Below are 144,179 nucleotides of genomic sequence, written 5' to 3' on the forward strand. Positions count from 1 at the left end.
ATAGAATTTTAAATTCTACAGGAAAAAGTCACTTTTCCAAGTTTACACAGGTAAGTGTTGGTGAGAAAAGACTGGAGCTCAGGACTGTCTGAATCAATGCCTGTGCTCATACTGGCTAATTTTTAAGTGCTGAGAGAGTAAAAACAAAGGATAAGAAAAAAAGGGAAATATGAAGATTAAGAGGATAGTGAGAAAGAGGAGGAAAAAAATGAGAGATTTCATCTTATATAAAGAAAATTAAATCCACTAAAAAGCACTACAGAAGTAGTTTTAATGTTATTTCATCATTTTATATATGTATAATACACATGGATATACATAATTCCTGATTCCAACTATGTATCAAATTATATCACCTCATTCATAAAACGCAATTAGTAATTAATAGAGAAGTCATATCTTGTAGTAAAATTACATCTTAATATGAAACTTCAGAAATTAATCAGGCAATGAAGCAGATTAAGCTTTTCCAAAGGCATTCCTGGTCTCACCTATGTACAGTTTAAGAATTTAAGTAACATAAAATGCATTGAGGGGAGTAATGTCGATGAACATAATTAGGTGATATGTTTGATTTAGTTTACTTAAAAGCTAATACCAAAAAACTAAACATCTTGAAAATATGGTAATATGATTTGCATCAAAATATGCAAGTATCATTTGCTCATGAACAAAAAAAAATGCAAATATGCTTTGATATAAAATAAAAATGAATTTTTGTTGCTTATGGTGCATCAGAATTTATAATCCAAAACTATTTTCAAAGAAGACAAATACTTTAAACTAATATTTATGAAGAATCATTTAGGTCATGAGTGTTAAGTAAATATAACTCTAAGCAACAAATATAAACGATGTTTACTCAAAGTTTATTTCCACTTATTTACTTTCTTAACTCAAAATATGAAAGTTATTTATAACTTAATGTGAAGATTTAATCTTTGTTAAGTCATGTTAGCTGTCAGAGCTTTGAGTTATTCAATTATATGGAGAAAATCCTTAGTTAATAAAAGTTTAATACAATTTAAGCTTCCCAACACTCACACCCATAATGTATCAAAAGCACATGTCACTGTTAGATATTCAAAGGTAATCTGAAGGCATTCTACAATAATAATGAATGCAAATCTCTGTAGGCATAAAAGGTAATACAAAAATCAGGTACAGCACATTATAAGCCAGGATGTCCAAAGTTTATCTTCACAGAGCAGCTTCGCTGCAACTAAAATAATACTAAAAAATAAATTAAACATACATAATGTCTAAGCACTTGCTTCTAATAATGGATGGAGTGAGCTTAGCCAGATAAAATAGAAGTCTGCTAAATGTGCACTCTTGGCCAATTTAAATATTTTGTCGATTGCTTCTACTGTAATTTTAAGTGTGTTTCAAGATAAATTTGGTTGCTTACATTTGAATATGGGTTTACCATGGCATAATAAAATTTGGAAAATTATACCGAATGTTGTTAAAGAAAATGAAGTGTAATCTACTCAAACCAGATGATGATTTTATCATTCATTAACACTTCTGAAGAAACATCCATTCATCTTACAAGACATTTACATTCTTTAGAAGACAGGGTGTTGATAAAGTGAAAAAATTAAATATTGGGCTTCTTAAAATATGAATTTTGATTCTAGGAAAGATATATAGGAATTCAAAATATAACCTATGGCACAGTCACATAATTAATACGGAAGTACTAACATTTACTCAAATAACAAATTTGTAAAAATTGGTAATATATTACTTGAAAACATAATTGAGATGGTGATGAACTGAATTACTTAATTTAAAACTCTGGATCTTTCATTATGTAGAAAGTACTGGTAAAAGTCATTTGACAAAAGTAAAGGGGAGACTTAACATGCATTTTGAGTAAATACGAAAACATTGAGGAGAATTTCAGGGCTGCAGCTTATCTGCAGTGCTAGAGATTGTAGTTCATCAATAATTTTAAATGTAAATTCCCTCTTTTTTAGATTTGTTAAGAAGAAAGGACTGAGACAGAAGTAGAGAGTGAAGAATAAAGGGAGAGATAAGGAAGGAAGGAAGAAGGAAGGAAGGAAGGTAGGTAGGAAGGTAGGGAGGAGGGGAGGGAGGAAGGGAGAAGAGGGTGGGAGGGAGGGGATGAGGAGGATGGGAAGAAAGAAAAAGGAAACGTTAATGTTGCACTGAGACACTGTTTAAAAACAAAGACTGAAAAAATATAAACTCTAATATGAATCATAAACCAACATTAAACTACGTGACTTAACAAAAAACAAAAAATATTTTCCTCATCTGAAAATAGCTCATAGGTGTTGTGCAAATTTTAAAAGTCTGTATCAATAAACTCATGGCACATTATCTCAAGAAGTGAAGGCTATGTAATAACAATACAGTCCGTACTGGAAGGTTGCATTTCAGCAATGAAAAAAAAGATAAAAATCTTCGCCCTCAAGGATCTTGTACCGTATTATTGGTTTCTTAGGCCTGCTGGAACAAAGTACAATTTGAGTAGCTTAAAATAATAAAAATATATTCTTTCATAGTGCCGAGGACAGAAGTCTGAAATCAAGATGTTGGCAAAGTTCATTCCTTCTTGGGGTCTCGGAAGAATACTGTGCTCCTTGCCTCTCCCAGCTTGCAGTGGTTGCTGGCAATCCTCAGTATGCGTTGGCTTATGACAGTAGGACTCCAATCTCTGCTTCCTTCTTCACTTGGCATTTTCCTGTGTCTTTTCTCCTGTTCTTCTGAGAATATTGAATTAAAAATCCACCCTACTCCAGCACAACCTAATCTTGACTTAACTGATTATATCTTAATGACTCCATTTCTAAATAAATCCACATTCTAAAGCTCCAGGAAGGACATGAATCTTGCCCAGCACTAACACAACCCAGCAAAAACTCTGTAATGGATGAAAAGAAGTAATACCCAAAATATGTGAAATATATAGTATATTAGATAATGCTAATTGCCGTGAAGAGAATAAAGCACAGAAGAGAAAAGGTTGTCATCTTCAATAGAGCAGTCAGGCAAGTTACACTTAAGGAAAGCATTACAGGGTGTCGGACAGGAGTGCTGCATGAATCACTATACAACTGAGTGACATGTCAACTAATAAATGTGCAAATAATCCTTAGAAATCAAACTATTACTTCTATGTTCACAATAGCAAAGCCCTAGCTATCTTAACTATTCTAGACTTTCTAAACTTCGTGTCTTTTCAACTTAATCAGCTAACTCTTTGAAGGGGAAAACTGATACTGAGTATCAGGCCTACTTCTCTGCATTCTGTTACCTCCTGTATCTTGGTCATTCAGAACCTGGCTGCTTTGATAACCTTCAACCACAACTTCGATCTCCCTTTGGATTGCCTCAACAATTCTGGCTTCTGTCCCCCAGAAGCCTTTATCTGTCCAGACCCTTCAGTCTCTTTCTCCGTAGAAGAAACAGCAAATGCCCAAGAGGAAGAGCAGTGTGTAAAACATTACACTTAGCTCGATGAGCTGCTATTCTCATTGGCCTCTGACTGCCTTGGAAGCTATCTGGTATATTAGAACAATTATTTTCTCTATTTAAATCTGCTTCAAGGATAGAAATTTTGGTCTTCTCAGACTTTTTCCTACTAAGTAACAGCTGAAGTGCTACTGAACTTTGAAAAACTCCACTATGATGGTTATCATCTGATTCTGTTCTGTTATCTTTCTTCTCTGTAACCCAACTGATTTTGTAATAGTCTCCTCAGCTTATTGTTCTCTAGGTTGATCTTTAAGTTTTTTGAACATAGTAGGCTTTTCTCAGATTGGGACATTTGCCCATGTGAGGCTGGGAATAACTCCATACCTGGGTCTTTCTATAGCTTTATGCTTTTTAACCTTTAGATGTCAGCTGAAATATGAAATTTTATTGGTAGACTTTTCCTGGCATAAGTTTTAAGTAAAGTAGATTCTCACCCACCAGTTATCTTTCTCGGATATTTGGTTACCTTCATTAATAAAATGTACCATGACTTTTATCACATTGGTGTTGTCTTACTTATCCCCCAGAATATAAAGCTACCATGAAATAAACTTTGTTTTCCTTATTTTCCATTTTAACAGCAGTTCCTGGTACTTGTTGATGTAAGTATAAACAAATATTCATTGAATTAATTTCTTTAAAGATTTTATTTATTTATTTGACAGAGAGAAAGACAGCCAGCAAGAGAGGGAACACAAGCAGGGGGAGTGGGAGAAGAAGAAGCAGGCTCCCAGCAGAGCAGGGAGCCCGATGCAGGGCTCGATCCTGGGATCACCCCTGAGCTGAAGGCAGATGTTTAACGACTGAGCCACCCAGGCCCCCCCGTTGAATTAATTTTGGAAGTCCACTGAACAAATGAAACATGAGCTGATTCAGATACATAAATGTATCATGGTTTCACACAAAATTAAGTTTGATGCACTTCATCAAATAAGAAAGGGAAGTGCCTGACTCAAACAATATTAGAATCTCCATTTTAGAAGTCAGAACCAATCCTCCTTCTTGGGTTACCCCATGGAATCACACGATCTCTAAAATACTGTGAAACTATTAAGGAATTTTGAGGCAATAATAAATAAGGAATTTTTATAGTGAGGTGAGTGTAGATTAGTAATTTTACTAGTAATATTTCTTTGGAAAGACAGGGTTACAAAATAATATATATAACATATATGTATTACTTTAAAGGAAATAATTTTATTTTCTTAATTAAAAAATTAAATATTTGTTTTAAGCCCTTATTTTCTACATATTCCCCTAATTTTAGCTTTTAGTCATCATGTCAAAATCTTCTTGAGTTTCTGAACTCTATAGCTTCTCAATTTCTAGTACCCAACCCACTACCTGAAAAATACTTATCTTTACTCTCACACTTCTCTCCATCTGAGAGATTCTCCATACTCTGCAAACCTCCATAATGTGTACATTTATTCACTAAATACATAGTTACAAAGCAACTGCAATGTACCAGCAAGGTGCTAAGTTCTAGTGACAATATGGTGAAAATCGTAAGATAATATTTTCACTTAGTTTCCACCCTCACAGAGCTTATAGTCATATAAGTTATATAGTTAGTTGAGATGGGCATTAATAGAAAATATGACCAAAGTTGCCTACGTGGCTCAGTCAATTAAGCATCTGCTTTCAGCTCAGGTCACGATCCCAGGGGTCTGGGATGGAGCCCCGGCCTAGTTCAATTTCAAATGGATCTAACTATTCAGTTCTTTTACTCTATTTTTCTAAGAGAAGATGATGCTTGACGTCTCTGTGGAAAGAAATAACATAACTTTGGTGCCAGGGTTCTTTTATAAGGAAAGGCTAACGTAATAGAGAAGAAAATAAATGAGATTCAGAATCAATAGAAATAAATATGACAACACAAGCAGGCCCAAAGATAGCCAAGTTGGAATTAGTCAAAAAAATTTAAATGATATTAGAGTGAAAAAAAGGATACATTTCAACAAAGAAAATATCTCTGAAAAAAAAACCCAAAAGGACATTCTATAACTAAAAATTAAAAATTCGAAACCAACAAATCATTGTTAGGACTTGCTAGAATTCAGGAGGACACAGAACACAGGATCAGTGAAATAAAAGATAGGTTGATAAGAATTTTCTGAACTGAACAAAGGAATAATAAAAATAGAACTGTTAATAGGTTTGTGGGACACCACGGAAAGATTTAAAAAGATCTGTATGCCAACGAATTAGACATACCAGATGAAATGGGAAAAATTCTGAGAAATGCAATAATTACCCAAATTGGCTTAAGAAGAAAGAAAATTTCAACAGACCTAAAATAAGTAAACAGATTGAATCACTAACCAAAAATTCCCAACAAAGAGAAGTCCAGGGCCATATGGCTTCACTGGTAAATTCTATTTAACAGTTAAAGAAAAATGAACAGCAATCCTTCTCAAACTTTTCAAAAAAAAATTAGAAGAGGAGAAAACACCTCATAAGTCATTCTATAAGGCCAGCATTACCTAGAAAAAGAAATATACACAGTTTCCCTTATAAATATAGAGTCAAAAATCCTCAAAAAATATTAGCAAACCAAATCCAATAGGATACAAAAATTATTAGATACCATAGGCAAGTGGAATTTATCCCAAGAATGCAGGGGTGATTCAATGTAAGAAAATTCATACAATCTAATATATCACATTAATGGAATGAAAGGGGAAAAGTCATCATCTCAACTGATGAAGAAGTAATTTGAATAAGAAATCCAACAATATTTCATGACAAAATCATTCAGAAGCTTAAGAAAAAAAGAACTTCCACACGATAAAGGATATTTATGAAAAACCCATAGCTAGCATCATACTCAATACTGAAAAAAATGAAAGTTTTCCCCTTAATATCAAGAATATGACAAGAATGTCTTCTTTCACACCTGCGATTCAACATTTTACTGTAAGTTCTAGCCAGAGCAATTAGACAGGCAAGAGGAATAAAAGGTATCCAAATTGTAAAGGAAGAAATTTTTTAAAATCTCTACTCACAGATGGCATGATCCTATATATAGAAAGTGGAAAAGAATCCACAAGAAAGCCCTAGGGCTAATAAATGCATTAAACAAAGTTGCAGGGCACAAGGTAACACACACAAATGAATCGTGCTTCTATTTCATAGCAGAGAAATAGAATTTATTATGAGAAATTGACTCACATGATATAAGCCTGAAAAGTCTCACTATCTGCTTTCTGCAAGCTGGACCCCCAGTAAATCTTGTGGTGTAATTCATTCTGATCCAAAGACCTGGGAACCAGGAGAGCCAATGATGTAATCCCAGTTTGAACACAAGAGCTCAAGAATCAGGCAGGCAAAAAGGGGGCAAAATTCTCCTTTCTCAGCATATTTGTTCTATTCAGGACCTCAATGGATTGCATGATATCCACACTGGAGAAGACAATCTACTGAGTCTACAAAATCAAATACAACTCTCATGTAGAAATTCCCTCATAATCACACCCAGAAATATTGTTGAATCTGGGCACCTGATGGCAGTCAAGTTGACACATAAAATTAACCACCACATGGACCACTGTTGAGTTTTATTGCTTTATGGTCTAACTTTAAGGATCTTGGGAATGAGGAAAGAGTATAAGAATACATGGTGGGCAGAACCAAACTGATTAAGAATATCTGAACCTAAGGTCATAGTTATAATACCAATAATCTTGAGCATATTAATGGCACTTGCCTACTATAGTCATGGTCTTGAATTATTAAAGAGTTGTTATGCTCATGCCATTGTTTTGGATCATAAGTCAGAGTTTATGAAATAAGCTAACAGAAATTTAAATTAAATTGGTTTTAAATGTCCAGTGGGGAAAGAATGAATAAAAAATATGACAAGAGTTGAACAAAAGGAGAGAAGGAGAAGTGAATTTTGAAAAGAACCAAACAGAATTCTAGAAATGTGAACAGATATAATGATAAGAGAATAACTAAATTAGAATATAGAATAAGTACAAGACAAAGAATGAAAAACAGAATGAGACAGAGAAAGAAAGGAAAGATTGAAAACATTAAAAGTAAGTTAAAAAATGTAGATGACATACTAATTGAATATCCCAGGATAAGGAAATCATTAGGATGGGGGAACTCATTTTCATAAATATAATGTTTATCTAGCTCACTATTGTAGCCTCAGTGCTTGACACATTTCTATCATACAGCATATGTAAATAAATATTTATTTCATAATAAAAGATTTTAGCAAGTGCTGAAACTCAGCACAAGCCAACATTATCACCTGCAGTTCCCAGAAAATAATTTGAATGCCAGCTGCTACATTTATTCTTAAATACATGCATAACAGTCAGATCTATGTGTACATTATTATTTTAATCATATGGATCATTGAAATTTTATTGTCTAACTTTTATAAACTATAATTTTGTGAAATTTTAAAATTCTAAAACATTTTATACAGCAATACACATATTATTGCTATGTAGAATATATTAAAATAATATAAAAGTATTCCATAGTTCATTTATACTCTGTGAAAAATGGGCTAAGAGAGTTATCTCACACAACAAGCTCACCAATTAGGTTCTATTATTGTCTTCATTTTATCCATAAAAAAAAGTTGAGAGTTTGAGAAATATAATAAATAAATCACCCTAATTGGAATCTTTTAAGTTACTGGAGCACAGTTGTCTATTATGTCAAATGCCCTTGCTGTTAAGCACTATATATACTCTACCCCTACTTTTATTTTTTATTTTTTTAGAGATTTATTTATTTATTTCACAGAGAGAGGGAGAGGGAGTGCACACGTGAGTGGGGGTGGTGGTGCAGAGGGAGAGACTCTTCAAGCAGACTCCCCGCTGAGCATGAAGCCTGACCCCCCCGGGGGGGGGGCAGGGGGCTTGATAACCTGACCCATGAGATCATGACCTGCGCCAAAACCAAGTTGGACACTTATCAACTGCACCACCCAGGCGCCCCACTCTACCCCTACTTTTAGAAAACAGTAAGTACCCAGGAAAAAAAATTTTTTATGCCTAGTAAATGTGCCTTTTAATTTTCTATCTTTAATTTTTCTATCTCACTGTTTATTACAAAATTCTCCATTTGAAGAGAAGTTTGGAATTTTTTTTTTCTTACTGAATGTTCTATCAGTGAATGTATATTGCTCCTGCCCCAAAATAAATATCATGTGTTTTGAACCACCAAAATTATAGAATTCCTAAAGACTCTCACATTTTTAACCATTTTAAATTTACTTTGAGGTGTGATGACTAACTTTCAAATCTGTATTGTTAAAAGCAGAATCAGAATGATGTCTGTAAAAAAAAATATATGAGCAAGTGTTGAAAGTCCTGATGATGTATAATAGGGAAAAAAGAAGACTTATGCACAGAGAGGCATGCTGTGTCTTCAAGTAATTAAAGTGCTCTGAAAAGAAAAGGAGTTTAAATTTATTGTGTGGCATTCCAAAGAGCAGAACTAGCAACAGTGAAGGGAGAATATCTAGTTTAAATTAAATAAAGACATTTTAAATAGTAGACCTCTTTGTTAATGCAATGTTCAGTCCTTGGAAGTGATAGGCTTTATCCTCTTCCTTCAGGAAGATAGTAAGATCCCCTTCAGGATGCTTGTACGATGATTTTTCTCATTAATATATAATATAAATGTGCATGGGGAATTATTATACGAAATGATCTTAAAGGCTCCCAAATTTGAAGATTGGGTTCATTGCAATGAATGCTTCAAAGTGCACATAAGTAGGGTGTTCGTAGCAAAAGTAGCTCACTGAAGAAGAAACAACTATCCAATCTCTCTCTCTCCCCCCCTTCTCCCTCTCTCTTTCTCTGTCCCCCCACCATCTCTATGTATGCATAAATTCATACATATATATGAATTTATATACATAAATTCAATCCATGTCTGAAGGCCTGAGAATCCTGAGCGCTAATGTCTTAAGGGCAGAAAAAGACGGATGTTCCAGCTTAGCAGAGAACAAATTTGCCCGTCACTCTGAGTTTTTGTTCTATTCAGGCCCTCAATGGTTTGGGTGATGCCCACTGGCACTGGTGAGGGCAACCTTTATTCAGTCTACTAATTCAAATGCTAATCTTTCTAGACACACCCTCATAGACATACCCAGAAATCATGTTTTACCAGCCATGTGGGGATCCTTTAACCAGCCACATTGAAACATAAAATAAACCATCTCAGAAACTTTCAAAAATAGCTCATAATAGTATATAGATCATTAGAAAAAATTTTTTCTTCCAAGTCTTTGTTTAAATTCCAGTTAGTTAACATACAGTGTAATATTAACTTCAGATGTAGGACTTAGTGATTCATCACTTAAATACCACACCCAGTGCTCATCACAAGAAGTGCCCTCCTTAATACTCATCACCCATTTACCCCATCCCCCTGCCCACCTCCCTTCCAGCAACCCTCAGTTTGTTCTCTATAGTTAAGAGTCTGTTCCCTGGTTTGCCTCTCTCTTTTTTTCCCTATGTTCATCTGTTACGTTTCTTAAATTCCACAGATGAGCAAAATCATATTGTATGTGTCTTTCTCTGACTTACTTTGCTTAGCATAATACTCTCTAGCTCCATCCATGTCATTGCAAATGGCAAGATTTCATTCTTTCAATGACTAAGTAATATTTCATTCTTCTCTTTTATCCATTCTCCTTTATCCATTCATCAGTCAATGGACATTTGGGCTGCTGCCATAGTTTGACTGTTGTTGATAATGCTGCTATAAACATGGTGCATGTATCCCTTTGATATCAGTATTTTCATATCCTTTGGGTTAATATCTCTAGTAGTACATTTGCTGGATTGTAGGGTAGTTCAATTTTTTAATGTTTTGAGGAAACTCCATACTGTTTTCCAGATGTCTTCACCAGTTTGCATTCCCACCAACAGGGGGAAAATGTCTATTCATGTCTTCTGCCCATTTCTTAACTGAATTATATGCTTTGGGGTGTTGAGTTGGTAAGTTCTTAGTAGATTTTTAATACTAATCCTTTATCAGCTATGTCATTTGCAAATATCTTCTCCCATTTCATAGGTCGTTTAGTTTTGTTGACTGCTCCCTTCACTGTTCAGAAGCTTTTTATCTTGATGAAGTTGCAATAGTTAATTTTTACTTTTGTTTCCTCTGGAGATGGGTCTAGTAAGAAGTTGCTATGGCCGAGGTCAAAGAGGTTGCTGCCTGTATTCTCCTCTAAGAATTTTAATGGTTTCCTGTCTCACATTTAGGTCTTTCATCCATTTTGTATTTATTTTTATGTATGGTGTAAGAAAGTGGTCCAGTTTCATTCTTCTGCATGTTGCTGTCCAGTTTTCCCAACACCATTTGTTGAAGAGACTCTTTTTTCCATTGGATATTCTTTCCTGCTTTGTTAAAGATTAGTTGACCATATAGTTTTGGGTTTTCTGGGTTTTTGGGTTTTCTGGGTTTTCTGTTCTGTTCCATTGATGTATGTGTCTTTTTTTGTTCCAGTACCATACTGTCTTGATGACTACAGCTTTGTAATATAACTTGAATTTTCCAGAACTGTGATGCCTCCAGCTTTGCTTTTCTTTTTCAAGACTGCTTTGGCTATTTGGTTTTTGGTTTTTTTTTTTGTTTTTTTTTTTTTGTGTGTGTGTGGTTCCTTACAAATGGTAGAATTGTTTGTTTTAGCTCTGTGAAAAATATTGGTGGTATTTTGATAGGGATTGCATTAAATGTGTAGATTGCTTTAGGTAGTATAAACATCTTAACAATATTTGTTCTTCCAATCCATGAGCATGGCAGGTTTTTCCATTTCTTTGTGTCATCTTCAATTTCTTTCATCAGTATTCTATAGTTTTCCGAGTACAGATCTTTTACCCCTTTGGTTAGGTTTATTCTTAGTATCTTATCATATTTGGTGCAGTTGTAAATGGGAGCAATTCCTTGATTTCTTTCTGCTGCTTCATTATTGGTGTATAGAAATGCAACAGATCTCTGTACATTGATTTTGCATTCTGTAATTTACTAAATTTGTGTATCAGTTCTAGGAATTTTTGGTGGAGTCTTTGGGGTTTTCTATATAGAGTACATGACCTCTGTGAATAGTAAAATTTTGACTTCTTTGCTGATTTGGATGCCTTTTATTTCTTTTTGTTGTCTGACTGCTGAGGCTAGGACTTCCAGTACTATGTGAAGTAAAAAATGGTGAGAGTAGACATCCCTGTCTTGTTCTTGACTGTGGAGGAAATGTTCTCAGTTTTTCCCCATTGAGGATGATATTAGCTGTGGGTTTTTTCATATATGGGCTTTATTATGTTGAGGTATGTTCTCTATCCCTACTTTGTTGCTGGTTTTTATCAAACATAGATGTTGTACTTTGTCAAAAAAAATTTTTTTGCATCTGTTGAGAGTATCATATGGTTCTTATCCTTTCTTTTATTAATGTGGTGTATCATGTTGCTTGATTTGCAAATACCAAACCACTCTTGTAGCCCAGAATAAATCCCACTTGATCATGGTGAATGATTCTTTAACTGTACTGTTGGATTCAATTTGCTAGTATTTTCTTGAGAATTTTTGCATCCATGTTCATCAGGGATATAGGCCTCTAATTCTCTTTTTTTTTAGTGGAGTCTTTGGTTTAGATTTGTTTGATTTAGCTCATAATACTATAGATTGTTACAAAAATTCTTGAAAGAAATTTAGAGATGAGAATGAAGTTTTCTGTGTCCCTTAAAATAGAAATTTACCTTTAAGGATTCTTATTTCTATGAATTTTCTTTAATGAGTTTTTTATTTTTATTTCTGTAATGAAGAATACATAAGCATTTTGAAGAAAAACCACAGGTTGAAAAATGTAAAACTGTGTAAATAGTGAACAAAATATCCATATCGCATAATATTATATGCTTGTTAAATCAGTATATATTTTCTGAGTTTCTCCTCTTAAATACTGTGCATACAAGTGATATTCATCGCAATATTTACCTGAATAGTGGGCTTATGGATAAATGTTCTTTCATTTTTGTAGATCTTTGTATTATTATTGTGCTTTTATGTTTGTGATAAATATCAGTGCTTACAGGAATTCATTAAATAGGGTATTAATAAGCCTTTCTAAAAGGATGATATTGAAGAACAGACATCAAAGATGAGAAAATTTTACTCAAATAACATAAAGTTGAGAAAAAATTCTAGATGGATAGAATAAAATATAAGAAGTCCTAAGATGGCACAGATCAAGATATGTTTGAACAACAAATTTAAATCCTAATTAGGTGGAAGCTAATGAGCAAGGAGCAATTTTCCAAGCAAGGTTCATAGAAATGGTATCAGATTATGTAAGACATTAAGGCCATGGCAAAGAGTTTGATTTTTTTCCTAAGTGTGCTAGAAGTACATAATTCAATTTACATTTTAAGAAGCGCATTTAGACTTATGAGGGGCGAATGGATTGTATTAGAAATCAGGGAGACCAGTTGCAAGCTGTCGTAAAATTCGGAAAATCCATTATGTGGGTCTAGCCTAGGATGGTAGCAATACAGATAGATTTTCTAAGTTTAAATATTTTTTTGAAACAGGCCTTGAGTGGAAAGTTAGGGAAATGGAGAAATCATAGATGATTCCTGGATTTATGTCTTGGACAAAAGAGTAAATTAGGATTCACTTATTAAAATGGGAAAAGAAATGGGTGGGTGATGAACAAATCCTGTAAACAAATATTTGCATTTTGGGACATCTACTGTTTGAGATTTGGCATACGTGCAAGTGGAGGTGTTAAGAAGGCAGCAGGGATTTGAGTTCAGAGTTCGGAGAAGATTTAATTAGATGAATTTAGCACCATGTTGCAAAAGTCTTTGACTTCCAAGATAACAGGATTCTTTAAAAGAAAGATAGCACTTTAACACCATGGGAATGTTAAGCAATAACATTCTAAGAAGCAGGTAACCTAAAAGATTAAAAACAAACAAACTACATTTGACTCTATTAAGATAGAGTTAAATACTGAGTCTTGATTTCCATTTCTCTAAAATTAACATATTAGCTCCCTATTTATTAAGTAGGTTTATTGTAAAAAATGGAATAAACGAATGTATTTAAAATATTTTTTAGACATTATTAAGCCTTATACAAATAAGAATTATTTAGTAAATAGGGAAAATAGAGGGGTGTAAGAAAATAAGAATGATTTATAGAAACTTAGATTAACTCTCTCTCCAGAAATGTCGAAATTTCCTAAATAGACGCTGGAACATTTGTTACATGCTCCTACCACCTATTCTTTGTAGCTTCCTCAATCATATGGTCAGTTTATCCAAAACCCGGGTTTTTAATTTCTTGACCCCATCACTCTGTTTCTTCAATGAACTTCAGCCAACAAATTATACTCAAGACCTTGTCAACATCAACTACTGCATTGTTATTGATACTGAGATTATAATAACTTTTTTTCTCTGAACCCCAACTTTCTGCCATCATTAATTCTTCTCCAAAGATTCTCTGACCCTACTTGGATATCCTGTCAATTGATTTTCCACTCTCCATGGCTCTACTTCTATCTCTGTTCTTCTTATCCATGTTAGATTACAAAGCCCATTATTACATAATCACTCCAGCACCTGTTCAAAACTCACTTGTCATTGTCTTCCATATGTTCACCTGGTAAAGACCCCAGCCATGATTTTATCCAAATTTTCACCTATAAATAGCTAAAAATGGCTGGGAAAAGTTAACTATGTAGTCTTATTGTTGTTTCAAATTATGATCATATTCACTCTCCTATTCACTTAATGAACTATTTAAAGTATCTCTAACTCCTTACACCACCATAAAATTGTCCTTTCTTTACTTTCAGGGAATTATCTTTCTTCTTATTTCACTTAGAAAAGAAAAGTGGAGTAGTGCTTATCATCATTATCATCATCATGCTCACCACTTTTCTAAATTTATAAGGCTACTTGAATTTCAATCCATCTGTGTCCATATACACTGACGTGTGTGTGTGTGTGTGTGTGTGTGTGTGTGTGTATACACACACACCCTATAAAGTCATTGATCTGTCAGTGTTTCTAGTCAAAAACAACCCTTCTAAGGTATACTGGATTCTATTCAGTCCCAAACAGGAAGGACAAAAAGCATGTAGTTATTTCTTTTTTATGTTCTACAATATTTCTTATTTGTTCAACAACTCCCATTAGCAAATATACTAGATTATATGCCATGTTAAAAGGAAATAAGGAACTCACTTAAGTCATCATCCACCTTTTCTGCCCAATGTCTACACATCTTCCCAGCAAAATAGAAAAAAAAAAAAGTCTGTAATTCTATAATCACTGTCTATACTTAATCACACATGATCCTTTATTAACCTACTCCAATTAAATGTTTATTCCTTCTATTATGCTGACCTAAATTTTAAAATTTCAAGCATTTTTTTTAGTCACTATGTAATGTAATCTCTCACCAGTATGAGGAACTGGATTAGTTCCTATTTCGTGAAATACTTCCAGCACTGAGTTTACAGAACACATACCCCGGTCTTGCCACCGTCACTTTAGCCTTTCTTTTTCAGTTTCCTTTGCTGGTCTCTCCTTTTCTTCCTAAAGTATACATGTTGCCATAGCCTGAGGCACAGTCTTTAGATCTTTTGCCTTTTCTATTTACACTCACTTCCTAGGTGGTATCATTCACTTCCACAGCTTTAATCATGTCTCTCTCCTAGTGACTCCCAAAACGTTAACCTTTAGCCCCCATCTCTTTTCTGGACGCAGAATAATATATTCACCCGAATACTTGACATCTCCCTTGGAAATTTTAAAAAGCTTATCAAATTTACTACGTCCAAAAAGAGCTCTTGGATTTCAACTACCACTGCTCCTGACCACTACACACATATTCATTCTTTAATCTTCTGTTATGACACTCTTCTTAGAATGGCTTGGCTTAAAAGCCTTGGGGATTCTCACCATTCCTTTACTTTTCTCATGCTCACAACCAATTCATTTGTAACTCCTTTCAACTCTACCTTTAAATCTATCTCAAATCAAAGGACTTCGCATCACCTGTCACTATCAGTACAATCTAAGTCAGAGAGCTCCGGTCATCTGTCACCTAAACTACTGCAATAGCTTTCCTGCTAGTCTTTCTGTTTTTACCCTTGTTTCCTAAAATCTATACTCTTAACAAATGAACACGACTTCATTTCTTGAACTAAAATGTTCACTGACTTCCTACTGTACTCAAAATAAGATTGAAATTGTTCCCAATGCCTAAAAATCCAAGTTTTTGAACTTTATTTTTCTCAGTTATAACCAAAATAATTTTATTAATGTTCTCAACTGTTCTGCTTTGCTTTTTTCCTTAGAATCTCTAAGGAATGCTTCCCTCTATCCAGAAAGCATTTCCACTAATTATTCACAGAGATAACACTGTCATTTTACTCTGGATTCGGCTCATATGTCACCCCTTCAGAGAGACCTATCCAGAACAACCCATGTAAAAAGTGGCTTATCAGTGTCCACTGCCTTAACTGTTTCATTTACCATCACTACTAACTCCCTGAATTTTTCTTTTGTATTTATTTGTTTTAATTCTTCTGTATTTTAACTTGTTTATTGTGCGTCTCCCTATATAAAACTCTGAACTCTGCACGGAGACAGAATTTTTTTGCCCCTGCTATATCTTCAGTACCTGCAAGAAAGGCTTGAATGAATTTAGTATGCATGGATATTTGCTGTTATATACTACAATTAGTATCCTTTAGTCTATCCAAAACTCAAATAAAGGCAAATAGAATTTAGGCATTTATTATTTACACAAAGAATTTTAAAAATCATAACTCATATACTATATTAACTCCTACATCACTAGGAAAATTTGTAATTATTTAATCCTTTTTTGTCTAAAAAGAGGACTGGTATTTTGGATTAGACATTTAGTCAATTTGGATGACTGAGAATGGTAAGCACATAAATAAAATTCATCCAACAATTTTTTAATAATAATAATATTCAGAAATATTTCCCACTGGGGAGTATAGGTGGCTCCGTTGCTTAAGCACCTGGCTCTTGATTTCGGCTCAGGTCCTGATCTCAGGGTCATGGGATTGTGCCCTGCATCAGGCTCCTCGCTCAGTGGGGAGGCTGCCAGAGACTCTCTCTCTCCCTCTGCCCCTCCCCCATCACACACTTTCTCTCTCTGAAATAAACAAACAAATCTTTTAAAAAAAGAAATATTACCCACTGAGTAAAGAACTATTTATTCAATATCTGTTATGTTTAGACACTGTCCTAGGTGGTAGGCACACAGCAAAGATCATGGTACAGAACAGTTGCCCCCATAAATCTCATGTACTATTGGGAGGAAACAGAAAACAAACTCAGTTACAATGAACATATCTAGTACGTCAGTAAGTTGTAAGACCTATGGAGAAAAATACAGCAAGGGAAGGAGATGAAGTACACTGGAGGGATTTTTAAGAGAACACGTCAAGTGAGCATCTGGGGGAAGAAAATTCTTATGGAGCCTTTACCGTGAGAGCCAATGTGCTCAGGACCTTGTTTACATTCTTTCATTTTATTGAATCTTTATAATAATCCTCTTAATATTTACTACTTTTGTTCTGAGTTTGGATGTGAGGCTCAGTGAAATTAGATGGCTGGTTCAAAGTCACAGTTTCTTTGTAGCAGAGCAGGGTGCAATGCCAATTTGCCTGAATTCAAATCCCATGTGAGATCACATTTTTTATCTGTACAATATTTAGTGAGGAGATAAAAATAGATGGTTTATATGGAAAGCTCTTCTTTCATGGAGTAGTAGTAAATGTCTATACAGTGATAAAAATAACTTTTTTTATTTGAACAAAATATCTTTCTTCACTGAGTTCAACTTAAGTAATAACAAAGATGAATATTGGTAAATACAAAATAAGAATAAACATTTATTATATACTTACTAAATAAGCACTTTTCAAAATGTTGTGCATGCATTATCTGATATAAATCTCCTAATGCATTATGAAGAAATAATGTATTTTGCTGGACATCCTCTGTTCACAGCCTGTTACATTTGCTAAATTGTAATATATATAGATCATGATGAGCAGTATCATGAGATTTGGTTGATGGATTGTTGAAACGTCACTGTACTGATTGTCAGACAAGGATTCCATTTTATACAAGTCTAATTCTTAACTATTAAAGAGAAGGGATAGCAGAATAAATTTAAAAATGCAGTGCGGTAGACTGGTTGATTTTCTCGAAGTACCATTTTCTGAATGCACCATTAGAGTACACACATCATGTCTCTCCACTTAACTTCTGAGGAGTCAAACTGAGACTAGGAGAAATTGGAACGCATAGAGCTTGCTGGCTCTGAGCCACCTAACCTAATCAGCTTCACCAGAATAGTAAATTATAATGACTATGAGTAGTAGGAGAAACTGAAATTAGCAAATTAATATATGGCAAAGTGATTGCTGTCCTCTTCAGAGACAGAATGACTTAGAACAATCTTGAAAAATTATTTTCAGTTTTATACATTAGTGTTAGATCTTGGCAGCAGTAAAAACATTTCCTTGGAATGTTAATTGGATGTTTTCCCTTTTGCAATAATACGGTGACCAAAATACGGACTGTTTGACAATGGCTGCGCGAAGAGATAACAGATAAGCATGTCTGACAAAGCACTCACTTCAAAGTAAACTGCACTAGACTTCCACTAATTTGATCTTACAAATGTGTCTTATGGAACTCCATGTTTAATGTTCAATTCTTAAAATCTTTCCTCAATGAATTCTCAATGTATTCTATTTTTTCAAGCAAATATCAGAGAAGAATTTTAAAAATTAGTATCATCCAATTTGGTAGTCGGGAAGGACAACATAGCATGCATTGCTGACAAGAGTCACACAGTAATTGGATATAGTGAGATTTAAAACTGTTCTACTGTGGGTTTTGCTTCATTTTTTGGTAAGCATCATGCTAGCTACAGAAAAAAGATATTTATTACCAAAAATAGACACGTCTCTCACGGGAGCTTGAGGGCAATGGTTGTGGTTTCACAGAGATTGTAACTGAATTCAGGGCACCCTAGAGGACACTCCTAGAAGTTACTTATTAATTATGATTTTGTTACATCACTATTAATGTAGCTCAGCTACTTTTGCCTAATACCCCAGTACTATTTAGCAGATTCCCTCATTGTTTCTTAATCAACATTCTCAATACAGAGTCTATTGTGGTTACACAGAAATTTTCATCACAATCTTTTTCATTAACCACAGGCCAATCTATTAGCTATGGGTCTAACCCACAAAAATGAAAGGATGGAAGATGACACAGATGTAACTGAGAGATACAGTACAAGAAATCGGTCTTAAGAGTTCGCACTGCCATTCAGTGTATCATTCAGATGCAAAATGGTCTTAATTTAAATTAATGGTTCAAAAGAAAACTCGTATCAGAAAATCATTAATTCACTAATTCAATGCTATTGGAGATATTCTTACATCATATATAGTTAAATATGTATTAATGTGCTAAAATAATAATAACTGCTATTATATTATTATTATTATTATTATTATATTGCAATATTTATTATTATTATTATTGGTATTATGTTAATATTTATAACTTCCTAAAGAGAGAATCATTAATGTGCTCACTATGTTGATAACTGAGTTTTAACTCTGGGCAATTAAAGAATTGCATCTAATTCGAATAAAATGATCACCGATCTCAGACGTAGAAATATTCTCAATGGGACCAATATTTTATAGAAATGGAAGAGACAATCTGAAGGGAATTCAGTGGGTCCTCCTACTGAAACTGTCTTTTACCCATCACAGAATCTGAAAATTCTCACTTTGTTTTAAAAGCCCATACACTAAGCTATTCCTAAGAGATTGTTAGTGCCAATGTCTAAGACATAATTTTGTAATAAAATGTCAATGCACTCTGTATAGCCTGCCCTCCTTAAAATGCCAATCTGGAACTATAGCCTGCCCTCCTTAAAATGCCAATCTGGAACTCTGGATTATATGCAAAACTACATATTTGATTAGTAAAAAACAAAACAAAACTTCCTGTTGGCTCCTCAGCTCCACTCAAAGGAAACTTCTCTCACCGATAAATGTCTTCAATATTAAGCACACTTAAATGAAAATTATCAATGGCCTGCATGGAGATTAACTTCTGTTGGTACTGTTGTTAAAAATAACTCAGATTGACCAATATATTATGAAACCTAAGAAAAATAATACACAGAACTAAAAAAAATTTATATGTGCTTCAATTTTAGGGTTGATCAGGCATAATTATAGTTATAAAATTGATCTGATTTTTCTGTAACTATTTATAATGACCACCCATTCCTCATCTAGTTCTTTTATACCTTTTTCATTATGTGGATTTTTTCCTTCATATTTAGTCTTTTTTCCACAAAACACCATGATGTAATATTCAATTTTGGTTAGCCATACTGTAAAACATTTATTGATTCTTGAATTCTTATTTAAGGCATAAAATATCAAATATACCAAAACTCAGAAAAGTCTAAAATCATTAATCAAGCAAATGAAGATATAATGCAACTTGTTTTTTTATTTTATTTTTTGCAACTTGTTATTTAAAATATTTGTATAGACTGTGGGTTGAATCATGCCATTCAAGGCATATTTTACTTAATAGCTGAACTAATATATTGTATTGAATTGCTCTATTTTTAATCCCAAATTTAATTAAAATAAATTTACTGTTGTACTATAGGAATATTGTTGTTATAGGAATATTTAGATTGATTTTCTACATATATATAGAAAATGTGGAAAATAACTTGCATTATATTTTTACCATCAATATTCTGAAATTTTCACACATGTGCAACATATTTCACATCTTCATTGTATAAATGGTCTTCATTAAATGTAACCAAATAAAAATGTAGTTTTCATATAGTTTTGATGTATATGAGAGTAAAACTTCCTTGCTTGCCTCTACATTTAATTAGACGAATAGGATATAATACAATTTTTTAAATCATTAAGCTTTTTGACAAATTTTGGAAAGAATTAGTCGTTATACATTTATCTAGACAAATGATTCATGAGAAGTGTTTTTGGTGAATTCTGGCTCTATGTAATATTAGGTGTTCTGTGATCAATGCCTGCTGTACTCAAATAATTTGAGAATCTAATCTTCACAAAAGCTTATCCTTCTTTTTTTTTAAGGTTTATTTACTTATTTTAGAGAAAGACAAAGAGAGAGAGAGTGCACATGCAGAGGGAGGGGCAGAGGGACAGGGAGACAATAGACATCCCACTCAGTGGGAAGCCCTATGCGGGGCTGGATCCCAGGACCCTGAGATCATGACCTGAGCCGAAGGCAGACGCTTAACATCTGAGCCACCCAGGCACTCCAAGAGCTTACCCTTGTTGCAGCACAGTCAAGGCTCACAGAACCTTGTAGGAGGTAAAACAGTCAAATAAATAACTCGACAACTTCATCAACAACACACAACCAAACACACAAACAGAAACAGTTTAACCTAGTGTTGACCAAATGTATTTGATTAAGTTTCCTTCATAAAACTTATTTTATAAAGCATAATTTGGAGAGCAATTGAGATTGAAAATATTAAACCTGTATTGGAGAAAATGAAAAATCAGTTTACTTAACTTCACTTTCTTCATCCTTTAAATGGGGATGATACCATCATTTTTATTATTAATATTGAACTATGAAAGTAAGTATAGTTTTAACACATGGCAGTTATTATTTTCAATACCCCAAAATATTTTCTGATGCACTAGCACCTTTTAATGGTACATATTTTCCATAATTCTGTTATTATTTTTATTTAATTTCAATCATCACAGATTAAATGCTTCATGAGACTGAACATTAAATTAACTTGTAACAAGTAAACAATTACCGAGTCAATGCTAATGACCTAATATTTTGTGATAATAGTCACACTTAGATCTGTACTCCCCCAAATGATTCTATGTTCTTTCCTTAAGGGCAAAGACCATGGTAGCATCCCTTTCACCGATGTCAAAATAGTTGACCCCTATCTTGCCCTAAGAAGAGATTGTGGAGAAAAAGTGAGGAGTTTGCAATCTACAATGTCATAAACTTGGGTATTACATAATGTGTCTTTTACTCACTGTAATTTATTTACTATGTTAAGATGATATGCTCTTCTGAAGCTTTTTTCTTCTGAAATTGCCCTTTTTCTACTATATTTACAATTCTCCATATCCCCTGAATTAGTTTTACACTGCTATATGACGAATCACCACAAACTTAGAATTTTAAAACATCCCACAGTTATTATCTCACAGCACCTGTGGGTCACCACTCTGGGTGTGGCTAGGCTGGGTCTTCTGCAGGATGTCACTCAGGACTGGGTTCTTATCTGAAGGCTTGACTGGAGAAGGGTACAATTCCCACTCATACAAGGTATTGGTAGTATTCATTTTCCTGCAGCTGAAAAATTCATGGAAGCTTGAGTCTTCAAAGTCAGCAATGGAGGAAGGGAGGAGGTGGTGGGAGAGCCAATCAGTTGGCAAGATGGTATTGTATATAACGTAACATAACCACGGAAGTGATATCCCATCACCTTTGATATGTAATGTTATATAATCACTGGAATGACATCTAATCACTTCTAACTGTATTTTATTGGTTAAAAGAAAGTCACAGATTCTGCCTACACAAAGGTGGAGAGTTTACAAAGGAGTAAGAGTGAATACCAATAGGTGTCTGTGCCACACCCAGGTGTCACAGAGGAGGGTATGTGCGGGATCAACAAGTCCCTTAGCATGCTCCCTTGCTTTGGGAAACCCAGAGCTCTCGGGGCTCACCAGGACACAATACAAAGCTGTAAAGATTACACATCCCATCTCCCTCTCTCCAGGACCCTGATAATATAACCTAGATGTTCAAATTTTCATTTCCCTCTTTAGGGAAAATAAAGTTGAGGCAGGTAATTGGAAGCATAAGTCACTATAATGCTGAAGAACACATCCTCTAACTCTCACTATCCCCAATCTCTAAAGCTGCAAAGTGGACACTTTCAACACCTCAAGTAATACTTGCTATTCTGGTTATTGTCACGGACACTCAGCATTCATTCCCACCCCTTCATCCCACTCTCACTGTACTGCAAGGACTGAAGGGCTAAAAACTACAATCCCAGACTCTTTCCACTTAAGTCTGATGTGTGATTTGGGTTGTTCCAGGGAAATGAGCCCATGCCAGATTGGGAAGGCAGGATCTATTCACCCCTAAGAACAGAAAGTTTGTAGAACAGAAAGCTTCTGTGTTTCAATGTGCAAGAACAAGCTTAACGGTGCAGGGCAGCTCTGAAAGGAGCAACAGTTTCCTACAGTATCCTGAACCCTGAGTGGTTGTAGGAGATGTCTGGTGACTTCCAGATTGCAGCAATAGCGGCCATAGCATGAACTTAAAAGCCTGGTGGCAGTGACCTGGTTCAAACCGAGATCTTCCAACAATAAAAATGTGCAATACCTATTGCAGGTTTTGCTTTTTTTGCATTAAAACTTGTATAAGCATCTTCAAAATCCAAGTCTAACCTGTAAATCTTCCAAAAATGATCTGTCTTGCTTTGATAGCTTAGCTTCCTGGTTTATAAATGAAAATGATTCCAAAGTTTCTGGTCTTTGCTCAGTAGAATATGCACTTAATTTCTTTTGAACATAAAACCTATACATTTAAACGTTACACATCTTTGATTACATTTTTGTTTGAATATAGAATAATTTACCACTTTCACTGTATTTATGCATAAATCAAATTGTGTGGATGATTTGCACAAATAGCTGGCAAGAATCACATAACCATGAGACTTAAGAAAAGTGACTATACTGTGTATTTGTTAGTGATTTAATAGTTTTAATAAAAAGCTCATTTTAAGAGGCGTCATAAACAACGTTAAAATAATGTTAGTCCCAGACTATAACCAAAAATGGTTGTAAGACCTCAAATTTACTCTGCAATGAAGTGTTTAGGAAATAAAAACCTACAACAGAAGGAGGTCTATTAAGTTAGTTTTAATAAGAGCAGTCAGAAGAGAAATGATCGTACAGCACTTTTAACTAAACACAGACACATTGCAGTACATTTAAATTTGCCAAAGAAAAATTACTTGTGCAGAGGAGATCCTGAGTCAAATGACAAGGGGAAGAAAGCTGTAAGCATATAGCGCCACTTATGTTATTAATCTGAATGACAAGGAGGAAGAGAAAGATAACAATTGATGCTGACGGCGCAGAGTGTGAGCCATGAATTAATTTTCTCTGACAATGACACCTTTCAGAGGACACTCTTTGGCCACAAGCGGTAACATTTGGCTCAGAATATAAAATGCAAATACAACCTAACCACTTCTTAAAAAAAAAAAAATCAGAGGATCACGGTAGGACATATTTATTTTTCTATTGGGTTTCGTAAAATACATGACATTGTTGATAAAGAAACTACAATTTCCAAGGCCTTATTTTCTTACTGTTTCAGATAAAAAGCATTTAGTTATATGGACCTCCAGAAAAGGAACACAATTCTAAGAAAGCCATGCCTATAAAACAATGGCTGAAGCAACTTCTATTTATTCTGTTAGCATCACTCTTTTAAGACATCATTTCAAGATAAATGAAGATTATGTATTTTAAAAACAGAGTATGTCTCTAAATAAACATAATGAATTTTGCAACAAACGTGTCCCACCCAAAATTAAAATAGAATCCTAAACGGGGAAGCCAGAAATGGGTTGTACATCTCCTTCATATACAAAATTATCCTAGAAGGTTGTTGACTCAAATTGCTTTCCATTCTTGCATGTCTAGCAATACAGTTAGAGCAAATGTTAACCCACCATGTTGCACCAGCACAAATTTGGATTGGGGGATTTACTAGCCTGACTATTTGCATATTTGCAACAGCTTTCCGAGTTGGCAGTCCACATGCTAATGGGGAAAGGCCTCCTTCATTTGTCTACTATGGTGCCTGAGAGTAATATTCTCCTAACAAAGATACTTTCACTATCCAAAAACATTGCCAGTATCACCAGTAGAGACGGATCAGGCATCAAAGGAAGCAAGGGATTACATTAGCCTTTGAACAATACCACTTAGTGAAATATATTATTGACGCAAAGTGAAATTTACTACCCATGATGACCTTCATCTTATTGAGTTTTCCTTTCTTTGCTCCTCTGAAGAAGAAAAAGAGAGAAAAGAAAAAAATAGCTGTACCCACACTTGCCGTAAGTGCGAAAATCGTTTCCCATCAATATTTGCCAAAAGAATTCCTCTTAAGAATCTGCATTTGTTTGCAAGATATCCTGGAAAGCATTTGGACATGCAAACTTATCCTGTATGAGACCTAGGTGAAAAGAATTCTTAGGTGGAGAAAAGTGTGTGGTGGGTGATGAGGATGTGCTCTAACTTGGAGAGAATGAAGGAAGAAGTAGGATAGTGAGACCTGCAAGGTGACTGGGAGCTTGTCCACTCAGACATTTGGATCTTTGCCAGGAAAGGCAAAATCTTTGGTGAAGTCAATTTAAAGAAGTGCTCAGTTTGAATGGATTGTCTGTGGGAACTGATGAAGGAGTGCAATTTGCACTGGATTGCTACCTTGTTGCTATGTATGGAAGCAGAAAACACATGATGATGACATCACGGAACTCAGAGAAATCAAGGGAAGAATTCTGAGCTATCACAAACCTTGGGGAATGGGATTATAGTGAGTTTTTTTATAGTGAGTTTTAATATATATATATATATACATATATATATATATACTTCTACATACATTATACATTATCAATAAGTCATTTCTTTTGATGCAAATTGCAATATTCATATAAAAAAGTTATAATGATGTATTATTTGATTTTTAAAAAAATTTTACTAAACCCCAACATTTACTAAAACAAACAGAATTATAATCTATGCAGTATATATATCTTACATATATACATACCTTATATACTCTTATGGAAATAGAGTATACGTAAGGAAGTATATATGGTATGCACTTATACAGTTTCTTATGGAAAAAGAAGATAAAATATTAGTGGAGATTTGGGACTATTACCCTTAAATCAAGTTGCACCTTAAAAGAAAAGTTATATTTGAGGAAAAAATCTGCCCAGTGGCACAAAGAGCATTCACTGTTTTTGCTAGATGCATGGGTAGAAACTTAATTCATTCTTAGAATTCATAACTACTAAACTGAGTATCATAGGTGTCTAAGGTTGGAATTTATACTAAACATGTTCCAGAAATCCCCCAAACAATAAGTCCACTCTTCTCCTACCACCTGCCGAATTGGTTACAGAGCAGTAAGACTCTTAGAGTACTGTACAAACATAGACCGGGTCTATAGGGACACACTCTCAACCCAGGACTTTCAGTATTTCCACTTAAAAAATTACTTTAAGCATGAACTCACAATCTGGAAGTATAGAATATAATAGGTAAGAAGCAGTAGGCACACAAATTGAAAGAACTAGTATGCCCAAACTCCACATAATGGCAATGTTGATATGCTGCCTAAATGGAAATTAGAGCTTAAAGCTAAGTATTTATGTAATAAAGTGTCAGTAGACCATCAACAAAAGGAAGATTTAGCAGCAGTTGAAAAATTTATTCACACAAACTCGCAATGAGGCCAACCCACACAACTTTTGACCAAGGCATATCTTTGCCTTTTAAAGCATGGGTCTTTAAAAGAAAATTATTTTTCACTGTAACTCTGTAAGACTTATTTCTATCCAAGTCACATTATTACTATAAGAAACAAAAAAATAGATAATAATACAGAAAACAAATAGTACATGCAAAAAGAACTTTCTGGAGACTGGGCTTTTCGTCCATTATTTCATACTGGTTTATTATTCTTTTAAGCATTAGTTTAAGATTTAAAAAAAAAAATGTCATTCTGCATTTACTAGATTAAAGAAAAACGAACATGTGTGTGCATGCTCATGCACGCACATGCACACACACACGGTCTTTTTTCTAAGAAACAGAATTTAAAATATTTTTTGATAATATTGAATTTTGGGCACAGACTTATTGCTAACATATGCCTATCATTATCATATGTGAAAGCAACAGAAATTTATATAAAAAATTTTTAAAGATTTTATTTATTTGAGAGAGCAGAGAAAGAGAGAGGGAGAGAGTGAGCATGAGTCGGGGGATGGAGGGACAGACGGATAGGGAGAAGCAGGCTCCCCGCTCGGCAGGGACCCCGACCCAAGGCTTGAAGGTAGACGCTTAATGGACTGAGCCACCCAGGTGCCCCTGATATAAAATTTTTAATATTATCATACATAAAAGCAACAGAGATTGATATAAAATTTTTGCTTTATGATAATCTTAGCGCAAAGTTCTTTAAGCTTTTCCCTGTTGTTATTATTAATTTTATTATTTTGGAAAAATTTGATGCAAGAAAAAAAGTATGAAGTTAGTTTTATTGTTTTGTGGTAAATTATAAGCAGATACAATTACAGAGGTTGACAGATATATAGATGATAGATAGATGATAGATAGATAGATAGATAGATGATAGATAGATACACAGATGTTAAATCAGACATATGTATAAGCATGGGCATAGATATAAACATAAGTATAGGTATAAATGAAGGGTGACAGAATATGCCACCCCAAATAATGCCACTTTGGAGTTAAGATTATTTTGAGTTAAAGGCACTTTAAAAATAGCAATTGCATAAAAAACACTCTGACCTTCCTTTTCTTAAAAGCAGGAAATGAAATTCCCATGTGAAAGATGTCCTCCCTGTACCAGAAGGAAAGTTAACATTCTTACCATAGAGGACAAGAAGTAAAGACAGAAAATTCCACCCAGAGCGACGATCGCCTCTCTATGTTTGACCTACTATACAAGCACTGTAGGTTCCACCTTTTCTTTGAAGCTTCATCTCTTATGAGGGCTCCCATGTCATGTAAAACTTACATAAATCTGAATGCTTTTGTCCAGTCAATCCATTGTATGTTAATTTAATTCTCAGGCACACCTGAAAAACCCTAAGAGAGTGGAGAGAAAAATCTGCCTCGCCCACATAGATATAGATAAAATAATGATACATCGATTCTTACTGAATATAGGATTATATTCTCTTATCTCATCATTAAAATTATTGCCAAAGCAAGTTTGTACATCTTTCCACTATTAGGAATAAGAATAGACTTTAATTTTTTTCATGTCTTCATTTTCAATAAATTTTGTCAGTTCTTTAATCATTCACCACACAATGATATTACTGAAAGATGACCAAATCCAATACATAATAAAAGTGCAACTTTTCAATATAATTGTGACAACAGAGGCGAAGATATGCACATGGGAAAATATTAGAACAATGCTAATGAAATCATCTAAGCCTTAGATTCATTACCTATAAAATGGGGATTATTATAATCTTACCTACCTTGCAGGGTGGCTTTGAGGATTTAAGAGGATATTGTATCCAACCTATCTTCTGGCACAGACTATGGTCTCAATATATTATGATTAATATTATAATTAATAATCTTCAAAGCAAACACTGGAATCCCCTGGAATCCAAATGTGTTAAACACATCTTGGTTTGGCTGCTTATTTAATTCCAAATTCATCTTCTCTGGGAATCACTCTTAATATACCAGAAAGTGCCTCTAGCCACTATTTCCCAACTATATGGATAAAATAGAGATATAGACAATTTAAAAGGAGAAATTTATACTGCACCATGACTATCATTGTTTTTTTCCTCTGCATTAAAGTAGAATATTAATTCAAGACATTAAGAGCCTGGATTCATATCACTTTATGACTGGCCTTTAGAAAGGAATCTTGATGAATTTATCTGATATGCTCAGAACAGGCCTATTTCCTGGTCTTTTCAGGTTTGCTTCATCAGTCAGGCCTCAGGAGTCTTTCAGTTATTCCCAGATTTTTCCATTGTATTTATTGGTGCCTTTGCTACTGCTCTTTCACTTTTATTCATTTACTTATTTTTTTTAATTAAAGCAATATAGAACTGTTTCCTCTTATTTAAAACCAAAAGAAATTAACTAATAGAACTGATCTTATATCCAACAAAAATTCATTACATTTCATGAAACATGTTATGGTTTGTTTGGTTTTTTTTTACTCTTGAGATACTTGGTATCTAAATGGGTGAAGGAGAGAGCTCCATGAACAAGTAATTTCAGCTCAGTATAAAGATTGCTACCATGGAGCTCAACTCAGATTGTATTACATAATATAACATTGTATCTGTGGGACGAAATGGGAGAGAAACCTTGGGACAAAATGAGAAAGAAAACTTAGAAAAAAAATACACAAATGAGCTATTAAGATAAATGAGATTTTTTAAAATTGAAAAAAATATGCATAACCTTCGCAACTCATTTACTTGCCCAGACAAAAGTGAAAAATTTTTATCATATTAAAAAAATCATGAAAAAAAGAACATGAATATGCAGGTAAGAAAATGATCAATGACATGGAGGTGTGAAGTCAGGACTGCTATAAATTAGGAAGTGAAAAATTAAATGTAAGGTCATCGTTCGCATAAATTGTTATTCAAATACATAGCAAGAAAAGCAGATTTGCTTAAGGTGGCAGCAAGACAGTTTACATAATTTTATGTGGAAAAAATCAGGTTTAAAAAGAAAGTGTGCTGGCTTGATTTAAATATTTAAATGTATATGAAACAAAATTAGTATAGAAATTTTTTAAGGTCACTTTTTCTATATTACTATGGAAGGAAGACAGTTACTCAGAAATTCTTACAATAAACCCAATAAATACCTAATGCTTTTTATATGTTAATTTTAACAAAAGACAAATATAGCCAGAAGTCTCTATACTATTTAAAGTCTGTAAGATATTTTTTTAAAAGATTTTATTTACTTATTTGAGAGAGACGGATAGTGACAGATAGTGAGAGAGAGCACAAGTGGGGAGGAGAGGGAGAAGCAGGCTCCCACTGAGCAGGTAGCCTGACATGGGGTTTGACCCCAGGACCCTGGGATCATGACCTGAGCTGAAAGCAGACGCTTAACCAACTGAGCCACCCAGGTGCCCCTAAGGTCTGTAAGATATTTTAAACTAAAATTTAAGATGTATTTCTGGTAAAATGAGTAAAAACAATGAAAGTTGTGTTGCTAGTGATGGCAAGATTGATGAGGAAACACGCAAGGACCTAACTCTTCTAATAAGAAACACACTCAACACTTCGGCTTCTAAGGGAAAACAGCTGGTAAGTTAAGGGGTGTTGTTATATTATCTCTAATATGCATGTAAATACATATAATATGTAAAATATATTATATGTTTTATATGTTTAATATTTATATATTTTATATGTTTTATATAAATGTTATATATGTTTTATATATTTATGTTTTATATTTATACATATTAATATGTAAATATATATATTTACACACACTGTATGGAAAGAGACTAAAGATGAAGATACTTTGCTTTCTCTATTCTATGTAAAAATAATATGTCACCTTTAAGTTAGTATGGGGGACTTTGGAATGATGATCTAAGCATTTTATAACCAAGTGTTATGATTCCTATAGCATACATTGATATCTAACTTACAGTCTTGTTGAAAAGGGGAACGGAACAATTTACACTCTTGCTACATTCTACAGAAGTGTATTTTGTCCCCTCAAAAATCTGGAAAATGGAAGGTGCCACCAATGATTTCAAAATGTGACCAAAATGCAGAAGCCATAAGGTAAGTGATTAATTGGTATTAATACAAATAATAATAGAAAATTCTTCTAAAACAAAAACTGCGACCAGATATGACAAAAGAATAATTTATAAACATAACAATAATCAGTAAGAAAGATCAACAACTCAGTTTTTAAAACTACAGATACAAATATCAAAAAGTTTCATAAACAGTGAAAAATAAATTGAAAGTAAGCATCAGAAAGCATACTGCATTTATTAGTAACTAATGGTAGGCAAAAACAAACCCTTTTTATTTTTTATTTTATTTTTTTTAAGATTTTGTTTTTATTTACTTACTTGACAGAGAGAGGACACAAGCAGGGGGAGTGGCAGGCAGAAGGAGAGGGAGAAGCAGGCTCCCTGCAGAAAAGGTGGAGCCCAATGTGGGACTCGATCCCAGGACCCCGGGATCATGACCTGAGCTAAAGGCAGTCGCTTAACCAACTGAGCCACCCAGGTGCCCATCTTTTTAAAGTTTGATAGCAGTATGGTAAAACTTAGAGGAGTATAATTAAGGTGATATTTTGGAGGGTAATTTGCCATTGGTAAACCTTTAAAGTGCATAATTTTGCTTAAATTCATTATAGGGATATTATTACAAAAGCAAGTTCATTTGTAAGTGGGAAGATGTTCATTGCACATTGTGCGTAATATCAAAAAATGTGGGAGCAAACTGTGTTCAACAACAAAATATTGTTTACATAAAGAAACAATATTCATGTAATGGGATATAAATATTAACCTTAAAAAAGAATGAGATAAATCTAAATACAATGATGTGTATATAGTTGCAAGGCATATTTCACATTCAAAAGAGGAACAGGGAGAATAAATAATCTAAAATTCCACTGACATCATTTTTACATAAATTTTCTATTATACAAAAATGGAAGTGTTGAAACTGTAGCTAAAATTATGGATTACACTATAATATCTGAACATCTGACTTATAGAAAAAGACAGAATATTTTATTTTTATTTTTTATTATGTTCAGTTAGCCAGCATATAGTACATCATTAAGTTTTTGTTGTAGTGTCAAAATTACCTTTTAGATAAATTTGGTTCTACGGAAACAAGCAAAGCTGTCTTAAGGGGAAAAAAATGTAAACACCTTCCATTGTCATTCCACTGAAGTGACTAATTAATCTCCTGGTGTGTTTCTTCACTTTACCTCTCTAAAGAATCATACAGACATATTATTGTTGCTCCTTTGTTTCATTTTGTTTTTGTCACTGTTACTCTTTGGTTAACACATTCTTAAATCTTAATGTTCCAAGCAATGATAGGACTTCCCATTAATTGATGGTAGATTGGAGTATTTAGTTTTGTTTTTTAGAATTTGATCCTAATCTCAGTAAAAAGTATGCATTTTAATTAACCTATGCTTCTACATTTTAAATCAAAGATACATTTTACACAATGAGGATTCTACTTGCCTCAAATGATAATGCCAAAAGAAAATTGTTCTTGATTTACACACATCCTAATAGGATAAACTCCTTTGGTATTCAGTGAGCACAATCAGAATAAAATACCATAGCTAGTCTCAAAAAAGACCATTTCAAAAAGACTGTGCCCAGTTGTCAATATTCTTTCTGCAATTTAAACTTCGAGAGCACTGCATTATCTTGAGTAATAGCGTGATCAATTTGAAATAGGAAGCGGATATGGATAATTTAATTATTTATCTAAAATAAACTAATGGATAAAGGGATAAGAGACACAGTGCCCATATAAAATTATTGTAATACTTGTTTAAAATATGGTCCATGCTGGCTAAATCTACGAATACCTTAAGTATGAAGTAAAATAATTATCAGCATAAGCAATTTGCCAATTTGCATCATAAAATTTTTTTAAATATATGAAGGTTCGAATTTATCATTAATTTCAGAAATGTGTAAGGTACAAGAAGTTTTTTTCATTTAATTTGTCAAAATTAAACAAAATCAGAAGTTTAGTATCTAATCTATGTTCTTAATGCAATGTTGGACCTAGATTATATAAATAATGGAGCAGAATTCATCATTCCCACATTGCTTCATTATCTTTCAAAGCATTCTTTTTTTTTTTAATGTCTTTTCATGCAGTGACATTATGCAGTCTAAGACATATCATAGATCCTGGTTGTACAGTATATTCTGAAAAATACTAACAAGGCCTAAAAACTATTTTTTTAAATTTTAAAACTTTAAAAACATTCTGTTAAATTATCTCAGTGACAGTTTTTATTGGTTTTGAAATTCTGACTAAATTGTTGCTTAATTGTTAGTTTTCATGAAGCTAAAATTTGGGTTTACGTTACAGTTATTGGTAAAATAAACAGAGTTAAATGTGGGTAAATGTATAATTTGTGTGTTTGTAGATGTTACTTAATTTGACTTCTAGAACTTCATACTTGTTTCTGCTTAAAAATAATTACATTTACAAAAATACTAAGTCAAACAGATACATGCATCCTGATGTTTATAGCAACATTGTATCTATAACAGCCAAATTATGGAAATAGCCCAAGTATCCGTGGACTGATGAATGGATAAAGATGATGTGATATATATGTATAATGGAATATTACTCTGTAGTTAAAAAAGAATGAAATCTTGCCATTTGTAACCACAAAGATGGAGCTAGAGAGTATTATGCTAAGCGAAATAAGTTGGAGAACAACAAATACCATATGATTTCACTCCTATTTGAAATTTAAGAAACAAAACAAATGAGCATAGGGGAAAAAAGACAGAGTAGGCAAACCAAAAAACAGACTCTTAAGTATAGACAACAAACCAATGGTTATCAGAGGTGATGGGGATTAAGGAGGGCACTTGCCAGGATGAGCACCTGGCGCCATATATGAAATTGCTGAATCACTATATTGCACACTTGAAACTAATATTAAACTGTATGTTAACTAACTGGAATTTAAATAAAAACAAAACAATAATTACATTAATATGTTTTTTCTTTTAAATAGTTTAGGAAACAATCTTTTTTATTTTTAATAGTTAACTATGTGATCCATAGTACACCAAAATAAACAGTAGATGCTCCTTAGTTTCTCTGTGTTCATTAATAAAAAAATGAAAAATTCAATCCCACTAATGTTCAGATTACGTATCTAGAAACATCCAGTTATTGAAAAAAAAAATCAAGCTAATAAATGGTCACCTTAAGGGGCACCTGGGTGGCTCAGTCAGTTAAGCAGCTGACTCTTGATTTCAGCTCAGGTCATGACCTCAAGGTTGTTCCATGCAGTGTGTGAAGCCTGCTTAAGATTCTCTCTCTCCCTCTGCCCCCTCCTCCCTGCTCATGCTCTAAATAAATGAATGAATGGTCACCTTAAATATCATCATGTATAGTGAACCCTTATGAATCAAGTCCATTACTTTCTTTACTTGTATATAACTTTAACCCTTCACCACCATGACTCTCCGAAAAGTCACTTTTTCAAACTTTTCATTTTTGAAACTTCACTGATTTCTAATCTCTTATAATTTGAAGTTTTGGGACCAATTACTTAAACCTGATTTGCTGATGGTGTTAACAAAGATAAAAATTTATGTTTCTTTGAAGCTGTTTTTAACCACACGCACACACAGCAGAAATCCAATTACATCTAAATTGTTCATACAATGTTGAATTTGAAAGGTGTTAATGATATAAAACGGTCTTGGTCAATCTACCATCTTAATAATGAATAACTTTCAGCTCAGAGAGAATAAGATCACAAAATACATCAATATCAAAACCAGAAATTGAAACCTGGCATATTTTATCTTTAAATAGAGTGCATGTCTTGTAGACTATTTAGCAAAATATTTTAGTTGAAAGTGGCTGTAATTACTTAAAGGTAATAAAACATTATGAAAACATTTAATATATATAATTAACTAGGACTCAAATTTGTAGGCAGCTCCGTAACAGCCATCTAACTTCATAATCTTCAATTCCCTTTACATTCTTAAAACTCTTTTTTTTAAAAGATTTTATTTGTTTACTTCAGAGAGACAGCAAGGGAGAGAGGGAGGGAGAGGAAGAAGCAGACACCCCATTGAGTGCTGAGCTGGCTGCCGGGCTCCACTTGGGGCTCGATCCCAGGACCCTGAGATAATGACCTGAGCTGAAGCCAGATGAATAACCAACGGAGCCCCCCAGGCACCCCTTAAAACTTTTTTAAATACAAGACTAATGTACTACTTGAAATCTATTTAAATGGATATAGTCCTTCCTTGTATGATCTGTGGGTTTTTATATGTGGTGGGAATTCATTTTGAAATAAAACTGAAATTGCATGTCCATTATATCAGAACACACTTAACGTATTTTCCTGTGGGTTTTTATATGTGGTGGGAATTCATTTTGAAATAAAACTGAAATTGCATGTCCATTATATCAGAACACACTTAACGTATTTTCCAATAGTGGCCCATTTTTGCCCAATATTTTTACTAAATGACTTTTTTTTTTTAACTAAGTTCTAGGTCAACATAGGGCTTGAACTCATGACCCCAAGTTCAAGAGTCACATGTTCTAACCATTGCACCATCCAGGTGCCCCCTAACTGACTCATTTTTATTATGGTAAATATAAATTAAATTTTTAAAATTAAATTTCCTTGAACTGTTAAAAAGGTATACACATACAAAAACTCTTATGTTCTATAAATTATTTTGATTTTGAACACATTCACTGTGTTTATTTTGTAAAATGTTCATAAGTTTAAAGAATCCTAAATTATATTTGTTTCTATAACAAGATTATTATTTAAGAATACACCTCAGACATGAATAACCACTGTTTTCCAAAATTCGCTTATTGTATTATTATAGAAGTTAATGTTCCAAAGATTTTTTCCTACTTTTTTCTCAAAGAAAAACCATACTCCCCATTAAAAACAGGTTGTATTATGTTATAGAGATTATTATTTAAAAATTGGAGAAACTACATTCCTATTCTTCACAAAATCATGTATTTTACAGTTTATATATTACATGACCTCTGCCGAATTGCAAACCCTAGCTGATCTTCAATTTAAATTTTGTTAAATGAAAGATGTAATCATGTATCATCAGTAAAAGTGTGATTGTAGTTCACTGTAGGTCTCTAATCTTTTTTTTTTTTTAATTGTTGTTGATTTCAAGATCCATATAGGTGAAACATTTAATGTCTAAGGCTCTGTTTCTTTGGCTTCTCTCTCTAATGATCTCTATATCTGACCCTCCTCAATTTCTGCCTCTCACAGTCACTACCTTCTTATCAGCAATACTTCATCTCCTCCACAGCTTTAAATTTTGAACTTCTCACTCTCCATTCACCACCCCCTCCTTTTAACCTCAACTTGAATAATCCTTTGCCTTCCAGTGGGTTCTTCAATCCACTGACCCTGCTATTTTCACTTCCCATCAACTCTTGATGCATTGTCTTAGCTTAAGTACCACGATAAATCACTGAAATCATTCTATTGCATACATATCAACTCTTTTGCTACCATCCTACTTAAGTCCAATTTTTCACTAAGGCGACGCCTATCACAGTGTTGCTGAATATGACCAAAGATATCCTTGAAGTAGAGAATCGCCATCTTAAATGAACCTTCATTGCTCTCAAGCCAGGATGCTGATATCTCCCAACTCAGTCTCTCCTGCTTGCAAAGGTAACTGTCTCACTTTTCACCGAAGACTCCCACACTTTGTTCCTAAACCTCACCCTCAAATGGCAGCCTTAATTCTTTCTTTGCTGAGAGTTTTTTAGTGCACTGAGTTCTTGTGATTATTTAAATGGGGTAAGTTTCCTGCTAGGCAATGGAAATTGGAGGATGTCTACAACCAGTCTACTTACTAATCAAGTATTCTTTGGGGTGTTTGTATATAGTACTATCACTTGAAACTTCTATCTCTTTTCTTATTTAGTTCATGTCATTTTTGTTGTTGTTTTGGGTTTGCTTTTTGATCATTTAGTGCCCAATATTGTACCTGATATAGGTGATTCAAAGATAATTAAGATACTATTTCAAATCAAGGAGCTTATTCTAACTTGAAGCTAACTGGTCTCAGATGCAATTCATTTTTAGTAGTTTTGAATGAACTGACATGTAAATATATGTGCCTATATGTGGGTGTTTATTGTGGGGAGGAGTGGATGTATAATCTATCTACCTACCTACCTATCATCTATCATTATCTCTAATAGAGTCTACCTAGCCCTCTGTTCTAGAAAGGATCCGAGGCAGGTATCAAAACAGAAGGAAAGTCAGCAACATAAAATATTTTAACCTTCACAAGGTGCACAATAGTTTACTAGGCTCTTGAAATTCCCTGGGGGTTAGGATATCTGTTAGAGCTGAATGCCAGTGGTCTGTGAAGCTCTCAGGACCAACAGGGAATACAAATCAAAACTGTTCAAAGAGTGTTTTTCTTAATGCCATTTACCGGGAGTTTTACAGAATATTTAGTGGCTATTTAATCTGATCTGAAATGGGAAATTAGCATTTGCTTTCTAACCACATCTGGTGATAAGGGCACAATGTAGTCCAGAGCCATTCATCGCTACATATTTCCTAGTGCCCATTTTGTCTGACATCTGTAACTACTTCGATATGGCACAGCACATACAAAAGACAAAGTATTGCAGCCATGATGAATAAAGTGAATAAGAACAGTCTATTTTCAGTGAAATAAATAACATTTCCCATGATCTTAAAAAGTGAAATATGCTTCCTCTTTCCTCCCAATCTGCTCTCATTTTGGCTAAATTTATTTCATTTTCCCTTAAGAATGAATCAGGGATTTAGTATTCATTTTTGATAGTCCATGAAGAACCCTTTCCGATTACAGTATTGTAAAGTTAGCATGACCAATACTAGATTCAGCAATTTAAGTGAATATTAGCTAATTTCCGAAACAGCAATTCTCCTGTCTTTTTTGTTGTTGTTGTTTTACCGTTAACTCTTTTAGCAATTCAATTCCAATTCATATTTGCTTTTTGAATGTAGATATACATTCTGCTAAAGGCTTTTTCTATTTCTTCTTAGATAATGACTTACAAATCTCAATTCTGTACAGTAATATTACCTTGTAAAATTCAACTCATCATTCTTGCTTCTGGTTGTTTCCCAAAGCATTGCCTTCAGTATTTACAAATTTTTTTTATTTTCTGTTTTTTAGAAGTACTTGGAAGATTAATTATCCGTTCATTCTGATTTTTTTCACAAGTATACTGAACAACTCCCATTTACTGTAGTCCCCTGTCTAAAATACTTTTTATATCTGAGTAAGGAACATTTTTGGAAGAACTCCATTTCTCATTATATGTGCTCTCTTTAACATGAATCCACAATAAAAGTATAAAAGTTGAAAATATTTTGAGTGTTCCAATACTAAAACTCAGTGCATTCCTTCAATTATATATTTACCATATTGAGTTTTAAATATTGCACTGTATATCTTATTTCATGTATATGTCTTATTTATATGTATTTTAGTTCTAGTATGTCCTCTTAATGCCTACAATGAACTGTTTAGGAAAAATAAATGTATATATATGATGTATTTAATATATGTATATTATTTATACATATAATTGTTATAAATAATACATGTTATACATATGTGTGTATAATTATTGGTAATCCAACCACCGAACAAAAAATATTAAGAGCTTGGTGAAACACAGATTCTAAATGAATTTGTAATATTCTTGTAAAATATTATTTGTAAATATACACAAAGGTATTTACTTCATAAATAAATATAAAATGTTGGAAATATTGTGGGAATTACAACTATATAAATAAAAAAGTAGCTGCAGAAGACACTAAAAGTTTCCTATTAAAAAAGCCCATTTTTTTCATTATTTCTCAACAAAAACTCTTTTTTTTTGTCTTCTTGGCCCCAGCGCTGGCTCAGTGGGGATAACTACTGGCATTTTGTAGCAACTCCAGCCCTTTCATATTAAGTAGCAATGGTACTCCCAGGGCATTACGACAATCAAAACAGCCCCTCAGGACTTCCATTTAGGGTGTAGAAAGTTGCAACAAATTTTGTTCTCATGCTATAAAAATTTACAGCTAATCATATTTGACGGTGAAAGATTGTATGCTTTTCCTCTCAGCTTAATAACAAGCCAATAACATTCTGTTTAACATTTTACTGAAAGGCATACTAGAAGATTAAAAGGGAAGAAAAAAAAAACTTGTATTCACAAACAGCATGATTGGTTATATATAAAATTCTAAAAGTTCTTTAAAAATTCCTACTTTTAAATAAGTGAATTTAACAAGGTCCAAGAATAAAATTCAATATACAAAATTAAATTGTATTTCTATAAGCCGGCAGCAAACATTTGGAAAATGAAAATATTTATATTAAATTTATTACATATATTAAATGTATATATATGTATTAAATTTAAATATCAATAAAAATGAAATACTTAGAAATAAATCTAACAACTGATGCACAAGATATATATGCTTAAATTCAAAAACATCGATGGAAAAAATAAAGAAACCCTAAGAAAAGAGAGCTGTATGAAGTGCATTGACCAGAAGACACAATACACAATATTGTTAAGATATCAATTGATCTATATATTCAATGCAATCTCAATACAAATTTCAACTGTTTCTTTTTCTGTTTTAGAAATCAACAATCAGATTATAAAACATATATTGAAGATGAAAAGACCTAGAATTATTATACAGTCTGAAAATGAAGAAAATAATCTGGAGAGTTATACTATCTGATTTTAAAATTTATCATAAAGTTACATAATGAAAACATTGTAGTATTGGCAAAAGGATAGAAACATAGACTGCTGTAAAAAGAATCAAAATAGGGGCGCCTGGGTGGCACAGTGGTTAAGCGTCTGCCTCCGGCTCAGGGCGTGATCCCGACGTTTTGGGATCGAGCCCCACATCAGGCTCCTTCACTATGAGCCTGCTTCTTCCTCTCCCACTCCCCCTGCTTGTGTTCCCTCTCTCACTGGCTGTCTCTATCTCTGTCAAATAAATAAAACCTTAAAAAAAAAAAAGAATCAAAATATACCCTCACCTACTTACGAATAATTGATTAAAAAAAAAAACCCCACAATTCAGTAAACATATTCGTTTCAACACATGGGGCTTGATTAATTGCCTATCTATAGAAGTCACAAGTCTTATATGAGTCCCATGATGTAAAAAATGTGAAACAAATCATTGAGCTAAATGTAATAGTTAAGTTATAAAATTATCGGGAAAAGTAGGGGGAAATTTGTCATGTGTGGTTATATACAATTACTTATGCAGGACACAAAAAATCATGAAATGTGAAAAGGAAAAATTATAATGTGAACTTTAGGAAATTAAGATTCTCTGTCTTCAAAATATTCTGTTAGGAAAATGAGAAGATAAGTGATGAATTGACAGCAAAGCATTCGAAATACACAGATATGATAGAGAACTTGCACTTAGAATTTATAAAAAATTCTCCTAATTCAATAAGAAAAAAGGAAATGGCTCCGTTAAAAAATAGATAAATAATTTGAACCTACATTTCATCTAAGAAGATATGAATATCGGGGCGCCTGGGTAGCGCAGTCGTTAAGTGTCTGCCTTCGGCTCAGGGCGTGATCCTGGCGTTCCGGGATCGAGTCCCACATCAGGCTCCTGGGCTGGGAGCCTGCTTCTTCCTCTCCCACTCCCCCTGCTTGTGTTCCCTCTCTCGCTGGCTGTCTGTCACATAAATAAATAAAATCTTTAAAAAAAAAAAAAAAAAAAGAAGATATGAATATCAATTGATACATGAAGAGGGATTCAAAACTGTTCATTATTAAAGAAATGCAATTTTCTTCTACCAGCCTCCACTGCAGTTAGTACTGTAAGCATTTCCTTCCTGATAAAATAGCCAGACAAAAAGACTCTTGATACCCTGGCCTTGTCTTTTTTTCCCTTGGAAATACTTGTAGGAGGACATGATGTTTGGAACTAAATAGTCTTCTTGTAACCATGAGAAAGAAAACTAAGGACAACAAGCAAACATGCTATAGTAGGTGGCAGGGAAGTTGAGCAAGAGACTGGGTCTTGCAGAACGAAATGGAATCTTCTCCAGACGTGCTATGTGACCTACTATTAATTGGGTTAGCTGTCAACTGCAGCCAAACAATATTAATGTGGGAAATACGATAACTTAATAAAGTAACAAGTGTTAGAAAAGGATGTGCCTACAGGTCTGACTCTAAATATTACTGCCCTTTCTTTTAGACACTAAGTGATACACACATGGATCTTAATGCACACAGGTGTAATGCGGTGACAGGTTTCAAAATACACAATAAATGAGGACAGCTGTGTGCACTGACATAAATAATTGTGGTGGCCTAGGCCACTGTCATGCCTACTGACATCTGTACTTAAATTTTTACTCAAGTTTAATTCACTTGAAATTAATCTTTTTTTAAAAAAATACCTTTTATTTATTCTAGAGAGAGAGCACGAGCAGGAGGGGCAGAGGGAGAAGGAGAGAGAGAAGCTCCAGCAGACTCTGCACTGAGCCTGGAACCCCACACAGGGCTCGATCTCACGACACTGAGATCACTACCTCAGCGGAAACCAAGAGTCAGACACTTGACCCACTGCACCACCCAGTGTCCCACACTTGAAATCAATCTTAAACTTTTCCTGAGGTTTCCCCTTCCGTTTCATCCCCAGTTTTCATTATCACCCCCTTCTCTTAACTCCTTTGACATTTACAATGCATTTAAAGTTAACAAGTCACCTATTGTAGGAACAGGATAGAGGGGAGCCAAACAAGTTTTTCACACGCCTCTCTCCTCACAGGAAATAAATATTACTCAGTGTATTCTGGAATATCCAGAAACAAAAACAGACTAACTTACTAACTTGTAAGTAGGGTACAATAAAATGTTAGAAACTTGAGTCTTGACAAATTTGGCAGACACAAGATTTCTAGGCCAGACACACACACCTTTGTAACTCACAACACAACAAGCACAGGAGCATCAGAATTTGCACTGGTTCCCTTTGCCCCAGGTCCCACGGCGAGGACGCAGTGTGGGCCCTGACGAGTGCTGTGCATGCTCTGGGTTTGTGTGGCAACTGACCATCACTGACTTTGGAAAAGCTGCTCTTTTATATGAACAAGCAAGCAGTAAGCAAGTCTGTGCTTTTCCCAGGAGGAGACATTATCGCAGTCCTCAAGACTCATCCCTACAAACACAACCTGAAATTCAGCCCACGTAAAGAATAATCAGGGCCTTGCATTTTTGTGTACCCTGTAAGAACGGGCAGGGGCACTCAGACCCCTTGATGGTTTGCCTCACCCGATACAGAGTAGGTCTCTCTGTGTCTCAGAGGTCACTGTTGGGCCACATACTTTGCTCTAGCTTATGGATTTAGATTAATCATGAGTCATACCATGGAGGGCCTCATTGCTGTTTAAAAAATATTATGGTTCACTAGCCAAGAAGTGGGAGAGTAACTACAAATGTCCTATATCAACAAAATGATGAGAATATTTTCAGATTTCCTTTTGTTAATCAATCTGGAAAGTTATTAATTGGAATGAAGTATGTTTTTGTTAAAAAGTATGAATGTATAAAATGCAGTCACCAGTGGATGGCAGCTGGGGGTCAATTTGCTTCATCAGATGATTTTCCTCCTAACTTGACCCTTTATAATAGGAAGATTCCTTAACTGAGAAGGAAGAAGTGAGAACAGGTACCTGAAGGAGGATAGGCATGATTGAAACCAAGAACAGGAGAGATTCGTGCTGTGGGCAGGGGTGTGGCACTGATAGCACCTGCAGCAGCCCAAGGGCTCAAGGTCGGGGGGCGGGGGGGGGGGGAAGAAAGGCATAGAAGGGAGACAAATGAGCAACACAACATTGTGGATAAAGGACACAAGAAAAAGGAGAAAGATGAATTCAACTACCTTACAATACAGACAAGAGCAACCATATCATGTAATACTACTATAACCCATATTTAATCTCTACTATCTGCCACTTAAAGTGCTTTTTATCTATATACTCAATTATATGATTTTTAAATGGGCAATATTGAAAGGAATATTTTTTAAAAAGTAGATGAAATTGGAAGTGAATGTGTTGAAACCTTTAGGATATGGGTTAATAAACCACAAAAGAGAAATATTCATGAGAGAAAACGTCCAAATAGTGTATTTGTATAAACATATAACTGGTATACAGATGACTACTTCTGGGAGGAAAAAGTCTGAGCCAATTGTTTGTATAATGTCAGCCTGTCAGCCTGAGGCACAGATGATCAATTTATTTTTATATATGTTCCAGTGTGTGATGACACATTTCGTGATGATGGATCTTATGAGCTTTGTAAAGAAGATATTCTATGTTATATTCTTTATTTTAGAATATTTTGCTTTGCCTTTTCTTTATGAAAAAAAATAGCTTCTGGAATTCAAGAATACAAGCTCTACCATGGAACTTGGGAAAATTAATCAACTTACAAGGTGTGTTATGGGCTGAATCTTGTCCCCCAAAATTCACGTGTTGAAGTTCTAACCCCCAGTAGCTCAGTTGTGACTATGGTTGGATACAGGGTCTTTGAAGAGGTAATGAAGTTAAAATGAAGTCATTAGGGAGAGCCTTAATCCAATTATAACTAGTGTCCTTATAAGAAGAAATTTGGACACAGACATGCACAGAGAGAAGACCACGTGAAGATGTAGGGAGAAGATGGCCATCTACAAACCAAGGAGATAGGCTTCAGATAAAACCAACCCTGCTGACACCTTGACCTTGGGCTTCTAGCTTCCAGAACTGTGAAAGAATAAAAAATTTTTAAGTCACCCAGTGTATAATACTTTGTTATGGTAACCCTATCAAGCTATTATAAAATGTCAGTCTTTTCATCAATGAAATGGGGGTGAAAATTACTTATCTCATAGGGGACACAGGCTAAAATGGTATTTTCTCTTTCTTTCTCCATCTTCATTTCTCCACTACTTAAAGCAACCCTGTGTTCTAGGGTGGATAAACAAAGCTGAGTTAATTATATAACTCATGCTCACCATATATGTTAACTCAACTGAAATGGTGAACATATATTGTATATAATGAAACACAGTTTTCTTTTAGAAGATCTGCTCTTTTATATTTTTATAACACTGATAAAAAATATACAACTTTACCTACACTGATTAATTTCCTTAATGCTGTGGAATCTGATATAATTCAAGCCTGAATTTCTGCTATCCTACATAAATAGCTTTTTAATATGTATTATATAAATCTGAATATTAATATAGCAACATAAAGATATTTTACCAAAGAGGAATGTATTCATATGCTCACTTCTCAAACACAATTTTTGTATTTCTCTAGATTCTGCTATTTCTGATCATATTTCACATTCGTATTTTCACATAATTTTACTTAGAGTGTTTGTATACTCACACTGCTCCATTATTGTTATTATTATTGGTTATTCATAGGAGTCATTTCACATGCCATTAGTTACATAATTAAATACATATTCAATCATGTGAATATGCTATATCTTATATAATTATTTTTATTACTGGATGTGCAGATGAATTAAACAAGTTCAATTAATCAATTAATATTTAACTTGTTTGTAATAAAACAATTTGTGAAGTGTAATTTTCTTATTAATTACATAATGCTACAATATGGCTTCTGTGAAGCAACTTGCTAAAATCTAGTCTATTAATTCTTGGTAGCCTTGGAGTTCTAATTTATTTAAAGTACAGGTCATATTTTAGTGTAAACAATACATTGTAGAGAGAGCTTACAACAGTAACTAACAATTGATGGCATTAGTACAATTTTTTTAACAGTACAGCTTGAAGAGCATTCTTTAAATTTTTGGTACACATGATTTTCTTTATCAAACACACCATGAAACACACCATTACAAATCTGAATTTACCATAGGGGCACACTAACTTGCATTTCAAATTACTAAGGTAAAAACCACTGCACAGAAAATGAATTATTTTTATAAAATAAGAGTATACATTTAGTAGCCTTCTAGTGTATATACTAGGAAACCGTGGTGCTGAAAACTGCAAGAAATATATGCACTAAAGTGCATTAGTTTTTGATGATCTCTTTGAAAGCAATTTCTGTTCTTTGAGGAAGGCTCTGCTTAATTATAAATTCAATTTCATGCAAGTCACTGTGATTTTGATTCAATGTTCAATCCCACCTGACAATCTGCAACTATAAATTAACTCTCAAGGCTTATGTATTGTACCCTGAGATATTGATCACTAAGGTTCATAGACACTAGTGCCTCCAGTATGATGGTTTGTTCACAATCTCTGATATGCATTTGTATGCTACTGTTAATTCTTAATAATGCAGGACTGCTGAGATTTGGGCAATTTCTCTTTCTCTGTGTCTCCTATAATGGTTTGTCAAATGGGGAATATAGAAAAATTAAAAATTGCCTTTAAGTCACTGGGCAAAGCAAGGATTATTCATTTTTTCTGTTCAATGCACAGACTTAAAACTTTTGCTCTTGTATACATTTAGTGACAGATCTGCGCCAGTCCTGAACCTTATATTTGTTCCTAATGTTGCCCAACACCAATATTTCTTTTATCTTGAACAGTTATCTGTGGATACCTACACATGACATATGTCAAATTATTAATTTGCTAAACAAAAAATGACCTTAGTTCAATGATGCTGAATGGTCGTAGGACTAATGAAACTATCACAGTGACTTGAGCAATAGTCAAGAGTAGCTCAGACAATATATCCAACTGGACAATGAAATTACATTTCAAATGAGGCCTCTAAAACATATTATTGACAACTTGATTGCACGAAGGAATATTAGTGCAAAATGTTGAATTAACATAAAAATACTATTGACATCTTAACAAGAATACAAATGGAAATTCAAGTATAATATATTTAAATATTTAAAAGTTATATAGTTTAAAACAAAAGATTTATGTCAAGTTATGGCATTTATATGAATGAAAGTATGCAAAGTATCAGAGATGGTTGAATTTAATACTGCAAACATCCAGATGTTCCGCTGATGGGCAGGGAACATTTGAATGAACAATTTTTTTTAAAATATATAGTTTTAAAATATTTTGTTCTAAAAGTGTCTAAGTTTCATTCCAGAAAAAAATATTTAAGTTGTTAGAATCGAGCTTTTTGCATAATTCAGATTTTATTGGCAGTAATGATTGTTGGGAGAGAATCTTTCATGGGTCTCTAACATATTTGGTAAGCAGAGTCACTGGCTAACCTTTGTTTCGGACTGTTTTCAAGAATGTTTGTATGGTGAACAGCCTTGGAAATTAGTATTGTTCTCTGAAGCAAAGGGCAGGCATGTTTATCTCATAATTAAAGATTGAGATTTAGGAAACCATTGGCTTTTTTTTTTTTTTTTTTGGTCACCCTGTGGGAAGTAGGGCTTGGGTAACCACCATGAAAATGTAAATTTTCTACCATCATTGCTATGAATAATAAAATGCTTTTGGTCTCTAACTCAGGAGTCTTCTAAAAGAAACAATGAGACTCTGGCCAGCTAACAAATAGTTTGCAAGTAGGGTAAAATCTGTGAGCCTTTAGAGGCATGAGGCAATAATCTAGATATTGAATGTTAAATATGTTTTACATTCTTAAGTAATAAAATATGAAATAGCAATGTGTTAGTATTCAATCATTTTGAATAATTATGTATCATGTTGCTATAATCAAGATTATGATGCAAGATATAATTATTAGCAATAATCACCAAAAGTGTTAAATAATAAAATGCACAATATGTTATCTCATAAATATATTATGAAACATGGAAATTAAATAAAAAATAAAAAAATTTTATTATTTCCATAATTGAGCAAAGATTATCTTGCTCAAAATTTTTAAAGTATCCATTAAAGTTTAAATGCAAATTCCAGTTAATAAAATTAAGTCATAATATTCTCAATAATTCTGAACAGTATTTTTAAAGTTTAATAAATGATAAATTTATTAATTTTTATAATTCTGTCAACCAATGTCCATCTAATTTCCAATATAAAAACTATGTTAGATTTTATGCAATTTATGTTTAGAACACATATATACAGGGGCGCCTGGGTGGCACAGCGGTTAAGCGTCTGCCTTCGGCTCAGGGCGTGATCCTGGCGTTACGGGATCGAGCCCCACATCAGGCTCCTCCGCTATGAGCCTGCTTCTTCCTCTCCCACTCCCCGTTTGTGTTCCCTCTTTCACTGACTGTCTCTATCCCTGTCGAATAAATAAATAAAATCTTTAAAAAAAAAAAGAACACATATATACAAATTTAAGTATAATATGTATTGATTACTAAAATGTTCCTCTCTATTTGAGAGAAAGGGGATAAGAATAAACAGTATAGAATCCCTCTGAAATGTTCTTAATCACCAGAACCAATTGCCCATTGCTTGAAGCTGAAGACTGGAATTAAAATATGGATCTACTTCCCCTTTCTCCTAATTCAGCTCCTGTGACAGCATCTATGTTCTCTTCAACCTCACCTATGAAAGCTAACACTGGGCTTCCTAGGTTCAAAGTTTTTCCATATCCCTCAAAGAGGTGAGAACAGAAAGAAGGATGCCAATATATTTAAGTTCTAATAGAGCCAAGGATGTACATTTGACTATCCCATCTTCCTACTTATTTTATATCAGGGTCAGGGCTCATAATGGAGAAATGGACAGAAGTGACCAATCTGTGTTATGCTCTTGGCTCTACACAATAATTTCACAACAGCTCTGACACTATTCAATTATCTTTTTTCCAACACAGCTTACTCAGTAAAAGATCTGGTTTGATTATTATTAAAGTATTAATGACCCGGCCTACTTGCCTGAATTGGAACAACTCTAGGGGCCATCTGAGCTCCAAGCTTTCTGTGGAATGAATTAAGACCTTGGTTATGACTGCACTGCAGCAAATGCCTCCCTCTGATCAGTCACTGCTTTCATACCCTCACAGTAGTTAATCCCAAGGCATTCTCCAATTAGTTCCCTGCAGGTAAATACCAATCTCAGAGTCTGTTCCTCAGAAAACCCTACCAAAGAGAATTGGTGCCTGACAAGGTCCAAGGAAACAGACTCTAAAATGGGATTTTGGAACTGATATCCACTCAGAGCTGACAATTCTTCTTCCATCACTGGTGGTAGTTGTCACAATGACGTTAGCATACCATGTATAATTGTTAAATTTCTCCTTCTTCTTCCTCCTCCTCTTCTTCCTCCCCCTCCCCCTCCCCCCTTCTCTCCCTCCTCCACCTCTTCCTCCTCTGCCTCCTCCTCCTCCTTCTTCTCCTCCTGCTCCTCCTCCTCCTGCTTTTCATAGTGGTGAAGTTGGATGGGATACCAATGAAAGAGAATGCACTGGTGGGTGATGGATGGGTCACTTTAGACAGGTTCAAGTATAGTAGTAATTGCAAAGACAATAAGCACTGATGCACTGAAGAAATACAATAAAATGCTTAGAATGATTAATTCACTAAATGAGAGTCAATGCTGAAAGTTAGAGGGCCTCTTTTGTAGTATATAAAGACTCTTAGTTCCTGCAGCAAGAGGGCAGAGAGCTGATGATAAAACCTCACACTTCATTTTAAAAACAGGAGAGCCTTAGAGAAGGTTGAATTCTCCATCTCTAGCTAGTCTCCTACAGAGAAATAAAGCCTTAATTGGAATAAGTGCGATTCTTTGACTTGGAATGGCAATGTTTGAAGTCAAGCCAACTGAAAAGCCTTGAAACCTCCTAAAACATGGACACACTTTGAATCTGCAGCAATGTATCCCACTCCTTTCTGTTAGATTTCATACAAAAAATAACACTTGACAAGACATCCTACCCCAATTTTATCCTTGATCTTGGCCAAAATGTATAGAAAAAGTCAAATTACACCATAATTCAACTAACAGTCTACATTTACTGCCTTGTCCTAGTGCTATGTTAGTTATTTTAACCTCTGTTAAAATGTAGTCCAAAGGGACTTGAGACGCTCTGAACATTTTAAAGAATACTACAGAAATTAAATTGTATAAGCAAGAAGTGGCAAGTAAGCTGGAGGACTTGGTAAGAAAGATGTGCTCCAAATGATGGGAAATAAATTTGTGAAGTCTTCAGAGTCTGCGAAGTAGTTTTTAATAGTAGCTGGAGTCTGGGGCATATCAGTACATCTGCTCCAAAGTAAAAGACAAATCATTGTATCTCACACCTCCTACCTCTAAGAAGGAAGCATAATACGTGGTAGACCTCTTCTGGGGGTAGCATTTTTCACATCTTAGAACATTTCTCTTCCCCTTCTCTTGGGTAACACACAAAAGGCTATAAACTTTGGATGTGGCTAACAGCATAGGTCAAGGCAGCCGTGCAAATGGCATCACCAATTGGTCCAAACCATCTGCAGTCCCTATGGTATTAAAGGTATCTTGGAAAACATAATGTATAGAGTTTATAACAAGCTCCAATTGGACTATCACAACATTGGCCCCTAGGGTTTTGGGGCAATGTTATGCCACGTGCAGTAGATAATTATGTACCATTTTACAAACAGCTGCTGTCATGCTACTGATCCTTGGTAGGGGTGGAACACATGAAATGGAATATCAATGTTCATGTGATCAGAAATGCCCCGCAGTGGCTTCATCCTGTTAGGTCCACAAATTCACTCACACTATCCATCATAACTTGAAAGTGGTACATCTGGGATTGGACAAGAGCAGGCACAAAAAAAAGCCACAGGAAAGCTGTAGGCACAAGTGGCCCTGACTCTAATGTCAATGTTGCACTGGCACTTTTTCACTCACACCAATGGCCAAATGATGGGGTACTTCTTGATCTGATGGAAGATAAGAAAAATGGCAGTCTTGTTTTATGGTCAATATATGGGTACAATCTGAGAATGGACTGCTTTTTGTTACGGTCCCCCCTTTCAGGGATGGCTGTCAAAGGCAGAAGAGAGGAGAATTCCTTCCAGTGGACAGAGCTTTGGAATGTATATCTAGTGATTCACTTCCGATGGAAAAAGAAAAGGCTGATAAAAATATGTATGGGCTCATGGGCGGCGGCAAATGGCTTGTCTGCTTGGTCAGAAACCCAGAAAAGATTAGAAGATGGAAAGCATGTCAATCTGGGGAAGCAGCATTTGGTTGACCTGTGGAAGTGAGCACATACTGTAAAGAGCTTTGTGTTGCACGTTAGTATCCACTGAAGGATATGCATCATTAAAGAGGCAATACCCAACTAAGTGTGCAAAATGGCTTTGCCAGATGACCATGGCTAACCCAATACTGGTCGGATGATAGCCATGATGCAAGGGGTGGAGGATGCAGGCTACGAATTGGCCCAACACCTTGTACTCCTACACACAAAGACTGATCAAGCTATTGCTGCTCTTGCACATCTAACCTCCGGAATGAGATCCATGCTGAGTCTCCATTTCAGCACTGCCACAGAAGGAGACGCAATGGCAACAACTTGGTGATAAGTGATTATGTTGTACTTCTTCCATTCTGTAAGAGTAATGATGTATCTTCACTAGAACACATGATCTGCCAAGATAGAATGCCATAGAGTATTCCAATGGACCAAGTCCAATGGACTATAGTAAACAATGCTTCAGTGAACATGGGAGTGGATATATCTCTGATATCTCTGATATCCTCAACTCAGTATTTTTGGACAAATACCCCAAAGTGGGATTGCTAAATCATACAGTATTTATATTTCTAATTTTTTGAGGAACTTCCATACTGTTTTTCTTAACAACTGCAATAAGCTAAGTGAAATAAGCCAGTCAGAGAAGGACAAATATTAATGTAATATTACATGTGGCATCTAAAATAGTCAAATACATAGAAGCAGAGAGTAGAATAGTGGTTGCCAGGGGCTAGGAGGAGGGGGAAATGGGGAATTGCTATTCAACTGATCTAAAATTTCAGTTATGCAAGATAATGTTCTAAAGATCTGCTGTGCAACATTGTGCCTATAGGTAACGACACTGTGCTGTACAGATAAAAATTCATTAAGAGCATAGATCTCATGTTAAGTGTTCTTACCACATTAAAAAAGAAAAGTGAAAAATAGAAAACAAATGAGGATAGTTAATATCTTTGACATTTAAGGGAATTTACAGAGGAGATGTTGGTATTACTTTGCTCAATTTTGATAATAAATGAACAAGTGTAGCATTCATAGACTGAAAAGGTCATAATGATAAGGCACTCAGATCCATCAAGGATGGGATTCTGGGTCTCCCCACCAGGCAAGCTGCCCAGGGGGCAATGGAAATCTGGAATCAGTACAAGAGGATGACGATGAACATCAGTTGCAGCCTCTAGCTTGTTTCCACTGCCTGTCCTCCTGTAAATTTCCCTAAGAAAAGAGACAACAATTCTGAAGGAGCTTCTATCAGAATTGTTTATATAAGGGATACAGAGTAAGCAGGAATGGATTATATTGCATGTTGCAGTGTGCCATTAAGATCTGCTCTTGAAGACTGAGGCACTCCTTCCCCAGGCTACTGGGAGCACTGTAAGCCTGAGAGCTCAGTGGAGATAAGCTTGAGGAATTGCCTTTGGCTAAAACGAGTTTACCCTATGGCCCTGGACAGTGCACATTCAAAGAGTGGCTGCTTTGTCTGAATTCTGAAGAGCCTTGCCAGCTCCAGAGCTCCCTTGGACTTGACTGGCTGGTGCCTCTGCTGTGACTGCATTGCAGTTCCGCCTCCTCCCTTTGAGGAAGTCTATATCCTCCGCTCTCCAATAATCTACCTGCATGTAAACCTCCCTCCCAGAGTCTATTTCTGGGGAAGCCAACCTAAGACAACTAACTTTATGGAAGATTAAATTAGTTGAATGATTTGGTTAGTTTTAATTCAGAAGTGCCATTACACATACTCATTGTTTGTAGTTAATTGCTACTGTAGTATTTTCCTTTGCAAAATGCTTTTATGTGGAAAAAGCATCAGAGACTTTATCCTTTGTTTCAGGACTGATGCTAACTCTATGGCATTCCTTCTGTATTTCTATTTCCATAATTAATGGATAACTTGCTTTGGGGGATTTAGTATACTTTATCTCAATTTCTGTTCAACCACTTGTTTAAATTCTAACTGTAATTCCAAAGGATAAATGAAGTTGGTTGCCTGACAGTGAAGACTACTGTATTTACTACTTTTCCCTGACTAGAAACAGACTGGAAAATACCTTTGACTTTAAGTTGATTAATAATCACTCTTCTAGGTGTTCATACTTTTGTATACTACAGACACAGGGCAAGGGATTCTTGAAGAGTATTTCTCAGTTTGGGATCCTAGTTATAAGCAAAGAAAATAATTCTGCATATATAATTAAGAAGGGAATTCATCAAGAAGGCATCAAGTACCCTACACACACACAGTTTCCTCATTCTCAATTAATACTTTTTAAAAGGGTACACAGTATCTTTTTCTGTAAAGGTACGCTTGAAAATGTTTTATTTTAGCCTTTGTGGGCCATACAATCTATCATACTTGCTAAAATCTGCCTTTGCAGCATTAGAGAAGTCTAGACAATATGCAAACAAATTAACATGGCTGTGTTCCAATAAAACTTTATTTACAAAAGTGGTAACAAGCTGGATTTGTCCCAAGACTTAATTTATTGACCTCTGCCGAAAGCAGTGAATTTATTCAACTTTCTATGTATTCTCATTCCCTCCCGACCCCTCACATTTTTTAGTCATTCTGTCAGATCTATGTTGTCAGAACACAAATCACTTGCAGACTCTTCAATCACCATTATGTCTGCTTTTTGTCTGGATGTAAAAAAAAAAAAATTATATAGTACACCTCTAGCCTTTTGAGAAAGCCTCTCCAATTATATTTTGGTTCCTGGAGTCTCTACATAATCATAAAGGTTGTTCCATGACCTTTATATCTGAAGTTCTATTTGATTACAAATAATATCCCTGGTTCACATTTTCTTTCACATTTACTTTTTTTTTTTTCTTTGCACATGTTGTCACCAAAAATGCCTGACACTAATCTAATTTTCTATCCCTTAAAAGTGACCCGGTCTTTTTGCTTGTGTGGCTAAATGATTTTTTGTTCCTTTTCTTTACAGTTCAGTATTACTATATTTGACTCAGCATTACACATTTTGTGCTAATTGCCACGTTAAACAATGTGCCTTTAAAAAGTCGGTCTGTATTTTCTCTTATTTTCATTGTTTTATTATGATTTTTAGTAGTTTTCTTATATTGCTTTGCCTTCTTTGAGAATTACTATCATCTGTAGAATAGGTCTTCTTTGCTTGTCTTCTGTATCTAAAATTGTCCTTCAAAAATTTTTATATCTCATTTCAAAATTTTGTTGCAATTAATTTTTTTCCTTTATAGGATATATTTTTTCTTAAAAAATTTCATTAGTCTACTCAATGTACTCTAACACAATATCACACATTGGGTGGCTTAAACAACAGGAATTTATTTTCTCATAATTCTGGAGGCTGGAAATCCAAGGTGAAGGTGCTGACAAGGTTTATTTCTCCAGAGGCCTCTCTCCATGTCTTGTAGGTGGTGACCTTCTTATGTCCTCACTTGGTCTTTGCCCCATGCACATACACTGCCCGCGGCCCTTCCTTTTCTAATGACACCAGTTTTACTGGGTTAGATTCCCACCCTTATGACTTCATTTAAATCCTAATTAGCTACTTAAATGTCCCATCTCTAAGTACAGCCACACAGGGATTAGGTGGGGGCGGAGGGGTGGCTGGACAGTTCAGTCTGTAGCAAATGTTTTTTAAGATGTCTGTTTATTCTTGTGTTACTTCTAGTTTGGTCTTGGTTTCTGAAATCTTTTCCTGGTATTACTTTTTTCTTGAGCAAACAAGCTACATTTTCACTTCCTCCTATTGACCATGTATTTTATTTCTAAATATTACTAATTCTGATTTATATGTTTTTCATGCTTGTATTATTTTCTTTATATCACTTAGCTCACTTTGTAGTTTGCTTCTATATTTTGCCTTGTATTTCTGGTGTGTCTTCATTTTCTTCAAGGATGCTACTCACATTTTTTTGCTTTTTTTTTTTCTTTTGAAATATCGTTGAATTGAGTTCAAAAGCTAGTCTTTTCTATTTCTCATGTTCAGGTGAGTTGAACTTTTTTTGGGGGGGGTGGCAAGAAAAGGGAAGCAGTTTTCTGTTGGGGCCAAGATACAGCAGAATAACTTCAAGGGTCATATCGGTAGTGTTCCTTCAATTCTTGTTCTCAAAAAGTAATTAAAATATCCCCTTGTCATATACTTTACATGACTCCTCTGTTCCTCCTCCCATTCATTTACTATCAGGTATCTCTCTCTCCTGTACCCTCAAATTGCCTGCCTTGATCCATTTGTGTATTTGTGTTCTATTATTTTCCTCATTATGGGACTTACTTCTTTTGTCTATCTATCTATCTATCTATCTATCTATCTATCTATCTATCTATCATTTCTGAAAGGTCTGTGGATCCAGACAACCTCCTACATCCTCTCCTGTCACTCTCCTGTAATCACCTTTCCCAGTTTATCTGCTAGTCACAGAACGGCACTTGGAGCCTCCCATCTATGTGACAGTACCCCTTTCAACGCGTGACCTATTTGGTGATTGTTAGGCTATCTGGTTCTTAGGACCAATGGAAGCCTCTTGTCTCTCCTCCTCTGGCTACTGCTCATTGGATTTTTATATATGCATCTCTCCTGCCACTGGTGATTTGGCCCCACTTGCATTAGTTATGCTGTTTGTGGTATTCTGTTACCTAGTTTCCATGAAGCTTTCTTATTTTCCATCCTAGTTTCTCTTCTCCCTGAGGGGATTAGGACAGATTCAGGCACCACACGCTGCCTCCTTGTCAATAGCCATCATGTATTATTGTATGACTGCTCAGGATGGCTTTAATGTTCCCTGCATACTAAACTTTATATAGGCTTGTTCCTGACTCCAAGCACCTGCCCTCTCTATTCTTAGAGCATTTACTTTAGAAAACATGCAATTGTAAACTCTTTCTCTGCTCCTTTGAGATATAAATCTTCTCCCAGCTTCTGGCCAGTTTTACAACCCAGGACTTTCTCAAGGAACCAGGAGTCATCCCTTTGAAATGTAATCATCAGGGAATGTAGGGCCTCTGTCTCCTAGTCTCTGTAGGAGGGTAAAACTTTGGTAAATGCCACTCCAACCACATTAATCAATCCTAATGTGCTCTAGTACTTTTCCTCCTCACATTAGCACATAAAAACTCTCTCATCTTTTATTTTGGTGGAGTTGAGTTCAATCCCTTTCTCTTACTGAAATAATCTTGACTCTTACAAGTCTTGAATAAAGTCTCCCTCGCCTAACTTCCTAACGCTGTCCATGAAATTCTCCTTTGACACCTTGGTGCATAATTTATGCAACAACTATCTTATTATTAGATAGATGAGTAGTCAGTGTTTATGGCTGTTTATCTTGTTTTGATTTCCTATATAATATAAAGTGTATTTGAAAATATACTTTATAGGAAATGGTTTTCTATGAGATAAAACTGGAAATGCTGATTCAAAAAGTATATGCTTCTAAAAGTCTGATCAATTTAAAAAATATTTTTCTAAAATTTTCATAAAATTTTAATATTAATTAACAACAAAAAACCATGACAATAACATATATACATGGGAGTACATGAATTCTGAATGCATTGCTAGTAAGTTTGCTACAACTATTAAGTCAAGTGGAAAAAAGAAGCATCATTATTTAATTTGGAGCTCTTTAGTATTTATCTTAATATAGCTTTTTTGTGGGTGTTGTTCAAAGTAAGATGTGTGGCATATCAATTGCTCAGTACCTGCTGTTGCTTGTGATTAAGAGACAGACACTGTTCACAGGAAATTGTCTTGTAATTACTACCAAAAAAAAAAGCAATCAAGACAACTATTGTCTTCTTATATTTTAAAGAGAGAACTAAATTAATCCAGAACCTTTATTTGAACATCACAACTCATTTAACTTAAAACTGTTTTCACAAAATATCTACCACCCATGGTGATGTCTCCCAGTGATGTTAGCTGTCTTACGTTTGTGAGTATCTAAGCTGACCTTTTAAAACTTAACACCACTCCAAAAAATTTCAGAAAAATGAATGCAGGAAATACTAAAGACCTTATTATCAGCCTCTGAATTAATGTTTTTCAATAATTAGCATGTTAGGGGATTTAATCATCTTCAACACTAAGGTTTTAATCTTGGTTTTGTTTTCTTAAATCTTATAAATCTATTTCTATCTAGATACTATTTATATACTATATATTTATACTATTTATATAGCATTTATACTATTTATATATAGTATTTATACTATTTATACATATTTATACTATATATAAATATATATACTATATATTTATATAGTATATATATACTATATATTTATATACTATATATATATACTATATAAATCTATATAAATCTTATAAATTTCTATCTATATACTTAAATCTTTAAAAGAGCAGAAGAGTGGTGCCTGGATGGCTCAGCAGGTGAAGCACGCAAATCTTGATCAGGGTTGTAAGTTTGAGCCCCACGTTGGGTGTAGGGATGACTTAATCTTTAAAAAAAAAAAAAGTGGTAGAAATCACCCTGGGAACCAAAACACAAGTCTTCTGAAGATTAAGAAAAAGCATTATGAAAAATATTATATGTAAATTTTTATATGCTATCCAGAAGAAATTTGGGGGAAAATCAGAGAATTTTTTTGCTTATTTCTGGCTTTTTTTATTCTTAATGTTTGTACTAGAGAATCCCAAAAGATAAAAATCATCTGTTATTCCCTTTATTGTAAGGGCGATGGACAGAAATTGTGGAAACTAACAACAATTAGAATAAGAGACTGTGTTTTATATTCAGATGGACAGACAAATTAGTAGGTTCAATGTAAGCATTCAATAATTGGTAACCATTATTTTTGCTATTTTAAGCCCTGGGACTAAGCATACAAAGAGACAGAGTGTTTTTCCTCAAGGACAGGGCAATGACGAGAAGCACGAGCAAGTCAATAACTGCAATAAAACATGGCAAATGTCATAATGAAAGAATATAAGGGAAGACCTTGGTTGCATAGATTAGTAATTAAAGATTCTGCCTAGGAGAATCACAACAGGCATTACTGTAGAATTCCACCTTAATGTAGTAACATTTAAAAGAATTAGCATGATTTCACTAGAGCTGCCAGCTCATCCTTAAATTCCCACTATGTTGAAGGATGGAAAAAATAAAATCTGATTGTGTATTCGGAAATCAAAAAAAATACATGCAATAACTTTTAAATTACTATTCTTTTTTTTCTCAGTTGAATGATTAGGTATCAATCTGTGACCTGTTTCTTACATGTATTTTAGAATTTGGCCTCATTTCATACCTACCACACAATTTTTAGAATGCTATGATCTAAAAATTTACATACTTGGGCTAACAGACTGTAGGGGAGGAAAACGTTTCCTTGACTCTCTAGGGTCTCTGGCTGGGTCTGAAAATTAAACTGACACAGACAGATTAACCGGAGAGAAGCATGCAAATCTATTTAATGTGAGTTTTATGTGACTCGGGAGCTTTCATAAGGAAACGAAAACCAAAAGAAACAGACCAGAGTATTTTGATACTAAGTTTGATGAGAGTGGGCAGTCGTGGAGGAACATAGTAGGCTAAGGAGGATGGGGTAAGTGTACTAAAGCAGAGGAAACAGCAGACTGCTTGTTGAGGTCCTTCTCAGTGTCCCTTTGTCCCAGGTATAGGGAGGGCACCTTTCACATGAGAGTTTTATGACCCGCTTCAGAGGAAGGGGTGTGGGACAATGCCAGACTGACTCTCCTGCTTTCTGCGGTTTACTCAAACTCCCTCCGCTTAAAATATTCAATATGCCAAAATACCATATTGTGGTATAATGTGTCCTGAACACCACACACACACACACACACACACACACACACACACACCCTAATATTCATGGGGATTTTGCTGAGCAATATGCATTTTTTTATTGTTAACTTGACTGCCAGAAGTTGCTGACAAAACAGAGCAGACTGAAGCTTTCCACTATTTGTCTCAAGTTAAGTTATATGTCTATCTTTTTCTGTTTCTTTTGCCAGCTAAGGCATTTCATGGACTCTATTCTAAGGATAATCGGATACTCATTTTTCTACTGCAAATGAGGGAGTAAAACTTCATATTTTCACACAGTAGTGTGAGATTTAGACATTGTAGCAGACCTGGGCTTTATCAAAAACAGCATTCCAAAAGTCAAACACTTACAAAACTTAAGAATGCTTAACCACACTAAAATATTACATATCTGGTACTTTTAGAAGATTGAAAATTTCTAGCTAATAAAGTTTTCTTTCTAGTGATTAGCTCTCTAGTATCGAAGACACATAAACACACACACACACGCACACAGTATTTCTTTAATAGCTTAGACAAAAACTTAGATGAATGGTTTCACAGACTTTCTTGTGTCCATAAGGAAGGGAGTTGTCTGCTCTATTTTTATGACTTGAGGTACTGTACAATTATTTGCTGGTGTCTTGGGGGTTCATTATCATGTCTAGACTTTTAATAGCCCTGTATTAAATATCTCTGCATCTCTTGGTTACAGAATACTGTTTGTTCTTCCTCAAGTTAATGTGCCCACTTTTTCTTTCTTCTTCTTTTTTTTTAGTTAGCATTACTTCTTCATCTTTTCTTGCTGCCATTTCCTATCATACCCTATTTGTAGTCTCCATGTGGACATTCTATGTTTTTACATACTTACTGTCATTATTATTAAAGTAAACATCAGGAGTCTACACAAGACTAAAATAGACTTTCATGAATAAAATTCCTAAAGTCCAACGTGCACTGTAGTCAAATGTATTTCAGCGTTTAGCAGTATTTTTTTTTCTTTATTATTAGTGCTTAGACATACTGAAGATATAAGATGTCCACATAACGAACTTTGGAAAGATAATGACATATTTTAGAATATAGGCTATAACTAACTCCTGGTCATAAACTTGGTGAAAATGTTCCTGTGTATCCACTGCATCTTCCTCATTTATTGGATTTCAGGTAATAATTTATTGAGCTCATATTTTATAACAGATGGTGTGCTAAGGTACTTAGGCATGTTAGCACATGGAAACCACAATAGTCTAAAAGCCTTTAAAATAAATTTGAAAAAAATAATTTTCTTGTCAATGTCATGCAACTATGAAGTGAAAAATTCAGATGTGCAATTTTGCTGAATTAGTCATGTTTCCTTAAGAGGTGCTCCGCATGATCATTTCCTTTACTTAAAATTTTGTATGTAGTGACAACAATTGCAATGACAAATAATTTATATTTTTGGCAAATCCTAACTAATAGCTTTCCTTTTTTCATTATAACTAGATCTGGTTAAAAATAACCAAACTCAGATGTACAATTTTTTAAATATGAATCAAGACCTAGATAAAAATCCAGTTGGTGTTGGGCCTATACAATTAATGTTGAGTAAAAATAAAAGCATTTTTAGTTAAAATGTATGGTGAAATAAATGAAATTAAACAAAATTTTATATGCTGCAGAAAAATAACCTGACACATCATGAAAAGAAAAAAAAACCCTACAATTAAGAAAGCTGGAAAGCTGTTGTATTATGTAGGAAGTATACAGGTCAACATAACAAGGTACTTTAAAGCATGGTACTAATTTTCTTCTGAGATCATTAGATACCTTTCTAGAAAAGTTAGCTAGAGTTTGATGGGGGCAGATTTGTGCTATTCAATAAAGGCATTCAGAGTATTTTTCAACAAAAATTTTACATTAGGTCAGATAATCCAAATTTTGAGCTTCTTAAAAATTTTTTCAGAAAAATAAAAAATGCCACTGTTTGTATAAGGGACACTAATAGAAAAAAATTGTAACTCCAAACTCACTGGACTAGTACTTTAAGATATATCATGCAGAAAAAGCACTCAAAATGAACATGCACGGTGCCCTGTTTATATTGTTTTTAGACTTGCTGTCTACTTTAAAGTTACCTATTTGGGTTTTACTTTATTTGGGGGGGATACTTTTTTTTTAAGTTCATCTTCATGAATGAAAATTGGTCTTTGATGTGGAATACATTTACAGATCTGAAAGCCTGATATATATATATACATACATATATATATGCATATATATATATGCATATATATATATATTTAACTTGGTAGACAAATATACATTATTTAAAACTAAATAAGGCAAAAGTTAGAAGTTATTCATATTATACTTAAAAGTAATCTTTTCAGCAATAGGCATTCTACACACAAACAGCATCAAAATTTATTTTGAAAAGTTGTAGGAGGCAGGAATCAAACATTTACCAAAAGAAATCAATTTCAGAGATATTTTTAAAAGGCAAACATTTATATTGCTATATAACTAAAAAGTTTCAAAGCAAAGAAACTTGCAGATAGGTATTCTTATATAGATAAGAGTTTTGTATTCTAGCATTTCAGCCATTCATGTGTAAATGATCTTCTTAAAGTGCTTAAAATAATTGAAAACAGATGAATATTTTGAGAATAATAAGAATTCTCTATTCAAGCTTTTTCCTCTTAGAAAACCCCTTCTTTGAGGGGTGTAGGGTAGAACTACAAAAGTAGTCTTCAGTCCAGCTTGAATATCATGCATTTGAAATGAGCAGATCTGAATTAATGAGGTCATGAGGTCTAAGTGAAATATAAAAGTTTTTCTATGAATTTAAAAGTGGATAAAAAACAGTTGCTAGGCCTGTTTTTCCTCTTAACATACATTCTCTAACATACCCACACAAAATGGGATCTAGAGGATTTTTTAAGACCCCTTTTTAAAAGCAGTTTTAGGTTCACAGAGAAATTAAATAGAAGGTACAGAGGTTTCCCATATACCCCTGCTCTCTACCCTTCCCCCATCTCGGCCTGCCCTACTATCAACATCCTACACCAGAGTAGGACATTTGCTGTAACTGATGAACCTACATCGACATATCATTATCACCTGAAGTCCGTAATTTACATTAGAACTTATTCTTGGTGGTGTACATTCTATGGATTTTGACAGAAGTATGATGACAAGTATCTACTAATCCAGCAACATTCAGAATGGTTTCAATGCCCTAAAAATCCTCTATGTTCTGCCTAATTTTCCTTCCCTCCTCCCTAATCACTGGCAACCAGTACTCTTTATACCACCTCCACAGTTTCACCTTTTCCAGAATGTCATGTATTTGGAATCATGGAGCATGAAGCGTTTTCACACAGGTTTCCTTCACTTAGTGATATGCATTTAAAGTTCTTCTATGTCTTGTCATGATTTGATAACTCATTTCTTTTAAATAGTAAATACTATTCCATTATCCAGATCTCCCACAGCTCATTTATCCATTCAACTACTGAAGGACACCTTGGTTGTTTTCAAGTTTTGACAGTTATAAATAAAGCTGCTATAAACATCTGTGTGCAGATTTTCATGGGAAATAAATTTTCAACTCATTTGGGTAAAAGCAAGGAGCACTGCAGAACCATATGGTAAGAGCATGTTTAGTTTGTAAAAAACTGCCAACTGTCTTCCCAAGTGGCTGTACCATTTTCCACTCCCACCAGCAGTGAATGAGAGTTCCTGTTGCTCCACACTCTTAGCAGCATTTGGTTTTGTCAGTGTTTTGGATTTTTGCCATTTGTATAGGTATGCAATTGTAGCTCATTGTTTTCATTTGTAATTCCCTGATAAAACATGATGTGGAGCATCTTTTCATTTTCTTATGGGCCATATGTGTATCTTCATTGCTAGGTCTTTTCAGGCTTCTTGCTCATTTTTAGTTGAGTTGTTCATTTTTACTGTGGAGTTTTAAGAGTTCTTTGTATATTTGGAGACTTTATCAGAAATAACTTTTGCAAATAGTTTCTCCCAATCTATCAGCCTTTCATTTTTAACAGAAGAAAGAAAAAAAAAAAAAAACACCTCCATAAACTTAGTGTTCTAACTGTGCAAACTGTGCAGACAACTTATTCTAGCTCTGGGCATTGCATATGTTTTATTCCACAACATCTAACTGCTTAAACTATTCCAAAAGCCTTACGTGCATTCGGAGAACCCACAGTTTTTATTGCATCAGTTACTTTATGTTTTATAAGTTCTGTTGTTAAATTTCCTTTATATGATGGCCTGTGGAAGTTTTAGGGGCTCTACTGGGCTTTAACCTGATCGTTGAGTAAGTGGACATCTTTCTCTACAGGGGGATTGGAATTGTCACGGAGTTAAAGAACCTAAGTGACCAGGACCAGTTTGGATGGATTATATTACACCAGTGAATCTGTTACATTAGATTTCCAAATATCTACTGATAAAATTTCCTGTACTATGTACTATGGGCATGCCAAATATGTGCCACAGAGACTGTCACTCATTGGACACCCATCCCCAACCCCAGACCCAAAGGCAGGTATTTTAATTGATGAAAGGCCTTTTGTCTTATCTAGGATGACACATTTCTTCAGCATAGTGCACCAGGAAGCTGCCTCCAAGAGTGAGGAGAGCATGACAAAGTAACAAACATAAAATTCTTTATATTTTCCTTAATTAATTTCCTTCACTTTCACTTACAAACATAAAAATAAAAGGAGGCAGCTACTCACTTAAAAATGGAATTTCTTTCTTTTCCATTTAAAAACAGAAAAAGTAAGCACCCATATAACATTTATTCATTTGAGTGAAATATTACTATGGCCCTGGTGCTTCTCTAAACACTGGTTTCTGACAGTCAACAAATACACAAAATTCACTATTTTCGTAGAGTTTACATTCAAACTGGGGAGGTGGTGAATAGATGAATGAATAAAACATTATTAGATTAAAGAGAAGTAAATTCTAAAATAAAAAGAAAGCATGACAGGAAGGTTAGAAATGTGTGTGGGGGTAGGGTGAAATCTTAGAGTGACCCAAAAAAGCAACACTGAGTAAAGGACTTTGGAGTGAAGACCTGTAGGACGCACATTTGTTAGAAGCAGAAGGAAAAGCAAGTGCCAAAGCCCTGCTGTCGATAGAATGGGATATTCAAAGAACAGTAAGGAGGCCAGTGTGGCTGGAGAATCCTAAGCAAAAAACAGTCTGAGATGGTAGGAGATAGCATTTTATATTTCCCGCATGCCTTTTTATAATGATTTCATTGAATTATTTTAGCAGCCTTTCAGCACAATTATTAACATGCCATTTTATGTAGATGAAGACAGAATCAAAAAGTTACACAATTTACCTAATGTCTAATAATTAGTAAATTACACCATTTCCCCTCCCTGAGATACAGGTTTTTGGAGCCCAAATTCATCACCAATTCTGTTACAAAACAGATGCTCTTTTATAATTAAAGAAATAGTTAATGTCTAAAATGGAAACTAACCTGCCACTGAGTATCCTTGGCACTTGACTCAAAACAGCAGGCAGATCAAGTCTTGCCAATAAAATCGCTATTTCAGCAGCTTAAATCAAGCTGGGCATCGTATTTGTGGTTCTGTTCACCCATGCCAGTGTTCTGCCTCATATGTATGTCAATAAACTAGACTCAAATTTTGACTTGCTCACACAATATATTCCTAATAACGCATTCTAAAAAAAAAAAAAAAGGAATGAATTTTTGTCAAATTGTACATATCTAAGAGGAATTTAAATCACAGTGAGTCACAATTACAAAATTAATCTGTAGAATTTAGATAGTTTAGTATTGTCTTTAGTTTTCGTCTTTTTTTTTTTTTAAGATTTTATTTGAGAGAGAGAAAGAGAGCACGAGCAGGGGGAGAGGGAGAGGGAGAAGCAGACTCCCCACTGAGCAGGGAGCCCAATATGGGGCTGGATCTCAGGACCCCGGGATCATGACCTGATCAGAAGGCAGACACTTACCTGACTGAGCCACTCAGGTGCCCCAGTTTTTGTCTTTTCTTAATACTCAAATAGAAAGCAGATGAGCTGAAGTCCCATGCATGTTTCATTTGAAGATGAAATTTAAGTTTTTTTCACCTTTATTTACAAATTTATTTCAACTGAATTAGATTTATAATACTGATATTTCTTTTCAACTGATTCAGAAACTTTTATTTTCTATTCATTTAAACAAAGTAACTAGGTTCTTTCTGTAGGATTGCCTATAAGGAATCATTAATCACAGGTAGATATATAAAATCCTTGTTACTATGAACCTTGGAAAATAATAGAGTTGCCTATGTGAGAAGCAGCTATAAAAATGATCAATATCTATAGTCTAGAGGAATTTGTCCTTGTTTCTTTTGATTCAAGATTCATATTACAAAACCAAAGCTGACTTTTTCTGTCCACTAACTTAATACACATGACAAATTTCCTATCATTGGACACGTGCATTTTTCCTTATAAATCACTTTTTAGGAAATGATTCAGCTAAGTTGAGGTCGGCCTCTACCTTTGGGCCGCAACACTGATAAAATTTTCACATGTTCAAAGCATACATTTAAATGAGATCCGTCAAAACATACTGCCCAAACTTATTAAAAATCTACCTGGGCCTTTTTCAGTGATGAGCAACAGAAAAACAGACAGAAGGTCAATTTATTTAAAAACTGCAGCAAAGTGTAACAGAATACTTTAGTAATTTCATAAATATGGAGCCCCAACTGCCTTCACAAAACAAAGACGAACTATTGGCCTGCTTAAATATTTTATTTAGACATGAGACAATCAGAGAAAGTTTCAGGATATCAGTGCAAAGCACACCAAATTAATCGTCAGTCAACAGGCAAAATTCCAGGACCGCATCTATATTGTTTTGATTATTTTTTAAATTAAAAAAAATAAAGTATTTTTAAAACTAGATTATTTTTACTTCAGAGATTAAATTATAAAATTGACAAAACTGTCCTGATCGTGCAATCTCTCACAGGTCATTTTGCACCGTTTGTAAAATGAGAAGACAATGAGGAAATAATATGGACCTGAGTCTGATTTTGGTTTCATAAGATAATGTAGACATTTGGTCAATTGATAGAAATTTAAGATAAGATAAAATAATAAATAAATAAAATAAGCTTCACAGGAGCCCACTGAATATGCATACCTCTGGGTTTCTATCCTTGGGAGTTTCTTTTGTTCCTTAGATGGCTTTCTTAAACTCTAGCTGAAAAGGAACTTTTCTGTGACATCTTAAAAGACCTTCCCAGGACTGGGTTAGTTGTCACGCCTATGTATTCCTTTAGGAATCTGTGCTAGCGTGTATCAGGACAGTCATTTGATTGAACAGTACCCATTTTTCTGATCAATTGTTAGATTTCTTGTCACTGGTTTCTTGTTCACCAAGATAGTCCCAAAGTCAAGAAGAATCTTTAATACACAGTTGGTGCTTTTGAAAAATCTGTTAATCAAGTAACATAAATTAAAAACTACTATATCTTAGCATATGTTTCAAAGTGATAGAAATGGTGATAAGCCTTTTACAGATCTGATAGTATAAATGTCAATAGTAAGCCAATATATTGCATGGCACTTTGCCATGTACAAAACACTGATATAAAATGGAATGTTTGAAGCAAAAATGGGCTACACTTGATTGTTTTTAAAATATAATTGAACACTGATATATTTAACATGGATTTTTTATTTCCTTAACATAAATGATTTTAAATTAAGATACAAATCATAAGTATTCCCCATACATCTTCCTAAATAGTAGATGTAAGATATATATTTATTTTTATGCAATTATAACGTCATAGCTTTGATTTAATATAGATTCCTTTAAACACCTGTTATATAATACCTTCTTAAGAATCTTATTTCTGGAATTGCATTAACTAAAATATTCTCACTGCATAATCTATGTTCTAGGTCTATAATTTGTCAAAAAAATTAAACTAGAGTTTATTATCATTATTAAACTAAGCAGTAAGTGGTCATTAAGGCTAAGTAGCAGTCATATGAGTGAGCCTATTACAAATGCTGTGTCAATGAAACAAACTTAAAGGAAACTAGCCCCATCTTTTTATATAAGATACCATCCTTGAGAACAGAAAAGTATGTTATGCTCAATGTGAAAACTACCACCCTAATCACGTTTCGCATCACACTGCAGATACTCATTTCACATTTGTCAAATCAAATTCATTAATTTCCTAAAGGTCTTAGGTGGAATGTGATACGAACCCTCATTGATTGCCAGTCCAACCTGTTTTAGCATCCTGTTCTTGCATTTGAAGTGAGCCTCCTTCCAAGGAATGAAGAAAAGATGGAACAGGAATGAGCAAATTACAGCTAATTTTCAAAAGAAATACCATTAACTAAAGCCAGGAAACTAACCAAAAGGAGCTCCTGCACTTGTCAGACACAATTAAAATGTGGCAACCACTAATGTCACCATTCAAGAGGTTCCAGGCAGAAATAGAAACCTACAGCAGTAAAGGGACTATCTGAATTTAAGAATGAAAGGCTACCCTTATGTAAAAAGCATTTCATCATACTAACTCTATGTTAACCTAAGAATGCTTCAGTTCCCTCAAGAATTGAAAAGTAAAAAAAAAAAAATTAAATAAATAAATAAAAAATAAACTGTAAAGTAGTCCTATAGGGAAATACACTCTTACATTATCTTTCTACTAAATATTTAAGTCTCTAGCAAACAATGTTCTACATCAAACTTCATAATGTCTAGGATCCTAAAGGATGAAATAATCCTTAGTTTGGCCTATTTAAATAATTCACTATGACACAGAAAGGAAATACTTTCATCTTCCATGCTTCACACATTTTGAGGAAAAAAATTAAGTGCATTTTAATGTGGTAATTAAGATACTGTACATCGTCTTCTCAAGCTAATTTCACTGAGGATAAATCGTTATTTCTTTTTCAATTGATGTAACCTTTAGCCCAAACCAGTTTATTTTCTTGTTTTTCAACACGGATGCTCTGTGCCCTCTCTATCTCTTTGTGCCTTTTGTTTTCCTGCTTTCTGTCACTGGAAGTGCTGAAACGCCCCCTCCCTTTTTAAATTTCTCTACATTTCTTCAAGTTTTGCAAAAATACAATATTGTAAACTTTTCTGACTCTGTGTATGACAATACTATTTCTTCTGACCTATTATAAGGTGTCATATGCACTGCTAAATAGCACTGCACCACACAGAACAGTCCAATAAATCCACGGGACTTAGAAGAAAATTAAGGTTGGGACAAAATACTCAAAAACTTCCTCAGTGGTACAAACACAATGAAAGATAAGAGTGTAATACATACGGTAGCACAATTTTATAAATGTTAGATGATTAAGTGTTAAATAAATACTAGAATGGCACTTTATCTTGAAAAAGACCCAGTATGGACCAGGCATTGGATAGGTGTGAAGTGGTTGAAGGAGATTTTTATGAAACAGGCTGGGAACTGATGTAGTTAGTAACAAGTGTCTGAAGGGTGGTGTGTGTGTGTGTGTGTGTGTGTGTGTGTGTGTGTGTGTGTGTATTCCGTGCATTTTGTATATTCCCACATGTCTTGATTCATGTAACTAGGTGCAGTTTTCTGCATTCACCTGGTGTTTCTCATGAACAGAATCACATATATGCAAACGTGAAATTTGCATTATGCTCGAATCATCCCTAATATATCAATCATGTTGGAACAAGTCCACTTTTTCAAAGCAAGTTATAGCTGTACTTTACACTCAGAAACATAATTTTAAACTCCTATTATATTTCTTAAGCACAAACTTCATTTCCCCAGGTAGACTACACATACCTAGAGGATAATATATTTATCATTCATAATTATATTTCCCATGGCCTTTAGACTTTAAGGTTAACTATACAGATTCCTTTAATTGATGTTGCTTACCTTTGTTCTGTGAGCCATAATCTGGGCTGTAATGATTTCTTACTCCATATTTAATTATGCCTAGAATAATTACTTAACATAAATATTTCTAAATAAATAAATAAGTGAAAATGACAAATCCTATCTATATGAATCTTTTTTGGGTAAAAATATATAAAAAAGCAGAGAGTATCCAAATAAAATTATTATATAAATATATAAATTCCCAAATTTCATCTTAGATATCTAAGAACATTTAGCTAAAGGCGCCTTTTGTATTTGTTTGGCCTCCTTTTGCTCATTCTGATTGTAAGGATCTTCTTCGATAAACTTGTGCTGCCTTCATCCCAAACCATTCATTTGTGTCACTTCCTTAGACTAAATGCTTGCTAAAATTGAAAAAAAAATCTTAACCTATGCATAAAATCATGTCAAAGTTCATTTTCTCCAAAACTTCTTTTGTGGACCAAAGTTTGGTTTCCTCCAACATAGTATTCTAGGTCTTTACAACCTGTGGATCTCACTTCTCTCTATTTTCTTGGTACCACTGATTATTGTTTTGTTGACTATGGTCTCTGTGTTTTGCTTTTATTACTCATTTTGCATCTGAATAAGATCACAGAGGGGACTTGATTATATCTTTTTTGGGTAGAGAATCTTTTGGTTTGACTACCAGTTGGGAACACATGTCTATAATAACATAAAACTATATACCATTTAATTTCCCCTTAAAATTTTATTTCATATGAATTTTATTTGAATAATGTGTCATAGCGTCTCTGTTCTAGAAAACAGTGAAAACTCAAAGAATTTACTAGGAAGAATATTTTTTTAATAAAATTGACTTTTGTGTAACAACGTAATAATATGTAGATGATTTCTAACATTATTCTGCTTTTATCTGAGTCCTAAAGAACCTGAATATTAATGTGATTGAACTGTGAAAAGTATGAGAAAGCAAAAAGATTAATATTTTTTGAGCATCTATGAAGTACAAGCATGGGCTAGAAGATCAATTACATGTATGTGCTCAATTAATTTTCCCCAAATCTCTGAAGGTAGGACTTTCTGTCTACAGTTTATAAAAATAACATATTTTGTAAATAATGATCTGTTAAGGGACTTTATTTTCCAAACATAAGCTTATGTCAAAGATCAGGGAGATGTGGGGTGGAGAGAAGGGAGAAAACCCACCTAATTCTCTGCTATCCCACAGGTGTGTCAGCTAAAAACATATTCTTATAAACACATTACCTGGTTTCTTTGACAAGAGTTGACATAATTATAAAACATGAATGCTTATATTGTTTTTGACATTAGGTATAGCTCATAAATCTTCATAAATTAAGCCTACTGATAAACCTATAGAATATGCAAAGTTACCTTCTTGAAACAACAAGGCTGGACTGTTTGATGAGCTCTGAACACTCATTTTCACATGCAGAACTGCATTAGTCAACAAAAGCATCCCCGTAGCAAGATACCTTAGGTTTGCAAGAAGTGTTCATTATTTACATTTCTAAGTATTCAGCTTCTTTGAAAGTGCCTGACAAGCCAAATAAGGCAGCTATTCCTCATGCAGGAGAGTATGTGAGCATGGCTTTTGTTCTCTCAATTGCAAGAGATAAATGGAAAAAAAGAAGAATTCTTGAAAGCTTTGTTGAGGTGCAGATTTTATTTGATAATCTGACAGCATCTTAGCTGAATAGAAAAAAAAATGTAAAGCACTTTATATCATTTATGCAACCAGAATATTCTTGCCTTCCTCATTCTGAAATGGCCAGTCAAGTTAATTAAGGATTTCATAAAGTTAACTAAGGAATTCATAAAAATAGAATAGCATTAGCTTTTGATTTTATTTCTTTTAAATTCTGCTGTAATAAATAATTCTACCATACTGAACATTTTTTTTCAGTGGTGATCATTATTGGTGTTTATGTATGTTCTAAAGGTTTATCTTTTCTCATGTTTGTTGGTTGGTTATAAGGGCATGTTTTTGTCAGTGATTGTAAGTTTATAGAGTACTGGAGACTAGGCTACATAATTTGGTTTATGGAATGCCAGCAGGGCACCACATATTTACAGAAGCTCAATGTCCTATTGTGTTGATGGATATTATGATGATGGCTGATGTCCTTTTTATTATCTATACAGCAATAATCATCTCTTAGTGCTTTAATTTCTCAATGCAACAAAATGAATCTAACAGGAAACCATATGGAATATACATGCTTGCTCAACATGAATGTTCATTATATATTATAGAATATGAGCAAAAATATTTATAAATTATATACAGGGGTTAAAAATAACAGAATAATACATAATCTGATAGCACACGGAAAAATACACTGCCAAAGCCTAACTTTTATGTTTTATGATATATTTATTAACAGAATATCTGCCTCTTGGTTCACTGAGAATCTGTTGATTAAATGGTAAGTGAAAGGAAATGAATAGCGTGTAATTAGCTTTTTCAAATAAACCTAATTAGAAGTAAAATAGCCACAGAGAAATGCATATGAACATTGTAATTAAAAAGAATAGTGCAAATAATCCTACAAAAATTGCAAAGAGATTCGGGTAGAAATTTATTGTTGATGAAACGATAAACCGTGGCTCAATTTCTATTTCTGAGCCTAATAACAGCAGAGTAATTCTATACAAATTTTTTTAACATTTTAGAAATCATGTGTACATAAAATACTGAACAATCCCAAAAATATTAATATTGAAATTATTAGTAATTTGCTCTATTTGAATAAGCATACAAAATGATTTTTGTCAATTGGAGAAACAGACAAGTGATTTTTCAAAACAACTAATTTCCTATCCAAGCTAGCATCTGCCATTTTGTACAATGATATTTATAAGTATTTTTCCTCAGCTTTTTGACAAGTACTCATAACCTTTTATCAACTAATCTTTTTGGAAATGTATTTTTGATACCCAGACACTAGTCTCTGAGCGCTGAACTATGTGCATATAGGTTATTTAAAAATGATTGAAAGATACCTTAATATCATTATATTGTATTTTTATAATTTATTAAAGACTTATTTAAAATGAAATGGTGTTAAACCTGAATTTAATTTTAGCTTGGGTATCAGCTTTAAGAAGTGCCTGGGTTGGCAGACCAATAAGCCCCAATGTCTTGGAAAGGATTAATTAACTCCTCTTCTCCCACCTCTTCCTCACCCCCACCCCAACCCATCCCAAGCAATTTCTTACAATTCTAAATAAACAGATGCAGCTTGGAAACGCACAAAGAGAAGGGATGGAACATAAAGAACTTTCTCCCGAGTACCTCCAAACTGAGGACCTCAAATGCCAAAGGACTATTTTTGATCAGTTGGAGAAAAAATAAAGAGGGGAATGAACAAATTTCACCTGCAGAAACATGTTCAGCACTGCCAGGAGGCAGGACAGAGTTGGTGCTGCTGTCTGTACGTGTTCATTCATTGTAGAACTCATTTAACTTGATCTGATTTTTTTAAATGTATAAACATAACCGCAGGTAATGTATTACACCTTACTCTTTTCTTTTTATACATACATCTATCTAATATTTTCTAGTGATCTTGTTCTTCTGGTGTCAGCTTTTAACTTCCTTTATTCTTTCATTTTTTTTTCTTTGAAATGTGGTGAACACACAATGTTACCTTAGTTTCAGGTGTACAACATAGTGATTTGACTAGTCTATACAAAATGCTATGCTCACCACAATTACCATCTGTCACAACACTTTTACAATACCACTGACTATATTCCCTATGACTAAATCTGAATCTTTTATCCTCGTGACTTATTCATTCCGTAACTGGAAGCCCTTACCTCTCATTCCCCTTCATTCATTTATTATTTTGTCTTTTATTGGTCTTTTACATACATTTATGGTGGATTCAGATTACATATTTAATTTAAATATATTATTTACTATCTAACTTAATGAAGTCATAAAATTAACTAGATTCATAATGACTCTTATCAAATCTGAAGAAAAAAGCAATGATTAAGGAAACAGTTCATATTTTGTATGAAAGAGGCAGAGATTGCTCCTGCTCAAGGCCTGTTTCTAGCCCCTAAGTCACCTTTCTGTAAATTAGAAAAAAAGAAAAAATGGTTCTCTTTCTGGATGGGTTCAGCCCTGCATACGGGTAACTTGGTGAAAAGACAGTACTTTGTGTACAGGAAGACGGCAGAAGGGGCATGACTTGTATGCAGAGTGTAAGCTTTGCCTTGGTCAGGAATCTCTGACCCATAAATGTGCATGACCATCCTGCTTGCAGAATCCCCATCTACCCATCATAGCACAGCATTCATTTCTTCCTCAGAGACCTTGCTCTCTGTCTAACTCTAAGTTAAAAGTAAAAGCTAACGATAATGTCTAACTCTAATTTAAAAGTAAAAGCTAACAATAGTGTTAAGGTATTCCTTGGACTGAGAAATATATTCATTTGTCGAATTAAACTTTGTACCCTCATTCATATTCTATATATCCTTTCCTGGGACTTCCCTTCCCAACTGCAAGATAACTCACTGTTTCTCTTGGTGGTAGTACCTCTGAGCTGTGAGAAAAATCTGGTCTCATTTACTGAACGTCCTTTTAGGATATAAGGAAGCACTTATGACCTAAAATATAAGTGCTCTAAAAAGGCACAAGGTGAAACAGAACGCAGATGTGTTCAAGAAGTGATTTCTCACTAGAAACACAATTGTAATCTATGCAAGGCATCAAATGGTTGAACCTTCTGAGTGGAACTTGTAGGCGAAAGGACAAGGGTCTGACATAATGGAAACTCAAATCTCCTCTCTCATAATTTTGTAAATTACCTTCTTTCCTGCTCACTTTCCTTTTACCAATGAAAAAGTTCAGTTCACTTCCCTCAAAAGAAATTAAAACCTCTTTGAAAACCTAAGTAGGAAACCTCTCACAGGAGACACATACCCTCTCACCATACATGTTCTTACACCTGGAATTCTGTTAACTTTCTACAATCTCACTGTAGACTCAATACTTTCCTCTCATATTGCTGGCCTTTCCCTACATTTTCGTAGTCCTCTCAACACATTCCTTTCTTACTCTTCTAAGAACTTGCTGTATTGTCTGTCCTTCCTCTACTGACATACTTCAGAATCTCCTTTTACTGTAGCTGCCTCTCTCAGAATGTACTTTTGGTTCATTAACATTTATGGAGAACTTGCAATGTAGAGGCCTTAGACTAAAGTCTCTTTGACTGTAAATGACAAAAACAACATTATCAACAATAAATGTTACGGTTTATTTTTATTCTTCATGTAAGTGATGCCCCACTTCCCTTGACCCTGCCAGACTTCATGGAAAGAGAAACAAATTCTCCCCAACTCTAGTTCTTTTGTACTCACAAAACTACACGTAAAATCTACCTCTCTGATTTTTATATCCAGAGGTCACAATTCATGCTTTATGTGGTTCGACTGCTTGGAATCATTATTAAAAAAATACCTCCTTTTGGAAAGGCTCTTCTTTTTCGTGTTTTTATGAAACCAGTCTCTCTCTAACTCTTCTTTGTATAATGTGGCTACACCACCTTCCTCTCCAATAGGACATTTTTGCCTTTGTTCACCCATAAAATATTTCTGCATTAGGTTTCCCCTTAGACCTTCTTCTCTTCAAACTGTGTTCTGTCTTAGCATACTCCAGAAAGAATGTCAGTAACCATGAGGCACAGAAAACCATATTCTCTCTTTACACACTTCAAAAAGGAGAATAATCATGTCTTAGGATAATATAATAATTTTGATTGTAGTGGTTAATATCTGAAATGCTTAATAAGAATCACATAAAATAATTGCTTGCATCTGTATGCCTTTAAGACTATATAGAAGAATGATACTAAAATGAAGGCTTTCTAAAAGGATTAAATTTCTCTAATTTTTAATGACTTCTTCTCTTTCCTACCAGTTCTATTGGCAGTGACTAATTTCAATCCCCATATTATAGACTGTATATTTCAAAAAGGAAATGCTTAGTATCTCAAATATTGGCCACTCACCCTTAGGTACAGATTTATTTTCTGCTTCTGCAGATTACTGAGTTGGCTAATTACCTACAAAACACTGTGTCAAGAATTCATTTCTGTTAAAAGCTGATAATGTCGGAGTAGGAATAAGTGTTTATCTACAACATGTTTTTGTAGAATCAAAAATGCCCTGTATGTGTCTTTTCGTAACAAACAGAAGAAAGGAATAAAAATCCCAAGCAAAAGCTCCTGGTGGCAGTATTTCTTCTGTCCCTAAGTGGCCTTGCTCATGACAGCATGGATTAACAATCACCAAAGCTGGATGTGAACTGCATTTGATGAAATAAAGAGAGGGCTAGTTTATTAATACAAGAACATAAGGGTTGGATGTTAACTGAACGGAATTTTCTAGATAAAAATCATAATATTTTTACTTTTTCTTTGCTTTACAAAAAGGAGAAAATAATTTTTTTTATCTTAAAACAATTCTTCAAAACACTGATATTAGCAAAAAAAAAAAAAAACCACATCTGCTTGGAAAAGGGAGTAACATGTTGGTCAATGGTTACATTGTATTTCTTCTGATTTATTTTTGGAAGTTAAATAAATACTTGGATGAAGCTTGAAGTTCACCTTTACGATAGAGAGCACTCTTAAAGGTGTATTTGAAGCCTGTGAGAACCAGAAGGATTCACTCATATAATGTCTTCTGTGGCTTACATTCTCTTTTTAAATAAGGAGGAAAATGAACGCATTGTCTGCTGTTGTTTGTGCACGAAGACTCAAATGAGTCTCTGTGTGGGGAAAGGTTTAGAAAATGTGACATGTTTCCCATGAGTGTTAAGAATTTGTATTATTGGAATTTTTTATTTCCAATTCCAATTTAAGGCACAGATATATCTCTACATACTATGAGACTGATTTTAACATAGTTGAACAAAACAGGAAATAAAGGAAAACTGGGTAAATAAGAAGCAATACTGTTCTTTTGAATGAAGTCATGATAATGTCCTCCCATTTTTAAGTGAAGAAAGTAGGAACTCTAATATACATAATGGATCCCATCACTTTATTACCCAGTGTAAAGCTTATAGCATAAAAGTACTGAGATTTGACAATACAGAACTAGTTACACCTGTCTCCTTATTTTAGGCCACAGTTGAAATCATAAAGAGATCAATGGTATAACATAATATGATATGGTATGATGTGAAATGCTACAATATAGCATATATAATGCAATGTAGTATGTAATACCATATCATATAATGTCATAACATATCATATTATATTATATTCCACATTTTGGGTTAATTATAGAATGTGAGCCAAGAAGTAAGACAATATTGAATGTATGTCAAATTGTTTGAAACAGAGCTACAAGACCTAGTAAGGAAAAGAGCTAAACAAAATTCAGGGATAATCTCAGGAACCCTAGGATGAGATACCATAGATATAACAGAATGAGAATAGGATTTATGACATATTGGAATTAAGCACACATACATAGCATATATATAACTATGTTGAAGCATATTATTTGAAATTCTGTGTATTTGATAAAAAACCAACAGCACAGTGTGACTTGCATATATGAGGTCTCTTTTCTTTATCCCCATGACATCCTTTATAGACTTTCTTCTCAGTCTGAACAACTTCATATTCCTTTGAACACAAACTCCGTATGATTTTAGGGAGCACACAGGGTGTGTATTAACTAAGTCAGTACACTAAGCTTGGTGCCTAGAAAATATATATATATAGTATTTGGTATTATGTGGATCTAAATCTGAACTTGGCTCTACCAGTTATTAACTTTATGTTTTCTTCATCTGTAATAGAATAATATTAAACATTAACCTGCTTTTTAATGTATCAAGTACAATACCTTGCATATAGCAGACATTTAGTATTTTAAAATGAGATGCTTACATCAAGATAGCATTTAAGTCAAAGTCTTATCTTTGATATAGCTAAGTATCCTATCATGGGTCACAGAAGTCATTAAGAAGTACTATAAAATATGTCTGGAAGGAGTTTTAGGTTTACAAGAGTTATGGATCCCATTTTTAAAAAATTTACTGCCCAATATTGTATGTAAGTGATGAATCACTAAATTCTACACCTGAAATTAATATTGTACTGTATATTAACTAGCTGGAATTTAAACAAAAGCTTGGAAAAAATAAATAAAATAAAATTTACTACCCAAAACAAGCGTGATACCAAAGAACAAATCTATCATCTTTTGTTATTTGGTAATTATTGTATTCAGCACTAATATCTAAATATTTCTCCAAAGACTAAAGATCCATCTTTTCTAGCAAACACGTTGAATGGAGTTGCTGTTGTTCCTGATCTTGGAACCATATGTTTCTGCAAAGATATGTCCCAGCGCAATAAAAGGGATATAGAGAATTGGCACCAGTGGAAGTGATGCTACCTTTTCTGACAAAATTATTGACTGGAGATCAGTGAACCTCACCAAACCAGTTTTTGGTGCTCAACATTTGAATAACTGCAGATCTGACAATGCAGTTGCCCAACGAGACCTGGAGCACTGTTTGTTCATGGTGGTGACTAATGTAGAAAAAACAAAGGCTTAGGTGGAGTACCAGGAACAGAACTGTGAGCTGCTTGCTCTTCAGCGGAGGGATACTGTGGTTCTGACAAAAAAGAAAGGACGTACAGAAGCCTATCTCGGCAAGACATTTACAGATGCTGTCGTCATCATACCAGCTTCCTTTAATGACTCCCAGCTCAAATTCTAAAGATGTAAAAACCATTACTAGTTTTAACGTGCTCAGCATCATCAGCAAGCCAAATACCACTAACATCATTTATGCCTGGGTGCCAAAAGAAATGTGTTATATTTGATATATACATTCTATTAAAAGATTCTTTAAAGTCAAACATAGAGCCAGATATCCACATTGAAGTAGAAAATTTCAGCACATGAGGCTCCTTCTTCATCACCAAATACAAATCAAGCATACAGTGACAGCAGTGAAAACCCTGGTACTGTCTCCTCTACATTTCTTGTAAATTTGCTAAGCTCACCACCTTTTTTTTTTTTAAGATTTTATTTATTTATTTGAGAAAGAGAGAGCACAAGCAGGGGGAGCAGCGGAGGGAGGAGGAGAAGCAGACTCCCCACTGAGCAGGGAGCCCGATGCAGGACCGGAACCCAATACCCTGATATCATGACCGAAACCAAAAGCAGACACTTAACCCACTGACCCACCCAGACGCCTAAGCTCACCACTTCTTAGAGTCAGAATTGCAACTGAGCCTCTCTGTGAACAGATTGATTTCTATCATTTTATCATTCTAGCCTTAATCCACTCTAATACAATTTTTATACTTCCTCTCAATATATAGATAACAATATGCTAGCTTTGGTAGCAATTTCAAAAGAAAACACAATATTCAGTTTCCTTATATTCTAAATGTTGGCTGCATGAAAATAGCTTCACATACTAAAAGCATTAAACAAAACTCATTTTTTTGTTTTGAATTAGGCAGAGTTATTTTCTATAGCTGGCAATTAAGAATGTTGAGAAATACAGAGTTTTACAATCAGATATTCAGGAGAAAATGTGGTATGTTTTTCCCACAGAAATATACTACACCCGAAACCCAGATATAGCATCAGCATTTAATATGAACACATAATAGAACTAGCGAAAGTAAATACAGCGATGCGTAACAAAAGTTAAGGAGAAACTTCCACAAGGGCGTGTTGTTGGTGGGGAGAGGGGCACAGAATATCTTTTCTGGGCCTGCACTGAGCTCATCCACTCTCATATGGTTTTCCAGCACCAATTTTATAAGAGACTTTCTTTTCTTTTTATCTTGGGGAATTCTTTGACATACTGCCTAAAATAACCACTAACTCCTAAACACTTTTAATTCCTTTACATTAATTGGTAAGGTTAAAAAATATGGGGAAGCCTACTGTTTTAATGTTCTTTATGGCTTGTTTGGCTATTATGGATCCAAAACACTTCACTGAGATATGACAAAATTGAAAATTATTATGTGCTAAGTTAGAATCTTTTTTTTTTAAATATTTTATTTATTTATCTGACAGAGAGAGAGACAGCCAGCGAGACAGGGAACACAAGCAGGGGGAGTGGGAGAGGAAGCAGGCTCCCAGTGGAGGAGCCCGACGTGGGGCTCGATCCCAGGACTCTGGGATCACGCCCTGAGCCGAAGGCAGACACTTAACGACTGAGCCACCCAGGCGCCCCTAGAATCTTTTTTTTTTTTTCCACATTCATTGATCATGCTTTTCCAAACCTCTTTAAACTCAACTGTTATCAAAATATAGGTAGGTAATTCACCTGTAGGTAATTCATACTCCCAAATATAGCGGAACATCCTGAAACATCAGTGTTTGCAAAGAGGCTTGGGTTTCAAAGATTTTTCTAAGGCATTTTTGAATTAAAAATATATATATATATCCTATTGGCCAGATGAATATGTTTATCTACTTTCCTAAACTGAAAGTATCTGCTAGTCTGAAACAAAACTAGCTTGCTACTAAGCAATCTAGGACATTCTGTACACAGAATTTAAATAAATCAATCTTTTGTGATAATCTGCACACATATTAATTTTCTCTAATTTCTTCTGCCCTACAACAATTCACAATTAACATGGGCTTGGTACTTTGAGATAATGCTATTAATTAGTAATTCTTTAATCAAGTTCTTCAAATAATTGACTTTCCTTGACAAAAATAATTACTACAGAACAACTGTCCAATAATTCTGGGGCCTCACAAATATTAGATATAACTACCACTCGAGCTTAGCCTATATAATATTGCAATAAAGAATAAAAATGGCCCTCAGCTAAAATTTTGTAGGCACTGTGAAATCCTAAGAGTTAAAGCGGTTCAAATCAATCCCTTTGTCTTTTACCTGTAAGGCCTAATCAGCTGGTGTTCAGAGAGAAATGTCCTTTTCCTGCCCTGCAGCCTCTAGCTCTTGGTTTCCCAGCATGCACTAAATGTGCAGCTCACTCTGAAGTAGTTACCAATTACTGGCTTATACCACATAATAGTGGACCAAAACTTTGAATAGGCTGATGCTAGTCCATTAAATCTGGTTACTCTTGGTAGACTTGTAGGACTGAATCATAAAACAGTGCAATGTTCACACATTTTCTCCCCTACAAAACTACTCTAGGGAATGCCCAGTTCACTATACCCTACCCTATAAATAGACGACCTCTCTTTTTAACCTACAGGTTCCCCGTTCTATCAGATTATACAATGGAACAGACACACAACGTACTCATTTTCTTTAGGGGCTCCAGAAAGCATTTTTATAAGTTGGTTCTAGGTTTTCTTTTATCCTAGTTAGTTGGGGATAAACTAAGACCATAGCAACTGCACAGTCTTTAATAATTTTACTTCTTCAAAATTTTATTAGAATTTGAATGTCTCTACCTGCAGAGAATTTCCCATATGGACACTTTTTCCTTTCCTAATACTACTTCGTTCTCTCCACAGTCCTATTTTTCATTTTTCTTTCTATTCCAATATATTCATCTCCTATTAAAATAAAACAAAATAAGAAACAAAGCAAACAAAGAAAAAACTTGCAAAGTGTCCTTTAGAACTCAGCAATGTCTAAGATTCCTCATTGGTCTTGTAAATTATACAGGACTGGCAATCCTCCATAAATTTTCTTTTGACAGATTCTGCTCCCAGAGAGAAGAAAATAGTAACTTTAGTCCCAGAGGTATACAGGACCAAAACACTCTTGAGTTGCAGTTTGCTATTTTTCCCAAATAACTAAAAGAGTCGAATACATTTATCACTACTAAGCTACTTTTTTGGGCTAAGTTCTTCAAGGATTCACAAACAAAAAATGATTTATACTTCACTTGTTACATAATCTTAAACTTTTACCAAAAAATAAATTAATAAAGGCCTTCCCCCTTTTCCACCAAGGTCACACTGAAAGATGGTATACTAATTGGTCCTCTCTATTTATAAAATTTTCTTTTGGATTGCAGGGATTGGTCAGGGAAGAGACCAGGAAAGTTCAAAAGGATTCATACCATATTACTACAGGGAGGAGGATACTGGTGATGGCAGCAAGTGTTACTGGAATGGAAAACCAAAAGCATGTTTTTATTCATAAGTAAGCATCTATTATGTCAGTATTTTGCACTTGTAAAGGTTAAAAAAATAGCCAACAACTAAAGTTCAGAATATACTTTCAAATGAGTGAATTTTTCCATCTTCCTTGACTATCTCTAGCTTGCTTATTATATTGTGTTTTTATTTCTATCCTGAGATGTGGCAGGACTGAAGACTAACAGACATCCTCAAATGTAATTCTTCTGACTAGAGAGAGGGCATCGCGTTTTAGTTTAAACAGGAATTCAGCCCTATGAAGTTTGAAAACAATAAACATGTGAACGTAGGCAGTTTTATGAATGAAAGACACTGAATTTAGTCATTGGATTCTGTCCAAACTATGTATGAGGTCCTGAACCAACTAGCAGAGTCCTTAAGGGAGACGAGGCCGCTAAGCAGTTTGAAGATGGAGAAGAGAATAATTATTCGTGTTTTTAAATTAAGTTGTTTTATTTTCCAAAAGAGTTATCTTTATCACATACGCATTATTGGTCTCTTTTAAAGATGTATTTATTTTAGAGAGAGAGAGAGAGAGGGTGAGCAAGTGGGGGCAAAGGGCAGAGGGAGAGAGAGAATCCTGAAGCAGACTCCCCCCTGAGCATGGAGCCAGATGCAGGGTTCAATCCCAGCACCCTGAGATCATGATCTGAGCCAAAACCAAGAGTCGGCCGCTCAACCAAGTGAGCCACATAGACGCCCCACATACACAATATTGTTTAAGCTATTTTGATTCCTTGTAAGAGTTAGTGGGTCAAGACTCAAATTCTTTCTTCTCCGGGGTTAAATTTTCACCACAGAGTATCCTTAGTAGGCAAAAACGAGCACAAATACAGTAGCTTAGTTTTAATTAAAACCAACAACTACTTAACACATATTTTAAGCTAGATGTGTAAGCAAGTTAGTAACTGATATGCTTTATCATCCATCTATTTGTTTTTATCATCATAGATGCATTTTATGCATACTGACTTCTCTCTGCTAGTTTTCTTTCATAGACCTGTCATAGTAAAAATATTTATGTTCATTAGTTAGTGGAAATTAACAGAACTGGAACTCAAAATCAAATGCATACATTACTTCTGATAAAATTGTTTCCCACACAGATACAGATTAACAATTCTTTTTTTTTTTTTAAGATTTTATTTATTTATTTGACAGAGAGAGAGAGAGACAGCCAGCGAGAGAGGGAACACAAGCAGGGGGAGTGGGAGAGGAAGAAGTAGGCTCCCAGCAGAGGAGCCTGATGCGGGGCTCAAACCCAGAATGCTGGGATCACGCCCTGAGCCGAAGGCAGACACTTAACCACTGAGCCACCCAGGCGCCCCCAGATTAATAATTCTGAAATTACTATACATGCATACTGGAATTAAACAATTAAGTAAATGAATGGCAATAAATGGGAGCCTGGTTCTTCGCTGTTGGAGTGGGAGGTTACAGATAAGCAAGGGGAAGAGGCCAGAATGATCCTTGTGTTAATGGATGACAGCTGGAAACGTCAGTATGAACTCATCTTTAGCTTAATATAGATACAGATGGTTATGCATAGAAATATTTGTAGATAAGTATATATGTTTAGGTTAGTAAGAACTCCTTGCTCTGTCAGCTAAGATTCCTAGATGTAACGACATCCCCGTAGCAATGAACAAATCTAGCAGCCAGATCTTGGTTTCCAATACCGTTCTCTAATGACATATACAGTCCACTACCATCACCAAAATGAACAGAACACATCACTTTTTAAAATCACACTATTTAAAATACTAATTTTCACTACTTCAAATGCAAATTATGTCAGTGCTGTGTGTTTTGTGGCAGGTGGTGATTAAAGCAGAATAGCCAGGACTGGGTTCTGTGCTACCTTCATATAGAGCAGAGTTAGTGTGTTGGGGGTGGGGAAGGACGGAGATTGAATTCTCCTTCAAAATATATAAACTCGGGATGTCAACAGAAAACTTTAGTGAGACCCTGGAGTTTCCAAAAAGTGGAAACAGGATTTTCAATCAGTTTTATGTGGATCTCCGTAGACTGAATCCAGTTTACTAGATCTATTGAGAAAAAAAAAAAAACTAGATAATGATAAGATTAAATAATGAGAAGTCAAAATAATTAAAATAATAATGTTATATATGGAAGAAACAATGGATTTATTTAAACCTGTTCTTCATTACAAAAATGAGAAGCAAAAAAAAATTTTTTTTTTCTAAAGATTTTATTTATTTATTTGTCAGAGAGAGAGAGGGAGCAAGAGAGCTCAGGCACGGGAGGGGCAGGTGGAGACAGACGGAGAAGCAGGCTCCCTGCTGAGCAAGGAGCCTGATGTGGGGACTCAACCCCAGGACCCTGGGATCATGACCAGAGACAAAGGCAGATGCTTAACTGACAGCCACCCAGGCGTCCCGAGAAGCCAAAATTTCTTACAGAAGTAAAATGTAAAGTGGCCTATGAAGACAACTAGGAATTCTAATAATAATAAATTATTTTGGAAACAGAGGAACAGAATTGTTGCAAAGACCTAGAAGGGAGGAAAAGTATGTGGTATATAAATAACTACAAAGAACTGACATTTAGAAATAGACATTCCAGGTGTGTTAAAACAATGAAATAGCAATGAAAGGTGTAAGAGACATAATCTTTTATGATCCTATGAATTTTATAACTGAATCTATGTTTCCATGCTGAAAAAATTTATCAAAAATAAAAGAAATGCAAGTAGATTATTTCTAAAAAATACTAAAAGAAAATTAAGCCACAGCCAATATGGCAAAGAATATGGAAGAAAAAATTAAAAATAGAACCATTTTATCATCTAGCAATCTCACTTTTGGATATATAGCCAAAAGAAGTGAATACGTATCTTGAAGAGATCTGTACTCCCATGTTCATTCCAGCATTATTCACAACAGCCAAGATATGGAATCAGCCTTGGTATATACATACCATCCACATACATACAATGGAATATCATTCAGCCATGAAAAAGAAGGAAGTTCTGCCATATGTGTCAGCATGGGTGAACCTGGAGGACATTGTGCTAAGTGAAATAAATCAGACACAGAAAGACAAAAACTGTATGATCTCACTTATATGTAAAATCTAAAACAGTCAAATTCCTAGAAATAGAGAATAGACTAGTGGTTACCAAGGGCTGGAGGAATGGGAAATGGGGAGATGTTGGTCAAGGGGTACAAAGTTTCAGTTACAGAAGATGAACAAATTCTGGAGATCTAATGTATAAAAATGTGGCTCTAGTTAACGCACTTTGTATATTTGAAATTTGTTAAGAGAATAGAACTGAAGTGTTATTTATCATCACACAAGAAAAGTAAAGAAAGTGGTAACTATGTGAGGTGACGGGTATGTTAATTACCTTGATTGTGGTGCATATTTCACACTGGTACAGGTGTCACAGATCAAGTTGTAAACATTAAATATACATAATTTTTAGTTGTCAATCATAATTCAATAAATCTAGGGGAAAAAAAGAAAATGAAGCTCTGCCTACATTCAAAGATGTCACTATATATAATACATATATACAAGAATTAAATAATTATATATTATATACAAATTTCTTTATACCAGTTATGTATACATATGTATAGTTTTTATACCATTTGTATATAGTATATAATTTACATATAAATGTTATAAATAATTTATACATAAATGGTATAAAGACATTCGAGAAAGGTGTAGAAACCGAAATCCATACAAGGCAAGATAATTACATGTGGGCAGAGAGTTAACACAATTCTTTCCTCTTCTACATGCACAATTGATCTTTGGTTAACTACTTAGCTCCGTTCCTCTGATAACCCGGTAAGGTGCTATGCGATCTAAGAAAGTAGCATTGTTTATGTAAAAAGACACTTGATGGGGATATTGCATCTGGCCTGAGAACCACCAATACCTGATAGTTCGCCACAGCTTTGAGTTTCTCTGAACATGGTGATCCTTATTATTGAGTCCTTTGTGGAAGCCTGAAACTGTTTTCAGACATAGGGACTCCTTTCAAAAATAAAACATCTAAGCCAGTGTTATTCCTGAGAAAGATTCACTATAAACGTTGAAGTGAATACTGAAAAACATGATGAACTTAGTTATCATATACTTATCATTCAATTATTAATAAAAACACAAATCATGTATATTTGAACTCCATAGAAAGAAGCTGTAGCAGAGAACAATGCAAACACGCTTCCAACAAATATTTACTGAGTCTCTGTGTCATGCACTAGAGAAAAGACAGATACATTAATACTTAAAATATATAATTAGGATTTAGAAAAGAAAAGCAATATTTTTTCCAAAGATAACAACCAAAATTTACAACCATAGGTCACTTACTACATTTTTGCACATCAGAATAGTACTATAATTTTGCACACCAGCATATTATGAAACTAGTAACATTATTATGGCAATTATTTTATAGCATGAGGAATTGTTTAGTTAAAAAATAGACAAATATTTATTTTTAAATTGGATATACGTATATTGATATGTTCATTAAAAAACAATAAATAGGAAATATAATAATGTATCAACAATATTATTCTCTGGTTAGTGAGATTTAAAAAGCGCTTTTATTTTTTCTTGTATTTATAAGACAATATGTGCATAATTGTTCAAAATAAATTCATTTCAGTATACAATATGTCAGTGACTATTAGAGTTGTAGTTTAGAGTTAAACATACGACAGAAATTACATATATTTGACAATGGTAGATAGAATACTGAGTAATTCTCCATTTTATTCTTAATTAAGGCCTTTCACAAGAGGTGGTCAGTTTTATTAGGTCCTATAGAATACAAGGGCAAGCAGCTGCCTCCAGAGGACAGTAAAAACTTACACATGAATTCAAACATAATCTTAGAAATAATTTGAGCCTGAGTTCAGAGTATTAAAATTTCACAAAACATCAAGTTGTTTTATTTTTTAAAGATTTTAATTTATTTATTTGAGAGAGAGACAGCGATAGCTAGAGATAGCTAGAGAGAGCATGAGCGGGGAGGAGAGGGAGAAGCAGGCCCCCCCACTGAGCAGGAAGCCCGATGTGGGGCTCAATCCCAGGACCCTGGGATCATGACCCGAGCCGAAGGCAGACAGTTAACTGATTGAGCCACCCAAGCATCCCTCAAGCTGTTTTAGAACTGTCTTTTTAAGTTCTTTGTATTTTGAATCATTAAAAAATACTAAAATAAAATCAAGACATAAATAAAAACAGCTTAAACATTCAAAATTTCATTTGAACTACAATTCATGATGTTATGGATTGGAAATAGGACATTTATCAGTCTTAATAATTTAAGAGATAATTGTACTACACAGTATGTTCATTAGCTTGTTATAAATTCACTGAGATTTATCATAGAGATTTAACACTGTGACCCTCGATTTAAAGTTATTCAGGTATTTAGGCTTAATATGTATTCCAGAGATTATTAATTATAAAAAGGATGGTTAAATTTAATACATAGTTCATAGACTTTTAGTACCTCTCCCCTTGTATGTTATTAAATTAATGCTCAAATGAATAAATAACTTATTTTACTCCTTTTTGAAAAACTGCATTACTATTCAGGATAAAAGCAGACAATGCTTTTTTTTTTTTTTGTCTACATTTTTCTAAGACATACTTTATGTTTGATTTTTTGTGTGTTAAGCTTATGAACAACCCACATAGAGAAGGAGGATTTATTTACTTCGTGTCCTGTCTCTGTCCTGCAAAAGGTGGTGAACCTTCGTCTACATCAAGACACATTTAGAGTCCACGCTTTCACTATGATAAAACAAACACATAACTAAAACAACCTTCTCAAAACCCACAACAATTTCAGTTATTTAAAAAGTCAATGGACTGCTGCTTCAAAACAAGGTAAGGTCAGATCTATTTCAGATGTGGAACAGAACACACAATCATTAGTTATCATGAGCACTCCATGAAGGCGCACACACGAGTAGTGTCTTCCCACAATGACAGCTTTATTCAAACATAAAGCAAAGTTAAATCACAATGATAAAGCAGGTTCAGGATTCCAAACTCGATGACAATTCACCATGTGGTTAAACTTGGCTTCTTACACAGCACACAGAGCAGGACAGAAGACAAGCCACACAACAAGATAACAGAAAGGTGAGGAAAGTGACAAACCAAACATAAAGTCAGTCAGTGGGGGCCCAGTTGAGATAAGGCCTGGGTCGGGTCCAGGTCAGCTCTAGCACTTACTGCTTCTGATGTTCAAGCAGGGAAGGATCTCGGTTCTGTTCAGAGATCAATCAGGCAGAACCTTCAGCGGCAGTTGCCTTTTATAAATGGTCAGACAAAGAGGGGTCAGATCTGAAGAGTGTGACAGTTTGCTGCCCAAATCCTTCCCCTTTTAAAGGGATTTAATCAGTTTTGGGTCTCTGCAGACCTCCTCTGGTTCTGCGCCTTATCAGTTCTGAGGTGTCAGCTGACATTGGTCCCCACGATATCTCCTACCTGCAGTACCTAAACTGCTTGTGTCATTGCCTGACACAGGCTCCTGCTTGACGTGAGAGACTCCATTTTGCTCTCTACACTGGTCAAAGATGAAGATGCAACCTGTGGAGCATTCACGCCAGCTACAGATAGTGGTGGCTTGGAGTCAGACATCAGGGAACAAGATATTTGACAGGTAGCAAAAGTATCAGACTTTGACTAAATTAGAGCCTAGACTAGCTGACTGTCACACACAGTGTAAAGTAATATGCTTATAGACAGAGATGATAGAATGAGAAAATAAATAGACCTGGGTCTAGCCACCAGGCTCTGTAATTACATTATAATTGCAGGATAGAAATTTTGAGCTACTGATAGAAACCTTGGCTCTGAATTGGGTCTTAAGGATGACAAAGGGAAGGGAAGCAATAAACACACACACACAAATTATAAAAACAAAAAAAAATCCAAAAAACTATGTACAAACTATATACATAACAATAAGTCATAGCTTATTAATATATACATGTAAATTCTTGAGATAAATTGGCAAATGCTATCAAAGAAAGTAATACTAAGATGACACAACAGAATAGATAATTAGAATATAAATTCATTCTCAAAGAAATCAAGTATTAGCTGTAGCTCAAAATGATTTTTTAAAAGATGCTTTACATTTTAAAAGATGTAAAGAAATTACCTACAGATAAAGAAATAAGTTATTAATAAGAACATAGGAATATTAGACAAGATTACACACACACACACAATACTAGACAGTAACAAAAAAATCCAGATACATTTATTAAATAGAAGACAAACAAAATCAAATGTATTGGATAGGATAACTTATATATTGAACACAGTGGAGGGAGGAAATTTTAAGACAGTGCCTGTAAGGGGCACCTGGGGGGCACAGCGGTTAAGCGTCTGCCTTCGGCTCAGGGCATGATCCCAGCGTTGTGGGATCGAGCCCCCCATCAGGCTCCTCTGCTATGAGCCTGCTTCTTCCTCTCCCACTCCCCCTGCTTGTGTTCCCTCTCTCGCTGGCTGTCTCTATCTCCGTCGAATAAATAAATAAAATCTTTAAAAAAAAAAAGACAGTGCCTATAAAACATCAATAAATCAGCACAGAGAGTAAAACAGTTAAAGTATGAAGTTAAAAGATACACTTTAACATATGCCTAGTAGCATTTCAAAAAGAACTCTGAGAGAATGGTGGAGATGTAATAATTTGAGACACGAAGACTGAGAAGTCTGCTTCTACATCTCTGGAGACTAGAAGTCCAAGATCAAGCTTCTGGCTGATTCTGTTACTGGTTAAGAGCTCTCTTCCCAATTTGTGGAGCCTCATCCTCTCAAGGACGGCGTTTCCTCAGTGCATGTATCAGAAAGACCAAGCTGGTTCCCTGGTGTCTCTTCTCAGGAGGACAGTAATCCCATCAACAGGGTCCCACCCTTATGACCTCATTTAACCTTAGCTGCTTCCTTAAACACCCGATCTCTAAATATAGCCACAGTTAATGTTAGAGCTTCAGCATATGAATTTGGGGGGACATAAATATTAAGTCCATAACAATTCTTGTTTAGAGAAGGGTTAAAATGAAAACACTGGCCATACAGAAATGAAATGAACAGTAGAGGGAGAGACAATATAATTTAGTCTTGATAAAGTTCTTAGAAGTTGAGAGTGAATAGGAAATATTAAATTCATTTAGAATTACATAAAGTTAAATAAATTAAAGATAGATAAACATTCTATCTCCATATCAGGAGCCACTGGGCTGCTGAGTTAAAAATCACCAAGAGTAAAAAGATAAACAGAAATATCACAACAGCAATAACAACAAAAGAAAAAAAATCTATGAGAATTAAATGCATATACACTGTCTTCAGCATATCAAAAGTTAAAGAGAAAATCATAATGCAGGTTTGAAATATTTAAACTGGAGTATACGCATAAGTACTACATATCAAAATCTGTGGAATGAAACTAAATAGTCTGTGAGGAAAAATGAACAGCTTTAGGTACACTTATTCAAAGAAATGTTAAAGGTGCCTGGGTGGCTCAGTCAGTCAAGTGCCTTCCTTTGGCTCAGGTCATGATCCCAGGGTCCTGGAATAGAGCCTCGCATTGGGTTCCCTGCTCAGCACGGGGAGTCTGCTTCTCCCTCTCCCTCTCCTCCTCCCCTCTGCTTATGTCTCTCTCTCTCGCTCAAATAAATAAAATCTTTAAAATAATATCCTTGACTTGTAAAAAAAAAAAGTAAATACATTAAACACATTAAAAAACATTTTAACACTTGGAAAATAAAATGAAAAATAAGTAGCATTAAGGTAGGAAACATTTTTTTTTAAAGGAGAAGAAACAGAATATATGAATAACCAAAGAACGGCAAGTTGTATTCTATCAAAAGTAAAATTTATAAAACCGAATACTATGTAAGTACTAAAAAAACAACAAACCGCCTAATAAAAGTTTAAAGTGTCAGTAACAGAATAAATATATATTTAAAAACTTCCAATGGAAGAAAACATTGGAACACATGCAAATACTATCAATAATACATTCCCAAAAGGTCAATAGATAATGAGGAATGACCGCAATCACAGAAACACAACATAAAACCTTGAGATACAGAGAGGATGTAGAGAAATGGGAATTCTCACACACTCCTGGTGAACCAACGCATCAAGCAATTCGGCCAAGTATAAAAAAAGTTTAAATGTAACACTGTGATAAAATATATGTAGCCAATACACTATCTTGCTCAGAAAAATTGTTTTAAGAATGCAAGCCATTGATAAAAACAATTTCTGTGCAGTAATTAAAAATACAAGAGCCCTTCCAAGTGCTAAGAACTGAGATCACTTGCATCTATATAACAATGATGAAGAACTGAGGTTGTTCGTGTCAATGTAACTTAATTTTTAGTTCTAGGAAATCCCTATCCAGGAAGAGAAAAACATAAATCAATCAATAATTTCACTCATCGCTTCACAAAATTTCTGCAAGCCCGTCTATCTTAGAAAGAGTTTGTTCATTTGGGTCAAATCTCTTCTACTCAAACAGCTCTCTTAGACAGTATTTTACTTACAGACTTCTTTAAGAGTGTAGCCCCTCTGTGTCCATTAATCCAACATAATTATATCATAAATTTTGCCCAATACCAATCAATTCTCCACCTTAAAAAATCCACTCAATAAATCTGAACCTCTGAAGGTGAGTCTCTGAGGACATTAGTTGTAAAGCACATTTAATTAGTCTGAATGCAACAGTACAAAAGCTACTAGAATTAAAAAGAATTCCTGCCTTCAATAAATGTGTAATTTGAGAGTAAACTACAACAGAGTGCATGAAGAGGAATTACATAGACGCTGAACATGATGTGACTGCCGTGGGAGGTTCATTCGACATACTTTTTATCATATCTTTGAATTATTCTCAAATCCCATTTACCTCGACTTGCTAATTAGTGGTTCTTCATGCTGTTAGTTGGTAGCTCCAAAAGATACCTGTGGTTATGTTATGCCTATCCCCAGAGTAACACCTGGAATATAATCACATTTTTGTTTTATTTCTTTTCTCTAAGCGGTGAATTCTTTGAGGAAGGAATCTTGTCAAATTCATCATCCCTACTATCCTCAATCTGGCACATCATACATGATTCATATTCGTTAAATGAATGGACACGAATAAAAAGTTTGCATGATTCTTCTGTAACCTGATGATCGTATTTTTTAAATGATTTGTTTATTTACCTTAAAAGTTAACTTAAAAATGGTTCATATGCTTCAGTGATTTTCATTTCTTAGCTGTGGAAAATCAGAGGTAACTAAAACACTCTCTAAAGAATATCACTATAGCTGTTTTTAAAAATGAGATACTTCATTACGGTATCATTTTAAAATGTCAGTTAAAATTTCTTGCCCTTTTCAATGACAAGAAAGCATCATTATTCCAATACAACTGCCTTTCCATAAGAACATTTAAATAAGGTTCCATATATGCTTGATTCCAGTTTTCAAGGATTTATATTGTTGCTTAGTATTTCCAGAAATGATTCTCAAGAAAGGACTGGTGAGTCCATTTCATGATACCTGGATGTGGGCTCTAACATAAAAAAACAAACAAACAAAAAAACAAAACAAAAACCCTTTGTCTTAATTACTTAATTATATTACTAAAGATGTGTAAAGAACAGTGATTGGCAAATGGGAATCATTTCTAGGTATTACTGCGGTTTGTTACAGTAACGATACTTATATTTCAGATAACAATACAGATTTTTTTGAGTTTTAAAAGGCAATCCTCAATTGTTTATATTGCAAAATTATATATGATGAATTTATCTTCCCATTACATTCGATTATAAAAGTATGTATGTGTTTCAGAAAATTTCAGGGGATAAATGGAAGATTTTTATAAGGAAATATTACTTATGTACTGAAATTAAATCAAACAATTAATGCAAAGATTTATGTTTGACAAAATATTTTGAGTATGTTTTAACGAAAGAACATAATACCCTCTTCTCAAATGACACATGACCATATCTATAAATTAGATGCATTCTAAAGTACTCTTTTCTCTACCTCCTAGCTCTTGTAGCTTTGTTAATGAGAAAAGGAACGATACATCAAATGGTCTTGCGGTAACTTAGATGCTTATTTTATTGCAAGTTATTTGGGTGGTAATTTTATATTTATTTGATGAACCTCCACAATTAACATCTGTCATCTTAAGAAAGCTTTCTAAAGGTTCAATATGGTATTTCCTGTTAACTATTCTTTGCTTAGTAGCAGCTCAATAAATTTTGTCAAATAAATCATCTGCAGACTAAAGATATTTTATGCAAATGCTGTGAAATGTTACAGAGTTACAGTGTTAGACCGTCCCTCTTCCTTTTCCTAGAAACAGATTAGAAGTCAATCACATATTGGTCAGAAAATAAATAACACAAAAGAGCAAATCAGGGCAAAAGAGAACATTATTATACATTATCTGTTTTATTTTGCAACTTGTTTTTAAGATCGTCTTTTTCTCTAGACTTCATTATGTAATTTCTTTAGACAAAATTACACTATTTGGAAATATAAAATATTAGATGGGGCAAGTAATCTCTGAGACTTTATATATACAAATTAATACAAATCTTTTTCCACTGTTATAGTTAGACATCTCATGGCAAGTTTAATACATTTCTCTTGAAAAATGGGATCAATAATTTCTAATTGTCAAATTCAAAGAATTATTATCCATATATTTGTTACTTTAAATGGCAATTCCTTTAAAACTTTATCCTTTCTTGAATTTTTTAAACAACACTATTTTTTCATCCTACCAATTGTTTCAGTAACTCAGTCACTTTTGGATTTTATCCTTACTCCCCAGTGTTTAATTAATATTCATATTCTCTAAAGTTTATATCTGGCCTTTTTATTTTCCAATTCTCCAGTTTTTTCTTTAATACTATGTGAACTCATTGATTTATAGAAATATAACCACCCTTCTAAACTTGATCTCTTGTACAGACCTATGTGTAATTGAGAGCTCTTATCTTCCTCTCTATGGATGATGAAATCCATCTTAAACTGTAATTTAAATAAGATAATGTTAACAATTTACTAGGACATAAGAATATGTTAAGAAAGTCTGTTACTCACCATGTTCAGTAAATAGAATCCAGGATAATCTCCCCACATCCACAGCATTAATTGAATCATACCTACAAGTCCCTTTTGCAATGTAAGGTAACATACTCACAGGTCTCAGGGTTTAGGTGTAAACGTCTTTGGAAAGGCATTACGCAGCCTATCGCTGTGTGCTCACTTGCCCTTAAATAACCACATTCATCTCATATGCAAAATACATTCACCCCAAGGTCCCCAGAAGTCTAAACCAATTACAGAATAATTCAATTCCAAATTTCATATAAGTATTATCAGCTCAAAAGTTCCAAATTTCATCTCTAAATCAAATATGGGTGAGATTCTGGGTGTGATTCATGCTGGTCAAAATTCCTTGCCAAATGTATACCCAGGAAACTAAAAGTCAACAGATCTACTCCCAAAATGCAAGAGTGGTAGGACACCAGTTATAGTTCCTTTCAAAAGAAAGAAAATGAAAGGAAAAAAGCGTCACCAGTTCCAAATTCAAAATTTAACAGTACATACTCCATTAAGTTTCAAGGACTGGGAATAGTCTCTTTGGCTTTATTCTCCACCCTCTGATCCCTCAGCTCTCTGCCTGGACTCTTGAGCTCTACCTGATGAGTCAGGCTTCTTTTTCATGAAGGGTAGTATCTGTTTGGAGCTGAGTGGTTTTATCAATCTGTCTCCTGCCAGCAGAATTTTGGGACTCCCACAGCCTTTTGTCATTTGTCATCTCTTTGTCACCTTTGGTCCAAGCCAATGGCATTTCTGCTGATACTATGTTTTCAGGAATCTTGTGGATCTCCTGTGTATGTCTAGAGGATTCACTCCATTAGACAACAGACTTTTGCACAGGTCTTTCCTAGATAATTTCAACCTTATTTTTGGTTTCCACTAAAATGGCTGAGTGGATCCATGAGTCACATGACTAATATCTTCAAAGAATCTTCTATGTGACTAAATAACGTGCATCTTTGTTTCTTCTGAAACAAAGGGAAAGGTTGTCCAGGCACACCCGCAGCTTTCTCTGAAGAGAATTCTTTCCTTACAGTGAATCTCGTAATTTTAGTTCTTTTGCAATCTGGATAGGTTGAAAATTTCCCAAATGAAGCCCTGATTACTTTTGTTTAACAGAACTTCCTTCAATTTATCTCTTTTCCTCTTGCATTTTACTATAAATGGCAATACAAAATACCTTCAACACTGCTGAGAAGTCTCAGCAAAATATCCAAGTACATCACTTACAAATTCTGCTTTTTATACAGCTTTAGGACTCAAATCAACCAAGCTTGCTGACCACTGTATAATGATAACCCACTTTGCTCACATATCTAATCACATGTTCCTGATTTCCTTCTAATTCCTAATTAACAGTGCCTGTAACATCCGTATTTCTACCAACCCTTCTCAAAATTCATCCTGCCTTTACTCATTACCCAATTCCAAAGCCACTCCCACATTTTTACATGTTTGTTACATTAAATTCCCATTCTTGTGCTAGTACTACTTATACTAATCCCAAATCTGTACTAGTTTCCTATTGCTGCTATAACAAATGAACACAAACTTAGTGGCTTAAAAAACGTAAGTTCATTATCTTACCATTCTAGAAGCCAGAATTTGAAGTCTGAGCTGAAGTAAAGATGTCAACAGGGCTAGATCCTTCTGGAGGGGTCAATCCACTTCCTTGCTTGGACAACTTCTAGAGGCTGTCCTCATCCCTTGCTTGTGGCCATGCATCAGGTCACCTTTGCTCCCTCTCCTTCCTTCCACCAACACACTGTCTTCTTTCTCTGCCTCTAACTCAACTGCCTCATTCTTACAAGGCCACTTATGATTACATGGTACCCACCTGGATAATATGGTTTATCTCCCCATCTCAAGATCCTTATCTTAATCACATCTGCAAAATCCTTTTCCCTTATAAAGTAACAAATTCACAAGTCTAGGGATTAGGATATGCATGCCTTGGGGTAGGGGAGACATTCAACCTATTATATCATATTTCAAATATGATATATTCATTAAGAGAAATAATGATATAAGTTATGATCCATTATATACATATAATAGTTATATGTATATATTAAAAATATGAGCACATATGTAGATAAAATGAGAATCATTTATGTTATATAATAATTGTGATTATCAAGCGGTAAGTACAGGGCATCTAATTATATTCCCTCCAAATATTGTGATGTTAAATAGTTCTAATTGCATTGTCTTCCAGAAATAAATTATTCTTTTATTTTTTCCCCCAAAGTGTTTCATGTATTTTCCAATTAAAGTTCTGTGGATGCTATAAGGACTGTAAAAACTCATAATTTTACAAAGATTGTTAATTTTGGCTTTATAAAATGAAGGAAACAGTGTTTTAAATGCTGTAGACATTAATTTTGATTGTTTAAAAACTGTTGACAAAATGCTTTTATTCAGTTATTAGATATTCTATTTTAATTACTGTCATTTTGTAGTTTGCTATGCATAGCCTTATTATTTTAGTTGTGAAATTATCTGCATACTTCCCATTAGGTCAGTTAATGAATTTACATTTTCTAGAATTTAAGCATATGTTTCTTAGTGAAATTGTTTCAATTATACTGATGATCATTTTCCAAGCTCTGCATAGGCAGCTGCTTTAAAGCATTAAAAAAGTGACTTTCTGTCCATGAACTAATTAATCCCTTTATCACTTCAGCAGATCTCCCGATGTTTCATTAATTTACCCAAAATTGATTAAAAGTAGAGAACATAGCTTATCAGCTATATTCATTGGTTTAACTACAGAACTACAGAATAGACCTGATATTTCTGTAAAAAAATATTTCTTTGGGTTGTAATCACAATGAAATAGTAGAAACTCTCACAGCCCTCAACATCACTAATCATCAAGGAAATGCAGATTAAAACCACAAGATATCACCTCACACCTGTTAGGATTATTGTCAAAAAGACAAAAGATAACAAATGTTGGCAAGAATGTAGAGAAAAGGGAACACTTGCACAGTCTTGATGGAATTGTAAAATTGTGCAGCTGCTTTGGAAAACAGTGAGAAGGTTCCTCACAAGTTTAAAACTTGAACTGCCACATGATCCAGCAATCCCTCTTATGGCATAAGGGGAGGATTTAAATACTACTATTATCGTGTCTTCTATTTTATTCATTTCTGAAGATATAAACCAATTATCTAATTGAGTGTTAAAAAAATATTTGATAGAACTTCTAGTTTTCCTATCATCGAATAATATGGATGTAGAAACTAAAAATGCTTTTAAAGATTTTATTTATTCATTTACCAGAGAGAGAAAAAGAGAGAACCCAAGCAGGGGTTGCCACAGGCAGGGAGCAAGGAGCCAGACTCGGACTCAGATCTCAGGACCTGGGATCATAACCTGAACCGAAGGCACATGCTTAACCAACTGAGCCACCCAGGTGTCTGGAAAGTAAAATTTTAAAAATAAGCTGTCTTTTGCCATAAACCATGATCTCATTATTGGTATTTGTCTAAATATTCTGTACTTATGATTTTAATCTTACTTGAAGATATTGCTATTAGATTTGAAAGTATCAGTAAAACTCAGAAGGCAATTCTGTTTTTTCTTAAATGATAAGCTGTGTAATAATAATCACACTAAACCTTTCTCTCTCTTACACTGGGAAGAAAAATCAAGAGTATACCAGCAAGACTGAGAGTAGGAGCAAATGACAGAGGAAGTAGAAAAATGTATAATTGTACCACTTTGAAATGATGGCTTATCATTTCCAATATCAACAACTTGAGATTCTAGAATATTTAAAGAATTGAAGTAGTATCAAAGCAATTGTACAGCTTCAAATTTTTCAGAGTAAAACTCATCTAAGGAAACAGACAATATTGAAAAAAATCAAAATACAAAAAAATAAAAAGAAATGTTACCAATATTTACATAAAATGAACAAATAAAAATACCTTTTCACAAATATTTAGAAAAACATTCTCAGAGATAGCTTTTGATTCAGTGGGAAAATAAAAGTGGGGTTTTTTTTAAGATTTTTATTTATTTATTTGAGAGAGGGAAAGAGAGCACAGAGGGAGAGTAGGAGGGAGAAGCAGGCTCCCCCCAAGCAGCGAGCCCGAGGCAAGGCTCAATCCTAGGATCCCAAAATTATGACCTGATGCTTAACCGACTGAGTCACCCAGGCGCCCAATAAAAGTGGCTTAAACAAGACATTTGGAAAATACCAATCATGAGAAAAGTACACAGAAAAATCTGTGTGAATTGACCAAATCTATACTTGCAGGATAGCATATTGCCTTGTAATTCCATCACTTAAATCAAAATGTACTAATCATTTCACTCAAAAAGCTAAAAGTTAAAATCTAGGGAAAAGCAAATCTGGGGAAAAGAGAAAAATTAATTCAGACAGAATTAGAAGAAAATAAGAAAACAAAGGTCAGAGAATATACTTGGGAGAAAAACGGGGTTCTTCTTTGAATTGAATGGATCCCCTGCTATTATTAAAAATATTATTTTCAGTCTAAAACTGAAAAGACTTCCATGAATCACTGTAATATGCTGCTCTGCAATGGGAATGAGGTTCCCAGAAAAGAGATTCCCACTTCTCCATGGCTGGCTCACATGGTCCATTTTGAAGTTTTATGGGGTATCAATAAGGTTTGTCTTCCCTTTACTTTCTTGCTGATAGGTTATTGTTATTTCAGGCAAGGAAATTATCTTTAACTCTTGTTAACTTTTTCTGATTCGTTCATTTAGTACTACAGCCAACCGAATCATTTGAATTCCTTGGAGGATATATTTTGCTCTGATTCCAACTGGTAACTAAAGTGGTTTTGGTTATCACTGGTCTTTTGTGTTTATTAATAAATGGTGGTGAATGTGAAATCCTTCCCTAATGCTGTTTGGTGCTGTCCTTCCCAGAGAAACCTACAGTGTGGATTTAGTAAAATTAATTATACAATGAAAAAGAAGAATTTGTCTTCAAAATCAGTATAATCGGACTAAAAACTCATCCTTAAATCCATAGACACTCAAGTTCTATCAATCCTCAAATTTTGTTCAAGTCACCTCCAAATTGTATGCCTGATGCGCCTTCATTTTTCTCTCCCCACAATGTTAGTGAAGTCAGTATCACTACTTGTTTAGGTGAGAGCACTGGCTTCCTATCTGGCTTCCCTCCTTTCTTTCTCCAGCCTCGCCACTTAGCAGATAGAGACATCTTTTTTACAAATGAAATGATGCTATTTCCAGCTTCAAGTCAATGATTTTTCATTATGCTTAGAAAGTATTTGAAGCCCTTTCCCAGGACCTATAAATCCTTACTAGCCCACTTTGCTGACTTCATCTCTGAGAACTCCCTAACTCATTCACTCTCTTACTGTGATCACAATAGCTTTTAGCAATGACAAGAACAAACATGCCACATTCCCCCTATTGCAAAGCTGTTGCATTCATTATTTACTATTCGCCCTCCTACCTGGCATTCCTGGGCCTAGCATCCTGAGGGTCTCAGCTGAAATGTTATCCTTCCTGGAGGTCATCCTCTTTGTTTTTCTGTATCACAGCATTTCCTTCATAGCACTTAAATAATCTATCTTATTTGAGTCATTTGTTGATTATTTTGTTTCCTATACTAAAGTATAATTCTATTACAGCAGGTATCCTGTTTGTCCTGTTCAATAAATTACCCAGAGTGTGAAGCACCAAGCCTGGCATTTATATAAATGTTGAATAAGTAGGTGAAGAGTGAAGAGATGTTAAGTATTTTTTTTTTCACTTTGCAATATTTCTTACACTGGAAAATGCATGTTTCTTTCAGGTATAAAAGAGAGATGAGTCATTAGGCAGGAAACAACTTAAAAATATTTTGAATCTGGAGCAGAACCCCACAGACAGAGTAACCAAATTAGCAAAAGACAGAAAGCAAACAAACAAGCTTCTCCTTTCCTATTTGGGTGCGATAAAATCTATTCTATGGCCAAATGTGACCTAGGATTGTTTGAAAATGATTGTATATTTTTACACTATCAAAAGTTTTAATAAAACTTGTTTAGCAGATTTATGCAGATATTAGATAGGCATTAAATTACAAAGGTCACCAATATGTTAGTAACCATTATATTAATCCTAAGCATATTCTTTTGTAGGGGAGGCAAAAATTTCCCTCCACCCTCTTAAGAGTTTTTCAGCCTAGCCTGAGAATTAAACTGATAGAAAACAGATAAACAGGAGAAAGGCATGCAAATGTCTTTAAGTTCTACAGAAGTGAGAGCCCCCATTAGGAATGAAGACCCCAAGAAGCAGCAAAACTGGCTCTTATACTGGTTGAACAAAAAGAAGCATGTGTGGGAAAGTAACTGAAATATATGGGAGGCTAAAGAAGATTAAGAAATATTTTCACAAAGTCTTTTGTACAGAATTTTCTTAGTTTCAACTCCCTGTCAAAGACTTACTTTCTTTCTTCTTCTTCTTTTTTTTTTTTTTTCTTTTTTTTCCCCCTCAAACAGAGAGGGCAACTTTCACCTAGCAGTTTTCAGGAAGAAAAGGGGGTCGTTAGAATGTCCTTATTGTATCTGCTGTTTTTAAAGTGTCTTTAGCTCAATATAATGCTCATGACAAAGTGGCATATTTGGAGGAAGAATGTGCCACGTTGCACTATCCTTTGGTGCTTTTCCCTTTACTTGAAAATACAACTTTATAGTGCCTTGCATATTGTAGTCCCTCAACAAATATTAGTTACAAGAAGTTAATTTATTAACTGCTATAGTTAAACACAAACCTGATTTCATTACTGCAGTATTTAATACTTTTCAATACACTGAGACTGGGTAATATCTAACCCTCTGTGACTATCTTATATTTTAGCGGCGATTACCTCTTAAATACCGTATGCTGATTTATTTCTGTTTCTTTGCCCCACAAAGACATCTTTTATCTTAACTACTTGTCCTTTTGCAAGCTTTCTGCTCAGGAGTCGAGATTTTAGCACATGTGTGCCCTGCTTTGTCCCATCTTCTTAGAACTCTTCAGGTGACTTAGGCACTGCTCCCCCGAACTCTCAATTGCATTTTTAATTGCACTCCATTCTTATCATCCCAGGGTTTTCTTATTTTTTTATTTTTTATTTCTTATTTTTTTTATTTTTCTTATTTTTTTATTTTGCTATCTTTGCATAATCCTTTAAAAGATATGTGCTGTACAAAAGGTTTTAGAGTCTCCAAATGTTGAAATGGCTTGAATTGCAAACTAGCTTCAGTGCAAATAGAGGAGCTCCTACAGCTAAGAAGTTGAAATGAGGGAGGGTTACTGAGACACCTGCCGCCAGCCTAGACTTGCCACTGCTGGCCTGAAAAACATCATGCTCTCTGTTTTGCTCTAAATCCTTCATAGATACACTAGATACACTAACTGGTTTTCCTTTGAAGAGGTAGTGATTTAGCTGAGAATGCACTATATCTGATTTAAGTGGTTGTTTTTTCAGATTTTATTTATTTGAGAAAGAGAAAGGGCATGAGCAGGGGGAGGGGCAGAGGGAATAGGAGAAGCAGGCTCCCCCTGAGCAGGGAGCTGACAAGGGGCTTGATCCCAGGACCCCTGAATCTTGACCTGAACCAAAGGCAGATGCTTAACCGACTGAGCCACCCACGAACCCCCTGACTTAAGTTTGTATTGCTGTTCTGGTTTAATAAGTATTCAACGTCTGCCTTATCTCTAGATATAAATACTTAATCACCTTAACTTTTAAACATGTCAATTTTTAAATATGATATCTACATCAAAGTTTTTTGTTACAAATTTAAGAAGTTCATCAATGTGAAGAATGTTGACACAATCATGTGGCATTATGAGCAATAAATGAAAACCAGTTCATGCAAAACTAAAAGACTGCCTAAACATCACTGATTGAAAGTATAACTCAAAAGCTTAAGATTAAATGCTGTATTTGAAAAATTATAATTAATAATAATATGACATAAAATTTAACATTAGGAAGATACCGACTCATGAAGTCATTTTGTTTTTAAATTACATAGAAAAAATTTAGCTATAAAATTTTAGTCAGTTAAACATGGACTAGAAATATAAAATAATAGTTTTATACCTAAATGTATCATATATTCTTTTTTCTGAAAAATATTTTTGTGACTAGATTAAAACAGGAGGAAAAAAAGATAAATTGCCTACCACTATAAGCATTTATTCATAATCCAATAATTTATTTGAGACCTTATTTTGTTAACTTATTTCTGGATTTTCAATACAATTAAAATTATATTCTCTTCCAGACAATTATAATTTTTTTAATGAGATATAATTGAATTATAGCATTCTATTAGTTTCTGGTATAAAATACAGTGATTCAGTATTTGTATATATTGTGAAACAATCGCCACACTAAGTCTAGTTAACATCCTTCCCATACATAGTACAAAATGTTTTTTTTCTTGTATAGAGGATTTTCAAGATCTACTTTCTTAGCAACTTTCAAATATTCAATACAATATTATTTTTTAAAGATTTTATTTATTTATTTGTCAGAGAGAGAGAGCACAAGCAGAGGGAGCAGCAGGCGAGGTAGGAGCCCGACTTGGACTGGATCCCCAACCCTGGGATCATGACCTGAGCTGAAGGCAGAAGCCTAACCGACTGAGCCACCCAGGCGTCCCTCAGTACGGTATTATTAACTGTAGTCACCATGCTGTGCATTACAACCCCATGACCTTTAAATTTATAATGGTTTAATTTTATGAGATAGATTTTTTTAAATAATAAATAAAACAGGTATAATTTTCTAGTTTGAATGTAAGTAATTTGTAAGAGTAGTTATACTAGATACCCTCAACTTACCTTTAGTTTTTCTGTCAAAGGTGCTGTATTTTAATCCAATTATTGGCAAAAGTTATTACCTATTTTTCAGGAATATATCTCTCTGTTGTACTGAATTAGCAGGAGGGATTTTTTTTTCCCCTTCAAAGCAACATTTTGAACACCGTTTATATAATAGAATACAAATTATATATTTATCTCATATGCTTTTTTTCCTTATACTTTTTTATGTCATATACTTTCCTGTTTTTTTCCATCCCATATACTATGGCATGATTCTCCAGTTTGGAACAATTCATTTTTCTTTCTAAACTTTACTCCATTGCCTGATAATGATGACAAGTGATCTCCACACTGATCTAGAGATAAAGGTTTATCATGAATGTAGATTCTCACATGGTTTTTATTTCTAAAGGATCTGTGCAGACTTTAGTTACATAAACAGAGTGATAATCTTTAGCTATTCATTTGAAGTCCTAACATCAAGCCATTCCCTCAGTCCTCATAAAAATGTTAAAAACATACTCACTTATATGTTAAATTCTCTCTGTCTCTCCTGTTTAGCCCTTACTGGCTGATAGAACTCACCTTGTTGAACAGCCAAATACTTTTTTTTTTTTAAATGAAAATCAAGCAGCTTAAACAGTTCAAAAGCTTAGTAAAATCAGAGACTTGTTAATTTATTTTTAAACATGTTTTTAATATTTTTTTAAGAGAATAAGCCCCTTTAGAGCTTTTCTCCTGGTTAGATTAAAACTAGCTATTTCAATAAAGGACCGAATGAAGAAAAACTTTGCAAACCTTTATATGTAATCAAAGTGAACAGTAACAGAAATTAAACTGGATAATGAAAAGAACAAGACACGCTGAAATATGACTTTTCATTTCTCATTTTGAAGTTTGCTATCAGGTGTGCAAGATAAATAGTTATAGATGATAAGTGAATGAAAATATAGGCAGTAGCATACTAGAGGGACCTGGGAACGGTAGATACCAGCAAACAGACCTCTGATATTCCATTTATGTCTGATGGCTTTGTGGTTATTACTTGAAAGGAGAAATTACTAACTCAAGCATCTCAGATTCAGTCTTGGTTTAAATCAGGATAATATTTGTGTAGTCTTTGGAGGAAAGAATGTTAAGAAAATCTCGTATTTTCAAAATTACCATACTGGTACCTTTTAAAGTCTCTGATAAAGGGACAGAATTAACAAATTACTTCTATTTTATAAGACTTACAAGAGCAAGATTTGTAAAAAATGCGTGTCAGAGAATCTTCCACTGATACAAATGTATTAATGGAAATACACCCTATGCAAGCTCATTCTCCTACACTGTACATTTAGAAGACAGCAGAAACTTCTTGAGAAGACAAAATTAGCCACAATGTTTTTCTTTTTTTATATCTAGTTAGAATAAACCTTTAGCATTTAAATTTTGCATCATTCATTAAATCTATATAATTTTTGGCTTTGTTTTTGTTTTTGTTGTTTTAGAAAACAAAATGTGTTCACCCAATTTGTAAAGGTATTCACTAGCTCTTTTAAATGATGCCACCATTTACTGAAGATAAAAACCTTGGAGTTATTCTTAAATTATCTCTTTACGTCAAGTCCCCCACGTAGTAGTTTATCAATGAAGCACATTAGCTCCACTTTCAAATACAAATCTTACCACATAAGAAAGAGGAAATGTGAGGTTGTATCTAGTATATTATTTTAAGATTTTTTTTTTACATTCAAACTAGAAAACTAAACCTCTTTTATATTGAGTTTTTTTTTAAATCTACCTCATAAAAATAAGAACACTGTGATTGTCTGGAAGAGAATATAATATTAATCACACTGGAAATCCAGAAATAATTCATCTTTTTAAAATCGCCATCATTTCTCCCAGACTACAGAAATAACTTTAAAACTATTCTCGTTGCTATCAATTTTGCCCACAATGCTTCTCCTTTGCTCCAGCTGATTTTCAAGGAGAGCTACAATGATACAGAAAATAATAATCTCTATGCATTTGTTAAACCCATAGAGCCTGTACATTATAAAGAGTGAAATTCACTTATACAAATTTTTTTTTAAAAAATCAATCCGGATATCAGAAGACCCCAGGAAGAAATGCAGACTGTGACAACTGAATCTAGCTGTGTTACAAATGTATGGCGTCGGTGCACCAAAGGAGAGGGGGAAAGAGGAAAAAGGGGGATAATTTAAGCCAACTTTGAAAAAGAACATTTTGAATACTGTACAATTAAGAACAGAAGAACAGAGACTATACTTTAATTGGTTAATTTGTTTCTACAGGTGTAGGGATTAACAATTCTGCAACTACTTTACATGAATATTGGAGCTGAAGGACTAAATTGTTGACCCTAGGAGCCCTGTTTTTCTCTGCCCAAGAAAGAAGTTAGAAGCATTAAAGAAAGCTAGATAAATGCAGGTTCATGAACCCTATGGTGCTGGATTAAGCTTGGAATTATCAGTGGGAACTTATGTTTCCTTTCCTATAGATACAGACAGACAGAAGGAGAAGGAATTAATTATAACCAAGCATGTAGATGTGGGGTAATACGCGTACATGTATTTCTTGGCTCGTTGTACCAAGAAGGCCTAGAAACAGCACCAGTCCAGCAGCAGTGAGCACACCTAGCATACTTATCTCAATGTCCAAACCCAATTCTTTAAGAAAAGGAACCTGGGATTGCTGGAGAAATGGCTGATTCTAAGGCTGAGGAGGAGAAATAGCAGATGAGCCTGTGGCATGGTGTCGTGACAGCAAAGTAAAAGGGACAGGACCACATCGAAGGGACACAGGAGCCAAGTGGAAAACTCTCTAGTAGCTAAATCTGGAATAATTTGAGCAATGATGTAAACAATAATAGCACTGGACTATAACCCAAAGAATAAAATACATATCTATAAGCCCATATAGATAAATAAATAATTTAGTAGATAAATAAATGCAGGAGAAGGCACAGATTTTCCTTAAAGAATTCCAAACAATAAATATAGAAGAAATGAAGAAACAGAAAATTATCATTAGAGTAACAATAAGAATTTCTACAGGAACTATCTACAGGTATGCGCTAATATAGGTGGGCAAAACTTGAAGGATAAACAGCATATTGGCATAGCCTTCAAGTATCACCCACAAAACATTTACTAAACATTGCGGTGGTTTAAAAATATCTAGAAATTCTTTGATACTCCCTCCAAGGGGTGGAGCTCAATGTTACTTCCTTTTGGCAAGGAGTGGATTTAGTTACTCACTTCTAATAACCAGAGTACAGAAAGGGGAAGAAATGGCACACAGAAACCTGACACCAGCTTCTGCATACGGTCAAGGTTAACATCATCGGTACCAAGTCATGTTGATATCATGCCATCCTTCCCCAGATGATACCATGAGAGGGACATTTTAATGTCAAAAAAAGTGTGTGTGATGATGACTTATAAAAACTATTTCAGAGCACAACCAAATTGATTATATGTGCCTTTTGTAACAGCCTAAAAACTTTACTCAACTATATGATTTAATTTTTTAAAGTGGATACAATGTAGCTCAGTCTGCTGGGGGCTCTTTATTTTACAGATGAAGAAACAGATGCCCGCAAAGAGTTTGTGGCAATTTGCAAGATTCCCAGGGCTTACATTTAGCTCCCTAGATTGTCAAGATAGTTTATGATTCACAAATTCCCCCAGCTTCTTTTACATATCATCTTCTTTGTAAGTATAAACTATACAGTATACAAATTTTGCATTTGGGGGATCAGGAATGAAAAATACTGACAGAGTAAAAGTCATAGTAGGTCATGCTCCACAAAGAGGTAGGAATAATCCGTATCAGGTATTTTTTTGTGTGTGTCATAAATGAGTATAAATAGTTCAGCCAAGAAGTTCACTTAAATAAGATATCCCTTTCCATGAACACTTAAGAGTATTCATGAAATACTAGAAATGATAAAATTGATAACTAAGTATATGACAAAAACTTAGTATTGATTGAACACAGAAGCAATGACTGCTTCTTTCAAATATTAATAACTTCTTTATTGCACATTAAAATCCCATCACATGAATTTATTATTTAAAACTCCAGTAAATTTAATATTATCTCTAAAGCAACTATTATAGAGACTTAATGGATTTCTTAATTAGGATATAGCATTAACAGTTATAGAACTCTAATTAAAATGGAGGGTTTGAGAAACAGCCAAAGTCTGAAGAAATTATTCAAGCAATGATTTTATTAAAAAAAGAAAAGTGGACGGAAGCTTATTCAAAATGTTAAAAGGAAATGTACAAATCATACACTTCATTTAGTCATTATAATGTTTTCCATGAGGATTAATATGCATTGTTCCCTTCTAAATATATATTCCATTTTACTTTAATATCCTGGAAGTTATCTAATTCATCTTGCTGTTTAATTGGAGTTTATTGATTTTACAGAGAAATTAAAGTGCATCTTCTATGATACTTGGCAAATTTGTTTGTACCTCTGAAATTTCTTTCATAATTTTACTTACTTGAATACAGATTTTCATTATAAATCTATCACTGCATTAGGAATTCATCTGGATAAATTTACTTAGAAAATGTTATCTGTAACTGATAAGAGTTGATGTGATCAAAATTACTTAAATGATTTTGAAATTTAGTAAGAGTTTAATATTTGACTTCAAACAACATAATTTGATTCAAATACAAATTATCTACAGCTATTTTTAATCCATTATTATGTATGTTAGTAATACACTAATTAGTTTTAGGATGCTTTATTAGGTAACAATTTCTCCCATATCCTTTACTAGTCTCTGATAGTTAAGATGCTTTGTTCCAAGTAACAGCAAATCATTCTTAAAGAGCAGAAGCAGAAATGAAATCGAGCACAGGGGATCAAGAGTATCTTAGGGGACCAAAGATCAAGAAATGCCACCAGGATTCTTATGGGTTGGCACCTAGGAACAGGGGAATTTTCAGGAATTTGAGAGACAATTCTTTTGTCTGACTTGCTTATGTTTAACTTACATGGACTCACATCTTTTCTTTTTTGTGTCTCTAATTCATTCCCCCCTCTCTGTAACTGAATTTTTACATCTTTAAAATTCCTATTGAAAACATGACAACTTCACCATTCCAGAATTCTAAGTCCTCAAGTAAATAAAAATGATTAAAATGAATTATTTTTCCCAATTTCAAATTCTGACAAAAAGAATCTGATTGTCCTGACCTGGATCAATGTCCATTTCTGATACAGTTCACTATGGTCTGGGATTTAGAGCTTATAGTATAAATGGATGAGTCAATGCCCAGTCCTGTTTAGGGTAAGTGTAAGATCAGGAAAGCCTAAGTCACAGAAATTGTCAGAAGGTATAAACCACATGGAGAGAATTAACTATCTCTCAAAAGTGAAACTGTGAAGATTTTTACGTTTATTAGACTTAATTCTTCGTCAATGTTGAGTTGGCACTATAAAATTTAAATATAAAATAATGATACAATTTTAGTGATTCATACTTAACATCTTTAAATGCTCATAACAGGATATAACTGGAATCGTTTCTGGTGGAGACTAAAATTATTTTGGATGGAGCCTAAATTATATTTTTAAATGTTTAATTAATGTATTCCTACTGTTGCTAGAATATATACTAATTCTTAAAGACTTGGCAGTTTATCTCTTATTCTAAATAGATATAAGCACACCTTTTAACCTCCAACAGAATTCATCAAGTCTTTTGGCAACTGAACAACATATTTTAAAATCATCAATTAATCAAAGTCCTTACTAATTAGGTACCATAAGCCACTAAGTCACATCTAACATATGTTTCTAAAAAAAAATAAAAAATTAAAATAAAAAAAAATAAAAAGCTAAGACAGTCCCAATATCCCTAGTTTTGTGGTGATTTTTTGTTTCTCTGTTTATTTTAATTATCCTACCTGGAGGTGACCAGGGCAGGACACTCAGGTGCCTCAGGTTCGGAGCCTGGGTGGGCGCGGGAACTTGGGTCGCCAAAGGGCAGGACGATCACACGGCACAAGGCAGGCGAGCAGCAGTTTGGCGCCAACCGGTCCGGGGCCGGAGCCGGAACTCTGGCCCCGCCCCCCGGCTTCGCGGCGAGGCTGAGGGGGCGGGGCCAATAAGCGTCTTGATTTGGTACCCACATCAGATATATCAGAATTGCTTGATAAAGCATGTATTCTCTAGTAGAATGCCCTCCTAGACAATAAAAACTCAAGCTAAAATAGCCCCATAACATTCCAGCAAATATCGCACTAACCGATGTTATGGATGGCTTGTGTCTTGTCCAAACACGGAAGTCTCCACAGTAACGTATTATAAGAAATTCCAAAATGAACAAATTGCCTCTGAATATCTCTAGAGTAGCCTAGCCTTCTACACTTTCAAAGTATAATGTCATTCCTGGCACACAGAAAATACTCAATACATTTCATCGAATAAATGAATGAGTAAATGGATGGAGGGGAAAAAAGCAAGATTTTAAATCAGACCAGGGATTAAATCAGTCGTTAGGGAAGGCACTTGAGCCTCAGTTTCATTAAGGGGAATAATCAGTTTTATAGAGTTGATCTGCAAATAAAATCAAATCATATTTTTAAACACTACAGTTCTTTCTGGCACAAGTTGTTTCAGGCTTTTACTTTTTTTCCTTCAGAACATCAGCTTTGAAATCAACCATTTCTCCAATGAGTCCTAGCTCATCATAGTGGAGAATGGGATTCAGAAGACAAGAAGGCTTGCTAGGTTTGCACTTTTTCAGAATTGAAAAGTGGGGAACAAAATTCTATCATTTGTGTAAAGGAGTTTTCATAGCAGATGCCACAGAATGAGCAATGAATGGGAATAATTTGTATTAATTACTATTATTTGCAATATACACCTCATCATGTATATAGAATATAATAATTCCTTATTCACAGAAAACATGTTAAAACAAAAAATATTCAAAGTGTCCAATGCATTCTGTGTGATTTATGCAGGGATTTGAAATAGTAGTAGTGAAGTAATTGATTATTTAAAGATTTTAAAGATGAAAGTTTTGTTTGCATGTATCACATTGCATATAAAAAAATTAGCTCTTCTTTTTGCATTAGAAACCACATATATTCTGGAGATACTTATAATAGGTTAGAAGAGATAATTGAAATGTTTAAAATATCATTAGCTTAGAAAGGAGAGTATATTTTTCACAGTGGATAACTCTGCCAAGTATTTAGTCTTAATTAAATATATTGAAATCTTGACGTAATGCATTATAACATACATATATATACATACATATTATATACACAATTTCCCCATAGTCCTATAATGAATCATAAAGTTGTGAGAATAAAAATAATTGAAACTAAAAGTACAATAGTCTTATTCTGCCTTAGAGAATAAATAATAAGTTAATAACTATTTTTCATTGTAAGTGTTCATTTAAATTACCTTTTTTGGTTTTTTTTTTCACATGTATCAGGGACTTTATATTTTCCAATATAAATATTCTTAATTTAAACTTCAATGTATTCTCTAATTTCCACTTTCACAGTTGTCTGAAGAGATGGTAAAAAAATAATAATTCTTCTGCTAAAAATAACTGTAAAGACCCTGGGGGGAAGAGGTGTTTGAAGTCATTGGAGTGCAACTAAGGCAACCAAACCTTTCTGAGCCAATCTACCGGAGAGAAGAGAAAATGAAGAGACATGTGTGAAGGTGGTGCCGCTTTTGAAGCTTTCCCTCTTAGGCCACGCACACACCCTCAGCACTGGGCATGACTGCCAAGCCGAAAGCCTTAGCTCAGAGTTCATAGCCATCTCTCTTGGCTGCAGGAGCCTCAGTAGCAGCTCTGGCTTGCATGGCATCCGGGATCAAGAGGCCAAGATCGAGAAGAGGGAACCTGAGAGACGTGAACCTGAAGCTTAGTGTGCCACTTTCCTTTGAGGATTTCACCAATTCCTGAGCTGTGCGTGCACATGGCGAGAAGAGTAAAAACCGCAGCAGTAGCTAAGATGCTAAAAAACTCAACAGATTTTAGGAATTTCACAATTCTAAAAAGACACAATGTATATATATCCACCAAAGAGGAGGACCTCAGGAAAATATCCCAGGCTCTGAGTTGCAAATACCCAAGGGCTACACCCTTGCGTCAAAGGCAAACTAGAAATCATTAGCTTTCAGAAAGCTTGACTTCTACTCTTGAAACATGACAGTCTTTCACAGAATCAAGATGCTTGAACATCCTGTAACTGCCAGCCGTAGAGAAACCAGATCCTCCCTGAAGAAAATAAAATGCCAATAATTTAGATCTTTTCATAAGTAATATATAGTGTTCATTTAGCAATTACCAGGCATACAAGGACCCTAAAACTGAAAATCAAAAGAAACAAACAACAGGTAGAGGTCCACACGTTATCCATCTAATGGAGTAATAAGACAAGATAGGTGATTGGAAATATGACAAATATTACAAAAACTTCCAGAGAATACCTTCTCCATTATTTTAATGAGCTCAGCATAACCTTTATTTAAAAAAAAATTTATCTACAAGAAAAGTATTGACCAATCTCATTTCTGAGCATTAAGCAAAAATATTTTTAAAATATTAGCAACTCTAATTGTGGGTATAAATTGGTATAACCTCTTTGGAAAACTGTGTGACATTACAAATTATAGTGAATCTCTGAGTAAATAAGTATGCAACAACTCAGCTCCTATTTACATATTGAACAGAAAGGCATTGAGGTTTTGTATCAAAAGACCTGCACAAGAATGCTCACAGTAACATTATTCATAGTAGGCCATGGTCAAAGGTTGGAGATAACCCAGCAATAGAGTATATTTTTTTGTTTCTAACTTTTCCCTACTTATCTATACAGTGAAGTTACTTAACCATTTCCTTTGAAAATGTGACATTCCAGTGCTCCCTAGCAGTCTAAATCTTGTATCTGTTTGTTCTCCATTGACTTTCAATTTGCCCAAATGATTTGCTTTACTAAAATCATATTAGCATATGATAGTATACCACGTCCAAGCTGAGGCTTGTAAGAGGCAAACTCAGTAACTACCAGTCCACCTCAACTCTTATCCTCCATGACAAAAACAAACACAAACACAAAAGGAACAAACAGAAACACTGATCCCTAGATATCAGGTGTTCCTTCAGCCTTGGTCCCCTAGAGCAGAACTAAACTGACTCCTGGGTCCAGCTTAATCCATGGGAGCCCAAAACAAAATTGCCCAAATCCCAGCCAACCCATAAACCCATAAGTGTAACCTAAACATTTGTTGTTGGAAGCCACTGTGATTTTTCTGGTTGTTTTTATGCAATGTTATCCAGAGGGAAGGAAAAAACTGAAATCTCAAATGTCCATCAATAACAGAATGTATATGTAAAAATGGTATATTCATGTAATGGGATGATGGGCAACACCTTGTGGACAGATCTTATAAATATAATATAGAGAAAGGATATGTGCTATTTACGACACATTCAAAGAAATCAGGAAAATTTTTAGTAAAGAAAGCCAACTACGAATTTCATCACTCATAAAGAATCATTATCAACAACACACCCCGCTCTTTCTATATGTATATATAAATGTAGATATTAGATAAATAGCAGATAATATACAGTCCATAAACAAAGAGTATTTTAGAAAATGTGATGAAATACTTATTAGTTCAAAATAAAATATATTACAGTAAATTTTATTTAAATTTATCATAGGGAAAACAGACACAAAGTAAAGGATATCTGTTAATTTCTAGTAAATATTTCTTCATAACAAGAGAATAGTTTCTAAAATCTATTTAAATTTAAGAAAATGTGTCAAGAAAAATATGAAGTGGTTGCAGTACCTTTGATTTTTAGTATGATTCAGCAGCATCTAGCAACTCCTTAGTGCAAAAAATCTGAACTCTAGCACTTTGTCTTCTCATTTTCTATGGCTGTATCATTAATATTACAGCATCAACTTTTATAATATTTCCACATGTTGTGTAACCATGAGCCCTACAGCTGAAAATAATTCAACTTATTTTGGTAGACTTAATACCACTACTCCTTTAATACCATCATTTCTGAGTTTGTTCGTTTATTTTCATATTGTTCTCCAAGAACTTTGTCTAATACCTGTTTGTTTGCTTCTAGGAAGCCCAGAACAAGCATGAGTGCTGTGCTCTCAGAGTTCTTGCAGTTTTGTGTATGATACCTTGGTGAAGCTTACTTTTTGCCAAGAATCCTGTTAAATCCCTTTACACATTATCTAATGTATTGTACAGAAGGTGTCTTTATGTCGGTATTTTGTTAAATCCATTTAAATGTTAGAAAAGAGGAGTTCAGACAGATGAAGAAACTATTCATGGCGGCCAACCTAGTAATAGGAAATGGAACTTGAACCTGCAAATTCCCAGAAGCTGGATCTTCGTCCATGACAGTTAACAAATGCTGCATCTACCACGTAGCACGTGACTTCTTCTTTGGGTTTGATGCCCACGTTCTTGTGTGAATAAATTCACTGGAGAATGCTTTTGTTGAAACAAGTTCTCTTGGAATATTATTTTTCCTCTTCATCAGCAGTTTTAGTTCTTCCTTCTCAGGTTTGTTCTTGTGTCTTTGCGAATATTTTTCCATTTTAATTGTTCTCCCTTGTTATTTTTGTTTTTGTTATTCCAGAAGCATGAATTATTCATATGCAGGATATTCTGTCTTCTTCTCTCTCATCTTTCCCACCATCAGTTTTAGAATTTTGTTCTTCTCATCTCCCTTTTGTGTGATTTCCTCAATGCTGTTTCCCATGTCTTCGATGGGTTTCATATCATGTTTATTCTATTTCTATTAGTCCTAAGATAGCTGCTATCTCTGTATTTTATTTCCCACTACATTGAGTTCTGAACTTGCTAGATATATGCTCTGTAATTTTTTGAGCCTACAGAGCACTGTCTAAACTCAGTCAGTTTTCTTGGGACATATTTCACTTAATATTCTTTATTCACTGTCTTGTACCTTAATTGTTGTAAATAAGACCAATATTAATTTTTAAATTATTATTACTTATCTTTGAAATATAGTTGGGGGAGAGTGGACAATGAAAAACCTCAGTTATCACTTCTATTACTATTTCACTGTCCGGAACATTCATTCACTATATCTATTGTTTTAATCTGCTGTGGGGTTTGACTATTCTTTATTTCTGAAAAAATAGACTTGAAAATATTCCCCATATATCATGCCATATTCTCTCTTTATGCTTTTATTTTTTTCATTTTTGTGGAGAAAACAATCCCTTTGCTCCACTGTTTTCAATCAGAAATTTCCTTTATCACAAAATTTAACTTTATGTAGGATTTTATTTAAAACAATTATTTCTATTATTGTATTTGATTTTTATATTGGTATGATATGACCAGCACCATGTGTATTGTTTTGTAATAAAATGAAATCTAAAATGTGAATTAAAAATGTTAACAAAAGCAATCTATAGAATATATTGGGAATGAAATGTTTTAGTTATTTTCCATTCATCAATCACTATATTAAAATACTGTACACCTATCCAGTATATTAGACATGTCACATGTATATTTTATTGTAAAAATTATGTTTGTCTCATCATTACTCCTCACTATCTATTCAAAGACATGTTTCAATACCATCAAAGAAACTAGAAACCGTCTCTGCATTTTTTTGAAAGAAAAACTTTTTGAATATCAGTGACATTAAACACAACCTCTGGGGAAAAAGCAAAACACAACGTAACTTTTTTTTCATTAAGCGCAGAAAAAAATGACAAGTGCAGCTTAAACTACTTTGTGGCTATAAGCCCTGAACTCATGTGTAGTGAACTTGACAGAATCAGAGCTTTCTTTTATATTTTGAAATGAAGTGCCGAGGTAGGGAGAACTGCATTCTGATACACAGCGTAGGAGAACAAAATGAACCCAGAATATCAAAAGCAATCGTATACCTGTTCATCTGTACCAATGACTTATATGAAATAAATCCATTTAGAATACACATTAACTATACTATTTTATTCACATATAAGTTCTTAGCTTATTAATCCTCTCATGACAAATCTGCACAATCACCACAGATGAAGTCACTGCAGAATGTTGTCCGTTCTCCAGCTAACTTATTGCCTGCACCAACTTTTTTTTTGCAGGGCTTTTGCAGGCCGCCTGACTTTCTTCATGCTGTTCCTGCGTTCCTTTCACTCTCTTCTAGAGGTCTGTCTCTTCTCATACCGGCCTTGTCTTGCAAGTCTATGTCGGTGTTCATTTTTCTTTGCCTTGTCCAAGGAACCATCAATCATGCCAAAATCAGTTGTCTTGCCACCACCAAAATGGGTTCTGAGTCCAAAGATGAAATCCAAAGGTGTGGTCCCATGCATTTTGGCTAGTTTTCCCTGAATTTTTGTCTTAGGTAATCACCTTCCCAGGGTAAAGGACATCAACGACTATTGGTTCCGCTGAAATAATCTGTTGGTCATGAACTTCCCAGTCCCAATAGTTACTGTCCAGATAGTGCATGATGGCAGCCAAGCTTCAAACAGCCAGGGAGGAAAAGAGCTAAATATACTATCTGAAGTGTGAAATTATTTTGTAATAGCACATTTTGTTCATAATATCAAAAGCCCAGGGTTAAGAAATGATGAAAATGAAAAAGGAAATTTGCTGAGTCATGCAATTATAACAAATGGACATTCAAGCCAGTAAGGACATAAACACCAATAGCAATGATAATATGACCTGATCTGTATTAAGTACTTATCACATGCCATTCATTGCCCTGATTTTCCAAATCTCTATTTAATATTTAAATTTAAGAAATCGGTACTATCAATGTTTACTTTTTAAATATTGATTTTTTTACTGTTTTTTTTTTCATTTTTTTCTATTTCTGAAATACTTTTGTAATATTTATACTAGGACAATATAGGATGGACAGTATAGAAATATAAACAGCCAACCGTGGTGCTTGTGCTCACAATTATTCATGATAGTTCTGTGATCAAAAGAAAAAAAATGTTTGAAGGTCACTGTCATAGGCAATGGGAGATATTAAAATTCTTAAGCAAATTAATAATTTGTATTTTAGAATTTTCCAATTTCATGGTCTTTCCTATGCTGTCATTTTTGTTCACCACAACATTTCTTTTATAACAGAAAGATATATCAATCCAAAACCTCTTCTGGCTTAATAGTAAGATACAGCTCCATGAGTTTAATTTCTACGTATGTATTAATAGTATAAATATACCTACATTCTCAAAATTATTATTATTTTTTTTTTGCAATTTGAAGAAGTGCTAAAGTCAATTTGCCTGATATTTATGTTAATGGTTTTCATGGATGAAACAGCTCACAAAACATGTGGTTTCAAATGGCAGATTTAACTGTCGTCTTGAGCACAAATTCAGTTAAAGGGAGATAAAATAATACATAAAACAATTTAACCCATCATATCTAAACTGTAATACATCCCAACACACTGAAAGGAAATGGATATGGGAGGGCAATCTCTTCCCTGAGGATATATTACACACTATACTGTGATATATGGGCCAAATAAAAGATACTTTATCTACCTGCACATAAGACATAATAATAAAGCATCTTTCTCTTCTTTCTCTCTCTCCTTCTGTCTCTCCCTCCCTCCATCTCTCTCTTTCTCTCTCTACCTCTCTCACACACAAACACACACGCTTTCTCTCTCTCCTCTCAAAACTAAACAGAATTTTAATATTGTCTTATTATCTCGTTTATCATTACGTCATCTTGGGCAATGCACCCGGTAGGCACATTTCACATTGGATTCCATCCACAAAAAATGAAGCTTAAAGTTTATTGGGCATAAGATCAAGAGGTTTGTTAAAGTTTAACAAGCCCCTCAGGTGGCTTTGATATAAATGGTCTCTAGACTACAGAATATCAGATTCTGAGATTAAAGCCATCCACTTGAGTTCAATGCAATCGGTCAACAAGTTACCATTTCTGGCCCCGTTTCCAGCTTTTCCTTTTGTAACTTATTATTTGCAGTTCACTCACAACCGTTCTTTCACACATCTGCTTTTGACCTTTATGTTCCCTTTGCTGGAATACTCTTTTTATTTTTTTAAGATTTATTTATTTATTTGAGAGAGAGAAACAGAGTGTGAGCTCATGCACATGCCAGCAGGGGGAGGGGCAGAGGGCGAGGGAGAAAGAGAATCCTCAAGTAGTCTCCCTGCTGAGCACAGAACCTGGAGCAGGACTCCGTCCCAGGACCCTGAGATCATCACCTGAGCTGAAATCAAGAGCCAGACGTCTAACTGACTGAGCCACCCAGGCGCCCCCTGGAATATTCTTACTTTACCTATCTAGTGAACCCACTCAGTCTTCAATACCAACTCAAATGTCATCTGCTTTACGAAGATGAATGGTGATTCTTTGCATTCAAACAAAACCTTTTTTATATTGCTCTATAATTTCGAATGTCTATCCTTCTAGGCTAAGTTCTTTAATATCCTCACATAAACACAAGATTTCAATAGATGCTGTCATATTCACAAGAAACACTTAAATTATCAAAAACCATATTATGACAATAATAACAGCTCAATGTAGAAAAATAGACGAGGAGGTACAGATTTTCAGATTCTCAAGTTATTTTCCTTAAAGATATTCTATATCAAAGGTTTTTCTTTTCCTTTCTTTCTTTTCTTTTTTCTTTTCTTTCTTTTTTTTTTTTTTTTTTTTTGCTGTTGTGCTTTAAGTGGACACTTTAGCCAGCAACACTGAGCCAATCCAGAATTTGATCCTATCTAGATTTACCCAAGAGTAATGTCCTGTCTTTTCTTATCACAACCATTAGCATCACACAACTTCTTATTAGCCTTATCACCCATCGTATGATAAACGAAGCACTAAGCCATTCAACCAAATCTGCTGTCTTTAGAGGGTAATAGCTTCTTTATCTACTTGCTGCAAGAATCCTCACTTTTGTTAGTTGAAGACTGAAAATTTATTTTACTACTATCAACCTAGGCAAGTGCAAAGGTGTTCCTTAATTAATTTTTTTGAATTTCCAAATTCTCTCAAGAAAACTCATTTTGTAGAAGAAATGCCAATGTTACAAATACTTAATACTTTTGGACATGGAATATTAAAATCTTCCTCAAACATTTGAAGTGTCTATATGTTGCACTTATTTTGCTCCTGTTTTAGTGTGACTGATCGTGTCTTTTAATGAAATTGATTGAAAACCAAACACCTAGTTAGCTACTTTTGTGGTGAGCAGAGTGTAGTGTGTAAACTTTTGAATCACTATGTTGTCCATCCGAAACTAATGTAACATTTTGTCCAATATATTCAAATAGGAAAGAAAGAAAGAAAGAAAGAAAGAAAGAAAGAAAAAGAAAAAAGGAAAGAAAGAAAAAAGGAAAGAAAAGAAAAGAAAAGAAAAGAAAAGAAAGAAAGAAAGAAAGAAAGAAAGAAAGAAAGAAAGAAAGAAAGAAAGAAAAGGCAGGAGAGAGGAGGAAGGGAGGGAGGAAGCAAAGGAAGGAGGAAGGTAAGAACAAATAAATGAACAAAGAAACAGTGTTATTACAGGAAATTGTGAAACTGAAATTAAGACTTTTATTTGTTATATCCATAACTGGATATGTGTTTATATATGTTTATTTTAATATAGTCATTTATAATTAACTTGTTCCAAGCTAATTTTTTGAAGTGGTAATGTACTTAATTTTTAAACATATTTTAATTCTAAATATAGAAGTATCATTTTTAAGACTACAGACAGAGACAATATATAAAGAAAGAAAATTTTATCTTTTTCTCACATATCAAAAGTATAGAACCACAATTACAAGGCAGAGCATAAAGATGCGAGATATTTGGGTGATTGCTTTACTCTTCTAATAGTGTATTTCATGATTTTCATTTGAATTGATAAAGATTTTAGTATGAAAAAATGTGTTTAAAGCTAGAATAAGTGCTAATAAGCTACAAAGCACTCAATGATATCAAAGATAACTCACATTCTGAATATCAACATATTTTATTTTCTGTCCATAGAAAGGTTAAAATGTCAGGGTAATGAAATGGTGACAAAATGTAGCTGCAGAACTAGAAGGAATCTCCAGTTTCAGAAAACAAGCATATATACCTGTGAAGGTGTAGAACACAATGTTTGCACGTTTTATAGGGATAAAAATAGTGAAGGCAATAGTTTTATTTATTTCTTAGTGGTTAATGACGGAAAGCCTATTTCTTAGTGGTTAATGACGGAAAGTGGGAAAAAGTAATTCAGTCAATGGGAAAAAAAGGATTTTTGAATTAATATCTGTTTTGTTATTTCTAAAAATTTTTGGTGATATTTTAAACAATACTTAAAGAATTTAAAACAGAGCCTGACACATAGTGGTTCTGAAATAAAAATGTGCTTTCCCTCTTCCTTTCCAGTGTTTCTGGGAGGAATAGTTATGAAGTAACCAGCTAATTTTAAATAATACGTACTATAATACGCAGCTGAAAATTTTCCTCATTCACCTTATGAAAAAAGATATATTGCATTAGATCTGAAAATAAGCCTATAATTCCAAATATTGTTTTTGCAAGATGGTCTTAGAGCCCATCTTTGTTTTCACTTTTTTATTTCATATTGTGCACATATAAAATTATATTTATATCATAAATGTAATATGTAGGGAAAAATAAAGTGAACACCAGTAAACCCAGAAGTGATTATTTTGAAGGTGTATATATAAAATTTATATTTTTTTCTTGGAGTAGTATCTGTGCTTTAAGAATTTATAACTCCCATAATGTTCGACTTTACTAATAGCAACTGGTTATTCTAGTGAAAGGAATAGTTTTTTTGTATTCCAAAACTTAAAAATAATGGTTCAAGTATTTCTACACTATATTCAGAAAATTAAAAGGAAACACACCAGAAGATATAATAACCAGTATCCTACATTAGATATAAAAGCACTGTATTTATGCTATACGAAAATCATTTAAACAATGCAATTTGTTAACTTAATAGATAAAATACATGCAGCAGAAGGTATACATACTAAATAAGTCATTATCTGGAATTACAGACTGCTTTTTGATATTATGTCATGTCCACTTTGTCCACTAGACCAGCAGATTACATGTATTACTGTCTTATACTATATACCTGTGTATCATGTTACTATGGTGCAGGGCTTAAAATTTTTTAAAGACATCTTATTTTATATTCCTCTAAAATAACACATATATATAGCTATCTTCCTAAACACCAATTTTACTTTATGCATTTGTATGCGACAGATATTTTTTGCAGCTTTAAATGTATTGACTTCATCTTGAATTATGTCACCTATTAAAAAGCCTCCAGATGTCTTCAAGCAAAGCAAATAATCACCTTGAACAGCACGTCCCCAAGCATCAGTTTACATCATTGAGAAAGGAAAGTGCCTTGATTTTCATATTACTAATCCCGAGTATCAGAAGATGGTGATGGAGAGACAGTGCTGAGATGTATACCACAGCTATTTAGAGTATGATACATGAAATCAATCTTACTTCCCTTGTGTTGGTTTTCTCACGTAGTGCCTTGCCTGAATATAAAGCTATCCGTAACTCAGAAGAGATATCATAAAGAATCACATGGTTACTGTTTTCTACATTTAACCTGTGAATAATTAGATCATGTGTGTCATTCCCTTCTGTATAAGTAGTAGTGATCTCTGACTCTTTTCAATTTTAATTCTGTACCCAAATGGACATTTATGAGCAAATTTACCTCTGGAAAGACTAAAGAAAGGGATAGTCTATTGTTGGTTGGAATCATATTTTGTCAGTTTCAGAGTCGTCCTGAAAAGGCAGAAATAAGGTTAAAATTATTTCGATCAAAGATAAAAATTGCTGGTAGAGACAACCAAGGCAGGGAGTTTTGCAGCACCTGCTTGCGTGAATCCCTACCCTACTCGTTTGTTCATAGCCCTGCAAGACAAAACCTTTACAAAAGATGGTTTTTGTAGGAACTGGCAACATTGTTGTTTGAAGCAAAAAGGGAAAAGTCCTGGGGCATAGAGAAGAAATATCTAACAAATCGTAACTGGTAGAACACAAGATGATGGTTATTTCTTAGAAAGTGCACTGATAACCTCAGGATTTCTGGGCAGATAGAGGAGAGTCTGGAAACAGCTGCAAGACCTATTAGCATGTTGCTAAATCTGGATATTAAGACAAAACATATTTAGTTTCAGGTACAACAAAGCAGGAAAATTTAAAGGAATTAAAAACAAGTAAAGGAAATATAAAACAAAGTAAAACACCAAGAATGAATGTCTATCAAAAACTACGTAAGGTACTCAATTAGGAACATACAAACAATTGAAAGAAACGACTGTGGTAATAAAGTAATTTATAAATAGAACACATTGGAAGAATTAAAACTAATTGGAAGGTATTATTGTGTCAAATTAGGCTGTGTTGCAAAATGCAACCGCTGTTTATCAGAATGTACATTATAATTGAACTAAAATCTATTGTTTAGGAAAGTACAGTGTGTTTGTGAAAAACTTACACTTCCAAGTACTATAAGCTTGGATAAGAGCACAGCACCATCACTGACTAGCCTGGTACTGGAGTCACTGAGTCATATTCATGAGAATGGGGTCAACCACAATTTATAACTTTTCAATAATATTCCTTAGATTCAGATCCACTCACTTATTTATTTCATTTATTCAAACAATATTTATTGAAGTCTTATTACAGCCCAGTTACAGTTCTGAGCAGTGAGCATAAAGTGGTGGAACAGACCAGTAAGACTGAAAGACAATCCCACATGGATGAATTTTACATTCTATTCGAAAAAAAAAGTACACAGACATGCAAATGTATTCATACACACATATGCGTTTATGAAATGTTGGATAGCGTTCAGTGATATGAAGAAAATAGAAAATAATGTAAGGAGAAGTCTCGATAAGATTTGACTAAAGTGAATGAACAAACTTTGGGAACAACTGATGGATGAATTTACCTGAGAGAACAGCAAGTGAAAATGGCGTAATGGATGGCTTGTATGGCTCAAGTGGGTGAGAGGGCTAATGGGCAGTAGGAAATGAAGCCAGTGACATAACAACGGGACAGATTATGTGGCATCTTTAAGCCTTGGGAAGGATTTGGAGTTTTAATCTAGGTGTGGAATCATACTGACAGAAAGCATTGATGTCTGACTCATTTCCCATCACAAAAATTAACACAATGTTGTAAAAATAATTTTAGGAAATCCTGAAAAAGCAGAATAAACTTCTGTAATTTGCTCTCATAAGAGTTAAAGATAAAACTGTTGGGAAGATAAGATATTTTAAATTGGATCCAATTACGGTGCTACATGTCAAAAGCATTCGTTACATGATACTGGAACTAAGAGAGCACAACATGCGAAATTTCCAGGTGTGGCGGGAGCTTTCCCCACCTGGATTCCCACATCACGGCAGGCACTTTTCTCCAGCAGAGGTGCCATGTAGGAGGCAACAGGGGCTAACGTGCAACTAGAAATTTTTCACTTAGAAATAATTTAGTGCCAGGTTAGAGTCAGCTGGGCTTGAGATGAAGAAATTAAATGTCACACCATAGCGGAAGGCTGCGGTCAAGGTGACTTTTCTTTGATAAAGATTCTGAGCATAGAAGGGACATCACTTTCTTGAGTTGTGAAGATGCCACAGATTACACTGTAATGTGTAAAGCAAAGCACTGTAATGGTCTCACGTGATCAAAATAAGTCAGATTTTACAAAAATCTAGATGCAGAAAACAGTTTCTTGATGCAGCAATTTGTGTGTGTGTGTTCATGGTCTACTTTTAACAATTATAACAGAGTAGTCATAGTAATTCTGAAGCCTATTTCTGTATTTATTGAACATTTAACATGTGTTAATGTCAACCAGAGCCATAACAGAGGAGTGTGGTAAATGATACAAGCAGAAGAAACATAAATTATTTCGTCACGATTTCTTATAGCTTCCAAAAACGCCTAGACTTTGCGTCACTGAATTATGAGAACACGTATAGTGATAGTATGAGATTATGAGGCCACGGACTATTGAAGAAAAATGATAATCTTTGGCATTTGGGAGATCTCAATGTAGACTCTGATTATAAAATCTATTAACAGAGCACAGACTTAAATAATAAATTCTGGTCTTATAATTAGAACAATTTGCACTTGCCCTGAACACTTGAGTTATGAGAGCTAAACAAATAAACAAATCTTTTTTTGCTTGAAATGTTTGGTGCCCAATTACCTCCCTGCTTATAATGGAAAGATTAATAACTGTTACTATGTTAATGAAATATTTATGAATGAATGAATGAATTCTAGCATTGTTTCTTTGTCTTCAGCTTGCTCATCAATATATATGGTGGCATATGTTGAACAAAAGCAATGTAACTTTGGAAATTAAACTTGATGATATATATGAATTTTCTGGCAAATATGGAAATGATTACTACAAATCAATAATCTCTTTGATCTCAGTTTGGGAACTTATTACAATTGTATTTTATCAGAAACCTACAATGATAATAATCTTTTTGATAAAATAATCAAGTGCTGTATTGAAAATACCCTCAAATATGAAGTAGAAAAAGTTAGGAACTATTTACTTTCCAGTGGCCACAGGAAGAATATGAAGGAAGACACCATTCCAGTGGGATAAAGACATTATTTAAGATTAAATACTGAAGTGCTTTCTTTCTAATTATGGTTGAGCTCTTTATATTTTTCAGATTAGCTATAAATTTCTGTTTATCTCCCAGGTATGTAACCCTTATCAGAAAGAATAGCAATCACAGAGCTGATAAAATCTATTTGCACAAGATTTTAGATTGAACCAAGTGAAATTTCTGAATTAAAATTTTATTTAAAAACCAAATTGGCAATTTAATATGTTTCAATAAAATTATTTTTTAAAGTTAAACATGGAATACATTTGTTTGACGTAGGTGAGTTTTCATATTTAAGAAGTAAATGATCGCACAATTTTTGCAAAAATTGAACTTTGCATGTGCACTCATGTGCAAGTGTGGATTACTCTCTCTTATAATTATAGTAGAAAGTTAATGAATTTGCCTCTAAGTTATCTAAATAAACATAAAGCAAAATTTGGGGGGGCATTAAAAAAGATGTATATTTTTAAGTATCATGTAAGATATAGAATGAGCTGTAATACTTGGAAAAATCAACAAATTTTTAATTATTCTTTAAATATTTCTTAAACGTATTAATAAATGTATTTTTTAAATATTAAAAATTTTGGTATGTAGTAGATATCTTCAAACTGTATTCCTAGAAGCAATAAAGTGTTAAAAGAAAGATGGACTCACGCAGAGGAAAAGAAAGTATTAGCAAATACTTTTGTATCATTACATAAGCTATCAAGGCCATATAATATCCAAGAATACACCAAAATGGATTTAATAGCTACTAAGTGTTTTGTTGTTTCACAAAAAAGACCCATATTTTTATTGAAATATAGATTATATATTTATAAATCGTATTTCTCTGGCATATAGAACATTAGGTAAAGTAATATAAAATACACAAATGTATGTACATGTTTAATAAATATAAAACACAGCATCATGATTACACAAATAACTATTTTAACAGGTAAAATTTGACAAAGCTAATCAAGTTAGAAAATTTATGTTGTCAGTTTTCTGAAAATCAAGACATTAAAAAAAACCTTGAAAAGATGTTTAGTTCTCATTGTGTTATAAATAAAAATGTTTTAGTGTTTTACTTGTATTTACTTGTTCAGGATTTTACTTGTAGTGATCTGGTTTTTTTTGTTTGTTTGTTTTTTTGTAAAGACAAAATTTTTCCCAGCATTGAATTCTTATAAAAATGTAGCACATGGGTCATTTTATAAAAATCATAAAGTAACATAATAAACATTCTCCTCAATTTTATTTCTGCAGTGCATGCATAAAATAGACATGCTTTATAATGAATTTCCTCAATTCAAATGCATATTATATGGAATTGTAGCTATGCCAGCAGATTGCTATAGGAAGCTAGAGGGTTTTAAACCAAATATAGAGTTTTAGGAGATTTAACTTGATAGAAATATAATAGTTAAAAACATTTAAAAAGGTAAAAATGTCCCTTGTATGATCTCTTATGTCTTGCAGGTAGCTTTTAAGTAGATTTAAGAGTTATAACAATGCAATTTTAACTCTATCTTATGTATTTGCATAGGCTAATTATGTTTATCATGTCACTTTAATAGCAGTATGGAGAAAATTAAAAGGAAAAATAGATATTTACTATAGTGCTGGCTTCTTTCTTTCCTATCCCAAGCCACAGGCCCCCATATTTTTATGTCCTCTTCACATCACTTTTAGAATGAAAGTATGTGCCAATGTATGCATAGTTTGTTACTGTTATTAAATCATTAATTAACTCTTGTGATTCCCTTTTAAAATGTCTCACCAGGGAATAAAATAGGCCAACTTATTCATAGGAAATGAGCAAATCGAGAATAATATGCTAGTTGCTGATTATTTCATCTCTTATACAATAATCTTACTCATCTCTTACCTTCTTGTTTTTTATAAAATAGATTTGATCTTAAGAGTTACTAAGGTTCTGGAGCGCCTGGGTGGCTCAGTCATTGAGTGTCTGCCTTCGGCTCAGGGCATGATCCCAGGGTCCTGGGATTGAGCCCCGCATCAGGCTCCCTGCTCCACTGGGAGCCTGCTTCTTCCTCTCCCACTCCCCCCACTTGTGTTCCCTCTCTTGCTGGCTGTCTCTCTCTCTCTCTCTGTCAAATAAGTAAATAAAATATTTTTTTAAAAAAAAGAGTTACTAAGGTTCTTTAGTAGTTCTAAAGATAAAGCAATTATATTTGTTTCAAATATATGATTTGACCTATCATAAAAATATATGGGAGAGAACTTCCCACAATAGATTATATTTAAGAAGATATGTTAAACAGAGAAGTGTCTGAGGTATCAGTATCCTTTACTGTAGGTTGACAAAGTTATATATGCTTAAAAAATAAATGATCAAGGCTCAAGGTTATAATCTTCTACTGAAAGCTAAGAATGAGGACTTACATCTTTGTTTTGGTGGACACTCAACATACCTTCTCTGGAATATAAACAAATATTTCTTTAAAAAACAATAAAAGATGTGTGTATTTACTGAAAAAATAATACTCATTTGAAACTACAATTAAATTTGATCTGGAAAGAGTAAACAAGGATAATAACAACTATAGTCTTCCCCATTAAAACACTCCAATTTACGTTATAGGGTTTTGAATAGTATTACCACCATTTCGGACTTGGCTGAAAAATATATTTGCAAGTACATTTGATCTGCTGGACATAAACACTTAATATTTTAAATTAATTTCTAATAACATTTACCAGTAGCCACATTAATTTTTTAAAATATTGTGAAGGTGATACTTAAAACACGTTATCTAATATATTTGTGAAGTTATCAGTCTTCTAATTTACCCAATTATGTAAACAATAAATATGAACTTAGTGGGCTGTCTGTGTTCCAGACTTCTTGTATTAGAGAGCAGGTCTAAATAACCCTTATAATTTGGGGAGACCTCCCCTTAGGAACTAAATGTCTATTAATGTTTTCTGCCCATTTCTTAACTGGATTATGTGCTTTTTGGTGTTGAGTTTGATTAATTCTTTATAGATTTTGGATACTAACCCTGCATTAGATATGCCATTTGCAAATATCTTCTCCCATTCCATAGGTTGCCTTTTAGTTCTATTGATTGTTTCCTTCTCTGTGCAGAAGCTTTTTATCTTAATGAAGTCCCAATTGTTCATTCTTGCTTTTGTTTCCGTTGCCTCGGGGAAATGTGTCTAGTAGGAAGTTCCTGTGGCCAAGGTCAAAGAGGTTGCTGTCTCTGTTCTCCCCTAGGATTTTAATGATTTCCTGTCTCACATTTAGGTAATTCATCCATTTTGAATTTATTTTTATGTTTGGTATAAGAGAGTGGTCCAGTTTTCATTGTTCTGCATGTTGCTGTCCAGTTTTCCCAACACCGTTTGTTGAAGAGACTGCCTTTTTTCCACTGAATATTCTTTCCTTCTATGTTAAAGATTAGTTGACCATGTAGTTGTGAGTCCATTTCTGGGTTTTCTGTTCTGTTCCATTGATCTACATGTCTGTTTTTACCAGTACCACACTGTCTTGATGACTACAGCTTCGTAGTATAACTTGAAGTGTGGAATTGTGATGCTTCCAACTTTGCGTTTCTTTTTCAAGATAGCTTTGGCTATTGGGGGTCTTTTGCGGTTCCATACAAATTTTAGGATTGTTTATTCCAAAACGCTGTTAGTATTTTGACAGGGATTGCATTAAATGCATAGATTGCTTTGCGTAGTATAGATACTTTAACAGTATTTGTTCTTCCAATCCATTAGCATGGGATGTTTTTCCATTTCTTCGTGTCATCTTCAATTTCTTTCATCAGTGTAATATATTTTTCAGAATACAGATCTTTTACTTCTTTGGTTAGGTTTATTCCTTATGGGTTTTGGTGCAACTGTAAGTGGGATTGATTCCTTGATTTCTCTTTCTGCTACTTCATTATTGGTGTACAGAAATGCAACATATTTCGATGCATTGATTTTGTATCCTATGACTTTACTGAATTTGTGTATCAGTTCTAGCAATTTCTTGGTGGAGTCTCTGGAGTTTTCTACACTGAGTATCATGTCTGTGAATAGTGAAAGTTTGACATCTTCCTTGCTGATTTGGATGCCTTTTATTTCTTTTTGTTGTCTGACTGCTGAGGCTAGGACTTCCAGTGCTATGTTAAATAACAATGGTCAGAGTGGACATCTTGCCATTTGCAACAACATGGATGGAGCTATAGTGTGTTATGCTAAACAAAACAAGTCAGTCAGAGAAAGACAAATACCATATGATTTCACTTGTAAGTGGAATTTAAGAAACAAAACAGATGAACATAGGGGAAGGAAAAAGAAAGGGAGGAAAACGTAAGAAAATCTTAGCTATAGAGCACAAATTGAGGGTTGCTAGAAGGGAGATGGGCGGGTGGGTAGGAAGATGGGCAAAACGGGTGATGGGTATTAAGGAGGGCACTTGTGATAAGCACTGGGTGTTATATGTTAATGATGAATCACTAAATTCTACTCCTGAAACAAATATTACAGTATATGTTCACTAACTAGAATTTAAATAAAAACTTGAAACATGGAAAAAAATAACATGATCTTATAACAGCTACAATATGATTGGTTTCAAAATAAAGGAAAATTAATCATGAATTTGCTACTTAAATTTTTCCATTAGAAAAAAGTCTTTGATTTTTATAAATGATTGAAACAGCTTCTTTGTAATTTAGAAAAAGAAGAAAATGTAACTCTGATTCATTAATAAATAAAAAGTATACTCTTGAAATATAAAAGTCCTCTAATACAGTGATTCTAGAACTCTTCTAATTAAACAATTGGTTCAGCAATTTAAAAGCCGATGTTACTCTTGAGGCAGGTAGCAGAAGAGAGTACAAAAACTGCCCACGAGGGTCACTCTCAAAAGCAAGCCTACTTGAAATTACCTATAGTAAACAAATTTCCTGAAAATGATTACACAGACAAAACTTCTACCAAACATGAAGTTATAATCTATCATGAATGTATAAAGGAAAACCAGCATTGGAAAATCTTTAATTAATTGGATAAACAAAAAACAATATATAATATGTATATTGAAAATAATAAGGAAAATAAAAGCCATAAAGCTACCAGTACCCTGCCTCTCCTTTTCATGGCCACCTACTTCTGCCCTCTATTATCTGGGGGGTGTTATGCAGTACAATGTTGTGTTGATCCCTCAAAATAGGAGGTTTCTAATAGTGTGGACACACAGTATTTCTTGCATTCCTCTGAAAATGGAGGGGTTTTAGTTTCTTCTTCTTCTTTTTTTTTTTTTTTTTTTACTTCTTCCAGACTCAGTTCAATGGGTCTTTACCTTTGCCCCAGCAGTATGAGAGCATTTGCTGTGTAGTTTTTTAAAATTGCTTTCTGTGACTTTCTTGTGACTTTCTTGTACTGGTGGCCAATCCCCTCCATCTCAGGTGGGATCAAAAATTGTTAGAACCACTTGGAAAATACTTTTCCAGATTCTTATAAACTTATTCAAAAACCTCAATTATGACCTAGTAATTCTAATCTTGGGTGTTTGCTCAAGAGAAATTAAAATTTGTGTTTAGACAAAAATCTGTACTTGAATGTTTATAATACTTTAATTCATAATTACTCCAAATTAGAAATAATTCAAATGTCCTTCAACTGGGAAATGAAAAAACAAAATATCTATACAATAGAATATTACTTAGAAATAGAAGGGAGGGGCACCTGCGTGGCTCAGTTGGTTAAGCATCTGCCTTCGGCTCAGGTCATGATCTCAGGGTCCTGGAATTGCCCTGCATCGGGCTCCCTGCTCAGGGGGGAGACTGCTTCTCCCTCTGCCCCTCTCCCACTCATGTTCTCTCTCTCTTTCTCTCTCTTAAATAAATAAATAAAATCTTTAAAAAAAGAAATAGAAGAGAAAATTACCGATCATGAAACTATAAGGATGAATTTTCATCACATTATGCTGAGTAAAAGAAGCCAAATTTAAAATGTAACATGTTTAAATTCTTATTATATTTTTCAGTTAGTTAATTTATATTACTGTCCATCTTACTTCCCATTTTCATTTGTTTTGTATGCTATTTTATTTTTTATGTGCTATTTTAATCTTCTGCTAAACACTTCAGTAAAATATTTGCAACTTTCTATAACAAAGTTTTATTGAGGTATAATTTACTAATAGTAAAATTTAGTCTTTTTTTGGTAAGAGTTCTATGAATTTTGACAAATGCATACTGTCGTGCAACCACTACAAGTCAAGATACAGCATATTTCACTTCTCCCCATTTTTTCCTTTACACTGCTACTGTCAACTCCTCCCCAAACTCCCATCACCTTGCAGCCAATGTTCTATTTTCTGTCAGTGTAGTTTTGTCTTTTCCAGAATGTGATACAAATGAAATTACACACTTCTTCAACCTATCTTTCTGCTTTCTTCCATTCCTAAGGACCCCTGTGATTACCTGGTCCCATCCAATTAATCCAGAATAATCCCCCTATTGTAAAACCTATAATTCCATTTGCAAAGTTCTTTTTCATGTAATATAACATGCTCAGAGAATTAGGGCATGGACATCTTCAGACGTTTTTACAATCTATAATCTAATAGAAGCTGCCTCAGTAGTTAATTCCATTGTTTGAAGACAGTGGAATGAATTCACACAGAAATTTTTTACCATGGCCTTTAAGATCCTACATGATCTGCCATCCTACTGCTTCCCTGACCTCACATCATGCATTTTCCCCACACGAAGACAGCAAATGTGTTTGTAATTCAGGATCATTATGCTTGCTCTTCCTTCTCTCTCAAACATTTTTTTCATCTTTGCACAAGTAACGTCTTCATCTCTGTATAATACATGTCTTCATATAAATGGGATTTAATTTTTTAAAAGATTTTATTTATTTATTTTGAGAGAGAGAGAGAGAGCGTGAATGGAGGGGGGACAGAGAGGGAGAAGCAGAGCCCCTGCTGAGATGGGAGCCTGATGTGGGGCTTGATCCCAGGACCGTGGGATCATGACCTGTAAGGAAGGCAGACGCCCAACGGACTGAGCCACCCAGGCACCCCTGTAAATAGGATTTAAACCCATGATATCTAAAATAACTACTTTCCCCATCCAATCTCTGTCATATTACCCCAGTTTGTTGTCTTTGCAACATTTATTACTTTCTAAAATTAACTAATAAAGCAAGAATTAATCTGGCAAATAACTGTATTTCAGGAAAAAAGAACACAAACTACAATGCATGCAATTCTTATTTGACTGAACAAACAAGAAGGCTATTTGGTACTTTTACAGGAGGTGGAATAGAAGAGGCTTTCATGGAAAAATCAATCCATGTAAGAAAACAAAATCCAATATAAAATATATTATACCAGCAACCTATCGTAATAAATGCATAATAAAACAGCAATGCTAATGGAGTTATATTAGAAGAGACAGGCAACTAACCAGAAGTCTGCTTTTAAAGATGCTTTTGGAATAGCAGGTCCATAAATTCCCTCATACAGTGTTACCACACGCAGAGCAGTGGAAACTTCTCACCGACACTCCCTTCTATTTTCAACTGCTTGATGTTACTATTTTAGCTAAACGAATTAGATGTGTGAAATTCTAACCTTATCGAATATGATTTCTAACTGAAAAAAATTATTTCCAAATTTGCCTCTTTCGTGAAAAGAAGGAAGTACATCGTGAGTAAAATGTTCCATCCCTCTATGACTAGCGATAAGTTCTCCTTAAGTCTGTGGCTTCCAGGATTTCTTTGCTTCTCATGCTAGGACATATTGAACCCTACTGAACCATTTGTTATAATTTTCTATATATAGATATTGAGAAATATGTTATCCTAGTTCCATAAAGGAGATAACTAGCCAAGCAATATACTATTGATTTTATTAAATGATAGAGTTATAGACAGGCTATAAAATATGTTAGGAAATACTATTGTTAAGTGTTGTTTAAATAAGCATTCATATGCACTTTTCATTAATCATATTCTCCCTTCAGGTAAATATTAAAAAATAAATATATCTAGTATTTTCATTTTCACATTGAATAAGAAAATATGTTACCTTATAATTTAGATTCAAATCTCCATAAGATTATTCTGAATGTTTGATGCATATTTTCAATGAACCAAGCTGTTATCTACTAACCATTCTTGAAGAGAATAAGAATGTATTAATTGAATGATTAACCATTATTTACAGCAATCTAAATTTTTAAAATAATGCTCTAATGGTGTTGGTTGATTTCATTCTCATTTATCTCATCACCAAAAGAGTTGCCCATTTTTCTATTTTGGTTAAATAGAATCACATCATGATTTATTTTGGTTTATTTCATATGTCACCTTCTAGAGATTTACATTTTCTTTTAATTTTAATGAATGATCTGAAAAAGAATATTGGAAATAAATTTATTGAAATTCAATAAATGTTGCTTTAAAATAACATTTTAACTTAAAAACCCTGGTATTAGATGTTTGAGATTTACATAAAATAGGATCAAGTAAAATAAACAAATATTCAAGGATGGTGGGACAAATATGTGGGGTAGATAGCATCTGACAAGTGGAAAAATATTCTTATGTATCCATTAGCTGTCCCCATTTATAGAGCTGACAAATTTCAAGCATTTAAAATAGTTTATGGTCAAATTTTCAAGATGTCACCAATGAAGTCGCAGAAGATTTCAAATGACACAATCCAACATTTTAAAATACAATAGAACAACCACAACGAAAATCACTGCTGCCATCACAAAGCTTTTTTTGGGGGGGGGGGGCGGGCGGATGTAGGGTGTTCAGTTTGTGTCTTTGGTCTTTTAAGGGCCTTCAGATTTCCTTGGCCTCTACACTGAGAAGCAGAGAAGATCCGGGCTACATTTTCAACACATTTGCCCTAGACAATGGTCTTATTTAATTGGCTGATCTATTGTTCCCTGCTTCTACGACTGTCTTTTATCTCCTGACTCTCTGCATATTTTTAAATTTTGCAGTTTTAATTGAATTGTTATGCATATGCTTAAATGCATATGCATATGCATAACATATCCCAGATAAACAAAAATGGTTTTAGGTTGTCATTACTTTTTAAGTGTCTAATACCAAGCTTGAGAACATATATTCTGCTGCATATGTCTTGCTTGTGTGTCTTACAAAGTTTATAAGTTGTGTTTTATTCTCTACATCAGTTTAGGTGTCAGGAATGATATATGTAGTAATTTGTAGAGTAGTAGACCAAACATTGATGAGCTGACAGGTGTTAGGTATGTGCTATCTTTTTAAAGATGCTGTACTGCGTCTGATTAAATTCACCTTTCTGCTTTAGCAGGGCATACGTCTGTACATACAGGAATGAAAAAAAATGATATAATGAGAATCTTAAGTCTGTGTATCCTGAGGGTGTCATTGAAGAGATGGAGTAAGATTGGTTTTAAAAAATAAGTCATAAAAATGTGAGCCCATAATCAGCAGTGCTGTAGTTACAAAGTTTAATGCCGGGATATGGGAATCAGAGCATAGCATATATTATTTTTCATGCTTCCAATCAAAATCACTGGTATATTATTTGCTGCAAAAATTCTCTGTGAATAAAACAGAATGTGGAAGGTACTCAAAGCAACTTCATTATGGAGCAGTGCCCTCCCTTAAGCCTTCACCCGGCACCCTGTTAGCACAGAACCCCATCTCCCTTTCCGAGTAATGGCATGAGGAGCAAACTACTTGTTAATAGTAAATGAAATGTTCTTCCCCACCCTGTTTGTACTCCAGGTCTCAGGAACTGCTTCTCATCTGTACACTGTTTGCTGTGCTGAGAACTTCATGCCTTGTACTTGAGAAAAGGATTGTAATCGGCTCACCAATATCTCCCAGACTGATGCATTCAATCCTGCAGTTATTTAGTGCAATGTGGTCATTGATTTCCCAAATGGTCAGACTGAACACTAATAATATGAGTTGGGATTATTCATTTAGTATGAATGATGAATAAATTTTAAAAATGGATGTGAAACAACAACTTTTTGAGTTTTACTTCATTCAGTTAGGTATAGATTTCCTTGATGACTGATTAAAATCAATATATTTCTTTCCTATTATATGATAAGTTATTAGTATTTATTGATTCTTAAAGATTTTAGTTATATGTTATTACAGATTTATTTATTTTTATGGGTTTATGGGTTTTCATAGTTTTATTTTTTTATTTTTTAAAGATTTTATTTATTTATTTTTATTTTAGAGTGGAGAAAGAGAGAGAGCGAGGCTGAGGGAGGTCTCTGAGCATAACTGAACACTTAAGAATTCCCTTCCACTGGAGACATGAATGCAATTCTCTTCTCTCCCAAAAGGCCATCTTGACTTTGCTGTTCTCTGCCAGCCGCACCCTCACTGACTGCCCTCTGACTACTTGCTACTCTAGCCCAGCTATATTCATTTATTATACTCATCTTACTTACTTACTATTATCATATTTTATAAATCATCTATAAAACATTACGGATATTTATTTTCTGTCTTGTTAGTTGAGCACATTTATAACATCGCTGCCATTGTCTTTTGGTCTGCAAGTTCACACTATTTACTATCTGGCCCTTTATTGAAAAAGTTAGCTGAGCCCTGGTTCTAGACTGTAAGCTCCACAAAGTCGGGAAGATCTTTTTTGTTCCTTATTTTTGTTCCATAGATAAGAACACACAGCAGATGCCAGTATGGACTTGGTGAATATCATTAAGTGAGTCATTGGTGGAAAGACTTTGTTTCCCAGTACTTTGCGTCACATGTCTAGTCATCAGGTTTGTCCTCATTCTTCTTTACCTCTTTATCATCTATTTATCCAAGTGTCAACCAACAGATCTTTCTTATAAATCATTATCAACTAACTCCAATTGACAGTGATCTCATTAATAAACATTAATCATTTTAACACTACATATTCTGTTTTTATATCATATAAAGGTGTCTTTAGGGGTACCTGGGTGGCTCAGTTGGTTAAACCACAGTCTCTTGATATTGGCTTAGGTTATGATCTCAGGGTCTTTAGATCAAGCCCTGAGTTGGGCTTGGCACTGAGCATGGAGCCTACTTAAGATTCTCTCCTCTTTCTTTCTACCCCTCCCCCCCAACTCACTCTCTCTCTCACTAAAAAAAATAACAAATATAAATAAATAAATAAGTGTTTAAATGAACCTAGAGTTCAGTGGCACTCAGAAAAATCAAGAATGCATTTTATTAATTTTACTACAAATTAATTGAGCAAACTAACCAGTAGCACTTGCTTATACAAATATCCTTTAAAGTAAATATACCATATCCAAAGATTTGACACATAATTTTTATTCGTAATGATTATGAGTTACAAGAGAGTTAAGGGAGATAAGCCTCACAAGAAATTAAAAATATTACAAATAGAGAATAATAAGTCTTCCTTAAAATAGGAAACATTGTTATTAATCGTTTAAATTTATTTTTATGCTGGGGGTGACAGATTCAGACATCTGTAAAATTTCCAGTAGATACTAATAATGTAAAAGCATAATTTTTATAAAAATAATTACATGAAATTGTGAAGATATATTTTCAGTTTCATAGACAACCAAAGTAAATCTGAGATTTCTGTGCATAAGAATACATTTTTCTTTTTTTTTTTTTAAAGATTTTTATTTATTTATGTGACAGCGAGAGAGGGAACACAGCAGGGGGAGTGGGAGAGGAAGAAGCAGGCTCACAGCGGAGGAGCCCGATGTGGGACTCGATCCCAGTACGCCGGGATCACGCCCTGAGCCGAAGGCAGACGCTTTAACGACTGCGCTACCCAGGAGCCCCAAGAATACATTTTTCTTAATACAAAAATGCGTAATTACAAAATGCTTCCTCCTTTGCACGATGACGAACAGGTGTAATATATTCTGTCCCTTATTTTCTATTCCTCCACAAAAAAGAGATTAAAAGGCATTTTTGCTCAAAATCTTATTTTAAATATATAAACTTTTCAATATATTTCACATTTCAGCTGTTAGGGAAATAGAGTCAATTTATCTGCTTTCAGAATCCTCAAAAAGGAAATGAAAGATTTTGGATAAAAGTTCTCTAAAGAATTTTTTTTAAATGTATATGTTTAATTGCAATTGGGGTAAGCATGTTTTTTAATTAATACATAGGCAGATATGAATGAGGTGTCTAGGGTCATACTGCTTGAAATGTATTATTAAATACAGTGTTGGAAACCAAAATCTGTACTCTTAGAACTACTCTCAAAATTGGAAAAGACAATTGTGAACATACTTTTGCATACATACGCTTGTAGATGACATTAAGTTTCAAATAACTTTAAGCTTATCAACAACCCGATTAATTTTTCAATCAAATTGATTAGCTGATAATAAAACGTATTTAAAAATACAAAGGCTCTAGGATAGACAAAACAAGTCTGAAAAAGAAAAACATTAAAGGATTATGCTACCTGGTGTCAAGACTTATATAAACTGATAATTACAATGATAGAACAGAATGGAGGTTCCCAAATGGACCTACGCATTTATGGCCAATTGATATTTGGCAAAGATGACAACATAATGTAATGCAGAAAGAATGATGTCGTCAGGAAATATTGCTGAAACAATTAGAAAAACTGTGAATCTCTAACCTTAGAACAATACAAGAAAGCTACCTAGAAAAGGACCTTATGTGGATGGATCATCTATTTATACATACAAAGAAACTATATAACTTCTTAGAGAAAACATAGTAAAACATTTTCATGACCTTTGGAAAATAATTTGTCAGTTCCTAATAACGTGAAAAATAAATTTGACCAAGACCCAGGAATTCCACTCTTGAGCATTTACTGAAGAGAAAACAGACGTATGTTCACATAGAGACTTCTGCAAAGGACGCTCATAGTTATTTCTTCAAAAGCCAAAGCTGGAAAGAAGCCAAACGTCAATCCACAAATGAATGGATCACTGAATCAAGGTATATTCATACAGTGTGATATTTTTCAGCAACATTAAGATTTCGAATTACTGATATACAAAAAACAAACCAAACAAAAAACCAGGGATGACTTTTAAAAGCGTTCCGCAAAGCGAAAAAAGCCAGACACAGGAGACTTTCTATTGTATAATTGCATTAATATCATATTTTAGAATTATATGGATGCATTTTTTGGTATATAAATTAAATCTTGGTAATATTTACTTAAACATTAAAAAAATAGTTACTAGAGCATGTTTTACTTAAACTACCACTACATATTACTATATTTTTAAATACTTTAGCTTTTGATCTGTATTATTATATTTGTGTATGCTAACTAAATTAATTGTGGACAGACACGCACAAGTAATAAGCAAAAGCTCTTGAACCGGGAACACACTGTCTGTAAGACATATATTTTCATTTACTAGTGTATTCCGATTTTTACTATCTATACTTATGAATATTATCCTAAATGTCAACATGAGGTTTCTGCAGCGGAGCAGATTATTATTACTTATATATAGCCATCACCACGTTGCCGCAGTTCTAGCCCCTGGTCTAACTTGATGAGAGGTCGATGTCAGCTTACACATAATTGAGTCTAGTGCAGGTCAGGAGCCCACAGAAATGAAGCTGGGTGGTTATATAGAAGAGAGATATTTTCTTCTCCTCCCCTGACTAGGAGATCTTTCACTCCCTAGAGCAAACAGTTTCTCCTTGGAAATACAAAAGAGAAAGGTCCAGACCCTTTACACTTTAAAATGTAAATACATTCCTCCTCCAGGAAGTGAAACCCTTTTCTTCAGTTCTACAACTCTGGAATGGTTTCAATAGTTCCAGCTCCTTTTCCTCCTGGAAATGTAATCACATACCTTCCAGGGAGGTAAATCTCCCTGCAGTTCTCACTAGTTGCAGTCATAATTGCACTTCCAGGCTCAACTTTTAACCCAGGTCCCAAATTTTAATAAAATTTGCTCAGCAAATTTGCTCAGCAAAAAAAGCCCAGCAGAACAGAAACGGTATTTTTGCTACAGTTCAACATTTGTGATCCCTCTTTATTAACTAGTCTCCTAAATAGTATTAATTCATGCATTTTACCACATTATGTTGTATGAGACAAACTTACCCCATTTCATTGGACATTTAGTTTCCTTGCTTCTAATTTGTTGCAGTTTTAAATAATATAGAAGAATTGCAAATGATATCCATTTCGGATATTTCCCTAGAATAAATTTACAGCAGTGGAATTGCAGGATTGTAAATTATTTCTTCAGATTAAATTCATTCAAGTGGGATTGTTTTGTCAAAAAAATTAAATTATAAAAGTGTCCCCCCAAAATGTGATGGCAATTAATAGCTACAAAAGGACAATATTAGAACCATAGAATATTAATATCAACTTAATGCATATTACAATTATTTTTGTTTTTTCAATTTTCTTCAGTTTTGGTTTATTAAGTGCTTTGATCTGCAGACATTTTGAATTACATATTGTAAACTATGCTATTTTTCATCATTTATATCCTTCTCATTTATATTTGAAGGTGTCATGAAAGAACAATCCAGATAAAAAAATGACATTTTCTTCTAGTTATCTTAGAGTGTTATTTGTAATATATGATTACTTACAACATTTGATAATACCAAAAATAACAAAAACACAGAACAGGAACCTAACAATAAAACTTTGTATTTATACCCAGGTCCTGCTTAACTACTTTAATGACAACTAACCAAAATGGCTTTATGTTCATTTTTAAATGCAGTAAAAATTCAAACCATATTGTATACAGTAATTTTCATATAGTAATAATTTGTACCGTATTGTATGCAGTAATTTGAATAAATTAAGTAAATAATCTGCAAAATAACTTAAATGTAATAATTAAAATGCAGTAAAATTAAATTAAGTGAAAAATGGAGTGACAGGAAAGCATATGATCAGTTTCCTGATACAAGAAGAGGAGGAGAACCATCAGAATCAAGAAGTGAGCTTGTGGCAGCAGTCAAGGTACCGCGGCCCCAGGGGCTCTACATTTCTGTAAGGGGCTTCAACTCTTACTAATGTAAGAAAGGGAAATGAGAAAAGACCAGAGATATGGAAGGAATGTCAGTAAATCCTCAACCTCTTATCTGGGGCCCAGTACATGGAAGGAGAGCGGCACATCATACAGTTTGGACCTAAACGGAGGGCCCACTTACGGGGGAAACCTGCTTGGCTCAGAGAAGCAGCCCATTAATACTCCAGCCCTGTAGCACAGTTGGCCAATGGTCACCTTCAGAAAGAACAAACAAAGTAATAGCAGGAATACAGAAAATTCATAATAGAGATTTAATGTGTCTGCAGAGGGAGACCATGCCCCTGCTGAGTAACAGGAGGTATTTTTACCAGGCAAGAGAGCTCAAAGTGAGGTTTTGGTTATTCATAGCCACACTGTGTGTAGAGAGAAGGAGACAAAACTCCAGGTGGGGGAGAAGAGAGGAAGCAAAGGATGACCCTATCGTCGCTCTAGTCTGGCATGAGATTAATATTTGTTATCATCTATTATTTCTTAAAAAGTCATCTTTTGTACTACTTAGTGCTCAGGAAATATTTTGTCACATAAATACATCATCAAAATTTAAATAAATAAATAGAAATCTTTTTATAGATGAGAAGATAAGAATGAGAGGGCAGGTGGAGAGAGATAAAAACAAAGAGGGAAATGCAGTCAGAAAGAAAATGAATTAGGGGCGCCCAGGTGGTTCAGTCAGTTAAGTGACTTGATTTCGGCTCGGTTCATGACCTCAGGGTCCTGACATCGAGACTCCGTGCTCCGGGGGAGTCTCCTTGAGACTCTCTCTCTCCCTCTGCTTCTCCACCCCTTGCTCTCCCTCTCTCTCAAATAAATAAATACATTAAAAAAAAAGAAGGAAAATGAATTAGGGAGAAGTGAAGTAGGCTCTGACTTCATTCTTGAGATAGATACATATGTTAAGAGTGAACATTGCAACTAATGAAATGAATTGCCATAAATGGCTACATGCATTTAAACACATTATTTTTGCTAAAGAAAAAACCGGCTAAAGTCATAATGCGGAATGGATATCAGAAAGAATATGGGGGAAAAAATAACTCTTTTTAAAAGCTTAGACCACTATTTCTTTGCCTATTTTCATTATTTTCTTTTCCCAACAAATGTATTGCTTACAAGTTCTTCACTGTATGTGAAATCTTCAGGAACCTATGATATTCATTCTATTCTCATTCTTTATATGCTTTTTGAATATGAACACATATAGACATTTTATGTAATTCTATATACACTATATACATTTTGAATATATTTTTGAATTGACATATATATATATATAGAGAGAGAGAGAGAGAGAGAGACGGAGCGAGAGACAGCTTAATCATCACTCTGATCAGGACTCACATTAGCTTTTTCAGCCACACTCCTTTTCCTCTCTCACAGCATGAGGCTTTTGCTCATGTTGAGCTGCTCCGTCTCAGACACCAGCACGACCGCGTGGGATGTTGGAAGGTCTCACTTCTCATCAGTAGGGAGTTCTGTTATATTGTTTCCCACTGTGCTTCACTGAGTCCCGGTACTATTCTTCAAGCTCCTTGCTTGCATCAGTCTCCTTTCATCCTTCTGTGGTTTTGTACTATTATCCATTCTCTCCCCACACTCAAGCCAGCTCCACTATTTCAAGGGCATCTTTGATACCAGTGGATTGAGTAAGGCAGAAAGCAATCTACAGGTAGTCCTTCACTTCCTTTCATTAGTGAGGAAATTAGTATAACTCTTTATAAAGACTTTGAGATTTTGATGTATGTCCTGAAGAGAATATAAGGAAAGCATGTTGGTTCACAAACTGTCTCCCCAACACAGAGGGCAAGGGGAGACCAAAGAAAGAGGCAGCCCTTCCAGATTGGTCAGGTGGCAGGTTGGACAAGCAAGGGAACTTACTTACGAGGCTTGTCTAGGGTAGCCACAAGATGAGTAGATCTCTGCCCCCACCTGCCATGATATAAACATTTATATAGAGGTCTTAACTGGGTTCAATCATGGTATACTGTCCAGATGGTCTCAACAATACATTGTTCTCTCAAGTCTGGTCCTTGAAACAGTCTCCACTGTGGGATCAGGGGGGACAGTGTACATTTTAAGCACAGGGGAGAAGGTGAGGTGCCTCCGATTGCAGAGTCCAGTTCTTGGGGCAACTGAGGGTCATGTTTTCTCTGTTACCTCCTCCAACAAAGCAAGAGAAATTTGGTTTGTCGTTTTATCCCTGCCCATGTTCAGTTATATCAGCTTATTTGCTATTTTTGCTTTGCTCCTTCCTTATATATTTTTAGGAAGTTATCACAGAAGATCAAAATAGAAAAAGAATGAAATTGAATTCTCTAGCTTTTCGATGCTAGATTTCTGTACTAACCTTGCTTCAACTTTGGTTGCACACTCTTGCTGCTCTAGTTGGTCTCAATATTTGATCAGTATGTGATGTGTGTATGAGTGAGAGAAATGATTGCCTCTATCAAGCAAATGATATTTCATTCATCACTCTCCTTCCTCACAGTATAAAATTTTTAAGATTCCAGGTACTCTGGATTCAGATAGCCTCTCTTTGTATTAAATTATTAATTGTATGATCCTGGATAAATGACTTACTGTCTTATTTTCTCAAATTTATTAAGTTTATAATTTCTTGAATTTAGCAGTAATAACAATGATAATGTCATAACACCTGTTCAATAAGATGAAGATTAGATGAATAATTTACCTTAATAACTTAACTTAAAATTCTGACACATGAGCACTGGTAAGTGCTCAAGAAATGACACATTATTATATTTACTGCATCATTTTTCTCTGCCTACAGTGTCAGTATGTTCTAAACTCTATCCTCTATCCTTTCTTCTTCCTGACACCAACTTCAGCCTACTACTTTCCCAGTAGGCAAACATCTTGAAATAAAACTCTACATCCTACCGTTTAAAGTCAGCATATTCCTCATAAGGAATTTTACTGAACAGTTAAAGAAACATGGGACAACCCATAAGTGACTCTTAATCATAGGAAATAAACTGAGGGTTGCTGGAGAGGAGGGAGGTAGAGGGATGGGGTAACAGGTGATAGACATTAAGAAGGGCACATCAGGTAATGAGCTCTGGGTATTATTAAGACTGATGAATCACTGACCTCTACTTCTGAAACTAATAATACATTATATGTTAATTAAGTGAATTTAAATAAAAAGTAAAAATTAAATAAAATAAATAAAGACGCCCCCCCCCCAAAAAAAAAGGAAGAAAAAAAAGAGATGTGGTACCACTGACTTAACCCTTGAGCCAGATAAAAGTTCATGACGGGAGGGCAAGCCCTCACAGAGATGCGAGATGGTTGTGCTCCCCTGCCTATGAAATGAAATTTCATAGGCGATTTCACGTGAAAAACTATAACATGAACTGCCTATCCTGGGATGTTTCTATAAAGATGAAACTCTTCCACTCTGCAACACAACAAAACACAGAACAACAACAGGAACAAAAAAACAACACTGGAGAGAGAAAAGAAAACCACACAGGCTGGGCTGATCCGTCGGGTTGATGTCCGAGTCTGTGTTGTTTTCCATGTTACCACAGGGCAGGAGTCTTGAGTTACAAATAAAATAATCTCTTCAGGATTTCAGAGCACATCATCAGCATGGAGACAACTACAAAAACTACTTAACACAAAGGGTGGAAAGAGACAAAGATGGCAAAAGAAGAACTCAAGCCAAGATAAGTCTACTAAACGGAAAAAAGTAAATAGAAAAAGAAAAAAAATAAAAATAAATAAAAAGTAAATTAAAAAATTAAATAAACCCATCTTGAGATGGTTTGACTACAGATGAAATAAAAATAATTGAACAATTTACAAAATGAGTATAAAATTGCATGTATAATATTTGCAAATATAAAGGGAGAAGCAATGTCCCATTCCAAAATAATTTATAAAACAAAAAGTAGGTACAAAAGGATTTTATTCCTGACTGCCTGCTCTATAGATTTCAAGCGCCGGAATCAGAAACAATGCCAAGAGCCTTAAAAACAGTCTTTATCTCCCTTCTAGTGGTTCTGCTTTTCTGATTGAACATGAACTGACAGACAATTTTCTACTAAAAATGTTTTCAGAAAACAGAACCTTAATGGATACATTCTGTGAATTGATTCTTAGTTATCTGGAGTTGTTTTTCTAATCTGATTAGATGTTAAGGTGTTGTTGACTCTGTTTCTAGGACTAAAGGGGTATGCAGTGGCAATATATTTATGGAGATAATCACATGGTAATCAACTGGCAAAATATTTGTTTCCTATCCCTGCCGTGTTGGGCTCTGGTGATGCAGAGTTCTTAGTTCCAAATCGGGGATACTTCCTCCACATGCACAAGCAGTGGTCCATTCATGCAGAAGTTGAGACTGCCACATAAACACTTTGGGTTCCTCATACCAATGAACCAACTGGCAAAGAAGGGTGTTATTTTACTGATTGATTTTGATAACTGAGGCAGGATTGCGGTTGCTACCATGCAGAAGGAGGGATGAGGAATACATCTGGAAGGTAGGAAATCTAGCGGTGCTCCTTAGTACTCCCATGTCCTGTGATTGAAGTCGATGAAAAACGGCCATAACCCCAGTGTGGCTCATGCTCTAGGGATCACGGCTTTGGTCAACCCAGCTGGCAAAAATCACAGCCAACTGAGGTTCTTTCTAAGACCAAAGACATATAGATTGGATGGGGGAGAAAGTAATTATAAATACCAGCTATAATTATGAGAAGAGTCACAGAAACAAAACTACAATAGTTATCAGCAGTTCTTTCTTATTTTCATACGAATAGATTTGTTTGTGTATGCATGTGTTAAGACTTCATTAAATTAACATTTCAGCAAAGCCTCGGGATGTTGGATGGTGAACCGAGGTTTAAGAAAAGAGCACAAGAGAAATTGAAAGAACAAGGTTTGTCCTCATAGGTCCTGGAGGAAGTACATGGCATACCTGGAGGGGCTGCTAGGGGAGATCGAGGCTAAGTGCAGGCAGAGCAAACGATAGAACCTGGGTCAAATGCCTTTATTAGGGTCCACTAGTAGAGTGCTTTGGGATTCCCAGGCTATGGCTGGTTTGGTCAATTGAAACAAACACATAAAAAGTGGGGTTTTGGTAATCTCTGTGGGTTCTTATCTAAGGGGCCTGGAAGGGGAAGAGACTGTTTATCACAAGGGCTGTTTGGAAAGTCATTTCAGGAGCTTCCATTTGCTAGTGACTCTGCAGGCTGCTAGCTAGAGCCTGTGCTTGTGTGAGGGGCTAGTGTCGGTGTGAGGCCTTCACGGGCTGCCTGGCCAAAGAAAATGGACACTGAGGCAACAACGACATGGAGTAGCTTAGCTGAACTCCCGACATTATGTGTGTATAAAAATTTCCCCGTTAACCTTCCCCTATCAATGACTACAAAGTATGTTAATGGTAGTTAACTCTACATCTCAGTATCCCGTTGTAAGCAGGGGAGCGAGACCCCAGTAGAAAAACCATGAACACCAGCTAAAGGTGGAAAATAGTTTTCGTATCTTTTTGTGGGGATAAGAACAACTTGTTCCCAGTTGTATCAGAGCTGGTGGAACATGACTCCGTTCCCGTTTCATTTAGAAGCTACATACGGTTTTAGGAGTCCTGTTTGGATGCGGGGTTCATGAGTTGCACTGCGGTGGCTTTACGATACATTCACATGACTCTGCTAAATTACGTTTCCTGAAGTGTTTCAGTATATACTGGTTCGGGTAGGCCAGGAGAGACATACTGTGCGTGATTTGGAAGGTAACGCAAAGCAGCACCCGTCTCCTTTTCATAATCAGAAGGCGGTGAAGAAGTACCAGGTACTATGTGAGCTCACACATGTTGGCACTTCTTTGCTGGCTCACCTCATGGGCAGGGGACAGCAGCTCCCCAGAAGCAGTGACACCTTCCCCAACTGTACAGCTCGATACAGGTTTAGGTCAGTGCCGAAGTTTGCCAAGTTTCCTGCAGGACACCAACATCACGGAATTTGGAGGTGGTGAGAGACGAGCATAGTTAGTACCCACCTATTTGCTGTGTAGGGCAACGGGTCCTTGCTCCCCTCCACTTTCTTGCCCGCTTCCTCTTCATGCGTTAGGGTTCAGCATCACATCAAAAGGCAAAAGACAGAGTCTTTTCACTCATCTCCCACAGTCACACACACATTTCTATAACAAGTGCATAGGAAAGTCGGCTTCTCTGAACCCTGAATCGTGCACGGGTTTATCAGCTAGTAAACTTTATCACAAAACTTCTACATTTTATATAATTATTTGCTGCAGTATGAGCATAGGTTGGAACATAATAGAAAATTTAGCTATGGACTCTTTCATATAGAAATCTCGCAAGGGCTAAAAGTGGCATCTCAAATTCATGGAGAAATGATGATCTAAAAATATATCATGTGGAGCTAACCGGACAGATATTTGGGAAAGAAGGTAAAATTGGATGCACATGTCACACTGTGTACAAAGCTAAATAGCAAATGGATCAGAAATCTAAATTCTGAAAAGGAAATTAAGCAAATACTGAAAAAGGAGAGCATACAAGCACTCAACAGGTGATTTCTATCATAATATTCTAGGAATAAGAAAAACCTCTCTAACTCTGCACTGGAAAAATCCAGAATCTATGAAAGACTGTATAAATAAATTCAACTACTTATTGCCTGTATGAATGTGGGTAATTACAATTCCCTATATGTAAAGAATGATTAATATGATTATGACTAATACACAGCATCTTCTAAATATGGAATATGTTATTGCCTGTGAAATGTGTATGGGCATATATCATGGCCAGAGAAAGAATGGAAAAATCTCTTGTTATTGTTATGATTGCCATTACTATTGGTAGTGGTAATAACAATAGCATTAGCATTAGTAAGGGTACAAGTACCAGTATTATATTACATTACTGAAGACTGGAGACAATTTTAGTCTAAGGAGAATTAAGGACTGAGACCATGAATGTATGTATGAAAAAAATATGGCTTAAAAAATGACTGGGGAATATCCGAACATTTCTGGGTTAAAATATCACTGCTATCTGAGTAGTCTGGCTGGCCTGTCAAATAAAATTCAAAAGACTTAAAAGAAACTGTGATAACATTTTGGAAGACACACTGACTAGTTTTTATGAAAAGTAGTTCATTAAAGTCAATCCTAACGGAAAATACAAAATTTTAAAAACATTATTAAAATTCTCTAGTAATAGCTCGAACACTAATTAAAACACAAGAGATATAAAAATCACTTTTGTATTTAACTCTCTTTACTGTTTAAAAGAAGCCAAGCAATATTTTCCTCTTCTAATTACAAAAGTTTCATACACCCGTAACAAAACAAACTAATATGCTTTACTGCTTTTCTTTCTGGCCTGACGATATGCTTACAAATTTGAAATCATTGTACTTTCCTCAACAACCTTTAATGAAGATATATTGCTGTTAATCTCACACGGAACTGTCTTCCATGTCATAAAATTGCATCAACCATGAATAAGTGAGGCTCTGTGATTAAAGATGGTTGTACAGCTGCAGTTTGCTTCTCCTAAACATCCTATTATTACAGGAAAAAATAGTTACTTTATTAAATAAAATAACTTACAAATTAGGTAAAATGTAGTTATGAGGAGTCAAGAAATATGGAGAAATGGCACTTTGAATCAAGATCAACGTTTGGGTAAACAAATATTCTGACGCATTGAAATAAAGCCCAGCACTGCATTTGTGATTATTTTAATTTCACTAAAACGTCTTGGATTTTTACATTTCATATTTTTAAAAAAGGAAAGCATGTACCTTACTAGGGTATGCACTACTATGAGTGTTCATTCTCTGGGGTTGTAACCTCTACCAAATATCAAACATTTCCGTGGGGAGTAGAGTATTAAACCACAATGAGCAGGAATACCTTCCTTGAATTAAGGAATCAGTGTGACTCTTCCCACTCAGTGGGTTACAGGCGATGTGGGAGAGGGTAAATCCAAATGATTTGGAGTCATAGGACATGGTTCAAGTGGCAGCTAGAACCAGAATGCCTGTAATAATAATAAAAGTAATAATACTTTTGAATATTTTGGAAAATGACTGAGGTTGGATCTCATTTGAAAAAGTGACACAATATTACGTAGCTCAAATATTTTGG

Source organism: Ursus arctos, unplaced genomic scaffold (genome assembly GCF_023065955.2).
Source record: "Ursus arctos isolate Adak ecotype North America unplaced genomic scaffold, UrsArc2.0 scaffold_10, whole genome shotgun sequence".
Taxonomy (NCBI): Eukaryota; Metazoa; Chordata; class Mammalia; order Carnivora; family Ursidae; genus Ursus; species Ursus arctos.